The sequence below is a fragment of the Hyaena hyaena genome, unplaced genomic scaffold, assembly GCF_003009895.1.
Source record: "Hyaena hyaena isolate Hyena2069 unplaced genomic scaffold, ASM300989v1 scaffold_105, whole genome shotgun sequence".
Classification (NCBI taxonomy): domain Eukaryota; kingdom Metazoa; phylum Chordata; class Mammalia; order Carnivora; family Hyaenidae; genus Hyaena; species Hyaena hyaena.
The window spans coordinates 1,414,712-1,558,890 of record NW_024080737.1 but is presented as its reverse complement, the minus strand read 5'-3'; the positions used below and the strand labels follow the sequence as shown (position 1 = coordinate 1,558,890).

The following is a 144,179-nucleotide window of genomic DNA, read 5'->3' as shown; positions in this document are numbered from 1 at the left end:
ATACAACCGTCACCAAGGCAAAGCTTATATTGGGCCATAAAATCAATTTCAACAAATTTTTAAAAGTTGAAGTTATACAATGTATGTTCTCTGAGCATAATGGAATAAAGCTAGAAATCAAAAACAAAGATAACAAGAAAATCTACAAACACTTGGAAACTAAGCAGCAAACTTCTAAACAATGCATATGTCAAAGAAGTCTCAAAAGAAATTTTTAAAATTATACATACACACACAAGCACACACAGAGAACTGAAATGAAGATGAAAGTACAGCATATCAGAATATGTGAAACACAACTAAAGCAGTGAAGAGAGTTAAATTTATGAGTAAGATTTTCTAATGGAAACATTAAGCACTTCAATTAGAAAAGAGGTATGTGCTTCCCCTAGAAAAGAGGGAAGTTCTCAAATAAATAATCTAAGACTCACTATACTATACACCTGAAACTAACAATATACGTACGGTATGTTATCTAACTGGAATTTAAATAAAAACTTTTTTAAAAATCTAAATTCCTACCTCAAGAAATTAGAAAAATAATAGTAAAATAAACCCAAAGCAAGCAAAAGAAATAAAAATACCAAAGATAAAACAAGAAATCAATTAAACTGAAAACAGGAAAATGATAGAGAAAATCAATGAAACAAAAAGCTGACTCATTAAAAACATCACCAAAGTTTATAAATCCACAGGAAGAATTAAAAGGATAAAAAGACAGAGATCAACATGAGGAATGAAAGAGGGAATATCACTACAGATCCTGTAGCCATCAAACGGATAGTAAGGTATGACTATAAACAACATTCTAAAAAATTTGACAACTTGGGATAGAATTGCTTGAAAACCATGAACTACCAAGACTCAACCAAGATGAAATAAATAAGCTGAGTAGTCTTATAACCATTAAAGACATAGAATCTGTTATTTAAAAGCTATCAACAAGGGCTGATCGGGTGGCTTACTCAGCTAAGCATCTGACTACAGCTCAGAACATGATCTCATGGTTCATGAGTTCAACTCCCATGTCAGGCTCTGTGCTGACAGCTCAATCTGGAGCATGCTTCCAATTCTGTGTCTCCTTCTCTCTCTGCCCCTCCCCTCTCTCAAAAAATGAATAAACATTTTAAAAAATGCAATCAACAACAAAAAAAGTCTTCAGGTTCAAATGGTTTTACTGGAGAATTCTACCAGACATTCAAATATGAATTAATCAAGGGGCACCTGGGTGGCTCAGTTGGTTAAGCATCGGACTTCAGCTCAGGTCATGATCTCGCAATTTGTGGGTTCGAGCCCCACACTGGGCTCTGTGATGACAGCTCAGAGCCTGGAGTCTGCTTCAGATTCTGTGTCTTCCCTTCTGTCTGCCCGTCCCCTGCTCATGCTATGTTTCTCAACAATAAATATATGTTAAAAAAATTTTTTAATGAATTAATCAATCTCTTCCAGAAGATTCCATCAACATACTACTAACATCAGACAAAAACTTTAAAAAATGAAACTACACATCATTATCTCTCAATAATTTAGACACAAAATCCCTCAACAAAATATTAGCAAATCAGACCCAGTATATGTATACAACACACCATGACCAAGTGGGATTTATTCTAGGTATACAAGTCTGGTTTAATATTTTTAATTTAATCAATATATTTCACCATATCCACAGGATTAAGAAAAACAATTATACAATTATATCAAAGGACAAAGAAAAACTATTTAACAAAATCCATCATTTATTCATGCTGAAAACTCTCAGCCAAGAATAGAAGTGGACTTCTTCAACTTGATAGAACATCTATAAAAAAAGCCCTAAAGGTGACATCATATTTACTGCAGTGAAAGAGTGAATGCTTTCCCCCTAAGACTGGGAACAAGGCAAGGATGTACACTCTCACTGCATTTAACCAACATATTATTGGAAGTTCTAGTCACTGTAGCAAAGCAAAAATAAAGAAAGAAAGAAAAAGAAAACTGTCCATATTTGCAGACACCATTGTCTTCATTCCTATGTACTAACAATGCATTTGTATATATTAAAAACAGTATTGGAAACCAAAATTAAAAACACAATACCATTTATAAACACTCCAAGGAAAATAAAATACTTCAGTATAAATTAGCAAAACATGTACAAGTTCTATATGCTGATAGTTACAAAATGCTGATGAAAGAAATCAGATAAGATCTAAATAAATGGAGAGATATGTTGTGTTCATGGACTGGCAGACTCAACATAGAAAAGATGTCAATTCTCCCCAAATTGATCCACAGGTTAATGTAATTCCTATCAAAATCCAAGCAAGATGTTTTGTAGACACAAGCCGATTCTTAATTTTATGTGGCAAGATAAAGAAACTAGAACTAAAACAATCTTTAAAAAGAATAAAACAGGAGGAATCATTCTATCTTTAACATAAAGTTCTATCAATTTGCTATAGTAGTCAAAACTGTGTGGGACTGGTGGAAAAACAGACACACAGATAAATGGAACAGAATAGAGAACCCCAAAATAAACCAATATGAATGTGCCCAGGTGATTTTTGACAAATGTGCAAAATCAATTCAGTGAAGGGGAGGGAGTCTTTTAAATAAATGGTGCCAGAGTGGTTGAACATTTACAGGCAAGTAATGAGCTTCAACCTAAGCTCATTAGGTTAAGCTACATGTTCTTAAGTATAAAAACTTTAGAAAAATGACAGTGGAAAATCTTTAGGCTCTATAGCTAGGCAAAGAGTTCTTAGACTTCACAAAAATATGATCTATAAAAGACAAACCAATAAATTAAATCTCATCAAATGTAAAAATTTTTGCTCTGCAAGAGACCTTGTGAAGAGGACTGGGAGATAATATTTACAAACCACATATCCAAAAAGGACTAATATCGAGGGCATATTAAAAAATTCTCAAAACTCAACAGTAAAAAAGTCAACATTTCAATTAGAAAATGGGTAAAAGATATGAACAGACATTTCACAGAAGAGAATATACAGAAAACAAATGAGTGTGCTGTTAAGGACTGAATACATCCCTCCAAACTCCGTATGTTGAAGCCCTAACTCCCAATGTGACCATATTTGGAGACAGCGCCTTTTGGGAAGTAATTAAGGTTAAATGACATCGAGGGTGGGGCCCTAATCCCATAGCACTGGTATCCATATAAGAAAATGAGGAGATTCAGAGATCTCTCTCTCTCTTTCTCTTCAAAGATACAAAAAAGAGGCCATGTAGTGACACAGCATGCAGGCAGCTATCTAGAATCCACAAAAAGAGGCCTTGTCAGAAATCAAGCACCTTGATCTTGGACTTCTAGCCTCCAAAACTGTGAGAAAATAAATATCTGTTGTCTAAGCCATGCAGTTTGTAGCATTTTGTTATGGCAGCCCTGGTGAACTAATACACACGTGAAAAGAGGTGTAACATCATGAGTCATTAAGGAAATGCAAATTAAAATAACGATGAGGTACCACTACACACCTATCAGAACAGCTAAAATTTTTTTTTTTAATATATTTATTTATTTCTAGGAGAGAGAGAGAGATGCAGCGTGAGCAGGGGAGGGTCAGAGAGAGAGGGAGATACAGACTCTGAAATAGGCTCCAGGCTCTGAGCTGGCAGTCAGTGCAGAGCCCGACGGGGGGCTCGAACCCACAAACAGCGAGATCATGACCTAAGTGAAAGTCAGACGATTAACCGACTAAGCCACCCAGGCGCCCCATCAGAACAGCTAAATTAAAAAATAGTTGATGACATCAAATGCTGGTGAGGATGTGGAAAAACTGGATGATTCATATATTCCCACTGAAAATGCAAAATGGTATAACCCACATTGCAACACTATTGGAAATTTCTTATAAAATCAAATATGCAGCTACCCTAAAATCCAGCAATTACACTCCAAACATTTATATCAGTGAAACAAAACTGATGTCTGCACAAAAACCTCTATATAAATATTCATAGCAGCTTTCTTTGCAGTAGGGAAAAGCTGAAAACAACCAATATGCCCTTCTGCAAATGATTAATGTAAATGATTAAACAAAATATGGTATACCAATACAATGAATACAATGTAATACTATCCAGTAATAACAAGGAATGAACTATTAATAAACACAGCTTGGATGCATCTCTAAAGAATTATGCTGAATAAAAAGCCTATCCCAAAAGACTCATATTCCATGATTCCATCTATGTGACATTCTTGAAAGGACAAAATTATAGAAATGGTGGTTGCCAGGGGTCATGTTTGGAGGAGGGAGAGGGTAATTGTGGCTATAAAGAGCAACATGAAGAATCCTGTGGTAATGAAACTGTTCTGCATCTTGACTATGTCAATGTCAATATCCTCACTATGATATTATGCTATAGTTTTACAAGCTATTACCAACAGGGGAAACTGGGTAAATAGTACCCAGGATCTCCATTATTTCTTACACTGCATGTGACTCTGTATCTCAAAATTAAAGCTTAATGTAAAAAATCCATTCAATTCTAAACACAAATATTTCTGACCAATAATCTGCCATCATGGTTCTTGAATTCTCTGAAATAAACACCCAGCTGTGATCGGTGTGCTACTCTGTGATGACTTTTATAAAAGGTAAAATTTGCTACATGTCATTCTGACCAGCTGGTGAGCATCATAAGCTTAAACTAACAGTTTCAATAAGCTTATATCAATAGAACACTTTAGTAGCTATAATAATGATGTATTTAGCTATACAGTATCAATCTGCCTACAAACATAGAATTTCCTTGTGGTTAATCAAATGAAGTCCTTTCCAGAGGAACTCTGAAGAAGACTTCCCAAAGGAGCCCCAAAAAATATTTCTGCCACAATGTCAAGTTGGCAGCTCAATACTAGACTATGACCAACACTAGAGGAATTGATAAAGAAGTAGTAACATTAACCTATTATAACAGGAAAGTCAAGGTTAGAAAGTGTTATTTGAAGGATGCTTGGGTGGCTTAGTTGGTTAAGCATCCAACCTGGGCTCAGGTCATAATTTCATGGTTTGTGAGTTCGAGCCACTCTGTGTTGACAGCTCAGAGCCTAGAACCTACTTCAGATTCTGTGTTTCCCTCTCTCTCTGCCCCTATCCCATTTGTGCTCTGTCTGTGTCTCTCTCTCTCAAAACATAAATGTTAAAAAAATTTAATAAAAAATTTATAAAGAAAGAAAATGTTATTTGAAATCCAGTCTTTAATTAAGTTTTAGGCACTCATATTTTTCTACTTATTTCCTTTGTTCACCACATTCTATTCTTTCTCTGGGGCTATCTATACTTTGATTCAGGTTTCATAAGATTTAATAAGTACAGTTACAAACACAGCACATGAAAAAAATAAATATTTTAAAGTATTAAGTCATTTTTTAAAATGTCAGCATAAGGGGCGCCTGGGTGGCTTAGTCGGTTAAGCATTGACTTTCGCTTAGGTCATGATCTCGCGGTTTGTGGGTTCGAGCCCCTCGTCGGGCTCTGTGCTGACTGCCAGCTCGGAACCTGGAGCCTGTTTCAGTCTGTGACTCCCTCTCTCTCTGACCCTCCCCTGTTCACGCTGTCTCTCTCTCTCCTAGAAATAAATAAAACATTTAATAAATAAATAAAATGTCAGCATAAGACATCTGGTTTCCAATCAGAAATGTAAGGAGCTTAGAAGTCACTATGCTATCCCAACAATAGATAAAAAAGATGAACAAAGTGAAATATGAATAACTCTTGCTAAATCCGTTAGAGAAGTAAGGTCATAGGTTAAACCATTCCCCCAAAATTAGAGAGACAAGGTGGATACAGAGAATCACAACTTCTCAGAGGAGAAATCCACAAAAGAAACCTGCATGAGAACCAATGTGTGAAAAGAAAAACCTGAATTATAACTGGCAAATGACTGGAAGCTCACTGTGGGCAAGTCTGAGAGGGAAAACTATAGGGGGAGAGGGATCCCATGCTTTTGTGAGTTTTGCATCCAGGAGCCCTACAAGGTTCTCACAATGAAGATGAGAAAAAAATCCACTTGTGCTTCTGACAGGGGAGGGGAAAAAGTAAATATGATGAAATATACCAGAGTTTTCTATTCTGTTTAACAGAGCCTGCTCTCAGGAAAAAACTACCTAATCAGAGTTTAACCTACTGAGGTTTCATCAGGGCCCAAATGACCTGGCAAAGGGAAATACCCAACTCCAGCCCACACTAGTCATCCTGTCCCACCTAAGGATGGGAGTGGGGAGGAGTAAGGGGCTGGCAACTGAGAAACATCTGTGAAGTTCACAGTCTAGAGATATAGGCTCACTACAAGACTGAGATGCAATCCCAGGACTATTGACCACCTCTCAACTCCCACCCACCACATTACCACTGCATTAGTAAGACCCATTAACTGCAATTCCTCTTTGAATGCCAATGGTCAAAATCCATCCATTAAAAGACAGAGATTGTTTGCATGTATCAAAAAATGAAACCCAAGTATATGTTGTCTTCAAGAAACCCATTTTAAATAAAAAGACACATATAGATTAAAAATAAAGCAGTGGAAAAAGATATATCACGCTAACACTAATCAAAAGAAAGTGAGAACGTCTGTATTCATTTCAGACAGAGAAGACTTAAGAGCAAAGATAGTTATCAGAGTTAAAAAGGGGTATCATGTAATGATAAAGGAGTCAATACTCCAAGAAGACATAATAAATCCTTAACAACAGAGCCTACCAACAGAGCATCAATATATGTGAGCTAAAAGCTTACAGAATTACAAAGAGAAATAAATAATCCACTATCATGGTTGAATACTTTGACATCCTTTATAAAAAATGGACAGATACAGGTAGAAAATCAGTAAGGACATAATTGAACTCAAAAGTATTATTAATCAATTGATATAATTAACATCTATGGACTACTTCACCCAAGAAGAGCAGAACATACATTTTTCTCAAGCTCACATGGAACATTCACCAAGTTAGGCCACATTCTAGGCCACAAAACACACCTTAACAAATTTAAGAAGTTAAAACCATACAACATCTGATTCCATGAGGAAATTAAACTACGAATAAAAAGAAGACCTGAGAAAACCCAAAATACTTGTAAATGAAAAAAGTCACTTCTGAAAAACATATGGGTCAAAGAAGAAGTCACAAGAAAAGTTTAAAAATACTTTGAGCTAATGAAAATGAAAATGCAACTTATTGAAATGTGTAGTATGCAAATCTATATGATCACCTATGTAGAAAATACATAACATACAAAATACTAGCATACAAAAGTCAATAAATTTCCTATGTAATATAACCACATGGAATTAAAAACAGATTACCATTTACAACAGCAATCCCTCCAAAATTAAATACTTAGGTATAACCCTGAAAAACTCTTAACAAAATACGTACAAGATCTATATAAGAAAATGAAATATAGATGTAAGAAAACAAAGAACTATTAAATAAATTGAGAGTTATTCTGTGTGTGGATAGGAAGGCTCAATATTGTTAAGATATCAATTTTTCCCAATCAGAATTCTACAAGTTATTTTGTGGATATGAACACACAGACTTTGAACTTTATATGGACAGACAAAAGACCCAGACTAGCCACTCAATTTTGAAGGAGAAAAACAAATTTGGAGGACTGAAATTACCTGGCTTCAAGACTTACTATAAAACTACAATAATCAAGCTAATGTAGTACTAGTAAAAGAACAGAGATATTAATGGAACAGAATAGAGAGTCCAGAAATAGATCCACATGGGGGCCAACTCTTGGTTTGGCTCAGGTCATGATCTTCTGGCTTCAGGAGTTTGAGCCCTGCATCAGGCTCTGTGCTAACAGTGTGGAGCCTGCCTGGAATTCTCTCTCTGTTTCTCCCCACTCATGCCACCTCTCTCTCAAAATACATAAATAAACTTTAAGAAAAAAAGAAATAGATCCACATAAATAAATAGTCAACTGCTCTTCAACAAAGGAACAAAGGCAATACAATTGAGGAAAGATGATCTCTTTAACATGATCCTAGGAGCAACTATAAGACATCCAAGTGCAAAAAAAGAAGAAGAAGAAGAAAAGAATAGAAGTACAGACCTTACAATCTTCACAAAAATTAACTCAAATGTATCAAGACATAAATATAAAATGCAAAACCATAAAATTCCTAGAAAATAACAGGAGAAAAATTATGTGCAAAAGACAATAAAGGACTGTTATCCAAAATATACAAATAATTCTTAAATCTCAACAATAAGAAAACAATGAATCTGACTTAAAAATGGGCAAAAGATTTGAACAAACACTTCACCAAAGATATACAGATAACAAGTATATGAAAAGATGTTCAACATTATATGTCATCAGGGAAATGAAAATTAAAACAAGATACCAATACACACTTATTAGAATGGTCAAAATCCAAAACAACACCACCACCAAATTCTGGTGAGGATGTGGTAACAGGAACTCTCATTATTTGCTGCCAGGAATGCAAAGTGATAGAACCATTTTGGAAGGCAATTTAGAGGTTTCTTACAAAATGATCCATATTCTTACCATATGATCCAACAATCTCACTTGGATATTTATCTAAAGGAGCTGAAAACGTATATGCATACAAAAACCTGTACGTGAATATTCATGGTAGCTTTATTCATAACTGCTAAAACTTGGAAACAACCAAGGTGTTCTTCAGTAGGTGAATGGATAAATAAACTGGAGAACATCCAGGCAATGAAATATTATTCAATGTTAAAAAAGAAATAAGCTATAAAGCCATGAAAAGACATGCAAGAAACTCAAATGCATATTACTAAGTAAAAGAACTTGAAAAGGTTACATATTATATGATTCCAACTATATGACATTCTGGAAAAAAACAAAACTGTGAAGACAGCAAATGGATCAGTGGTTGCCAGTCTTTAAAGGGAGCAGCGAGATGAATAGATATAGCACAGAAGATTTTTATCCTCAAGAATGAGATTAGTGTGCTTATAAAAGAGACCTTGAAGATCTCCCTTGCCTCTTCCACCACGTGAGGACACAGCAAAAACACCAATGTCTATGAACCAGGAAAGGGTGGGAGGGGGGGAACACTTCCAAATATGCCAGCACCTTGATCTTGGACTTCCCAGCCTCCAAAACTGTGAAAAATAAATAAATAATGTTTATAACCACCAGTCTATGGTACATTGTTATATAGTAGCCCAAATGGACTAAGATACCCACTGATAGGTGATAGACCAATGGCATAAAACAGAGTCCAAAAATAGACTAGAATAGAAATTAATAGGTAGCATTTCAAATCAAGAGAGAAAGAATGAAAATTAAATGAATGATATTGAGACAACAAGCCATACATTTCAAAGAGAATAAACATGAAATTATAAATCCACCAGACAAAATTAATTCCAAACAGATTAAAAAGTTAATTAAACAGCAGTACTATAAAAGCTTTAAATATATGTTGTGTTTTCAACCTGACTGATTCTAGCGTTGTGTTAGCCAGAGTGAGTTTCTGTTGTTTGCAATCAAAAGAACTTGACACAGAACCTGGACCAGAATTTGGCATGAAACATTAAAAAAATAAAAAGTCGACACAGAAAAATACAATAAACAAAAAGATAAGCAAACATGAGGAAATATTAGCAACATATATAACATATATAAACCAAGTATAATGACCATATAATATTAAAAACTCCTATAAATAAACAAATAACCCAATAGAAATTTGGACAACAGATAAGAACAAGTACTTAGTAGAGGAAAAAACAGAAATGTCTAATAAACATGAAAAAATGTTCAACCTCATTAGCAATAAAGAAACACAAATTAAACAATGAAAACCCAAGAAAAAAGTAAATATTTGAAAAAATTTTTGAAAAACTCTAATATGAACATGAAGGAAAATGGCCTTATAAACTATTGGTCAAATATAAATTAACACTATCTTCTCAAAGGAAAATTTGGTATACATTTATCAGAATTTTATTTTTTTAATGTTTTTAAAATTTATTTTGAAGGGAAGAAGGGGCAGAGAGAGGTGGAGAATCCCAAGCAGACTCCACGCTGTCAGCACAGAACCCAGCACGAGGCTTGATCCCATGAACCTGGAGATCATGATTCGAGTGGAAATCAAGAGTTGGATGCTTAGCTGACTGACTGAGCCACCCAGGCACCCCTATTTCTCAGAATTTTAAGCTGGCATTTCCTTTCTTTCAGCAATGTCACTTCTAGGAGTTTATCCCATGAAAAACACATATACACAAGAATGTAAGTATAAATACTATCTGTAAAAAAATATATAGAATTTTATTCTAATTTCAGTGACTAGAATCATGTACTAGTTTTAATGTTTTGGCATCCTTTCAAAACATAAAAACTTTATTCTATAAATCTAAAAAATATCTATATAAATACTATCTGTAATAATATGTATTGGAAATAATCTAAATGTTGAAAAGAAAAATAATTAAGTAAATTACATCATTTTCTTAATAGGGAAAATGTAACAGTTAAAAAGACGGTGGATCTATATACATTAACAGAGAATAATTTCCAATTTATATAATTAAGTGGCTCACATACAATACATTAGCTATATTAAAGAGATATAACTATAATAATAGTAAAGGCACAACAAAGGATCTAGAAAGATATATACCAAACCATTAAAAGCGGTTTTATCTCTAGTAAGAAGAAAGTAATCATAATAAAAAGGGAATTCCTGGCCTTTTCTTCTGTTTACTTCTTTAATTTTATGTGTTTCTATGTGACTTACATAATACAATATTTTATTAAAGAAAGTATACACCAAACAGAAGAGTTTCTCCTCTGACAGGAGAAAAAAAACCTCCAAATCTGAAGTTTTAAACTGAATACTTCAAGCTTCTTATTTTTCTACTCAAACATTATCAAATATTTTATTATTCAGATTTGAAATTCAAGACACTGTAACAAAATTTCCTTAGTAAAGGTCTAAGAAATTTTGGGTTCAACTGAGATTTAATGTAATTATAAAAGTTTATAATAAAATGAAATAGAAGCACTTAATCCTAGGAGATTTACCAAAGTTCCTACTTTTATAAGGACATGATATTCACTAAATTAATTCATTCAAAGTTTACTAACATCAACTGTTGATATTTTAAATGGAGAAATATTCACTTATAGGAAAAAGGAAAAGCCATAAAATACCAGCAAACACCCTTCTATAGAAGAGTCTGTATTCACATACTGAAGTGTGTTTAGGCAGACTAAATTGCTAATTAGATTCAGCGGCAATTAGTAACTCAGTCTTTAATTTTATTCTTATTTCATGACTAGAATTATGTACTAGTTTTAATGTTTTGGCATCCTCTCAAAACATGAAAACTTTATTCTATAAATCTAAATATTCAAGGCCATTTAAAAACAAATGTTAAATAGTAAAAATGACCAAAATTCACCTGATTTTTGATAGACAAATCTTTCTAATGATAAATTAAGATATATATCTGGGGAAAAATAAAACTTGATCCATCAAGTAGCTATGACTACTGAATTAACTGGTTTCTAATTATTCAAATAGTAAATATTCTCCCTCAAAAAAATGATCAAACTATAAAAATTAGGTTTAACAATTATTAATAATTAATGAACAAACTTAGGTATATTAAGGTGTAACTTATACCTGATATAGAGAAATTCCAGAAAAACATTCAAAGTCTATTTATTTCCTGTACTTTCCTTTCAAACTAAATAAATGACAGAAAAGAATAATATACCTTTGTGTTTTGGATTCATTGTCAATTTTGTACTGTTCAAAATCTTGACTAAGAGACTGTAGCTTTCCTTGAAGTCTCTTTTCACGGTCTACACTTCCTTGATAAAATTTCATCTCTTTTTCCATCGCTTTCATTTTTTCTTCCATAGCCTTAAACTCGTGAAGAATTAGGTAGCTGACTCCACAGTACTTACAAACTTTTTCTTCAGGGGACATCTAGAAAACAGACAAACATACATATATAAATTGAAATGATATTTTTCAAATTCTGAAAACCAAAGTTTTACTGAAGATGTTATTGCAACCACACTGGTTAAATAAAGTAAATGTACACTGGACTATGCGATGGAGTAAAAATTCTGATGTTGCTGACATCTGGATAAAATTTTAAAAATTGGCATGATATTGACTGACACAGAATCTTGGAATTAGAAAAGGGTCTTTCAGAGTGATTATTTCTCCATAGTATCTCTAAGAAAGATTTACTCTTGAAATATTTTCCATAAAATAAAACTAAAAATGATGAAAACATCTTTGTAATTCTTGTTTTAAGATGAGTTTTCCATGAAGTGGAGAGAAATCACTGGCCTTTCACTGCCAGCTGCACTGTGATTCTGGAGATGCCTCTTGGCTTTTTCGGGTCTTATTTTTCCTCATTTACAAAATTATGGCATTGGACCAAATGAACTCTCAAGTTCCTGTTCAGTTTTAACATTTTATGATTTTTACAGAATTTGACAGAATTTACAACAGAATTCTCTTATATAGCCATAAATACCAAAAACATTTTAAACCTCTCTTTTAACTAAATCTCTTCTAAATCCCTTCTAACTCTGTTCTTTTCCCTTCAGGTGGGCATGGTTATACCCATTTTATAGATAAGGAAATGGAAACCACTGAAGTTAAATAACCAGTTGGTATACGTAGACATTGAGATTAAACCCAAGTCTACCTAAAACCAGCACCTACCGTCTATTACCATTTGTGTCATATTTTTCTGCCATGTGTGTGTCACCTTAATCCTCTTCTTAAATAAGAAGTTCATATATCTCTGGCCAGCATAAGGGCAATGAAAAATGGAATTCTAGCAAAGTGAAGAGAGCGGTAATTCTTTCTTAAGTCTCAAGTATATAAATATTCCTCAAGTAGACTCTAACTGTCCTGCTATTCACAAAGAATAAGAGCTGGCTTCATTAAATATTGGCCCCAGGGCACTAAAATGAAAGTAACACTTATATTCAAGGGATACTTACTCTTAATGAAAACTATCTTAGGACTATAGAAACTGCTCCCATAACTAACAGTGACACACTTCGTCCACCTATCGATGCCATTACACAAGAGTCAGTTGAAACAAATAACAAATCCTTTACATAGCATCATTTTGTTCCTCTAAAGTTCAATGACAAAAATTTCAAATTAAAAAATGCAATACTGTGGGATACAGATGAATGACTACATCAACTATCTAACTGCCAGTGATACCAAATTTACAGTAAAACAACAAGTTTGAAACAAATCATAAAGGTAACTTGGTACAAGCTCTGGATGAGTTCATACAGTCTAGTTAAGAATTCTAATCTAGATAAGAAGTTATCCAGATTCTATTTCAACCTCCCAAATGATGGGAAACTACTTCATAAAGCAGCCTGTTCTATCTTCTGACAGCTTCTTATGCTGACCCCAAATCTGCCTCCCTTGAAAGTCCACTGGCCCTAGACCTCCTAGTAACCATGCACAACAACCCTAGACCTCATTCTAATATTTAAAGACAGCTATCAGGAGCACTCCATATCTTCTTCTCCAGGTCAAGAGTTCCAATTCTTTCAGCTGTTCCCATATGACATGGCTTTGAATTTCTTCCTTATTCTGAATAATTTTCTCTGAACTTATTCCAGTGTTCTATATATGTTTTAAAGTATGGTGCCCAGAATTTAATACCCCAGTGTGATTGGTCTCACTAAAACAGAATAAGAGAGGGCTCAAACTTCTCTCATTCTAATATCTCATGAATAATATCATTGGTAGTATCTTCTAATGCAACCTGGGATCACAATGGTGTTTTGTATTTTTTATATGTTGATAATATATACTATAACTTGCTTTTATGTTCAATAAAGCCCCTATTAAAAAATACTTCAGTGCAAAACCATCTTTCATTATATTAAATATACCAATCTATTCCTTCCCATGTATGTTTGCTTTTTTAGAGAATCCACCTTCTACAGTCCTAGCTACTGTTTGGTAATGTGACTAAGTCTCCCTCCACCCATCAACCCTAGCCATGGCTGACTGGGGGATGAGGACTGGACATCAGACCCAAATGAACCAAGCACAAAGCTGGGATGAGACAACCAGACTTGTAAGTGTTGAATACCCAGGTATTTGGAACACCTTTAGCAGCTTTAATGGAGATAGATCATGCACAAGGTACAGAGTAAGCCACATTACTGGAATGAGAGAGAATGAGCAGACACACAGAAACAAGATGAAACAAAGATAATCTGGATCCAAAGTCAGAGAGAAAAAAAAGTAATGAATGACCTTCAAATTCCTCACTTCAGTTACTCTTGTGACCCAGCTACCCTACTTTCCCTTTGGGATCCATGCCCAATCTTCCTGCACTATTCTCTTTCCTCCTTATGCTACCTATTTCTTGCAACCAATAACCCTCATTCTACTGTGTAACTGGTTTTTCAGACTGAAGTGCAGAAAATTGAATTACAATTATAAAGTAAATAACATATATATTTACACATACATGTCTTAGACACACATAATATCTTTTTTTCTTTTTTTTTTAAGTTTTATTTTTATTTTGAGAGGGGTGGGGCAATTTGAGAGGGAGATACAGAATTCTAAGCTCTGAGCTGTCACCAGAGCCCAAGGCAGGGTTCCAACTTACCAACCATGAGATCGAGATAATGATCTGAGCCAAAGTCAGACACTTAACCAAATGAGCCACCCAGGTGCTTCTGACACACATGTATCTTAAAGATATGTATGTCTTAGACTCAGACTTTACTTATTGACTTTGGTGTCCAGGAAATTTAAGCTTTCTGTCTGTATGAAAATTGATTCTTGTAAGCTGTTTTTCCATCTAAATCACTGATTTAAAATGTTGAATATGACAAAATTAAGGAAAGAATTCCACAGCATGTCCTGTCTAATTGGTTGATACTGATCCATTACTCAGCACATTTGAAGAGCTGAAGGTACAACTTTTCAACTGGTTATTAATTTGTCCAATTATCTTTATAACCAGCCTATATTTATCCATATTGTCTTCAGGAATACTATGGAAAATTTAGTCATATGTCTTCATGAAATCTACATATTCTATGGTTACTGTAGTTCTTGGATCTAGTAACTGTACACAACAGCTACATGCTGATTCTCTTAATGAACATAAAATTGGCTCAAGGGTTATTATTTTCTCTAGTATATCCTCACAAATCATCTTTTAATAAATATATTCTAATATATGGTCTGGGATTGAAATTGAGTCCACTGGTTGTAGTTATGGCCATTTTATACATGGAATGGCATTTGTATGTTATCCTTTAACTCTCTCTGTGTTCTCAATGATCACCAAGAGCAGCTCCACAATCCCATTCAAAGGTACTATCAGTCCCTGGGAATATAACTTATCTAGGTCAAGAGACCTGAACTAATTCAGAACAGATGGGTATTTTCTTATAATCCCTTTGCTTTTTGTGAATTTTGGTTTTTTCTCATCAATTTGAAAATCATATTGCTTACTTGAAGGCACGTTCATTCTTAACTTTATAAATGCCTATTAATCACAGTTCTTGCCCATATTCTGGCAAAATGCTTTATCCTCATTCTAAACAAAACTCTTACTAGGTAGAGCTTATTTGCAGCCTGATGTAGAAAACAGAAATAGTATAAACTTCACAGTTACAAAAGTTATTAGAATGCTATTCTAATATTCTAAACAGCAATCAAGGCAGGGGCAGGTAGAGCTGAAATACATAAAGTAATACATTTTAGAGAATAAGTATTCTAGAAGTTCAGCAAAGAATCCTCAAACATGATATCATGGTCTAGGAAACAAGACAAATTATAAGAGTCTCTAGAGTTCATCTAATATGATGTGAATTACTGATGATCTATGTTAAGTAAGTATATTGATCAAAGGTTTTCAGTATTATTAACCTGTAAATAAGTTACCATAAGTAAAAATACAACAGTAAGAAATGTAATAACACTTTCAAATTCTTAGGGTTTGTATGGGCTAATTACTTAGGACAGCTCTGTGAAGCTTGAGAGATTATGAAATACTACAATTATATTCCCTCATGAAGTAAAAGTTATCTGTTTTTCTGTGAAATATAATTTGTGCTTCGTTCTTATAACTTGGTGTTATATCATGTCCTCATTTTCTAAGTAAAATAATGGCATGCTGTCATTCTTGACAAAACAAAAAAAGAGCTATATCATGAGCAGATGTTTTTGCTTTCTACAAGACACACTTTGGAGGAGGCGTTAACAAATGCAGGGTATTAAACAAAAGTAGAGACATTTAAAAATAAATTATAGAGGTACCTGAGTAGTTCAGTCAGTTAAGTATCCAGCTCTTGATTCTGGATTAGGCCATGATCTCATGGTTCGTGAGATTAAGCCCCACTTTTGCACTATCTGTGCAGAGCCTACTTGGGATTCTCTCTCTCCCCCTCAATCTGTCCCTCCCACTGTGCTCTCTATTTCTCTCTCAAATAAACATTTTTTAAATGAAATTTTGAAAATTATAAAATAAACTTCTCAAATGTGGTATCTGTACTTTTAAAATTATAGTTACAGTAAAACCTTGGATTGTGAGTAAATTGTTCTGCAAGATAGGCAAACATTTCTAATAAATTTTAACATGATAAACGAGTGATGTCTTGCAATATGAGTAGTATATGACACCAAACGTCACATGATCACAACTGAGCCAATGGTTCTCCTCTCTCTCTCTCTCTTTCTCTTTCTCTCTCTCACTGCGGGATTGCAGGTGATTGTCTCCCATGCTCAGATGCTCAGTCTCAGGCCACACTGTTTGGCAAAAAACAGTGTTTTTTTTTTCAAAATGTTGGAAGGTGCTCACAACTGGCACCAGCGTATTTTTTGTCACTTCAAAAAACCTATGAACAGTCCTTTTTCATTTCTATACAAGAGTAAGTTTAGGAAGGCTTTGCTTCATTCTAGGTCAGGCTGCCTGCATATACAGACCCTTTCCTCGGCTGCCTTATTGCCAGTTACATTAAATACAGTGTTTGACAAGAGTTTATGAATACTGTACTATAGTCAACATCTGTGCCCTCCAGGCAGAGAAAGGTTGAAAAGAAAGGTGATAAGAAGAAGGAGATGATTACAGTGGAAGTTAAGAAGGAAATCATCAAGAAGTATGAATGAGGTATGCGAGTGGCTGAAATTGCAAGATTTTATAAGAAGTATATGTCTGCATTTCATCTACAAAGGAGGAGGGGGAAAAAATGCAGAGGAATCAAATGAGATTAGGGAGATGTGTAAAATGTGGAAAACAGTGCAAAATTTTGTAGAAAAGTACCACTCAAAGAAGGCTGTAGGAGTGCAAGCAATGAAACTGTTCAACGACAATGCAATGTCACATTTCTGCGAAATCCTCAAAAAGAAACAAGAGCAAATGTCATTGGATAGGTTCCTTATTAAAGTTGCATGAAAAGAAAAAGATTCCATTGAGCCAATAATAGCAGTGATTCCATTGGTGATAGTGAAAGTCATCCTACACAATAACCCTCTCTCTCTAGTCTCCCTCACACCAGCCATGAAGGTTTTCAAAGGTAAGTACAGATTAATTTATTTTTCTTTATATTTTGTATTTTCTTTATTTTTTGCATTATATTACAGTGTTGTAATCATTTTTATATGAATATTTTTGGGTTGTGGAATGAATCATCTGAGTTTCCATTATTTTTTATGGGGAAATTTGCTTTGATATATAAGTGTTTGGATTACAAGCATGTTTCTGAAATGAATTATGCTTGCAAACCAAGGTTTTACTGTATTTAATATAGAAGTGATGCAAAATTTTTAAAAGGTTAAATTAGGCTTTGAATCCTTTTCAAAGTTCCTGTCTGTGCTTGTACTATAAAAGGCATTCCAGTAACCTCCTGCTGCCCAACTGAACCATTCTCTGCTCTAAAACCGTTCTTCCTTTCTTCCCCCACCCATCCTATGCTTTTTATACTTGGATAAGGAGGAAAGAAACAGACAAACTATTCCATAAATATAAGACTGATAGCAGTATAAAATGTTACCCCTTCTAAGAGGTTTTCCACTTAAAAAGATGCAAAGAGGGTCTAGCCAGTGAATTTCATTTGGATTGGGAGAAACATTTTAAGACAGGATAGTGGACTTTTTGAATCATTAGTTATACAGGTCACCTGACCACTTCATAAGGCCATCAGGACCTTCCTTATCAATAGCCAATTTGCTATACCATCAATTTAAAGATCAATTTTGTATAGAACATCTACAAAAATCCCTATAGCAACATTACACTCACTAGCAAAAAATTGAGTGTTTTTCCCCTAATATCAGGAACAATGCAAGGATATATATTTTCTCTACTCTTATTCATCATAATGCTGGAAGCTGTAGCCAGAGCAAGAAGGGAAGAAGTAAATGACATGAAGGGAAGGGAAGGGAAGGGAAGGGAAGGGAAGGGAAGGGAAGGGAAGGGAAGGGAAGGGAACGGAAGGGAAGGGAAGGGAAAGGAAGGGAGGGAGGAAGGAAGGAAGGAAGGAAGGAAGGAAGGAAGGAAGGAAGGAAGGAAGGAAGGAAGGAAGGGAAAGAAAGAAAGAAAGAAAGAAAGAGAGAGGAAGAAAGAGAGAGAGAGAGAGGAAGAAAGGAAGAAAGAAAAGGAGAGGGAGGGAGAGAGGAAGGAAGGGAAGAAGGAAACTGTCCCTATTTGAGGCAACATGGTTGTCTACATAGAAAATCCTGAAGCATCTACAATAGAACTCCTAGAACAAATAAATTCAGCAAGGTCAACGAATGAAGACAAACATAAAAAAATTGTATTTGTATACACTGCCAGTGAACACATGGACAGAGAAATTAAAAATACAACACCAATAATGATTGCTCAAAAAAATAAAATAGGCTTAAATCTAGCAAAATATGCACAGTAGTTGTATGCTAAAAAGTATAAAGTGCTAATGAAAAAATCAAAGAAGATCTAAATAAACAGAGAGACATACTAAAGATTCAAAATACTAAAGATAGCAATTATCCCCAAATTTATATTATATAGGCTTAATGTAATTCTTATCAAAATTCCAGCAAGATGTTTTCTTAAGATATAGACAGGATTGTTCTCAAATTTACATTAAAAGGCAAAGAAACAAGAAGAACTAAAACAGTCTTTAAAAAAATAAAATGGAATCATTTTACCTGATTTCAATATGTACCGTATCGCTATAGTAATCAATACTGTGTGGTATTAACAAAGGGAGAGACACATAGATCAATGGAATAAAATAGTGAACCCAGAAATAGAGCTGCATAAATATGCCAAACTGATTTTCTGCAATGATGCAAAAGCAATTTGGTGAAGGAAAGATTGTCTTTTCAACAAATGGTGCTGGAACAGTTAGATATCGATAGTTTAAAAGGAAGAAGGGATGGAGGGAGGGAAGGAAGGACCTTAAACTAAATCTCATACCCTATACAAAAATTAACTCAAAATGCTAACGGACTTAAATGTAAAACATAAAAATAGGATTTTAGAAGAAAAAAAAAACCTAGGAGAATATCTTCAGGATTTCCTAGGCAAAGAATTCTTATACTTGATACCAAAAGCATGATCCATAAATGGAAAAATTGATAAATTGGATTTCATTAAAATTTGAAACTGAAAAAGACCCTGTGAAGAGGATGAAAAGACAAGCTACAGACTGGGAAGAAAATATTTACAAACCCCACATCTGACAAAGGACTATTATCTAGACTACACAAAGAACTCTCAAAACTCAACAGTTTAAGAAAATCCAATTAGAAAACACATGGTCAAGGGGCGCCTCGGTGGCTCAGTCAGTTAAGCATCTGACTGGGCTCAGGTCATGATCTCATGGTTTATTAGTTCAAGCCCCCACTGGGCTCTGCCGTCAGCACATAAGCCCTCTTTGGATCCTCTGTCTCGGTCTCTCTCTGCCCCTCCCTTGCTGGCAAGCACACACTTGTGCACACGCCTGCGTTCTCTCTCTCCCTCTCTCTCACAAAAACTAAAATTAACATTTAAAAATTTAAGAAAAAAGAAAGAAAGAAAACACATGGTTGAAAGACATGATAAGACATTTCACCTAAGAGAATACAGATGCTAAATAAGCACATGAAAATATACTCAATGTTAGCCATTAGGAAAATGCAAGTTAAAACCAAAATGAGTTATCACCATATACCTATCAGAAAAGCTAACATAAACACTAATGACAACATCAAATTCTGGCCAAGATGCAAAAAAGCTGGCTCACTCATACATTGCTGGCGAGAATATAAAATGGGACAGCCCTCTGGAAATGTCTGACAGTGTCTTAAAAAACTAAATATGCAGTGCAACTACTGTATAACCTAGCAATTTCACTCTTGGACATTTATCCCAGGAAAATGAAAACATATGTTCACATAAAAACATATACACGAACACTTACAGCAGCCTCATACATAATAGCCAAAAACTGGGGGAAAAAAAACAAAACAGATGTCCTTCAATAGGTTAAACAAACTGTGTAGTACCTTTATAAGGTGGACTACCTCTCAGCAACAGAAAGGAATAAACTACTGATACATGCAACAACCTGAATAAAGCTCCAGAGAATTATACTGAGTGAATAACCTAATCCCAAAAGGTTAATATTGCATGATTCAATTTAGATAACACTCTTGAAATAACATAATTACTGGAGATCGATGGTTCCCAGGGGTCATGAATTGGGGATGGGAGGTGGGGTAGTAGAGGTATATAAAGAGGTAGGTTGAGGTAAATGTGACTGTAAAAGGGCAACACGAGGAAATCTTGTTGTATAGAACTGTTCCACATCTTGACTGTATCAATGTCAATATCCTGGTTGTGAGAGTGTAATATAGTTTTGCCAGATGTTACCCCTGGAGGCTCTGGAGGAAGATAGGGAAACTAGGGAAGAAAAAGCTGGCATCTCTTACTATCATTTCTTGCAACTTCATGTGAATCTACAATGATCTCAAAATAAGAAGTTTACTTATAAAATAATAAAAATGAAAATAAATCAATCTGTGACTAAAATACAGAGGTTAATCCATAAGAAAATTGTGTTGAACAATTTTTTAAAATGTTGGCCTCATACATAAATTATACATGACACACTCATATTTATATAAATATGCTTCTAAAGTGTTTTTCCTCCAATATTTATTTTTCCATTGGGAAACCTCACCTTAGTAGACTCTATGACCCTCTATGGCCAGCCAACAGAAGTATTTTGGACCAAAAATAAAAAAAGATTTTGGACTACAAATTGACAAATGCAGATTTTTCAAGATCTTAGGTCATAATAGTAACAGAGTAGTTTCTCCAAAAATTATATAGCTTCCTATTTCTTTTGTCATTAGGTTTTAAAACTGTAATTGCTTAAAAACACAACACACATACTCACACCCACATACAAATATCACTACTTTTCCAGGATGCTAGTGCTAATATTTCTATGACCATATTCTCTTTCTTTTTCCTTTACTTTAACTCAACACAAAATCTGACCCTAGCCACAGTGGCCCAAAATGACCTGGAAAATTACGTTTATTTTTTCTGGCAATGACAATCTGTGCTTGGAAATATAAAACTGTTATTCTGAATAAATTTCAAAGTTCCAAAGTACTAAAATTACTTTACTGCAATAGGACAAAATGAGCTGTTACTGCTAGGGAAAGGGATTGTTACCCCAGAAAGAACAATGTGCACTCCAGCCTGCATCACCACTTGTGTTTTGTAAAATAAACAACTTCAGTCTCTTTATTTTACTTTGTGTTCTGTAGTAATAAATATCTCCTGAAGCTAAAATCCTATTACAAGTGTTCATTTTGTCACCATTTAAAAAAAAACAAGAGATCAGTTTTACTTTTATAAAATAACTAGTTTTTCCACAGTTTGTTGGAGTTGTTTTGACTTCTGCATAGGTCCCCTGGCAAAAACAGCAAAAGGAAAATTATTTGTTGCTGGTTTTTTTCTTTCTAAAAAGAGAAGTCCACGTGTCTGTAACATCAGTTGACATTCAGGAGGGGAATAAATATACAATTAGTACTTTGCTGATCTATAAGTACTGTTTAAGTGTTAAATGTGGCAATAAAATCTTAAACTTAGAACAAGTTAATTCTGCTTCCAGAATGCTGGATGACAATTTCCAGCAAAGCTGTTGGATATTAGAGGTCAGAGACAGGTAGGAGTTAGCTCAGTCTAGAGAGAAAGAGTACATTCAGAGATATGGTCTAATACACACAGAAGTGAACTGTAGAGTCTAGCAGCAGACAAAGGGGGCAAGTGTAGTCCTGCTCTCCTACACAAGCCTGTTTTACATTTTCTGCCACTTAGGGATATGGAAGTCTGAGGAATGTCTTATGCTCAATCAGGAACTATGACAAAGAGGGGTCCCTGTGTAGCTCAGTCAGTTAAGTGTCCGACTTCTGCTCAGCTCATGATCTTGCATTTTGTGAGTTTGAGCCCTGCAGTCAGGCTCAGAGCCTGGAGCCTGCTTAGGATTCTGTGTCTCCCTCTATTTCTGCCCCTCCCCCGCTCATGCTCTGTCTCTCTCTCTCAAAAATAAATTAACATTAAAAAAAAAAAGAAACTATGACAAAGAGCAAAAAGATTTAAGAATGGGAGTCAAAGATTACTTTATTCTTTCTTCTCTAAGATTTCCTAAGATGAGACCAGGGGGAGGTAATTTAACGTTAGGCTTCAAAGGGCAGTGGATTCTTGCACCAAAAGTGATTGTCACCAGCATTCTTCTCCACACTTGTCCCCACCACCTTTACTTTTTCTTGCAACTCTTTCTATTACTACTAGTTTTGCTATTAATAATACAGTGTAGTACATGTTCACATTCCTTACCATGTATCTTTCATGTGATTTATTGACTATCTATTTCCAGGTCATATAGCAAAAGTATAAAAAGGAATAAAGAGGAAAGGCTCATCTTCTCTTCTACACTAACTTTCCTTGTCTATACACAGGGGGAAAAAAAAAAANTAAAAAAAAAAAAAAGAAACACAGCAGAGGCTTTTAAAAAAAAAAGAACCAAGAAAAAAAAAAAAAAAAAAAAATAAAAAAAAAACTAAAAAAAAAAAAAAAAGCCTTTGAAAGACCTGTCACCACCTACTGACCCACACACCTCAAGTACTTGTTCATCCAATAAGGAAATGAGCACAATTTCAAAGTCATTGTGGGAAAAATTTATTTTTCTTCATCTTAATAAAGCAATGGTTCTAATCTGAGGTATTCCTATTAGCATTGTAAGCCATATATCTATTAACATGATTCTGTATGGAAAGATGTATGCAAGATGACTAAATAGATATACTGCCTGATCAGTAAGCAATTTAACAAGTTACATTATGGACAACCTGATCAGTAAGCAATTTAACAAGTTACATTATGGACAACCTATGAATCAAACATAGGTAAGAAGTTGTGAAAAAGAAATAGCTGCCTTATTCTTAGACTGTGCTTTAATATGCTGTGGCTACATGTACACATTTTTGTTGGCTTTATAATTAAGTACCCAGAATAGTGTCTAGCACATAATAGGCACTTGATAAATATTTGTGGTATAAATGTATCTAACTTGAGTCTGAAAAAGTGCAGAACTGCACTTTACGTTCTAAACATTCAGCAGCACCAGGGCTACAATCAGCATAATTGTCCAGGGACTTAAGCAGTGAGTTTCTCCTGATGTCTCTCCTCTGTACTATATGGACAACTGCCTGCCATTCCTGCCTTGAGAACAGAACTGTACACTCATGAAAGGTTTGGTTTTATCATTTTTAAATGATTTACTTATATAGTACTTTAAACATGAGAAAAAAGCATTCTACAGTTCTCATGAAAATCTTATCAAAATAAATACATACCTAACTTGGCCAGCTTTTTTTCACCATTAAGCTTCTGTTACTTTGGCCTAGGATGCCCTATTATCCTTCTGTGTATAGAAATACTCAGCTTTCAAGGGCTAATTCCAGTTCTGTCACCCATTCCAATATCAGAGATTCCTCCCCCACCTGTCCATTATCAAGGAAGATACTACCTTATATGACATTTAAATCATAAACTGTTTTTTAGAGTTATTTTTTCATGCCATTATATATCCTTTTCCTTGGCATCTGCAGTATGTATTGTTTCTTTCAGACTGTTTTGTTTTGTTTTGTTTCTTTTCATCTCTACCATACCAGCCTACTATTTGCAAGAAACTCAGTTGAGGGAGAAAAGGATATTCCATGTCTTCAAACACATATAAGCACTGTTTCTCAGACAAGCATAGCATAACTAAGCTCTCTCTCTGCTTACTATCTCTCATGTCTAATTTAAAAGGAGAAGCAAATTAAATGCAAAGGTTTAAAAGGTCTTTTTCTAGGCTTTTCCCTTCTAGTTCCTGCTAGGTTGCTTTTTACATGAATCTGAAGGACATGCAGTAACATTAGCATTAAGTTAAATCAATGGCATGATTAATGCTAACAGGCAGCCCAGAGCAACATGCACAAAAGGATAGAAGCATATCTGAGGGATGACTACAATTTTTAATTAAAAAGTAACGGATTGGTGGTTAATTAAGAGTTGACTGTAGATTTACTGAAAAACCTCAATGACTAATGATAGTTAACGTTTGAGGTTTTAATTCACAATTTGTCAATCAGTTTCAAAGAGATGTTTTAAAAATTATACTGTTAACAATGTATGCATTGCCAAATTAAATACAGGATAAATGCTTCTGCCTGAGGACAGATATGAACTCACAGGGAGGAAAGCAGGATAGAAACCGTGAAAAAATGATTGTTAACCAGATTCAATGAGTTAATATATATATGAAAGGGTTTAAAACAGTGTCTGGTACATGAGAAGTGGCAAGAATTGAGGTCAAACTGAATCAGACCCTTAAATGGAGAGAGACATAAAAATCTAGCATCACAAAAAGTTACAAATTAATTGCAGTTACTATAACGTTTTACTGCTAATTATTTGTTCTGCAAATACAGGACAAGGATCACTTAAAATCTTAAATCGACCCATTTATTTCCATTTTTCAAGCAAGTTTTTTTTCTGAAAATCTGCCCCAAAAGATCTAACTATAGTATTTGGACATCTCTGAGGCCCTCTTTTCACAAGAGCCCCACAAACACCTGGTCACATACTGTGTTGAAATTATTGATATCTGGGGTGCCTGGGTGGCTCAGTCCTCTGGGCATCTGACTTTGGCTCAGGTCATGATCTCACGGTTCGTGGGTTCGAGCCCCGCGTCAGGCTCTGTGCTGACAGCTCAGAGCCTGGAGCCTGCTTCGGATTCTGTGTCTCCCTCTCTCTCTGCCCTTCCCCCTCTCATGCTTGCTCGCTCTCGCTCTCTCTCTCTCTCAAAAATAAATAAACATTAAAAAAAATTTTAAAAAAAGAAATTATAGATGTCTTCCTTCACAGGTCAAACATTCTTTGCACTGAATTGAATTCTACAGTCTGTCCATTATGATTATTCCCCTTACCACTCCATGAATTCATTGCAGATCTCGTGACCAAAATAAATGTAAAACCTCTGAAATCACTCCCCCACGTTTTTTAACTATCTACCTTAAAATGCTCTTAATGTTATGCTGTAATAACACAATATAATATCATACCTTTTGGATTTCTTCAGGTAATGCATGCATGGGGACGTGACGATCCATAATTCCTCAAATTATACTGAGGGAGCTCTGAAGTAAAATAATCTAAAAACATTGATGGCAATGGTCAGAACTGAAATTATGTGAATAAAATTCAAAGATATAAATTCTTGCAAGTAGTCAGAGATGAATGGTGATAACTTTTAACAGTTATTTCATCAACTCAATATTAAAAGGTACAACTGGGCTTTTTTCAATTACCTATTAGGCCAATAGAATAGGAAAGATCAGAGACGACTGAGTTAGAAATATTTTCTTCCTTTAGAACTTTATAGTCTGTGATTTCTGTGGTGGTTTACTACTAATTATTTGTTTTGCAAATACAGAACAAATGTTGCTTAATTTTTTAAATTTTTGTTAATGTTTATTTATTTTTGACAGAGACAGAGTATGAGTGCAAGAGGGGCAGAGAGGGAGACACACAATCCAAAGCAGGTTCCAACCTTTCAGCACAGAGCCTGACACAGGGCTCAAACTCACCAACTGTGAGATCATGACCTGAGCCGAAGTCAGACACTTAACTGACTAAGCCACCCAGGCGCCCCTAAATGTCACTTAAAATTTTAAACAGACTCATTTATTTCTGTTTTCTTTTAAGGGTTTTTTCCAAAAACCTAAGAGAAAAATATCTAAATATAGTATTTTAGTCCAGTAGATAAGAAAAACAATTGTGATATGAATGCTGGTTTAAAGGATGAAGTACAAAAAAATATTTAGAGTTATCATATTAAATATGATACGCAGGCACTGAAGAGTCATCAAACCATGAGAAGTGCTAATTTTACTTGAGATGAACACTTATATAATTTTATGCAGTTATTCTACCTAAATAAATTTTCATTTCCTAATAAAACAATTCAACATAAAATTCTATCACTACTTTCATAAAACCACACAAGACTAATGGAGGGAGCACTTTTGGTTCTTTTATCTATTAATTTATTTATTTTGAGAGAGAGATGGAGAAAGAGAGCATCCGAGGGGAAGAGGGAGAGGGAGAAAGAGAAAATCCCAAGCACACTCCACACTGTCAGTGTGGAGCCTGAAGCAGGGCTCGAACTCACGAACCTGGAGATCAGGACCTGAGCTGAAATCAAGAGTGGGATGCTTAACCGACTGAGCCACCCAGGCGCCCTTGGTTCTTTTTTTTTTAACTTTCCCAAATAGGGAGAAAGCATACACAGCCCAGTTTCATGAAAGATGCTTAATATATACATCTAAGGAGTGAGGGGTAGAAAGAGGGCAGCAGAGTAAGATACAGGCACCATTCCACAGCAATGAAGAAAGTCTGAGGGGAAGGAGTGGTAGACAAGGAACAACCGATGAGCTCAGGAAAGAAAAATGTTTTATCTTTCTGGTGAGAGTGGTGAATTAGGGAAGGTTTCCTGAAGCTGCTTTTGATCAGAGCAGGATTTGACACAAAGATAGAGTGGAGAGGCACAGTATTCTATCAATACAGACAGCAACCCAGGCACAACGAGGTGGCAGGGAAAGTGCAGTTAACAAAAATTCCTGCAGCAGCAGTATTTTTTTTAGGTGTGCAACCATTGGTGGAAAGAAAATTCCCATCCCCTTGTGTTAGCACAAAGCCTATTGTTTTAATGTGCTGCTGTTTAAAACAAATAACTAATGATCTGTCTTCCCATATAAACATAATGTGTGTTTGGTAAGGTTAACTAGAGTTAACTAAGGGCGTAAAGTTTAACTGCCATAGCTAACATAGGCCCACACAGCCAAGTACATAATAATCTGACATTTGGCAGACTGTGATGTGGCAAGAGCTCATTATTAACAGAAGGCTAATTATTCTCTCTTCTGCCATTTTACAATGGACTTAACCATCAGTAAATAAGATGGAATCATCTTAATCAAACTCTACTGGGAGTACAATTTTTCCTAAAATTGCCAACTAAATCTTCTTTTGAAATTCCATCGGTAAAATTATTTGAGAGCATGGATCTAGTGACAGCATAAACAAAGGACCAGTGGAACAGATTTGTTTAGTACCTTCTTTGTCTGTAAAGGTATTCCAATTTTGGGTCCTTCTTATACAGCAACTAGGAAAATCTGGCAGATTCTGATTGAAGAAAAATTAAAAATCAAATACTGCCAACCCAGAAAATCTCTCCACAATGCAGAAAGAAAACAATTTTATTATTGAATAAGCATTTAACTAGACTGTGAGGCACATCAGAGCCAATCTGCTAATGAGACTACAAAGACAGCACATTTTTTATGCAGCCACGTAGATACAATCCATTACATACATGTTCTCAAGAGAAAAGGTAACTCATCCTCAACACAGTGGGCTATATACACTTTCATAGTTCGTTCCCAAATCAGCTAGTAATTGAAGCAGCTATCTGCGCTGGTTAATTGCGACTGTTCTATGGAATACAAATCCCTGTGATAGAGCCCGTGGTTACTCAAGTAAGGAGCCTAGGGAGAAACTCCCAAAGGTGCTAAAGAAATGGGGAGCAGTTTTCCTTGATGTTTACATTTTAAAGAAGTGGCTCCCACGTCAAGAAAAACATTCTGGGTCTTTAGAAAGATTTGAATGCGTATGAAAGGAAGAGAAGCAGCATTCACAAATTTACAGAATTTCTCAAGAAAGGAAAGGAGGTAAGTCTTTCACCTACGACAATACGGCAATTTTTATTTTATTTTTTTTACTTTACTCTTACATAATTTTGCATGTTTTATCAAACTAGTTTATTTTGTTCTTTCACATTACATACATGTAGACTGCCCTTCAGCGAGAAGTGTGGGGAAACTGGCAGCAGCTACGTAAGTATCTGTGAATCTGTTCTCTTAACGGAATCACGAAGACGTCGAAAATACAGAAACGTCCTTGACTCTTCCCTTCCGATTCCCTTCCCTCACAGCAGTGTCACGTTGGGCCATTAACTCATGTTCAGCTTTCAGGCATTTTCCGTAAAGAGCTATTCCCCTGGCGTGAATCACCCGCAAATGAGCAGGTCAGGGTCAGGTGAAACGGGGTTCACGCTCTAAGACATTCCTGAAGAGGTGGGATTTTCCAAATAGAAACCAACTGCACGGCCGGCCAAAACTGCTGCAAGGGTTTTGAAACCCGTCCCTTCCTAACCCCGCTCCCTCGGGACCTGCTGTTGCAGGAAGAGGAGGAGGAGGGTGCGGGGGTGAGGCCGAGCGGCGCTCTCCCGGAGAGCAGAGGACGCCTGGGGCGGGCGGGCTGGCGGAAGCTGTGCAGGGGCCGCAGAGAGGGGCCGAGGGGACGCTCGGGGGCCCCAGCCCCTCGGCGCGGCGCCTCGCCTCGGCTTTCCCGCCCTCTCCTTCGGTGCCAGCACGCCTCCGCTCCGGAACTGCGTCCCGGGGGGCTGGGTAGGCTGGGGGCTCAAAGGAAGTCATTCATTGTCTCTCACCTAGACCTCGACTCCGAGTGCGAACGAACGGCTTTCCCGGTCTCCCGGGGGACCGTGCTACACGTCTGCCTGACGTCAGGGCGCGGTGACGTCACGGCCCACGCCAACTCGCCAACTCGGAGGATGCTCCCTTGGCCCTCCCGGCCACACGCGCCCGGCGGAAGCGTGAAAGCTGACGGTGGGGTTCTGAGGAAAGAGCTTGTATTATACAGAGCGCTGTGGGAGGGAAGGAGGGGTCGTAAAGGGCCAAGCAGAAGAGGGCGGGCTGGGTCGTGTTAGAGGCTGCTGGGAAGAAGGGACATGTCCCTAGCCCCAAGACTAGGTTAGAGAGAGACACTGCCTGCAGTGGAGGCCCAAGTCCGTGCGCCTCTGACCCCAGGCTCTAGAGCCCGTGGGGCGGACACAGCATCGAGCAATTATTGTTCTTGGGCGGAAAGAAAAGAAGCCCGTAGAGGACACTGGTGTAAAGGGAAGAGCTGGGCATTGCAGTGAAGGCAATCGGGGAGGCATTAAAATTTTCATCCTAGTTCCAAAGTAGTCAAAAGATATAAGGGCTTATTAGTTCAGGAGGTATCTTGAGACCCCCTACTCACAAGTTGTTTATTTATAGAAGACTGCTCACACTTACAAGTGACGTACTTTCCTTCATAAAGCAAATATTTATTAATGACATACTACTAAGAGATGAGCACTGCATACCAGAATGGGGTGATGCTCTGTGACTAACCCAGGTAGGGACAGCTATTGGTATGATTTTCAAGTGAATCATTAATCCCAATGTCTCCTGAATATATGAGGTCAAAAATGCAGCTCTGGGACGCCTGGGTGGCTCAGTCAGGGAAGCCCAACTCTTGATTTGGGCTCACGTCATGATTTCACCTTCATCATGGGATCAAGCCTCACTTGGGGCTCTGTGCTAAGGGTGGAGCCTGCTTGGGATTTTCTCTCTTTCTCTCTCTCTCTCTCTTTTTCTCTCTTTTTCCCTTTCTCTTTGCCCCTCCCTTGCTTGTGCATGCATGGTCTCTCTCTCCCAAAATAAATAAACATTGAAGAATAGAAAATGCAGCTCTTACAAGAAAAAACATCTATGGCTTACCAGCAGGGAAAGAAACTTGTTACCACTGAATGAAGTACAAAGAAAATTAATTAAAACTTGTCAATTCTGGGGTGCCTGGGTGTCTCAGTAGGTTAAGTGTGGGACTTCAGCCCAGGTCATGATCTCAAGAGTTCGTGTATTTGAGCCCCGCATTGGGCTCTGTGCCAACAGCTCAGAGCCTAGAGTCCGCTCCACATTCTGGGTCTCCCTCTCTCTCTCTCTCAAAAATAAACATTAAAAATTTGTTTAAAAATCTGTAGATTTAGAGGTGATCAAATGATGCAGAGCAGTGCTGAAACAGTAGTCAAACTGCTGATGACAGCTGTTTATTAATGAAAATGACAGCATGAAGTACTGAACACTCCTAAAAGCCTTGTCTTCAAGGCCCTGAGAGTCTCGGAGATAGATGTACCCTGTACCTGTAACCTGGCTGATCTTTTGCCTGCCAACAACTTTTGAGTTTCCACCCCTCAAAGAGCATTTTTCTTCATCTGAGAAAGATAAACAATAATTAAAGGCTTGAAGAGAGGATTAGGGGAGTGGTGGGGAGCCATTGAAATGGTCAGGTATAGCATGCTTATAAGAAGCACGAAGAACTTTCACAGCTATTCGTGTTCAGTATGTTTCTTTGAGGGACAATGAAGATAGGACTGTTCTCAACAATGGGGAGTTTAGACACAGGTCACACACACACACAAAAGCGGTTCATCTCGATCGACTGAGTACTTTATCTGGAACAGAAATTGCTCATCTAAAGCAAGATGATTCTTGGGCTAGTTGGGCTAGTATGATTATTAATACTAATATTGTTTAGTGTATATAAGGAAAGGAAACACTTCAAGGATAGGAGAAGATACAACTGAAAGGCTGTTAATTCATTCTGAGAGTTAATTTCATCTGTCTTTTGTCATCTTTACATTGGCCTTGAAACCAATTTTCCTTCCACCATAAATGTCCACACCATAAATGTCCGTTAGACCAGGACTATCCAACAAGATAGTCACATGTGTACAATTTAGTCGAAATGAAATAAAAAATTGCTTTATTGCACTAGCCACAGTTCAATTTCTCAATAGTCGCATGTTGCCACGGCATCAGACAGCCCATATATAGAACATTCTCCTCATCAGAGAAAATTCTACTGAACAGTGGTAGGCCAAGTAAGAATTTCATGGATAAAGAGCTTTGATAGATTGTGAGGAATAGCTTTTGTTAAAAAGTAGCAGTGAAAGGTGTTATTCCTGAGTACCACAGCACAGATGAAGATTTGTGACAGGGTGTTAGAGATTTTTTTAAAAAAGTAATCCTAAAAATCTCCCCTGGGGTTTTATGTATTTATTCTTGGCTTTCCATTGATTTCAGTCTCTCCTTCTCTCTCTCTCTCCCCCTCTCTCTGGGCTCTTTCCTTGTCTTAGGTTTTTCCACTACTTTAATGCACCCCATGATTGGCCATACTGGAACTGAAATAGAATTTAAAATGTTCCCATCATTGGCCATATTGAATAAGATTTTGTGTTATTCTGTTATTAAGTGAATTTTTTTTTTCTTGTAGAGAGAGAAAGAGAGAGCATGGGAGAGGGGCAGAAGAGAAGAGAGAGAATCCCAAGCAGGCTCCATGCCTGGTGAGGAACACAACACAGGGCTCGATCCCATCACCCTGGGATCATGACCTGAGCCAAAATCAAGAGTCTGATGATGCTCAACTGACTGAGCCCCCAGGTGCCCCTTGTTCTTAAATTTTAAATCAGCTAAGTTTCACTATTTACTGTGACTTTTCAAGTAATCTAGTGATAACCAAATTAAGTTCCTTTTCATCTCCTCTGTGACCTTTTTGTTATTCTTTTTCCCCTATGGGTCAATGACCCCTGGAAGAAAAAATATAGTCCCTAGTTTTTGGAGAAGAACCTCTGTAAAGTGACTAATGAGGGCTTTCCACAATGTCTACAGACCTTTGTGTTATAGTATTAACATTTATGAGAACACAGTGTCTGTGCTTTTGTTTCTATTATGAATGTACCTAAGATATTGATCCAGCAAGGCATTGTCATTCATCCCATTCATTTGGTAAGCAATATTATTTCCCTTCCCCTTCCCTCCCCCTCCCCCCCATAAAAGGCATGTGGAAGGACATGTACTTTGTCAGCAAGTCTGATAAAAATACAAGGAAATCTACCCAAAATTGCTAATTTCAGAGTTCAGAACTGTACCAAGGGAGCATGGCAAAATTATAGTTAGCCCAACTTTATTTTTATCCTGTGAACCAGAACACAGTACCACACTACTCCCTCAAAAGTCTGAATAAAATGGTTGCAGACAGGCCTCCCAGGTTGGAAGCAACCACGGCTCTCACTGCTATTTCTGAGTTCTATCCAATGCAACTACAGAATTTTTAAAAAGCTAACCGTTATTGGGCTCCTTCTGTTTGCCAAGCACTGCATACACAATGTCTCATTTATTGAAAACCCTTCCAAACATAACTCAGTCAGATCATACTTATTGTTTACTTTTACCCAAATGATGGAAGTGGCCAAGGGCATGGCCCAACAATACATGAGCACTGAAGGGTACTTGGACTAAGAGTATAAGCAGAAGCACCTGGGCCGCATGTAGTAGGTCAGTTGACTCTGCCAGCCAGTCAGTGACCAAACGGCATCAGCCTGCTGTGGATTAGTAACATCTGTAAATACTCAAAAGTTTTGAGTTCTGAAAACTTTGTCATAGACTTACTGTTCTCAAAAATTTTCTGATACAGCTTACAGTTTTCAAAAAATTTGTCAGCTACAAGTGACCACTTGCTTTGTTTTACTCACCCCAACGCATTTTATTCTCACCAAGATGTGGATTAAATTTTTTTCATAATACTGCTTTTTTAACTGCTAATCAACATCTAAAGTTGTAGACTCCTTTGTAAAGCTACTTTGTATATTTTGGATTGTTTGTTTTGTTTTTTTGTTTTACTTTTTTTTAATGTTTTTTAAATTTATTTTTGAGAGAGAGAGTGTGTATGTGAGCAGGGGAGGGTCAGAGAGAGAGAGGGAGATACAGAATCCAAAGACAGCCTCCAGGCTCTGAGCTAGCTGTCAGCACAGAGCCTGGTGTGGGGTTCAAACCCACAAACTGTGAGATCATGACCTGAGCCAAAGTAGGATGCTTAACCGACTGAGCCAACCAGGTGCCCCTGTTTTGTTTTTTAAAATGTTTTATTTTTATTTATTTTGAGAGAGAGGAAGGGAGCGAGCACAAGTGGGGGAGGGGCAGAGAGAGAGAAGGAGACAATCCCAAGCAGACCTATGACCTGAGCCGAAATCAGAAGGCAGTCGCTTAACTGACTGAACCACCCAAAAGCCCCTACTTTGTATATTTTGAATTCCAAATAACTGATCTAAAGGTGGCTTTGGCCACAAAATAACTATTTGTGGGTTTTTGCTCTGTATATTTTTGAATCCATCCCATGTGCAGTATAAACCTTAAGTGTGTAATAAAATGAATGTCACAATGTTTAAATAACATCTCTCCCTAGGAGTTCAAATGTGTTGTGATCTGTGCAATAAATTCTATACTGAATTCTTTTTAGCCCTAAGAATATAATTATTGAACGAAACTCCCAATGAGATATCAGGTCTTTAAATGATAAATGTCAACTCTCAAATATTAAAATTAAGTCAGGCACTACAGTGAAATCTTTAACGAATTTAAATGTACTCTCTTGTGGCCTGTTCACTACTGATGAGAGTTTTAGCCAAAAGTGTACTATGTGCCATATATGGTTTAATATTTGTTACATGAATGTATTTATTTTTGAGATATATCACATTATATTAGTTCCAGGTACACAAGATAATGAGTCAATATTTGTATATATTGTGAAATAATCACTATAATAAGTCTAGTTAACATTCATCACCACACATGATTACAAATTTTTTCTTGTGATGAGAGCTTTTAAGATCTATCTTTTCAGCAACTTTTCAAATATACAATACAGTATTATTAACTGTAGTCACTATGCTGTACATTACACCCCAGGATACATTTACTTTCATGAAGATATTTTAAAACTAATAGAATAAAGCTCTCCAGGCACTGACTTAAAACTCTTGTAATGAATTTGATGCTAAAATATATGACACTGATAGTTCTTTAAACTCTCAGCACCCAATATATACCCTATAATAAATTTTAATGAGTTCAAAGACTGAAAATTGATAAGTTCCTTATATATTTAAAAAACAGCGTTTGTAGAATTTGCTTGTTTAATGAAATTATAGCTTATTTCTAAGATTTTCATGGGATTCTAATGAAGCATCTAAGAATCTAATTCATATGTGTTTTGATAAGTGATTGGCAGAAGTGATTTCATTCTACCTTTGTAAAGATGAAGTTCATGTTTTGGTACCTATAATTTTAGGCAGCAATGGAATTTATATGAATCAAATTATAGCAACTTTCTTGTCATTTTGTTATATCTCTATTAATAGAATAATTTAATTCCATTAAATAAGGAGTTGTGAATCATCTTAAAGATATTTTCTTATGAATTATTGATAAAAAATATATCAAATAATATTACCAAACCTATTAAACAGATGAAAAAAAGTAAAATACTTATAGTAGCCCTGGTTTGCAAGGGTTTAGAGCAATAGCACTCTTAAAGATTGCTTTTAGGGTGAAAATTTTTAGGGTAATACATTTATGATGTTGTAAACACCTTGAAATATTCAAACTGTTATAGTGGACATTTGAGCCCCCTTCTTCCTTTTGTTCAAGAATCCAAACCTCTTCACCCTCCCCTCTCCCTACCCTCAAGCACAAATGAATCATCCCAACTCCAGGAATCAGCTCAGATCAAGTCAATTCTGCTAGCCCCTTCCCCTTAGCCAGTGATTTAAATCATAAATGGGCCTATGACCCAGTTCTGATCAAAAAGGCTCCAAGAGAAGGCTTCTAGAAGCTTCTGGGAAGGTTCTTTCTTATCAATATATATATTTAGTGTTCATCACAGTCTCATTTATAATGTTTAAAAGTTAGAAAAACCAAAATGTGAAAAAATGGATATATCAAATATCAAGATTGTGCACCTGTTAGAAATGATCATATAGCTCTTTGGTGATTAATGTACCAAGCAAGTTAAAAATAATATTATATATCCCCCCAAAAGTATTCCAAATCGCATTCTAAATATACATTTTATTATTTATTTCTATAAACGTATATTTTAGGATACCAGAGTACTTCACAGAATCAACCGAAGGGCTGAATAACCAAGCTTAAAAAAGCAGGAAACATGACTGCTTTGAGAACTTCAGATATGAATTCTTGAACTATAAAAAGTTGTGAAGTCTCAGCCCTTTGAATCTACCACTTACTGATGGTTGGTTCCATTCTCTTACAGTCTCTGCACATGGCCGACAGTCCAGTTTTGCCACCAAGAGGGGAAAGAAGAGGCTTCTGTTCCCAACCTCCAGTTAGGAAAATGCCAGGAAGTGACTCTTTGGCATGACTTAAGTCATACATCAATCCCTTGATCGAACTGCTGAACCTAGGAGGTATCAGGTACATGCTTCCTGACCAATTGTGAGGATCAAATAGGCAAAGCACACATGATGAACCTCCCTTTCTAATTATATGCCTAGAACAGTAGAGGGGCAGTTCTGCAGCAGAGGAGTGCTGGGCATAGGAAATGAACATCCCCACATACACTTAAGAACCAGTCAAGGGGGGGGGGGGGCGCCTGGGTGGTTCAGTCGGTTAAGTGTCCAACTTCAGCTCAGGTCATGATCTCACGGTTCGTGGGTTCGAGCCCCGCGTCAGGCTCTGTGCAGACAACTAGCTCAGAGCCTGGAGCCTGCCTGGAGCCTGTCTTCGGATTCTGTGACTCCCTCTCTCTCTGACCCTCCCCTGCTCACGCTGACTCTATCTCTCTCAAAAATAAATAAAACATTTTTTAAAAATATTAAAAAAAAAGAATAAGTCACTGGGAAAACCTTCTAAAACTGAACAGTGACTCTTGCTCTCTCCTTACACATGTGGTAAGTGGGGAGGTAAATATGTGTATTTTGAAAAAACTTCCTAGGATTTTATGGTAGGTATCCTAACCCAGGAGAATCCCCCTCTTCAATAATACTACATTACTTGTATAACAAAAATATATGTGGGTGTGTAACTAGGCACCTTAGGCCTAAGGGTAAGAGTAATAGGGAAATAAATGAGAGCTGAGATCCAGCAAATTAAAATTTCATTAATAGTAAATAAGATAATGTGGAATTTTAAACACTTTTAGTCCAGTGGAGTGGTTTTGTGTGTTAAAGAAGTTTTGGTGTTAATATTTTTGATTTGTCCTCCAAACTTGATCAAACTTGACCTGGAAATCACAAACATGCGAGTAACATAAATATATACCTGAGCGAAAAACGCTTTTGCTTACATGATCTTGCCAGGTGTCTTATTATGTCTGTGACCTTTTGTTTTCTTTTTCAAAATGCTCTTGGGACTCTTGAGTCACCATACAGAGGAGGTCTCTCCAGTCCGCCAGGGAAATCAGGTACTCCTGCTTTTAAAATACAACACTGGAAAGAACACTTCTAGGAGGAATGACAGCACTCACAGAATCCCAACTATGTTACTCATTTTTGGGCAAAGTGGACAAAACTGCCTCCTGAAGCCGCCATCCTTGCTTTGTTCCTTTCTGTGTAAGCACGTCACACGAACCGCACCTTTGCCCCCTGCCTCTTAAAGTTTTCTTTGTAAAGTTTCCCCAGCGTGACTGCTTATCGATGAAGCAGCTCTGGTTCCCGGTTCGTCTAATACATCCTCTGTGCGCGCGTTTTATTACCGAATGTTACCGACGTTCTGATAACAAGGAGACGCGTGTCCTCCCCGGTGAACTCACTCCCTTTCCCAGAAGTCTAGCGTGACTGCACTCCCGGCTGGGGCTGTAAAAGTGGAAACCCGGCGCCGCCCTCCGGCACCTGCGTCGCCCGCCCCGCGGCCGCGGCGGCCGGCCAGGCTGCGGAGGGCCGCCGCCGGCACGAAGTGCGTGCGGCCGCTGGCCGGCAGGTCACGCAACCCCGCCGCCGGCGGCCCCGCCCCCGCCGCCTGCTCTCGGCGCTTCCGTGCTAGCTCAGGGCTTCCTGGCGGGCACCGAGCCCTGCTTGCGTGCCGACCCGGCCGAGTAATCCGGCGAGGAATCCCTGATTCCTCCTGGCTCCCGACACACCGCGCCCTCAGCCGACTTTAGCCCGAGAGGGTGATGCCCTCCACTTAAAGCCAGAAAGTTTCCATCTCCGCTGCTGTAAAGCAAACACGTCGGGCGGCGGAGGGAAGAAGAGCGACGCCGGCGAGGAATCCGTCTCTCCCCGCGGACCCCTCTCGGTTTCCTTAGCAGGAGTGGCGCCTGCTCGGTGCCTTCCAAGCTTGGCCGCTCCATGGGGGGGGGGGGGGGGTGTCTTGGGCCACAGCAGCATGGGGTGAGGGGGCTCCCGCCTTGCCCGTACTGCACAGAAGGGAGTCGGGCGGCCAGCCCATGGCAGGGAGACCCGGGAAGGGGCCCCCACGGCGCCCCGACTGCCGGGAACCCAGCGCGCGCTGACGCCCGGGGCGCGCAGAAGGCGAGCTGTGTTGCCGGGCGACTGACCCCGGCGACCTGGCGCCTACCCCAGAACTCGGAGCGGGTGGCAGCTGTGCGTCAGGGGGCGGTGAGGGGCAGGGCCCAGTGAGGCCGAAAAGGGCGAAGGCCAACGCTTGGGAGGTTATTTGTTGACGTCCGGGCACTTTTGGGGTTTTTTGTGGGGGTTTTTTGTTGTTGGTGGTTTTTTGTTGTTTTTTTGTTTTTGTTTTTGTTTTTTTTTTTTTGGAAAGAGAATGGTGGAATTATTAGAAGTAGCAGGGACTTGCTGCATCGCGGGCCTCGAAGGGGCCAGCGGGGCGCGTCTTCCTGAAGACTCAGGGGTGAATGAGCCGGCTGCCCCCGGGGCCTCTCACGCTACGCCGCGTGCAAGCGAGGAAGCGCGTGTCGTGACGACGGGCGATGAGATCAGTTTGAATTACCACAGCGTCGGGCCGGGCTAGTGCAGCCTGTCACGCAGCCGCGGCCGGGCCCAGACGCCGGCTCTGCTCTGGTGGCGGTGGCTGCGGCCGCCCCTCGCTTCGGCTCCGGCAGAGGGAGCTGGGGGTGAATCAGCCCCCTCCGGGCGGTCGCCGGGGGACCGTCAGAACTATTCCCAGAGGCGGCAAGGGGGTGGGGAGACCGAGAAGAAAACCGTGCGAAATGCAACTTGCACAGTTAGGGGGCTGGACTCTGAGCAGCCCGGTTGGCACACTGAAAATTACCTCTCTGAATCAGTGTCTTATACAGTGCCCAGTAGGTAACTGTCTAAAAACCACTACACAAAACTCAAGCGTCATTAAAATGTGCCTTTAATTTGTTTATATTACTTCGTTTAACTGGCAGTGCACACGGCTTGCAAATGCATGCATGAAATTTAATTTATAGAGTCAAGCCTGGAAGCATGGTTTGGCAAGAGAAATAATTGTAAATTCGGTTAGAGAGGGCACAAACAGTAAGATTACTTAAAAGGACAAATGAACTGAAAAAAAAATTAAGACCATAACACGAGGAAGCCATTACATTCATCTTTTCATGGTTTTGAACATCTTGTACCAACTCAACTATAGTACACGGTGGAAACTTCTAATTAGACACAGAAAACGCAAGTATTTAGCTTTACCAGGCAAACTGTTTTTTTAAGCCCTTTTATACATACATGATTAACAACCATAACATGGAGAAGTAGATCTTTAAATTTTTTGTATTTCAGTCATTTCCTTAGTGAGTCAATGGTAGGCATGTCACTATGAAACAATTAGGACTAATCACAATGTGCAGAAATACCTCGGCTCTGAATTTTAAACATTGGTTTTGAGATTTTTTTTTTAAGATTGTAATATTTATGCAATGTGAGTTCAGTAAGGAAGTAGGGACTTGACCCTAAGTGCTAGCAAGCTGCATTAAATGAATATTTTCAATGAAGGAAGGAAGCAGTGAATGAATGTATAGGCAGTACTCTGATAGAGCTGTGGACTAAAGTGTCATGAGTAATGGTACCCTACCTCTGCCTCGTGACTCATGTATGATCCTCATATGATGGAAATAATGTTTACAGCATTTGTACTTCACCAGAGGTATGGGGACAAGTGTTTCTTACAAAAGGTGCTTTGAGATCTTTGGAGGAAGGTGATACATTCAGTTATTATAAATAATACACTGCTGTTATGACAACCCACATATAAAATTACAAAAGTATAAAATAATGTTTAAATATAACAATGCCACCAATTTTGTACTGAGTCCATCAAGTACTGAAATACATGTGGGAGGCTGGATCCTTACATGAAATATTTGGTTTATAGACATTTCATTGTCAGTTGACAAATAAATGCAATGAAAGTTTTAAATAAGTGTCGAGTAACATTTATGGTGATGGGTTTTTATATGAAAGATGAGATTTCTGGCCTATGAAGTGCCTAGGAGAAAACTAATTTTTGATGACTCTTTCTGATTTGATCTGCGGAATCTTAAAGATGAGAGATATTCTTGGTTTAATTCCTGTTGCTCAATGACTGAATATCTTGGATTAGAGATTTACTTAACATATCAAGGGACTTCCTGCATGTCAGACATGGTTCTAGGTGTTAGGGATAGAGCAGTAAACAGACAAAACTGAAGGATTACCTAATATTTCAATGTTTTTGATCTCTATTTAAATGCAGCTCACCTTAGCAAGAGTAATACATTACATATATCTTTGTGTAGATGTAAAACCTGTTCCTGGTCTCAGCTTTTACAAGAGCTCTCTAGAGACGGAAAGGAAAAGTCAAAACCAAACAGTACTGCTGTCTTCCATCATTCTGCATATCAAAGTTTCCCTCGTCTCTTAATACCCTCTGGCATCGTTTGAAGGCTTACACATGCCCTTTTTGTCAGGGCACCATATGCTTGTACAGTTTGTTGACTGAATGATGGTGCCTTGCAGAGGAGGTGGGTAGGCACTGAATTCCAGCCCCTACCTTTACCTGCTAAGACATGTGTATTGTATCCACCTGAAGGGGTATCTTTTTCTAGTTTTTGTTTTGTTTCATTTTTTTGAGAAGGAGAGAGGGGGAGAGGGGCAGAGAGAGAGAGAGAGAGAGAGAGAGAATCTTAAGCAGGCTCTATGCCCAGCAGGAGCCCAATGTGGGGCTCAATCTCCCAACCAGGAGATTGTGACCTGAGCCGAAATCAAGAGTCGGATGGTTCACCAACCGAGCCACTCAGGCACCCCTCTTTTTCTAATTTGAACATAGCACTGTAGGGCCACAGTGGCTCTCTTTGTTCTTCAGAGTTCTCAGGCAACCAGTTCCCATCTGCACCTTGACATGGATTTTCATGTCATATTGAATAGCACTCCTCTGAGCCTCAAGACCGGGAACACTGGGGGATGGGGAGAAGCCAAGGCTGAAGAAATGAAGCAACAACCCCTATCAGCTTCTAAGGTGTTTAAATAATATCTAGATAAATGAAGACTAGCCGAGGCATGATGCCATGTGAAATGTCTGCAGCAAAAAGGAAGCGATGGTAGAGAAACAAAACTGCCTTTTCAATTTTAGTAAACTAGAAGACTTGTCCACTCACAACAGGTTGCCTCAGTATTGCATTGCAACTGAAGAACCTGATATAGTCAGACCACATGGCTCAACCTTTTGGCCGAGCTCATTTGTAGGATTTGATATCAGGTGATTTGATATAGGATAGATGTCCTGCTGAACCCTAGGGATGGCTCGGGGTATTAAAGTGTTTTCCTTTTGCCGTTGCTAACTTCTCTGTGGTCTGTTGACATTACGTCATGTTGCAAACAATGAGTGGTAGAGACTGCAGTGTCAGGATGTAGTGACCTGATTAGTCCAAACTCCTGCAGGGAAGACGTGCAAATAGATGAGCCCCAACAGGACCTGAAGAACCATGTCGTTTTGAAATCCTGGGTGGATGGGCCACGCCCTGTGTACACCCTAAATCTGTTGGTGCTTTGAAGGCATAATCATTGCTCAACAACTCTCAGGACAGAGTTAATTAGTTCTTTATATGATTTGATTGTAATAAAATAAAAGTTTAAATGTAACATTAAAATGTGCAAATGTGGGCATAATAAAAATATGTTTTAAAACTTGGGATTAATATTATGTGAGAAGATGAAAATGATCCAACTGCATTAACACCTTTTAAAATATAATCTCTTTCTAGCAGTAGTCAAGCAGTTAGATTTGTGGCTTAACATACAGGCCTAAAACAAATGAAACATGCAGGAGTATGGTTACTTTGTACTACACAATTTATCATTTTACTTATCAAGTAAAGATTCCTATGATATTTCTTAATTAATGATTATTATTTCAAAAGCCTTTGGAGAGTATTGCTTTGAATTTTATTGAAATCAAGAGTATTACTTTTCAGTTTTCAAGGTGGGGAAACAAAGAGATTAAAATATACCTTGAATCCTATACCCACTAGAGATAAGAATTAAATTAATTATGGAACTTTACACACAGAACACACTTGGTAAATGTAGTTTATTGCTATAAACTGATTAATGTAAATCCCAATCTTAAAATTACAAATGTTGCATGTAGTAGAGTGTTTTCTGTTTGAGAACAGATACTGCCACTCATTGATATTTGCATTGCTAGTACTATGCAATCAATGATGACTGAATGAATCAATTAATGAACGAGTATAAGAGAAAACCCATAAGAACTAACCTCCAACCCCTCCATTCTAATCCCTAGACTCTCCTAGTTTCTCTCTTGCTCAGTGCCTTCCCAGATGATTGATGCCTTACTTGAGCAATCAGGAAAAAGGAAGCAATCCAGATGGGAGGCTAGCTGTGGTCAGATGCCTCTGAAATGAAAAAAGTATTTGCAGATGTTTCAACAAGTGCAGGGGTTGGGCTGAGTCTAGGCCACAGGAAACAGCTTCCACACCTTGGGGCTACTACAATAAAGGTATCATCACTCACCAACACAGGGTTCTGCTGGAAACTTGAAAAGGCACTCAGGATTGGAATGCCGCATGAATCCAGACTTGCCTCAGGAATGCCCCAAGTGATCAGAACTAAGTACAGAAATTAATATGATTTGTAAAAATAGCAATAAGGATCATAGTTACCTGGGAATCAAATCCTTTAATCACTTTAGATAGAGCTAATGAAACTAAAAGAAACCATCATTGATTTTGAGAGTCTCCTTCTAAATTAGTTGGCCTTTGGCTTTTAGAGAGCAAAGTTCAAATTCCAGTTCCTGTCTGACAGGAAAATAAGTCAGATACAAAGTAGATAGATAGTGTTTTAGCCTCCAAACTGGAATAGCAGTGCATGAAGATCTGAGTCTGGAAGAGACTTTGGTTTTAGAGTTGCTGACTTCATTCACCTACTCTGATATTTTCCACTGTGCCTCTTGAGGCTGTTCACTAGATTCATGATATGTGCCTGTGTTTGCCGATCTGTTCAAATGTAAATAAGAAATTTTAGACTTTGTAATGAAAAAGTGCTAAATTCTATTCTGTTCTGTGCATGCCCTCTTCCAGAGCACCTTAGTTTTCTAGCTGCACAGTGGAACACATGATCATAAGTACCAATTGCTTAATAAGATACTAATAAAATACAAAGGCACTTTAAAAAATGCTCGGAACTAAGCTCAGCCATTTACTACTTGTGTGCCCTGGTCATATTACTACCTGAGCCTATTTTCTCATCTCTCTCTCTCTCTCTTTTTTTTAAGTTTATTTATTTATTTTGAGAGAGCGAGAAAGAGAGCATGTGCAAGAGGCAGAGGGGCAGAGAGAGAGGGTGACAGAGAATCCCAAGCAGGCTGACTCTAGCAGCGCAGAGTACCAGCCCACCTTGGGCTCAGTCTCATGAACTCTGAGATGACTGAACCAACCAGGTGCTCCTCCTCTCTCTATAATGCAACAACTGGAGAATGGTTTTGTTTTTGGCTCAGGGAACAAGGGGGAGGTTTTCTAAAACAGCAATCTGAGTACTTGGCAACATTGGATTTGTTCCATAAAATTTTAAACTTTTAAATTGAGAAGAACTGATGGTAGCATAGCTAGCTATAGACATTTGACTGACAGAGATAAGCTTTTCATCAACCCAAAATGAAGTTTTTTAAAAAATTACAAGAAATGGAAGAAAACGCTGGCACTATTACTAAAATTGATCAGGATATTTTAGGGGGTTAGAGGAAAATTAATTAACCCTAACATTATTAGAGAATTTTACATATGTTGCTATTCTTAGCAAATTGCCTTTTGTGAATATTGGAATTCAAAATGCAAAAAACTAAATGAGAATGCTGGCAGCAAATCCTTTTGTTTTTGTTTTTTTTTAAAAAAATACTAAAAAACTCAGAGGTATATCAGATTTGCTGAGATTCTTTGTTATAGAATTAGATCATTAGAACAAGGAAGAAATTCAAAGGTCAAGATCAAATTCCTCATTTTATAGAAGAGAAAACGTACACTCATATTAAAAACATTATTATTGTCATTACCATCATCATCATCATCATCATCACCGGTGCCACTCAAGGCACCCTCATCTGTTCTGGGGATCCAGCAGTGAACAAGACAGATGTGGTCTCTTGCCCTGAATCACTAAGTTAACAGAGGGGCTAGAACCAGAAATGGGTCTGTGGGTTTCTAATAAGAAGAGCTTCCATTAATCAAGTACTGACACTAGACCAGGCCCTAACCATTTCACCTACACTAAGTCATGTAATCTTCACTAATTTACAGTAGGGTGGAGCTTGTCTTCCCACTCCTTATGTCTCCTTCCCTGTGAAGGGAGCTCCATGAATGCAATAATCCTGGCTTCTCTCCCTGCCTATTTACTCTACCCAAGGGGAGATTAAATGACATCTGAGTTTGGAAAGAGTAACGGTGCATGAGTAGCCCAGCCCCTTCTCTTCTCTTAGGACAGAGGTACCCAAAGGGAACATTTGTTCTTTGCTCTTCTGGGCCCAAAGAGGAACAAGGCAGAAGGAGGCCTCTTCAGGTCTTATGAGTGGGGAGATAAGTAGGGTTTTATATTAGGAAGCCCACTTTCCCATAGGTATCAGCTTTCTCATCAATACAGCCTCTGTGTGTATGCAAGAGAGAAGCATTTCATAAAAATAAAAGAGCAAATAAGCAAGTGTGTACTATCATATCTGAATCATCCAAAATCAGCCAAGTTCCAGCCAGTTTGCATGTCTATGCCTCACATTCTGACCCCACCTGCCACAGCACTGAGGAAATAGTATCTTAAAATAATCTCAACATAGCCTTCTGGGATCATATGCCCAAGCCCTGAGTAGCTGGCACAGCAGCCTGGACCTGTTGCAGATGGCACATAAAATTAATCATCATACCTTCTAAACAGATTTGGTCCAATTCTCTCAAATTCTAGAACCGTGTTTGCTGTTGGACTTCTTAGGAGAAAAAGTAGTAAAATGAAGAGCTTGGGATTTATAGAATTAGAAGACCCAGATTTGAGTCCATTCTGAGTAAGTCTCTTTCACTTTGAACCTCGGTTTTTCTCTCTAAATAACAACATAGATTGCCTTAATGAGCTTACATAGTTGTTTGAGGCCCACAGGGGAAAATGGATGTGCAAGAGCTTTGTAAATTGTAAAGAACCATAAAAATGTCAGTTGTTTTACAGGCTTAAAGATACAGACTCTAGATAATAGTTCTCATGTTAACTATAGATTTTAAGCTTGACTTTGTACAAAGATGTTTGTATGGTTAGGTGGCTGATAGTGGCCTTTGTGGTTATTATTTAAAGGCTATGAACCACTTCACCAACTAAGCTCTCCCCTCTCCCAACCAACATTACTTACTTAGTATAATTAAGTTAAAAATAAAAACCTCTCTTCCATTGCTGTCTACATTTTTGCCATGAATCTTTGGCATTAGATGATACCTCTCTCAATGACTTCCTGTAAATTCTGAGCAGGATTATAAAATACTTTTCCACCAAGATGAAGCTGCAGCAAATGTGAGAAGTGGGGTCAAGTTGGGGAGGATGATACAGAGGCTGAAGGCAGGTAAAAGGCATAGAAGAGTCTAGGCTTTTCAACCAAAAGTTCTGATTAAGAAACTGAGGAGGGAGCAAGGTAGCCAGGAGCAAGAGAACATTGTTTCAAAGTGGCACCTTTTCCGTATATTATTTTAAGGTTTGCTTCCTCTGATCAATCGGCCCTATCTCAACCTGAAAAAAATGGATTTCAGCCCTGTGTCTCTGACCATCCAGCTGTGTGATCTTCGGTGTGTAACTTTGCCTCCCTGGGTCTCATTGTCCTTATCTGTAAAATGAAAGCTTTGGGTAAGTATGCTCTAAAGTCATTTCCACAACAAATATTCTGTAATTCTAGCGAAGAGCCTGTGAACTTCCTCCTCTTTCAACATTAAAATCTTATCTTCCCCTGGGGAGGAAATTGTGAAGAAGTAGGTAGTGTCTGTGTGTTTATATGTCTATGTGTTTGTATGTCTATGTGTTTGCATTTGTGTGCAGACACCAATGGTAAAGTTAGAACACCATAGGCCAGAGAGAAGTATTTCATTGAAATTAAAACAGAAATTAGGCAATTGTACACTATCATCTTTGAACCATTTCTATTATAAGCAAAGAAACCCCCCAAGAAGTTGTTCTAATTATAGTTGTATTCAGACACATTCACAATTCAGTTAAAAAAAAAACTGTTGGGTCTTAGAAATCATACTCGAAAGATTAAAGAATACCTACTGGCATTTAAAGCAGGCCACGAGCCTAAAAGCATACAGGCTGCTTGATAATTGCTTTAAGTCACTAAGGGAACAAATGAATAGATGTTAAATTCTCAAAACGATACATTTTTCTCCTGTGTGTGAGAAAACAGATCCTCCATGTTTTTTCTGCATGGTGATAATTCTCTTTACTGCCTAAGTAGGATTAAGCAAAAGAATAACAGAAAGAGGTCAGTTATATGACCTCAGGCATTAAAAAAAAACAAGAATTTGGGGAGAGGGAGTCATTGATTCAGTATTAAACATTCAGACTCTGGTGGAATCAAAGGCATTTTCCCATGTCTTTCATGTACTTCAATAGACTATTAATAACTTTGGCATCTATTAAGTAAAATTCTACTCTCAGGAACAACAAAGAGATAGGAATACTATTGTCATGTTTCTTGTTTATATAGATGACCTATCTAATTACTCTTCCCTATCATACATGACTAACTGCTTCTAGAACTGAAGATTATAGCCATTACTACAAGGCTTGAGATGGGAGACCAAAGAAATTCAAGAGGTTTTGAGAGGGAAGATAGTACACAGAAAAGACCACAGTCTTTGAACTGAGACTTGGGCTGAAATCCCAGTTTTACTAAATCTAGGATTTGATTTTTCTCATCTGTAAAATAGGCCTTACAGTTGTGAAAAATCACAATACTGCAGGGGAAGCACTTAATAGGCACTCAGTACACAGTACACATTATCATTATTCCTTTGTTAATAAATTCTTACTCAGTGGGGCGAATAACTCTGTTTTTCCTGATTTAAACTTGAAATCATGCTCCTTCCAGGTCTTAACTGCTATGTAACTATGCTGTTTCAGAAAACTTATGTAGGGGTGCCTGGGTGGCTCAGTCAGTTGAGCGGCCAACTTCGGCTCAGGTCATGATCACACGGTTCGTGGGTTCGAGCCTCATGTCAGGCTCTGTGCTGACAGCTAGCTCAGGGCCTGGATCCTGCTTCAGATTCTGTATCTCCCTCTCTCTCTGACCCTACCCTGCTCATGCTGTCTCTCTCTCTCTCTCTCTCTCTCTCAGAAATAAATAAAATGCTTAAAACATTTTTTTAATTAAAAAAAAAGAAAAGTTATGTAAATTATTAAGACTACCTGGGAAAATAATGATGGTTTTCAGAATATAACCTATCTTCTGACATTTGAAAAAAATGAAGAAAGAAAATAAAAGAAAGAGAGGAAAAAACAGGAAATGGAAGGAAAGAAGAAGGATTAAAGAAAATTAATAAGGAGTCCAAAGTAGAAGCTTTCATGAAAATCCCAAAGCTTCTCTTGCTTGACTCACCCAATTGTAATAGTCCTTTGAGTTGAAATACCTTTTTTCAGACTTTTTCCAAACTATCAAATTTCTATTCATCTTCAAGGCTCTCACTGAATCTCACTCAAGAACCAACATTTGTAAAGCATTTACCAAATGCCCAGCATCTTGCTAGGTGTCTCATTTGAGTTGCATCATTTACAATGAGCAGTAGTCCTGAAAGGTGGATATTATCAATCCTTTACACAAGGTGGCAATGAGGAATTAAGTCAATTAGCCAGAAAAAGAGTCAAGCCAGGAGTGGATCCTAGGACTAGAAGACCCAAAAGCCTTCATTTTTGTTCCTTTGCATCACAATACATATAACCCTGTCGCTATCTATCAGAATTAAAGGCCCCTTCTTCCACTCTTTTTCAGCACTTAGCTTATCCCTTTCTCATAATAATTATTTCACTGCATTTTGGTTTTTTGTTTTGTTTTGTTTTGTTTTGTTTGTTTTTTTTAATGTGTTTTTTTTTTTTTTATTTCTAGGAGAGAGACAGAGAGAGACAGCGTGAGCATGGGAGGGTCAGAGAGAGAGGGAGTCACAGACTGAAACAGTCTCCAGGCTCTGAGCTGGCAGTCAGCACAGAGCCCGACGCTGGGCTTGAACCCACGAACTGTGAGATCATGACCTAAGCGAAAGTCGGACGCTTAACCGACTAAGCCACCCAGGCGCCCCTGTTTTGTTTTGTTTTAAGATTTTATTTCCTTAAGTAACCTCTACACCCAATGTGGGGCTCTAGGTTACAACCCAGAAATCATGAGTCACATGTTCTACTGACTGAGCCAGCCAGGAGACCCTCACTCCATTTTATTTTAATTTGTTACTTACATTCTCTCTTCACCAATTCTATTACATTTATTAAACATTTGTTGAGCATCATCTATGGGTAAAATACTGAATTATATTCAGGCTGTAAGTAGACTGTAATTTTTTTGTTTTGTTTTGTTCTTATTTATGATTTCCTTATTTTTTCAATAATTTTCAACATAAAATTTGCCATCTTAACTATCTTTAAGTGTACAGTTCAGCAGTGTTAAGTATATTCACATTTTGTGCAATTGTAAATTATTTCATTAATGCCTATAATGCCCATACTACATAGCACATGTTTGCTGAATAGTCAGGACTTTACCACCCATTCCCCAAACTACCAGTCTCCAAATCCCAGGGCTTCTGAGTCCACTGTACCCAAAGGGATCCTACATGGCCCTGTGGCCAAAGATAGCATTAATATTTCTAAGCTCTTTCCTAAGAGCTTGTCATATATCCCCAGATCTTTAATTTTATTTACTAATTTTCAAAATAAGTCATAAAGTCACATGGTTCAAAATTCAACAAGTATAAAAGAGTGTACAATAAAAATGCTCTAATTCACTCCCCAGCCATCCAATTTCTCTCCCTGGAAGCAATCTTTAGTATCCTTATTATTTTATATATATAAAAGCACACACACACGCACACACACACACATTTTCTCTGCCCCACCTTTTTTTTTTTTTTAAATGTTTTATTTATTTCTTAGGAGAGAGAGAGAGAGACAGCGCGAGCAGGGGAGGGTCAGAGAGAGAGGGAGTCAGACTGAAACAGGCTCCAGGCTCTGAGCTGGCAGTCAGCACAGGGCCCGACGCGGGGCTCGAACCCACGAACCGCGAGATCATGACCTAAGCGAAAGTCGGACGCTTAACCGACTATGCCACCCAGGCGCCCCATCTCTGCCCCACCTTTTATACAAATTGTAGCATACTGTTTATACATGCTTATATATGGATATATAACTTATTAATAAGTTCCCTGTTGATCAACATTTAGTAGTTTTAGGGGGCCACTCTCTTGCTAGTAAACATTACTACAATGAATAGCCTCTACATATATCATTTTGCAAGCATTCAAGCATACCAGTCTGATAAATTCCTAGACTTGGAATTACTTGGTCAAGGGTGTGTACACTTGTGGTTTTAGCAGACATCGCTGAAGATTTTTACATTACCGCTTCCCCTCCCCACTCCCTAGTAGTTGAGAATTGTAGTGTAATGAACAGATGTTACTTACTGACAATGGCAGTGTGTGTTCAACATGTTAACAGTGTGATGGCAGAAGAAATAGAATCATCACCCCCTGACTTCTTTTGGCAAGTATTTCCTATTCATGAGAGAATCTGCTTGACCAGGGTTGTCATGTCCGGCCAGGCCTCATCTAGGTCTCCTGGAAACACTAGCCTAGGGTTATTTATCAGCCTTGGGTCACATGCTCAGCTGGAATTTAGGCTAGTGGCATGGGATCAGCCTGAAGAGCCAGGGGCAGCCTCTCTAGTGGGGACTATGGACAGAACAGGATCCCTTCAGAGAGGCCTCGGCAGGCAAGCTCAAAGATTAGGATATGTGGAGGGTGACGAGAATTTCAGTTTTCCCAGGATGGCCCCAGGTTATGTCTGTTGCTTAATTACCAACAGTGCTCCCTTTCATGCTCTCTTGCTCCCAGTTTGGAGTACAACATGCTAACATTGGCTCAGGTAGGGCACTGCTGTTCATGCCGTACTGTAAGGAGCTCTTGGATTTGTAAAGGTGACAGAGGAAAAGGGAGAGGCCAAGCAGGTGGGATTTACCCCCATTACCACTGTCTAATGTGACTAAGAGGAGATTAAACTTATAATAATAAACACATTTCTAGCTAATGGGAGTTAGATGTTTCTCAAAACTTTGAAGGCAGATGCACCTGTCTCCTCTCTGATGACATATAAGTATTGTTAGGCATTTTCTCCACCAAAATAGATCACTGAAAATTTCTTGAGGTGGTAATCCCTTAACCTCAGCAGATATAGCATCTGGATTTACCACTCATTTGACAGTGCAGATGGGGTTAGGCCTTGAACTAATGGACCACTTGTGGCTTTTAATGAGAGCTTTCTTGAATGCATTTCTACTCCATGAGAGTCAGATCACGGAATCTGGTCTAGGTGAGAGAGAATGGGCAAGAATGACATTTTGAGTTCAATTCAAAGATGCTGCGCTTTGGGGCACCTGGGTGGCTCAGTTGGTTGTGTCCGATTTCGGCTCAGGTCATGATCTCACGGTTCGTGGGTTCGAGCCCCATGTCAGGCTCTGTGCTGACAGCTCAGAGCCTGGAGCCTGCTTCTGATTCTGTGTCTCCCTCTCTGTCTGACCCTCCTCTTCTCATGCTGTCTCTCTCTCAGAAATAAAACATTTAAAAAAAAAAAAAAGATGCTGCGTTTTGATTTACATCCAAAGCAGCATGTAAGCAATGCAAAGAATAGACATGAGGTAAGGCAGATGTGGCTGCCTGTTGCCTCCTTTATTCTTCACAGAAACACATAAATTTGGTGATCTTGGCAGCTTGAAGAGAATGAGTGTTTGGGAGGTCAGAGGAGCCCAGAAGTAGGAGCTCACTATCTTTCATACCTCCAGCCACATCAGCAACAAGAAACAATTTATACTACCATATAAGGCAAAAATGTAGTTATTCAGCAAGCTGAATAATGTCCAGATTTCAGACCTTGAAATGGTTGCTGTGCCCAGCCTGGGACAGTCTCTCCTTATCTACACCTGGGCAGCAGGGTATAGGAGTTTCCTACTTATTTTGCAGGCTGGCTTGGCCTTGGTGTGCAACAAACATATTTGAGCCTTTAAGTTCTCAAACAAACCCTTGGCCTTCTCCTGAATTAACACGGGCTAAAGGACATCTGTGTTGATTGTAATCCTCTAACTCCATGGGCCATGCTTTCCATTTTGTTAATCACTTTGCCTCATCTCTTGGTGATTACTCTTGATTGCAAAAGCCCAGCTCTTCAATTGCTACCTGATTCTCTTTGTCCTTCAGAACTATTCCTTCTGTGAAACAATTCATCCCTTACACACATGCAACTCTCATCCTTTTCTTCTCATTTAAAATGTTTATTCTCTCCACTTTTGTTTCCATCATAGCCATATGTGTCTTCTTATTAGTTCTTCCAACAGCCTCACAGCCTTTGTACTTTCTGGACACCAAGGAGGCAAGAGTGTTGGTAAAGTACCCTCAAATCTGTGCACGACCACGGCAAACATGGCCAGTGACTGAAAACGGCTACCAACAACTGGTAATATCATTCGTTAATCAAGGCCAAACAAGACTGGAACATAGTTTTGTTCAGATCTATGGAAGCATATGGTTTTAAAGTTCTTAAATAAAGTAACTTATTTTCCTCTTTCTCCTTGTTTCACTTCTTTTTTTTCCTTTTCTCAACCTCTCGATCAAAGATGGCTTCAGATCATTTGCAGAGTCCAAAGAAGCTGATTATGGCTTGAATAACAGGAAGAAAATGGGTAGAGTGGCCACTGAAAACAAGAAGGCTGCAAAAGTGAAAAGAGAAGAATGGAGCAGATCACTACCAAATTGGAGCCCCCAGATGCCCCTTGAGGTAGAGTTAAATTTGCATCAGTTTGCAAAAACAAATTCAAGTCCAGCTCCTCTCTAGCAGCCCCTCCCAACAAGGGAGGATAATTTTGTAGGAGAAATTGTACTAAGAGATTACACTTCCCACACACCAATATTAGGTCTGGCCTTCTGATTTGCTTTGATTAATGAAACATGAGTAGAAAGAACATGTGACACTTCTAGAAGAAGCTTTAAAAACCATTGCATGTTTCTGCCATTGCTTTTCTCTCTGTTATAAAAGGACCAATGTGTCACAGGTGGGGATTGCTCCTTCAGTCCAAGTCCCAAAATAAAGATGACATGGAATAGAAGTTGGTCTGTTATTAACATGAGTGAGAAAATAAATTAGAAAACAACTTTTGTTGTAAACTGCCAAAATTTCAGGTTCACTTGTTATTGCAGCATAATGTAGCTCGACCTGACTGATAAGGCCAGTTAATTCCAGAAAGCAGAGAGAGTGAGCAAGTAGCAGTAGAGATGTTTGGGAGAAGGGAGAGTGGAGGCTATTGTGGCACAATAGATTTAGGAGTCATTCGAATGACAAGAAAACCTCCAAAGGAAACAATACAAGCTCTGACAGGAAGAGCCAGTATCAGGGGAAACCTGCACAAAGATTCTCTCAGGAAATGGGAGGGGAGAAAAGGGACACAATTCAGAGTGAATTCAAGAACAAAAGTACCTTATTTTTAGTTGTCTATAGAATAGAAATGAAATAGTATTGGGGGGGGACTAAGAAAAAAGCCAATATTTTTCTTTCTTCTGGGCCAGCTCGGACTGACTGCAGTATGAAAGCTTCAGACGGATTTCCTAAGGTATCCCACACACATCTCCATGACAAAGGTTCTGTTTTATTTTTAATTTTTATTTTTTAACGTTTATTTATTTTTGAGAGACAGAGATAGAGCATAAGTGGGGGAGGAGCAGAGAGAGAGAGGGAGACACAGAAGCTGAAGCAGGCTCCCAGCTCTGAGCTGTCAGCACAGCGCCCGACACAGGGCTTGAACTCACAGACTGCGAGATCATGACCTGAGCCAAAGTCGGATGCTTAACCGACTGAGCCACCCAGGGGCCCCAAAGGTACTGTTTTAGAGAGCATGTGGAAGTTGTGGTAATTCAAGTCCTGCCTCCTGCCTGGCTGATTCCTATGGTTAGTATCTATGTAGGGATGATGCTGGGGTCCCATCGAGGGAAACATGGCCATGGGCTAGCACAGAGCTCAAGGGGAGGTGCTTTTAGGGCCATTTCCTACTCCTCTATATTCTTTGTTTTATCTGTGCTTTGGATTCAATTGATGTGGAGAGCCAGGATCCTAATCTCTCTGGAGCTGACAGAAGTTGTAATTAGAGGTGGGTTTTCCCCACAGGTTGAGGACTTCGAGTTCATTGTTCACATTGTTGCAGGTACAGATAACTCCTGTCTGTGCCAGGGGCAGAGGATGAGGCCTGCATCACATGCATTGCCTGGGTCTCTGGGAGGCAGGAGGCCAGTGGTTACCTCAAAGCGTGGTCCTTGGATCATCAGCATCACCTGCAAACATGTTTTAGAATGCAAACTTTTGGGCCTTATCCAACACCTCCTGAATTCAAAATTCTGGGAGTGGGGCCCAGCAATCTGTGTTTCAACAAGCCCTCCAGGGGATTCTAAGGCATACTTAAATTTGAGAATCACCACAGTAGGTACATCTGCGAAAAACAAACATGTGTCCCTTTCTCAAGGCATGTCTTAGCCCCAGGCTAAAACAGAGTTGAGTCCACACCCTCCTCTGAGTTTATTAAATGATCATCCACTCCAGTTGCCAACAGGGCCTTCCTATCTTCATAGCACGTCTCAAAGTGAAGAGGCAATGCGAAGGCTTCAGGCCTTCCTGTGGTACTAGATTGGGTAACTGCACCAGTGCCCCTTGGGCGAATCCAGCTCAGATCTAGGCCAGCTTTGGGAGCCACAGACAAATAAACCTTCCCTGCTCTCATCTCGCTTCACATAAAATCCAGTAGCCATGTGAGGCCACTGATGAAATCAGCCCTGTAAGGTTGGTATTGTCTCCACTTTACACACACAAAACCTGATGAGAGATTTAAATAACTTGTTATAATCATAAACTTAGTAAATGATGGCGTGGGGGTTTAAATCCAGTCAGTCTAACCTCAGAATCCACTGGGAAACTGTTTGCAACATTCCCAAATACACAGTTTGAGAATCCCACACTGAAGCATTTGATTTGATTTGATGGCATGTGTCAAAAAGGTCCCCTCATGTCAACCTGCTGCTACTAGCCATTTGCTTTCCAAACTGAGGCAGTTGACCTGAACATTAGTAAATGAAAGTATAATTCTAATTTCAAGATACATGTACTGTCATTTCTCTTAAATGATTTGTTTTATAAACTTTTCTCCAAACCTAGTGCCAAGAGATGCAGACCTCCCCCGAACTCTAAGCCCTACACACCCCTCCTGGGGTATCTCATAGGCATCTCTTATGGAGCACACACCAGTAGCATTCTTCATTTCTCATCCAGAGCCAGTTCCTCCCTGGCCTTCCCTATCTCGGTGAACACACCGCAGTGCTCAAGCCAAAGTCTTAAGAGCGATTTCTTACTCCTTCCTTTCCCCTTTCTCCCATATCTATCTCCTCAATTTCATCAGCAAGTCCTGGTAGTACTCCTTCCAAATTGGATTCCAAGTCGGTTCACTTTTTCCCACTTCTATTGTCACCATCTAGGCCAAGCTGCCATTACCTCGCACGGACTACTGTGTTTGCCTCCCAACCAGACTTACTGTATTAACCAACTCACCTCCTAAGATCTGTTCTCCATACATATTCTTAGTGAGCTTTTAAAAATACACCAGCGATGCCACTCTCCTGTTTAAGTCCTCCAGTGGTTCCCCGTTACTTTTAGAATAAGATGCAAATTCCTTCCTAAGGCCCACAGAGGCCCCAGAGGAGCCAGATCCTGACTCATTGCTGTGCTCAGCTCTTCCACCTATCCTGGATCACTTCTCTGCACTCCCTCTAGCCTTTTTTCTGTTCATTAGCAGGACAGGCTGGCTCACTGCTGCCGAAGAGTAGCAATGCTATTCCTTCTACTTACAAACTACTTTCTTGGGATCTTGAATTGACTGTCCAAGATATCATCTGTCAGTTCTCAGAGCAAATGCATTTCCTAGGAAATATCTGCCCTAACCATTCTATTTAAACTAGTATATATCCCCACCCCATCATAGTACCTATTTATTGCCTTCATAGTGAGGGCATCAGAAAATGCACCCCTGACTGTGCTGTTTTGGCATACTGATTATTATGAGCTGAAGGCAATTGAAAAACAGCAGATATGGGAAGAGTCTTCTGCCCTTTCCCCTTTCTACCTAAAAACGGGGTATAAATTTCCCATGAGAAAGATGGCCTCCTGTACCAAAAGAATCGAAAATTCTTATCATTGGAGATGGGAGTTGATGCCAAGTTGAGCCTGCATAAACAAATCTTATTAAAATAATCCTTATCTTCCATTTGTTTCCCTCATACATTTCCTAGTCACTTTCCCAAAATTTACCACCCCTGGAGGCCCAAACTGCCCCCTCTTTGCCTAGATACTTTTTCACAATATCACCTTTTGCTAAAATGGCATAAAAGCTCCCACATCTAAGTACTTCTTTGGGGGTTTTGCCTCTTTCCTGTGGAGTCCTCTGTGCCATGTAAAAATACTAACATCAAATAAAATGCATACACTTTCCCCTCTTTAAATTTTTTTAAAGTTTATTCTTAAGAGAGAGAGAGAGAGAGAGAGAGATCATGTGATGCGGAGGGGCAGAGAAAAGGGAGAGACAAAATCCAAAGCAGGCTCCAGGCTCTGAGCTGTCAGATCAGGGTCCCACTCAGGGTTCAAACCCATAAACTTCAAAATCATGACCTGAGACAAAGTCCAACACTTAACCAACCACCCAAGCGCTCTATTTTCTCCTCTTTAATCTTTCATCTGTCAGCTTAATTTTCAAGTCCTAGTTATAGAAATAAGAGAGTTAAAGTTTTCTTTTTTGTAGTTTCCTCTACACCATATTTTTATTACATATCCTTTTATTTCCCATTTTTTATTTTAGTTTTTTTTTTAAAGATTTTAAAACATTCATGTATTACTGAGAGACAGATAGAGACAGAGCATGAGCAGGGGAGGGGTAGAAAGGGAGGGAGACATAGAATCTGAAACAGGTTCCAGGCTCCGAGCTGTCAGTACAGAGCTTGACATGGGGCTTGAACCCACAAACTGTGAGACCACAACCTGAGCCAAAGTCAAATGCTTAACCCACTGAGACAACCAGATGCTCCAAGCAGAGGACATTTTAAAAAACAGTAAATAGGGGTGCCTGAGTGGCTCAGTGGGTTAAGCATCTGACTTTATCTCAGGTCATGTTCTCATGGTTCATGTGTTTGAGCCCCCTATCAGGCTCTGAGCTGTCAGCACAGAGCCTGCAGCCTGCTTCAGTTTCTGTCTCATTCTCTCTCTCTCTCTCTTAAAAATAAACATTAAAAATTAAATTAATTAAAATTTAAAATAAAAATAAATAAATAAATAAATAAATAAATGAAATGTCCCCTCTTCTAAAATGTAAGCTCAGTAAAGGTAAGATGAATATTTGTCCTATTCACCATCATATCTAGAGGCCTGGCACATAGGTGGTCCCCAATAAATAATTGTTGAACAACTGAGTCTGCACAGAGGCAATGTAGTTAAAGTCCAAAGGAGAACAAGGTATCTGAGAGAATGTCAACAGAAAAGCCTCACTAACTGACCACCGCTGATAGCACTATTTGTTTCAGGTCCCACACACAGTACCACCTTCACTGGGCATTTATTAGATGCAATTGAAGGTAACAGATCTTCTAGTTTAAAGACAAAGGAAGAAAAGTATGAAGATTTGAAGAAAGGGAAAGTAAACTACCATAAAAGGGCATTGTGAATAGCACACAGCAAGATGTCTAAATGTAGAGCAGATATCAAATCCTAAATGCCTGGGTTTAAAAAGCAGTTTTAGCACAGAATCCTAGGGAGAGAAAATGGAAAGAAGTGTGGGGGTCATGGAGAGAAAGCAAGAAACACAGACACAGAGAGACAGGGACCAAGAGATATTAGATCGTAAGCTATATTCTGTCTAGCAGTGGATTCAAACGAACTCTTCTCACCAAATGACATATATACACCTATTCACGGGAAGAGGAGTCAAAAGAGTATTTTATTATATACAAGGAGAAAGAAAACAGGTATTTGCCAAGGTGACGGTGCTAAGAGCCCTCCAACAACAGTGGGCTTGCCAGTTACATCAGTCTCTGATGGCCACGATGACTTCTTCAGTTCTCACGTGCTATATGACCTTTCCTCATGAAAAGTTTGCTGTGGTGGGTCCGATGTGTGCTACCAGAGTAAGAAATGTATAGTGTGTGCAGTGCTGCACTATGCCCTCCCCCTGCAATCAATAGTTTATTAGCCAAGAAGTACAAATAAAGTGTTATTGTAGGGAAATGCCAAAGCAGAAAACCAAATGATTTTTTAAAACATGAACTTCTTAAAATGTAAGATGTGTTACATGCACTCACACACTCACACACACATTCTTTAATAGACCAAGATAGTTTCACGAAGGGATTTGTAAATTTAGATTATTTTAAATAATCATAATACAATTTGGAGCCATTTCTGCTTTAAGCTAATATTATGGGAAATGCTTTTTTGTGATTCTTTTTTAAAAATTGGTGTTTAAAAAAAGAATAGCATGAGAGAAATTATAAATGTAAAGTAATGCAAAAATAAGTTTGATGAGAAGTACTTGCCTTGTCACAGTAGGCCTGTGATAGACAGGAAATGAATTTGAAGAGCTTTTTAATTGCATCATCTTTTTCTCTCTAATCCATTTGCACACCATTTGGTGTCACTAATGTCAATTTATTATCCGTGTAGTGACCAAGGCACACTAGAGTCAAACAGCCCCCAGATTCAAATCCCAGCTCTAGCATGCCCTGGCTGGGTGAGTCACTTAATCTCCACCCCAAGCTTTTCTCATCTACAAAATGGGGGCCCCAGGATTATTGTAAAGGTAAAATGAGACAATGTACATAAAACACCTGGTATAAAATAATATGCAGTATACAGGCCTAGTAATTATTATGAATTAAATTAATTCCATAAATATTTATCACATGCCTTTGGCATATTAGGTATTCTTCCAGGTGCTGAGGGTGGACATCAGGGCTGCCTGGAGGATGGTGCAGGTTGTGCACAAAGCAGATCCACAGGCCACCATTTGTATCATCATCCAAAGGAACAATGCAACCTGAAGCCAGTAGAATACGATCTGTGAGTCATGCTTTGTTGCCCTTACAGTGGAAAGTAAAATGGGTAAAGCTTACATTCTAATGAAAGGAATAACATTTATTATTATGACTTGACACCTAATAAAAACCCTATTGTTCCACATAAGACTAGCTAAGCAGTAAACCAACAAGGACCATTTAAGCCTTTGCCAAATGTTTAATGCTATGCTAGATGGAGAAGGCAATATAGAAGTAAAGGATTTGCCTTGCCGTATTTCTGTAATTAAGCGGTTTAAAATCCAGTTGGAGTCAAAATATACAAAATGGGGGCAAAACGTATGTCAGGGCTAATCTGCATGATTAATTAAGTACAGGCAGACCTCACTTTACATGGCAATGTAGGACCATGAAAATGACCTATGCAAGCTAAACCCACACAAAGTAATCTTAATAATCAATAGGGATTTATTTAGGATTATTTCAAGATCTTTAAGCACTTTTGTGACAACATTGAAAATTCTCTAAGGTCAGTTATAAATATATTGAGAAATGAAACAAAGTAAAAACTAACATTCAGTAAGCTAGAATTTAATACATTAAAACTATTGAGAATTAAAGTATTTTACATCCTTGTGAAACAACATCAAGAAGAGTTCCAACAGGACTTGCTTTCTTCTCATCATATAACTTACTGCATCTTTTCTATGCCTTCTATGACAAAACTGTCCTATTCCTTTCTAAATCTGGATTCACTTCCAACACTTTAGCCTCTGCACATTCAGTGTCATAAAATATGTCCAGGTTTCTTTAATTTGAAGTATTTTTCCGGAGTCACTTCCTCGGGGACACCGTCATCCTTTTCATCACAGCCACTGCCCCACTGATGTCAGTAAGTCGGCTTTTGCCAAGCGCCTGGCTGCACAAACAGAGGGGCCCACACTCCACTGGTTTCAACTCTGCCACGACCAACAATTTCTCCTCCAACTCCATTTACACTGCATTCAGATATGGCTTCCGGTGTTTCACTTTTCATTTCTCTGCTGCACTTTCATCTTTGCTGGTCAATCACTCCTTTGATGAACCATTTCTGTAAAATGGCAGCAAGGTTTCTCGGTGGGAGACAAGGAGGCAACTGTATACTTGGCTGTCTGCGGGTGAACTGAAGAACAGATGTGAGGTGACTTTCAAGGAAGTGATTGGTCATGGATCATGATTCACATCTGTTATTTACGTAGTGGTTTGTGGACTGAAGTGCTAGGAGCAAAGTTTATACTTTATGCAAATAACAGTAAAGAGACCATATAGCATGGTAACTAAAATTTGAACTGTGTTATTGGGGCACTTATTCATGCACCTTAGAGCCATGCAGAGGACTGCCTATCCAACATTATCCTTGTTAGTTTTTAGCAGTATAGTAATAGAAAATATGTCCTCATGATAGAAAGCTTTCTTATCTAAGTAAATTGCATTAAACATGGAAGGTTAATAAACGTAACACCTCAAATGAAGCGTTTTAAACATGTATCTTAACATAACATAAACAAAGCTAATAAACACCTACTACATCACAAAGATTAGTATGCCTAGTATACAACAGCATGACCCTAGAGGCCAAAGTCCAATGGCTTCAGGTGTTTTCTGACACTTTAATCCATCTTTTTTTCCTTCTATTTTTGCCTTTTTCCATTTCTATTGAAACTCAGATACAGCTAAATATAATATATTTTATTAAAAATAGCAATACAGAACTTGACTTTTATGACAGTATTTCTCTATTTCCCTGCTCCTTTTTTACCCTTCTATCTATGTGTGTATATGGAAAGAAAGCATCTGGATAATGTTTTCCTACTCTTAATAGTGATAACATCATTATGAAGTGCTAGAAAATGAGATGGTTTTTCTTCATGTTCATATTTACACCGTGTGCGTGGTTTGAATTTTTCATGATGAACACTGATGTACATGTTTAATGTTTATAAAAGCAGTGGCAATTTTCCTCAAAATGACAACAGAATTTGGAAACATTTTTAAAATAATTGAAAGAAGTCCCTTTGAATTTTTCTAAATGGCCTAATTTTCTCAGAATTTCCTCAAGGAAGGTACAGTTTGGCATTTTGAATGGCAGACTTGGTCCCTGATCCTTTTCTCTATACTCAGCTTGATTCTTCTTTTTAAAAGGAACTGACAATTGCTGAGGGCTTCCCACAAGACAAACAACTGCCTATTCTTTCACCCCTATTCTGTGCTCTGCTAAGATAGTTTTTCCTCTACTCTTGGACATCTTGCCAAACTCTATTATTTGTTGATGAAATTGAAAGCTCCCTGGGAGCAGGGACCATATCTTCATTCTTGTATATAGGCACTCCATAAATATGTGAGCATACAAAAAAATGTTTTATTTTTTGTTGAAAGATAAAATTAATGCTTTGCTACATAAAGAGTAAAGGGTTGGTTTAAAACTCTGCCTGAAATTTTGTTTTGTTTTGTTTTGAGACTCAGAGCTTTCAAGTTCAAGACCATTAGCCTTTCTAGACTTTATAGAGAGGTGGCAGGTTCTAGGAAAACACTCAAGTTTACATTCAAATATTAATCATCACAGTAGGTAAAAATTAGAAGCCTTCCAAGTAAGTCTAAGTTTTATGTTTCTTTAAATTTTGCTTCAAATAAAAACGTTCTTATAGTAAAACATAGTATTTGTTACATTTATGTAGAAAAACTGCCTGCTTTTTAAAAATTATTTTTAGTTTAGAGAGAGAGTGCCAGCTGGAGAGAGAGAGAGAGAGAGAGAGAGAGAGAGAGAGAGAATCATAAGCAGGCTCCATGCTCAGTGTGGAGCCTAACGTGGGGCTCAATCCCACCACCCTGGGTTCATGACCTGAGCCAAAAATCAAGAGTCAGGCACTTAACCAACTGAGCCACCCGGCGCACCCCAACTGCCTGCTTCTAAATTGTTTTTTCTTTTTAACTCGAGTTGATGAAGGGGCTATGTTCTTCTTCTTTCCCTTGTTTGAACAGATCAATTTGAAAAGTAAAACAGGGGCGCCTGGCTGGCCCAGTTGGTTATGCATCAGACTCTTGGTTTAGGCTCAGGTCATGATCTCACAGCTTCATGAATTCAAGCCCCATGTCAGGCTCTGTGCTGACAGTGTAGAGCCTGCTTGGGACTCCTTCTCTCTCTCCCTCTTTCTCTGCACCCCCTGGCTCCTGCTGCCTCTGTCTCTCTCAAAATAAATAAACAAACTAAAAAAGAAAGAAGGCAAACAGAGCAAACACCTAGTTATCCTGTACCTTTCGGCCTTGCTGTGGATATAATCAGGATTTAGTTTTTTGACCTGTTTCTCTTATTACTATCTATGAATTCTGCTTCTCTGTTTTCCTCAATTTCCATTGATACGAAGAGTAGTTTTAAGTCTCTCTACTGCCCTGAGTTGTCACCCTCAAGGCCTCTCTAATTTTGTATTTCTAATTGTTTATAATATATATCATATAATCCACTGAGAGTTAATGTCTTGATAAATTGTCTCCTATCTTATCCTTGATAAAGGCTGTTTCCAAAGTGGCCTCCAACTCTGAAACTTGAGAGTTCTTCACAACAGTTTTCTTCTCTGGTTGTTCTGCCTTACACGGATCCATTCTGTTTAGTGTTCATGATACTCATTGTCCATTTCCATTATTCCTGACTGAATCCTAACCCTCCCTTATACCTGGACTTGAACCACAGCTTTATGCAGAACTCCTGATTTCAACCCATTCTGCATTCAGCAGACAGAATAGACTCTCATTCACCATTTTTATCTCTGTTCTTCTGTGCACTGGAATCTATAGCATTTCCCCAAGATTGACTGTATTTTGTGAGCTCAGCTTCCATTCAAGAACTTCCATTATCTACCTCCTTTTATTATGAAATTATGTTACTTTCTTATCAGAAATGGTCTATTTATAATCAAATTATGTAGCTTCCCTGTGGGAAACCTCATTTCATTCCAGATTCCTTTCCAAAGGCTAATAAGTATCTGCCAATCTTTCTGACCTTTTCTTCCTATCATCCTTGATACAGCTAACATTTCTTTCTGTTCCTTCCCACTCAAGGCCCATTGTACTAGCTTTCTTCCCTGCCTTGAAAGTTCTTAGTCCAGGTAATTGCACAATGGCTTCTTCTCACCAGTTGAGACCCAATGCAAATGTTATCTCTTCAGAAAGGTCTTCCCTAACTAACCTGTCTAATGTGCCTTCACATATACTACTGTCACATCTCTTAGCTTTATTCATAATACTTTACACTGTTTTTCACTTGTTTTTTTATCTGTGCCACCAGAAAAAAAAGTTCACTAGAACCCAGACCTGGCTTTCTTGTTCACTCTTATATCTGTGGGGCTGACAATAGTGCCCGGCACACAGATATAGCCCAAGAAATATTTGCTGAATGAATTATAGTGACATAATTTTTACTCTCTGATTAAGCCAAGTCATTCTCTACATAGTCTTACATGTCCATTTGCAAATTCTTGATTATGTGTTTTCTTCATTCTCTTCTCCCCTGCCTAATTCCCTTTACTGTTATTTTTTTAATCAATTTGTATTAGTCACTTCCTTCAAAATCTAGCTCAAATGCCACTTGTAAAACCTTCTTGAATTCTTCCTACTATGAGCATTCTTTTATTCCTCCTCCCCATGAGATTTGCCCCATTGTTTTCATGATACTGTCTTGTACTTTTTAAAAAATTTTTTAACAAATTGCTATATAACTCCATTTTTTTTTTCTTATTGAGTCATCTGATTATTTTCTTGTTGAGAGAAGGTGTAGTTAAGTGACAAAAAGCTTTGGGCTGGGAGTCTGGGAGAACAATTCCAGGCTATGGAGAGGCTGCTCCCCACATCTGCAAAATGGGAACACTTAGTCTAGACTGTAGATTGCAAAATGGCAGCCTTCAAGTTGAATAAGGCCCACAGATGTGTTTCATTTGGCCTCAGTGAAACTCAAATTAGTGGGCAATGTTTAGAAATCGGGAAATTTCTGGAAAACTTGGAAATCTACCCTCTCTGAGAAAAAAGTAGATTAGGCAACAAGAGACCTACATTTCTGCATGGCGGCAGATCCACTGAGAAGGAAAGCAATTGTCTTTTAACGTGAAATAGGGACCCTCTGATGTGACATGATGGCCAAGTAACTTGTTTATATTAATTCTCAGTTGGAGTTTGAATATATAAGTCCAAGACTTCATCATTTCTGGGTCCTTTCTCACTCCATATATCTATGATTCTGGATAAATATATCTTATTTGTCTACCCAGACTTAAATTCTAGAAGTACAGTGCCTCGTGCTTTTCTTTTGCTTTTACAGGTTATAGCATTAGGCATAAAGCAGATGTTATTTGCTGAATATTAAATTAGTTACACAAAAATATGTGGTCAAAAACCATGTTCCACCTAATTAAAAATGTATCAAGAAGGACTCCTATCAAAATAGAATTAAAATAGAGACACAGAATTTATGTGATATGGAAAGTTTAACTCTGGATGGATATCAACCAGATAAAGTTTCATTTAGGCAGGAGAAAAGAAATGTAGTTCCTCAGTCTCTTTTCTCTGTGTGTAACTCCCACTAATAGTTCATTGTAGTTATGTAGGCATATGAATAGCAGAACGTACTCTGGAGATGAAAAATTGCCATTTGCCCTACTAAGTAATGATCATATGTTCAACAGCTGGAATTTGCAGAGATCCTCATTTATTACAATACCAATAACTGCCTTTGGTATATTCCCACAAAACCACAAACTGTTTGGCAGGTTCAGGTCCACCATATTTAATAAATCCCATTATTCATTTTGCAACAATTAATTAACTTTTAAGGAGAACACATAACACTAAAATATTTTCCATGGATTACAAGCAATAGCTAATAGATTCCATACCCAGGTTGGGCCATGCCTTGTATACCAAAATGAGTGGAAGTCACAGATCTATAACCCAGGACAGATTTAGTGCCAGATTTTGATAACTGGTGTCAAACACTATAGTTTGAACACTACACTTTCTTCTCCATTTTTCCATTTTCTACTATAAAGACTACTCATAAATGACATAAATATTTCAAGTGAGAAAAGATTGCATTCCTCAAAAACTTTCTACACAAACAGAGAACATAGCTGATATTATGCCATTCATATTAATACTAGAATAAATCTTTTTTATGACGTTTGGATAACTGGAATACTTGAAAAACATTCTAGAAATTTATATTTATTTGGAACATTATATTCTAAAGAATTAAAGGGCAAAAAAGTTAATCTGATTAAAATATTTTAACATTTAATTTAGACAGTTTCAATCTCTAATTTTTTTATAATGTGTGCAGGGACTAAGCTGAAATGTACTTTTGTATTATCTATGAAAAAAGTGGCTTAGTAAGTAAATGAATTGTATGAATAATATTTGAAAGGAATCATTTGCTTACCAAAGAAAATAATTTGTTTTCCAACACTTGAGATTTCTTTTATTTATAAAACACTCTATACAAAGTGTAGGCAAGACCAGAACTTCTTAAATATGCTAATCATTTTTATCTATTTACTGAATCTGGGCCTGAACTGCCAGCACTTATTAGTCATTTTTCTGGTTACTGTATGTACTTGAAAGTAATAAAGCTGCATGTCCTTTGAAATGGCCCAATTTTCCAGATTAATAAATGTTTTAATATGTATTTATATTTTGGGTTTGAATAATCATCTTCACTGATGTCTAAACCACTGCAAATTATACAATTTACATATTAAGGAAATAGTTGTGCCCAACAGTGAAAAGTAAAGTAGAAGACATCTTTCTGCAAACTGTGGGATCTTAACCTTGCTGAGCCTCAGTTTTCTCATTTATAAAATGGAAATGTAGGTGGGTGCCTGGGTGCCTCAGTCAGTTAAGCGTCCGACTTTGGCTCAGGTCATGATCTCAAGGTTTGTGGGTTCGAGCCCCGCGTTGGGCTCTGTGCTGGCAGCTCAGACCCTGGAGCCTGCTTCTGATACTGTATCTCCCTCTCTCTACCCCTCCCCTGTTCATGCTCTCTCTGTCTCTCAAAAATAAATATACATTAAAAAAAAATTTTTTTTAATGGGGATGAAGGGGAGATTAATAGAAAAAAGCAAGCACTCTCTTAGTACACAAAATCTACAACATCATCTATCCTAATACATGTCAAAGATCCTACATAATGAATTATACAACTTCTAATTTATACTATGTTATCTCTACTTTGCAGAGAAAGCCACTGAGGCTCAGAGAATTAAGAAACTTGCTCCAGATCACACATGTTAAGAAACCGTCTTCCTGTTTCTGCTCGTAAACTGGCTCTGAGCAGGGCACTATTTTTCTACAAAAGCAATCTTTGAAATTAGAGTCAATGCTCATCCATGACTAGTGACTGCAGCTCTGAGACTGGTTTTGATACGCACTTTGTAGGATGAGCCTCACTATTTGGAGGTTGCACCCTGTGCAGGAACATGAGTCATCACCTACCCATCCACTCCTCCACACTCTACTGCTTTCCTTTATGAATTAAGTCCTGAGAATTTCTGTCTCATTAGTCCCCAAGAGTGTTTAGCTGTGGCCATCTCTGTCTTATATTTTCACCTACCTAGTTAATTGCTTTCTTAGACTCTTCTGTTAGGCTAGGCGATGTCTACTTCAGCAAATAACTTCACATCATCATAGAGGGGTGAGAAATTGTTTGGATTGTGGAATGGTTTATAAATTTGACACTTTCCAGTTTATACCACCCCCTCCCCCCATGACCTAGTAACTTTGGGAGGACATGGCCCTGAGTGCAGAGGAAATTTCTCATAAAACATTGTTTCTCTGGGTCCTTTGCCTGACTACCTGGTTAATGGAAGGAGGAGCATATTGATGGTGGTGGTGACAGTGGTATTGGTGGTTATAATGGTAGGGGTGATAACAGTGATGGTGGAAAGATTTTGCTCAACCAATTTGACACCTCACCCAGCAAATATTGGTATGAATATAGGATTTTGTTCTACTCTGACAATCTGAATTTATTTTGTCAACGTTTCATAGTCTATCTCCATTTCCCTCAAGTGGGATAGGTCTTCACGTGTATTGTTGTATTTTTTTCCTTTAAAATTTAAAACATCTGGGGCACATGAGTGGTTCAGTTGGGTAAGCATCCAAATGTTGATCTTGGCTCAGGTCATGGTCTTGAGGTTCTGGAGATTGAGCTCAGTTGGGCTTTGCACTGATAGCATGGAGCCTGCTTGGGATTCTCTTTCTCTCTGCCCCTCCCACACTCAATCTCTCGCTCTCAAAATAAATAAGCTTTTTAAAAAAAATAAAATAAAATTGAAAACATCTTCTACCATATGCCTAAAGCAAATGCTTTTAACTCAAGACCTAGGGACAAAAGGAAACCATGTTTGTATGGATTCAGATAACTCCTCAATTCTTGGAAACCTAGATGTGACACCCATGCTAACCAAATTGTAAGCTCCCAAATGGATTAGCAGTTTCTTACAGACAATGACAGTAATATGCCTGTTATGTTGAAGAACTAAAAAATTTAAAAGAAGAGATGTAATTTTGCAAGATACTTTACATCCACAAAGTATTTGTAGTTGTGTTTGTAAATCACAATGCTGCCTTGCCTAGGAGCAGAGGGTGTTTTAAGTGCACTCAATCTGGGGATTTAGGGGAGCCAGGCCACAGAGGAGGGTAGGACTCTATCACGTGTAAAAGCCTTGGTGTGGCCTCAAGAAGCACGGAAAGGACTGAGGGAAGCCTGGGCAGGGCACAGAGCAGCTTTTTGGCCTCTTTTATGGCTCTGTCTGTTCTTGGCAGCCGATGACCTCAGGCACTCTGCAGCCTCCTTCCTGTATCTGTAAAATGGAGGAATGCAACTCCAGGACCTCTGTTCTGCTTTTCTCCCCCAGGGGGGCCGGAGACTGCCTAAACTGCGCACTTTAAAACTCAGATCCTTTGCCCTAGGTGTGGTTAAAAGAACAAAATTACTATTATAATTACTGGGTGTAACTTTAGTCACTCGGCATCACATCTTCCCCTAAATGGGTGTCCTAGGTCCGCGTGTCTGTTACCAAGAAAAAGAACGTGACTGTGGGTATGCGGAGATGTTCCGCTGAAATGCTGGCTTTTACACTGTTTTCCAGAGCCTGTCTTAATGATCACCTGCAGACTACAATTTTGGCAATATGAGCCGGCGGCCTAACCCAACGTCACTGTGTCTTGGATTATGAAGTGTCTCCCCACATGCCCGAGCCTGCCACGCTCTTTTCCTGCTTTCCCCCATGTTTTACCAGCATAGCCCTCTTTCAGCCACCTGCGTCTTCATGCGCACCTCCCCCCCTCCCCCACCCCCACCCCCGCATACAGCAGCCAGGAGCCAGTGTGGTCCCTGAACAGGCACTATAATGCCAGTCTGAAGTAAGTATAAAATGCACACTAGATTGCCAAGATCTAGCGTGAGAAAAAGAGTGTAAAAAATCCCCTTAACAACTTTTAATACTGCTTGAAGGTTGAAATGAGAATATTTTGGACATACTGAATTAAATAAAATATAAAATTAAAATTAATTTTACCTGCTTTTTAAAAAATTCTTTTTGAACGTGACTGCTGGAAAGTTTAAAATTACAAATGTGGCCTGCATTTGTAGCTCACATTATGTTTTGGTTCTATAGTGGTCTAAATAGTTTCCAGGCCTTTGCCTTAATGTGCTCTATTCAAGAAAAAACATGTCCTTAGACAATTCCATCTAAAAATGTTTAATATTTTTATATAAATATCAACTAGTTTCAAATGAATGATCAACTAAATTTTGTATCTTTAACTGTTTTAAAGAATGCATTTATGTATCCAAAGCAAAGCCTGTTGTAATGGAAACTCAAATCTATTAACTCATAGGACAGACACTGGGACAATCTGTAATAATACAGAGGCATGTGACAAGAGCAGTGGTACTGATCCTTTTTTATGTCATGGGCCCATATTGTTTACTGAACCAGTATTTATGATTTATCTACTACATCAAGACTGTGCCAGGCTCTGGAAATACACCTGATAAATCTGATGAAAGTTTTAGATCCCCTCCGTAGAAAAAAAGCATATATGTACACACTTATGTGCTTACATTCCATTTTAGGCTCTTTTGAATCTTCTGAAGCCTATCCTGCATCCTAAATTGATATTTTCTAAATTTGGAAAAAAGAGCATGGACCTTAGGGCCAGACAGATATGGGATCAAATGCTGGCTCCACCAGTTTCTGGGGTGATCTTTGGCTGTATTTATCTTCTCTAAGTCCCATTTTTTAAATCTATAAATTAGGGAAACGTGGACAAATCGTGGAGTATTATGAAGATGAGCTATGAGAGATATAAAAGTATTTCTAGTTGTGTTATTGCACATTCCTTCCTAAGCACCTTAGTAGGTGTAACAGATCATAACTATTATTTCTCATCTTGTGTTATGTGAGGAAGTTGTTCAAAAGGGTAAGTTAGAGAATGGATTCTTTAGTTTGAATCTTCTTTTCTATGTCAAGCTCTTAAATCATATAGTAGCCCTAGAGGTTTGTTGCTGAAAAAAATAAGAGTTTGATTCTCCAACCAAGCCATGACCTTTTAAACAAGATGTCCAAAAATGGTGTATGAGTCTTCTGGGGTATTATGATCTACAGAACTGAGAACACATCTGCCCACACCTTGAGAGATGCTCTGTGGTATGTGCATATGGTTTTCTGTGGTTTGAAACAAATTTGTGTCTGCAAATCTTACACATGGGTTTCTGTTTGGGGGGGTTATTTTTTGTTTGTTTGTTCATTTCTTTAGAAAACCATCTTGGTATATGTGTGCTTCTTATGGGCAATCTGAAAGCAACCTCCAGCAGGCACAAGCAAACGGTGGAATGAAAGTAGCCTTAAATGAGTAAGAACTTGGGTTGAGAAGCTAAATGCCACGCTACTTCTGCATTGCTTGCCTTTCCAATGCCACACTCTGGAATGGTCCATCCTCCAAATCACTAAGTTAAAGTCAGAGTGATTCACCAACTACCAGCAGGTGAAGGTAAGCCAGCCTTGTCATAATTTTACAGACTCCTCTTTCCACTCATGAAAACAAATTATGTATGGTATTTATGTACATCTGGGTTGCTGGGCATTTTCCAAATGCCTCTTGGAGAACATTAAACAGGAAATTGATGCCACAGGGCAAATATTCATTCTTCCCATCCTCTCTCACAAAAACAAGTACAGATTTGCTGTGGCTAGACTGACTTCCTGCAGTGTGCTGTAGCTTATTCGATTTTACACTATAAGGGAAAAAAATGCATTCTCTGTTTCAATTTAGGGCATGTTGAAAATGGCTAAAATACATAAACAAAAAGCTTCCCTAATAAGAGCACTGAAGTATAGAAATCAGTGTTTTATGAAATCACAAATTCAAAGGTTGATTGTTCTTCATACCTATTGGTGAAAGTAAATTCATATCACACTAAACACATCATATTTTGTTGAAACATCACGTTCTCTAGATCTCAAATGGAAAAACCTTTAAGCTTGTGGCCGCTGCAGCTTTTTGTATAAGCATGGCCTCTTTTTCTAACCTGTTACAGTGGTCTTTGGTTAGTGTCCTCCTCAGCATCTGTTTTTCTCTTTTCACTTTCTTATCAGCCCAGAAACTATTTGGGAATCCATGAGACTCTGGAAGAACTTAATCTACTTACAGTCCTAGGAATAGAGGATGTGACTTAAGTTAAACTATTCAATGCATTGTCTCTCCTAGGCAATGAGATTTGTTCAGAGGCATGTGACCTAAGCTTATCCAATCAAACTGAATCCTGGGGCTTTTGCTGGGAAAACATTATTCAACTTTTCCTGATGGACAAGACCACTGAATCAGTTGGCAGCCACCTTAGGGTCATAATGGGGACTAACAGAATTTTCTTTAAAAAGCAAATACCATGGAGGGCAGAATAGAGCAGCTAAAACAAAACAAAACAAACAAACAAACAAAAAAAACTAGGTCATCATTTACTGCTGGATCAGGCTTTGCCTAAAGACCTATCTATGACCCAGCCATAGCACTGCTAGGAATTTACCCAAGGGAGATAGGAGTGCTGATGCATAGGGGCACATGGACCCCAATGTTCATAGCAGTACTTTTAACAATAGCCAAATCATGAAAAGAGCCTAAATGTTCATCAACTAACAAATGGATCAAGAAGATGTGGTTCATCTCTACAACGGAATATTACATGGCAATGAGAAAGAATGAAATCTGGCCATGTGTAGCAACATGGATGGAACTTGAAGGTGTTATGCTGAGTAAAATAAGTCAGGCAGAGAAGGGCAGATACCGTACATTTGCACATATAGGTGGATTAAGAGGAACTTAATGGAGGACCATGGGGAAGAAGAAGGGGAGAAATAGTGGGGGAGAGGGAGGGAGGCAAACCAGGAGAGACTCTTGAATGCTGAGAACTGAGGGCTGATGGGGGTGGGGGAGAGGGGAAGGGGTGATGGGCATGGAGAAGGGCACTTGTTGGGATGAGCACTGGGTGTTATTTGGAAACCAACTTGACAATAAACTATTTAAGAAATAAATAAAAAAGACCTATCTCTGGACCATTTAGTAATATAAACCACTAAATCCCCTATATTATTTAAACTAGCTTGATTCAAGTGTTTTGTAATTTGGACCAAAGCTTCCTAACTGTCATACCTATCAGTTAGAAAACATTTATAGAAGAAAGGTAAGCAGACAAGGGGCTACCTTTAAGGCCAATTTCACAACTAATTGTAGAAAAGCAAGACTAGTAAGGAATAAAGAAGTGATTGCTATTGAGAAAAGCATGAGAAAAAAAAAAAGTCTCCAAATGATAGACAACTACCACAGCAGTGTGGGGTGGGAGAAAGACCAATCCATGTACTTCCCCCCGGCCCAGGAAGAGTGGGGCATGGGGTAGGGACTTAGCAGCAGGAAGGGTCTACCCTCAGCCAAAAGCCATTCTTATTTACTCCCTTTCCTTCAGCTTTCATATTGAACTGCTTAGCAATATGTGCAGTCTGCAATTATCAGAGTCATTTGACCTCCATTCTCTCTGTTGGTCCTTGCTACCTCCCTCTGAAGGATATATTTTATTATTATGTCCCATTTATAGATGGAGAAACTGTGGCCCAGAAACCCCAAGTTATACGTATGAGAAACAAGCAATAGAGAACAGACCCAGAACTCAGGTCTTTCTATTCCAAAGCCTATATATAATATTTGTCTTACAACCATCTATCCTTGAAGATGGTCTTTTTGTGTTATATCAAGTAGTTGGGGTCATCTAGAATGAAGCAAGGAGATCTCAGACATCTGGCTTCATCCCTACTGTTTCCTTCACCAAAAATAGCCAGAGCTTATTTTGTTGACAGTCACCATAATTTCTCTCAGCAGTGGCCCAGGCTCTCAAAGTATTGCCTTTCTACCTCCCTTGACTATCAAAATTCCCATTTCCTCATTCCCTGGAGACAAACTACAAGGAGGGGTTTTCTGAATGAATACTCAGTAAGATGTGAAATACTGGTAACTTTAGGTGTTAATCCTATCTCTGAACATAAGCACTTTATAAGTGAGGACTTGGAGAGAGAGTGACTTACACTGAAGAGGTTAATCTCCCACTATGAATTTCAGGCACTGTGGCAAACTGGAGTCAAAAATACTTTGGGTTGGGGCCCTTCCTAGTTATCTTGCTACATAAACCCCTTCTTCCTTCAGCTACTCAGATAGCTTTGGATACACCTTAATCCTGGAACAGAACTCCTCCTTCACCAGCCTAACATGGACTCAATCACTCCCAAAGTAATTCCATACAACTTAACACTTCATTCAGCAAACATTCTGAGTGCTTACTATATGCTGGCCCTATGCAGGCATTTCAACAAAGAAGCTGCGTTATTTAGGCTCTTTCACATGGCAAGGCATAAGAGATGGAAATTATTAGAAAGATAATGGGAACATGGAGCTACTAGAAGCAGATTTTAGCTGGCCAGGTCTTACAGAGAATGGGAACACTGCATAAGATGCAACAAGAGCTTCTGATGCCCTCAGGATACAAGAGCTCTGGTCAGCAGGTCATTTGGTCATTGCCTCAGGCTTGTTTATTATTCTTGCTTTAGTGAGTCCACTGTTAAGGTGACTCAACTTCTATCTACTTTCATTCATTTTCCTCCCTTTCTGACTAAATTTTTCTCCACTTCATAGCTTCTAGTACCTCATTGTTTCTGCTTCTAAGGCTCTGAGAGGATCTATTTGGGTCTGTTGGGAAGTGTCTAGTCCTAAGCATCTATTTTGGGTTCAACTCTCAAGCCAGGCACCTCATGAGTTCCCTGTGGACCAGGCACCAAGCAACCCTTGGCAGGTCCTTGGGATTCTGAAGAACCCACCTGGGAAATTTCCTCCTCTGCTCATTTTAGCAATGATCCTCCCCCCCCTCCACAAAAAAAAAAACAACCAAAAAGTGAGACTAGACTAGTTGGAGCAGAATGACAGGTCACTGTATATTTAGTGGTAATTTGCAAGAAAAGAACAGAATATTAGAGGGCTAGGGTACGAAGCACTGAAAGCAAGATGAGAAAAACAAGGTAGCAAAGTTGAGTAGGCTACTAAAAAACATGATCTTATTTGATCAAGACCTAAAAGGAGTGTAATATGTTGAAAGTGGACCTTAGGGACAAGATAATGGGGAATCCCTAGGAGCCTTCACAGAAACATGGAATACAAGAGCTGAAGAGTGCGTGGCATGCCATTTCTCCAACCCTCTCATTTCATAACTGGGGAAAGCCCATGAAAGGTAATTGGCCAATTAATTAATTCACAAAATTAGTGGTGGAGCCCTGACTCCTGAATCATGACCAGTAAACCACCAGCCTATATTTCTGAGCTAGTAATGTATTTTTCTTCCTAAAGACTGAGTAGATCACATTTAATGCCCAAAGGATTCTACTGATTGTCCTGGGGAATGTGGATATGGGCAAATAACAAAGTTGGGACATAGTAATTTAAGGTACTCACACAAGATAGTCTCTTTTCTACAGGGGTACCAGATATAATGAGATTTAACAGGAAAAAAAGTAAGAGTTTGGAATCTGAGATTCAAGTGTCATTCCTGCCACCAGCCAGCTGTGTGTGCATGAGTGCTATCAACTCTCTGAGCCTCAGGCTCTTTATTTGTCTAAGGAAAAATCAGGCCAGAAGACCACTCAGATCCCAGATACCCCTGACTCCTCTAGTTCTGATAATTCTGGGAAAGAAAGCATCTACTTTGGGGGGTTAAGCTCAGACAGAGGACCAGGAGCCCCAAACCAGATAACCGCCAATCAACTAAATTGAGAATTTAATAGGTTGTTCTCAAAATTATCTAAAGGCAAGTGGACTAAGGAAAGGATATGGCCTTTCACAAAATTTTGGCTTAGATTTGTTGCCATCTGTGAAGGTACTCAGAAAGGCATTTAAAATTATAACATTTCACATAGGGAAAAAAAAAGTATCTCCATAGTGCACCCTATATGGAGACATATTTAAACATGTAAACATTTTTTTTCTTTCTAGTTAGCTGAAAATGGAAGAGATATGGCAAGTATCCAGTACACAGAGTGGCATCTTAATACATTCTCTTAGTAATAAATTTTGGTGGATGGAAACTAAAAATGGACCATGTAGAGAGAAGGGTCTCCCAGTTGGAAGTCTTACTCTCAGAAAGCTAATAAATCTTTAGGCCATTCACAGGGTCACAGGGTCACTGCAGATGCTTAGACCCTAAACAACTCTTAAGAGGTGCCAATCACATCAAGTCTATATGGGCCATGCCCTGAGAGTGATACGCTGGAGCACAGGCTCCAAAATGGTCCACAGTGGCCCCAACCATGGGAGTATTAGCAATATCCTTCAGAATCCCATTGTGTTAAATGATACTTCAGCAGCTGTCTGTGGTACTAGCTCTTCTCATGATATTTCAGAACAAGTAACTATTCAAAAGAGTAAGCATATGGCAAGCATGTGGAAATTCTTTCAGTTGGACAAAGAAAACATTTTAATTTACTAACCAACTTTCAATCACCATAACATTCAGTTATAGTGAACATTCAGTAGCAAGAAATTGCGTGGATTTGAATCCCAGCGTTGGCATCTACTACTAGCTATGTAAGCTTTGGAAATGCTACTTAATCTCTCTGTGTATCAGTTTCCTCAAATATAAAATGGGGATAATAATAGTACATATATCATAAGGTTTTTATAAGAATTGAACTAAACTAAATGGTTTCATATTTAACTGGGTGTCAGTTGAGCATCCAACTTCAGCTCAAGTCATGATCTCATGGTTCATGAGTTTGAGCCCTGTGTTGGGCTCTGTGCTGACAGCTCAGATCTGGAACACACTTTGGATTCTGTGTCTCCTTTTCTCTGTGCTCCTCCCCCACTTCTGTGCACATTCTCACTCTCTCTCAAAAATAAATAAATTTTTAAAAACATAAAAAAAAAAGAATTTAGAACAGTGCCTGGCACATGGTAAGCACTATATATGGATTTGTTAAATAATAAGTAAAAAATACAAGTACATATTTATTATCATTTATGACTATTGCAGCATATTCTAATTGTTGGACAGAATGTTGTAGTAGCCATAGTACATTTTCAATTATACACCCAACTAAAACATTGCTAAGACAATAATTAAAACTGAAAGAAAAATAACCGATTGACAATTGTTTAAACTCCTCCTTCTCCAAAACAGATTAGACATGAAATATATAAGTTAAAGAACTGCATTCTTAACATAAGGTAGTATTTTGGATTTTGCAACAAATGTGTAAGTTCAGTATTTGGGGCATAAATTAGACTGCTAGACAAGGTGAAAGAGAACATCCAGATGAACATTTTCTTAAAGGTTTCATTTCTTCTTCCAAAATCATGAATATGAAGTGGTTTCATATGCTGACTGCAGCCCATCTCATTATAAGAATATATGAACTCAAAGAAATTAATTTTCTCTACAAATTTGGATTACACATATAGCATAACAACAATAATGGAAGGAAGGAAACACCATTAACACTTATACCTTAACACATCAATTGTTTACATTTTTCTTTGCTTCTTTCTATACCAAGTCCATTTGCCTGCCTTTCTTAAAAATTTTATTTTGCATAGTGGTTGGGAAAAAAAAGTAAAATGCTCTATAACCCTCAGTCATCTGCCCTCTTGCCTTATCACACCACACGCTCCCTCTGGGAGAAGCTTTTACCTATTCAGTAAATATTTATTGAATACCTCCCACATGCCAAGCACTGCTCCAGGTGCTGCTCCAGGTGCTGAGAATATAATGATGAACAAGAGAGACAAGGCCCCAGTTTCAAAAGAACTTAATTCTAATAGGAAATAAATATGTAAGCCAATACATGAACAAGATCATTCTAGACGTTTTTGGATCATGGAAGTCTCCTCTGGGGATATTTGAGCTGCTAGAAGAACGATGAGGTGGTAAGAGCCATGCGGTGAACCGAAAGCATCAGGTGCAGCACGTGCAAAAGCCCTGACATGGGGAAGAGCTTTGCACATTTGAAGAAGCTAATGGGGGCATATGGGAATGAGATGAGCCAGCAGAGGCCTAAGAGGTAGGCAGGAGTCGGCCTTGTGGGGCCTTGCAGGCCATGGTAAGGAGTTTGGATTTTATTTTACGTGCAACAGGAAGACTTTGGAGGACTTTAAGCAGAGGCAGGACATGTTCTGACATAACCCTTAGGTTACTCTTGTGGCTTAGTGAAGTGTGAATTATGGTGAGACAAAAACAGAAGGCTAGAGACCATTAGTAGGCTATTGCAGTAGTGAAAACAAGAGAGGATGGTGACATAGGCTGGGATGATGGAGTACAGTAGATGGATTCAAAATATATTCTGGAAGCAGCACCTATGAAGTTGCTGATGGATTAGATACAGAGGATGAGAGAAAGAGGACCCTAGAATGACTGGGATCCTTATTTTGGGGGTTAAGCAGTTGGGTGTACGATGGAGGTATTTACTTAGACTGGGATAGGATCATAGTTAGGAGTTCGTTTTAACGTACATTTAGTGTACAATACCTACTTGAAGTTTAACTGGAAATATCAGTTATGCAATTGGATCCATGAGTCTGAAGCTCAGGTCAGTTATATATCAGCACATAGTAACATGTAAAGCCATAGGGCCAGAAGAGAAGTAAGAGAGAGAATTGAAAACCAGGCCCAGTGATACTCCAGCTTTCAGAGGTCAAGAAAGGCAAAAAGCCAACTATAAAAACTGACAATCAGGATAGTGTAATGTTTCTGAAGCCCAGAGCATAAATTGACTCAAAAAAGAGAGAGATCTTGTCTATGTTGAATTCCATTCACAGGTCAAGTAAAATGATAGTGAAGAAAAATCCATGGGAATTGGTAATATGGACAGTTTCAGTGATTTTGGCAAGATCATTGCAGTGGAGTCCTAGAGATTGAAGCCAGAATGGAGTGGGTCAAGACTGAATGGATTCAATGCAATTCCAGTAAAAATCCAAATAGATTATTTCTTAAAAATTGACAAACGGATTCTAAAAAGCATATAGAAAAGCAAAGGGCCAAGAATGGCCAAATTACTCTTCAAGACCAAAGGAGTTTTTTCGTATCAGGACATGTGAAAATTCAAAAGTAGTTATGGAACATTGATATATGGCCTTGCATAGCCATGCATGGATGATTATTCAATAAATGGAATAATTGATCATCCATATGGGAAGAGTAAAATTCAATCCCTATGCCGTACCATTCTGAAATATGAATTTATAGATGGATTGAGAATGTAATATAAATGGCACAATTTAAAAACTTTTAGGAGAAAATTTTATAACCTCAAAGTAGAGAAGAATTTCTTAAATCAGAGACATAAAGTTTTAACCATTAAAGAAAAGTCTGATAAATTTGACCAAATTAAAATTAAGAACATCTGTTTCTTAATAGACACTATTACGAAAATTAAAACTCATACCACAAACTAAGATAGAAAGGGATGTTTGCCAGAACTATAACTAATAGGATTCGAATCCAGAATATCTACAGATCTCCTACCAATCAATATCAAAAGACAAGTGACTTGATAGAAAAGGCAAAAGATATACAAAGGAATTTCACAGAAGAGAAATCCCTATTGGCAAATAGACACATGAAAAAATGTTTGACTTTCTTCATACTTAAGAAAATGGAAATTAAGATGATAATGGGATAACATTTTGCATTCACTAAACTGATAAATTAAGAAATCAGAAAATACTGGGTGGTGGAAAGAATGTAGTCAACAGAAACTCCTAAAACTACTTCTGAGAATTCGAACTGGTGTAACTAACTTAGAAAACTTTGCATTATCTTAGAAAATGAAACAATCATATAGCCTATAGCCCAGCAGTTCCACGCAGATATAAACCCTAATGAGAAGGATGCCATGTTCATGACCTCAATGATCCTAAGAGTAAGAACAAGAAAAGACACAAGTATCCATTGACCAGAAAATGGATTAACAAATTACAGAATATTCTCACAATTTATTACATGTAAATGTAAGTGAATGCCCTGCAGCTACATGAAATAATATGGAAAATTCAAGTTCCACACATAGAGTCTACCATTTTGTAAAGCTCATAAACAAGAAAACCATTCATTATATTGTTTGGGGATTCACTATCCAAGACCCATCAGAAGGTGTCATCGTGGCCCCAAGCTAATACCAGGCTTCTCCATGGAGCAGTTTGAACAGGCTGGAGTTGGGAAATTGAGGAATAGACTTTTTGTTCTGGGACTTAAGAGTTAAATGTCTCAGGAAGTTCACACACACACACACACACACACACACACCCTGCCCAGCCCGGCCCAGATCTGACCCAGACGTGGGGGGTGAGGAATGAACACAGCAAGAACGCTGGAATCTGCCATTACGGTTTGGTTCCTCCTCTGCTGGAAAAGGCTTTTCTTTTGTCCTGTGGAACAGAAACTTGCCTTATATCCTATCCTGTGTATTCCTACTCTATGCCTCCTTAGAATAAATTCTGCTTTCTTGGCTCTTGATAAAGCTTTTAGAGTTTTGAGTCTGTCTTTTTTGGTTTCAAAAAGCCATACTCTTGCAAATCAAAAGGGCTTGTCCTCAGGCTATTTTATTTCCTTAGGGACTTAAAAAAACTATTCTGAAATTCAGAAATGTAGGCAATGACCCATTTGTTCTGTGCTATATCAAGTACTCTCCCCTTCCCTAAAACAAAAAGCCTCAGATTCAAGGTTATTCTTTTTTTTTTTTTTTTTAATATTTTTATTTTATTTCTAGGATAGAGAGAGACAGCGTGAGCAGGGGAGGGTCAGAGAGAGAGGGAGACACAGACTCTGAAACAGGCTCCAGGCTCTGAGCTGGCAGTCAGCACAGAGCCCGACACAGGGCTCGAACCCACGAACCGCGAGATCATGACCTAAGCGAAAGTCGGATGCTCAACCGACTAAGCCACCCAGGCGCCCCTATTCAAGGTTATTCTTAATGACTATGAGGGTTAAAACAACAATAACAACAACAGCAAACCTGAATGACTGAAAGGGAAAAAATATAGCAAGAGATATTTTAAAAATATTTTCCTGCTTTGCTCTTTCGCATGGGATTTCCTGCCCTTTAGGCCACATAGCCCCTTTCAATCACTCCAGTTGCACTGCTCACTACATTCCCAATGCATTTTACATTCCAACGGCAATGGCTGTCTGTACTTGTAATTCCCAAGAACACCAAGCCATTTGATGGCATCATGCCTTGGCACATGTGGTTTCTTTCTGCCTGCAATGCCCTCCATATAAACTGGCTTCCTCACTTTATAAGATCTCAACCCTTAAACCTGAGATTAAGCTATTTTCTGTCAGCTCCAAATCTACCTTTCTCTTCTCTGTTGGGGTTGAAATTACACAAACCCCCTTTTTCTTTTGTCAGCTGAATTCCTTTTAGTTTCAACAATAGGGGGTGCTAACGGGAACCAGAAGGCATGAGGAAGTTGAATAGACCTGTACTTTCCTACTTGCTTGCTTTTCTTATGCGGTCACCCAGCAATGAGCCTTTGTCCTGACAATGGCAGTTAGTTTCAGGCTCCAGTTTCTTCTGACATTACCAGAACCAGCTTCATCCTACCTTCCTTAGTCCCACTTTCCTTAGAAACACCGGTTGCCCTGTGTCCCTTCTTCTGAGGGCCAGGTCCCCTCTCTGTGTCATCCATCGCTAAGCTTCTGAACCTGATAACCCCAGTGTCGTCTTTGTTTGTTCAGACCTAGGAGGTGGTTGTTGCTTCCTGAAGTTACTATGTCTATGAAACCTATGTGTTCCCCTTTTGTATTTTCAGTTCTCTCTAAGACCTGGTTACCTAATTCCCTATATTAAATTTTCTCTCTTGACCTACATGTGTTGTTTGTGTTGTTTTGTTTTCCAGACTGATTGTCCTCAGTTAAGTGATGGGTAGCAGAATATGCCACCCCAAAATATTTGACGTAAAGATTATTTTGAGCTGAAGGCAACCGAGAAAAAACAGGGGAAAAGATCCCCACCCTCCCCCTATTTGCCTAAAAGCAAGATACAGATTTGTTAGAGTGTCCCCGCTGCCCCTCTCTACTAGGAAGGACAGAAGTTAATCACCCAGAAGAATCTACATAACAAACTTTTCTACCTATCCTTTCTCATCTGTTAGTTCCCCATGTATTTACCTTCCCACAGTTTACCAGCCAGAAACTCAGTCCTTTTCCTTTGTCTTGTCACTTTCTTAAAAGGCTATTGTGCTTTGGATAAACAAAATATGGTGTAGTTATTACAGTGGAATATTATTTCACCACAAAAAGCACTGAAGTACTGATACATGCTATAACATGGATGGATTTTGAAAACATCACGCTAAGTTAAAGAAACCAGACAAAAAGACCACATGTTGTACGATCCCATTTCTATGAAATGTCCAGAATAGGCAAATTCCTAGAGTCAGGAAGCAGATTAATGATTGCCAGGGGTGAGGGGACAGTGGGATGGCAGTGAATGCTGGAGTGTATGTTGTTTCTTTTTGAGGTGACAGCAATGGTTGCACAGCTCTGCAGATATACTAAAAACCATTGAATGATACACTTTAAAAGGTTTGACTTTATCATGTGAATTATATCTCAATAAAGGTGATATCATTTTTTTAAAATTATGTGCTTTTGTTAAAAATTCTATGAAGGCCAAGTTCTAACCACCCCCTTTGAGTTATTCATCACTGAGTACTCCTGTGCACATGGGCAATACATGCACTAATAAAATCTTTTCTCTTAATCTAATTTACAGAACATCAGCCAATAAACCTAAATGGGTAGAGGGAAGACAGGTTTTCCTCCCTACATAGGACTCTGGGGACCATTTCATCCACTCCCTCCTCATAAAAGCATTTATTTTTGTGCTTCCATAGCACCTTGTAGATGGCTCCTTTGAAGTGCTGCTAATCACAGTATTACAATGATTTTCCTATATGAGACTGTCCCACCTCTAAGGTTGTTAGCCTCTCAGAGGTAGAGATCATTTTTTATTCATCTTTATAGTACCTGAGTTTATCACAATGAATACACTCAATAAGTGATCCTCAAATTAACAAATAATCAAGTGAATGAATGAATACATGAATACATGACTATAGTAGCATGTATTTTATCCTGTTAAAACTTACAATAACACCTCTTTATCTACAGAATAAATCCAAGGCCTCCTCAATCTGGCCCATGTCTTCCTCTCTGGCTCCCCCCTCCACCTCATCCCCACCCCCATCTTCCCAGCCATACTGAATGGCTTATAGCTCCCAAAACGTGCATCTAGCCCTCCATCTTCGCAGTCCTTTCTTTTTGAAATGCTTATCTGTGTCTGATTCCTCTACTACTAAGCTATTTGAGGTACTCCTTTATTTCCACTGTCCAGGAGAGTTTTAGAATACAGTAGACAGTCAATGCATAATAATTAAATATGTCCATATTTCTGTAGCTTCCCTAATTGTCAACTTGGACTTTTGCACAATACTTTATGTAGGTTATATGCCATGATTTACTTAATCACTACTTTATTATTGGATATTAAGATCGTTTCCAAGGTTCATTATTACAAGTAATGCAGAGAGCACTTTTTTGAGGAAAGAGATTGTTTTCTTGTAAAGATAGCTATTTTTTTCTTAGACAAAGGTAGAATATGAGTTAGTAAAAAAAAAAAAGGAGTTTTCATTTTTCTCAGCTGGCTTCAGTGATCATGGGCCTGAGTTCTAGGAGATGGTTTTGGGGTCATCATGTCTTTAGAAATAATTTGACTCACAATAATTTTAAATATTTCCTAATGACTTGCAAATCAAAATGTCAGTATCCAAGTACTCCATACCCAGTAGACCAGCATACCTGAAACTTCATTGTCTCCAGCTTCTCTTTGGCAATACAGAGGCAGGAAGCAAATAGGTGGCATTTGATGGGCTGGTTGGTGTTTGAGGAACAGAATAATAGATAATTAGCTCATTGATGAAATTAAAATCAACTGAAACCACCACCATTGAATCATACCAAAGTTCTTTTCATTCTCTTTATCTGTTAAATGTCTTAGAAATAAAGAATTCCCTTGATACACAAAACAGAAACACTCATGAAAATCTAAGTACGAGTCCCTTCTACTGAACTTTGTTTTCCTAATTGGTTTTACATTTTGTAATTGTGGCTGTGTCTCCAACTATAACCTGAATTCAAATCAGATCCTTTCCTAAGCTATGTCAGACCACTGTAGTCTCAAGTATGTTGAGAATTTCCAACTTAAAGACGAGAGAGGTAGACAGAAAAGAGATTAAAGGGAAAGTGATGTGAACCTAAAAGTGACTTGCCTTCTGCCTTTAGTATGGTCAGTTTCCATGCCAAAAGCTGGACTTGTATCCTCATTTATAAATTGGGTAGAAGATACTCAAAGCCTTCTCTAACTCTGAATTTCTATGACCTTTTGTGGTTTCATTCTGATATGTGCAGAAACCTCAACTAAACCCAAATTCGTTTTTGGTTTCCCTGAATCTCAAGAACAAACAGCGGAGCCTAACTCCCTTGCAGGTGTAACTCATCTTGCATCCCCCTATCCAGATTTAAAATTAAAAAAATAGCCCAAAGAATGTAACTGCTGTGACTCCTCAGGAAATCTTTCTCTACTTCATTCATTATGATTTGTATGTTCTCTTTCCTCCAAATCTATGTGGAATCTGACTTGAACTCACTTTGCACTCTTTGGTGACGTAGAAATCTGAAATAAATCTCTTACACCCCGCAAAAGACAACTGTACCCAATTTAGCTGATCCACAGACCTAATCAGGAGAAATCTAACGGAAATGAATGGCTCCTCCTTACAACTTATCCAGACTGTTTTTAAGTTTATATTGTTGCTTTTTAACTTACAGTTAAAGAAGATCCACTTCAATTTGCAGAAGTTGCTCTGGGCCATCCCACATTCCTCAGGCTTAGTTTGCAGATAATAAAAGACCACTTGTCTCCTCTGCTCCTTCAGGTTTACCCATAATTTATCAGAAGAAAAGACATCATACAGCTCCGCGTTTCATTTTCTTCAGCCAGGCAGTTCCTCCAATTTCCTCTCCAAAAGAACATGCAGCTGTTTATAAAATGCCTCTATTTAGAAGTCCTCCTTAGGAGGCAAAAGGAAACCTCAGGCTTCTATGGTGTTCCGGCATTTTGCATCTTTGCTTTTAGATAACAAGTGATAACAAGTGAGTAAAAAGAATAAATAATATATTACTGTTTGCGAGGGGGAATAAAAGAGCAAAATCAATGTTTCCACCCCTACCAAGAAGGATGACTTCTCACCACGGGCCTCTGCTTAGGAAAGGTGTTGTTCAAAAAGCAACCAGCCCTCTTTACTGCCAGCTCATTAGCTAGAAGCCAGGACTGCCACAGTCCTGTTTAGCTATCTGGGGAGCACTGTTTTCAAGGTGAGGTGGAAGTCACTAATTAGGGAAGCCTGTATTTGGCCATCTCAGCTTTTAGAAGTGATGCTAGACGTTCAAAGTGATGAGATTCAAACGGGAAAGTTCAGCAAGCACAGCTGTTTACTATTAGGGGGAAGGCAGATTTGCCCCATATTTTTCTCCTTTGGATGAATTTAAGTGGTCAATGTTTTGCAATGTTCAACTGGTGTGACAGTAAGTGGTGACATAATGCAACGTATATTTTAAATACAAGCTAGAATTCTTCATTTAATTAGAATGCTGTAAAATGAGTACGACGTTCGTGTATCATAATTATAGCCTCAGATTAGTAACGGGCAGCATTTCACTCCTTTGTATTCACATTCAATCAATAGTACCTTTAATAGTCCATACACTTTTATTGAACCCCTTTTCTCTGCTAATCTGATTCTGATTTAGAATCTTTTTTTTTTAATTTTTTTTTTTTAAATGTTTTATTTATTTCTAGGAGAGAGAGAGACAGACAGCGTGAACAGGGGAGGGTCAGAGAGAGAGGGAGTCACAGACTGAAATAGGCTCCAGGCTCTGAGCTGGCAGTCAGCACAGAGCCCGACGCGGGGCTCGAACCCACGAACCGCGAGATCATGACCTAAGCGAAAGTCTGACGCTTAACCGACCAAGCCACCCAGGCGCCCCTAGAATCTTAATTCAGGCCCCGTTTACTACATTATTTTTAATGCAGACATTAGAACTAAAATATTACTAATTTAGTCATGTCCTGAGTCAGTGATCTAACATTCTGTAGGCTGGCAGAAAAGAAAATTGCCCTGGCAACTTACACGATTTCAGTAAAAGAAAGAGTCTTAGTTCTAGAGATACAGCCCTGAGCAAGAGACAATCCCGCTCACATGGAGGGGTCTTTCTACAGGGGAAGCAAACAATAAACAGGTAATTTAAAAAGTAGTTAAAACAATTTTTTAAATGTTTTTTAAGTTTATTTCTGAGAGAGAGAGAGAGAGAGAGAGAGAGAGAGAGAGAGCATGAACAGGGGATGGTCAGAGATAGAAGGAGACACAGAATCCGAAGCAGGGTCCGAGCTGGCTGTCAGCAAAGAGCCTGACACGGGGCTCGAACCCAGGAACCGTGAGATCATGACCTGAGCCAAAGTCGGACGCTTAACCGACTGAGCCACCCAGGTGTCCCTGAAACAATTTTTTGTTTTAACGTTTATTTATTTTTGAAGGAGAGAGCGACAGAGCATGAGCAGGGGAGGGGCAGAGAGAGATGGAGACACAGAATCTGAAGCAGACTCCAGGCTCTGATCTGTCAGCACAGAGCCCAACGCGGGACTTGAACCCACGAGCTGTGGGATCATGACCTGAGCTGAACTCAGACGCTTAACCAACTGAGCCACCCAGGTGCCCCTGAAAAAGTAATGTTAGATAATTATAAGTGTTATTTAAAAAACTGAAATAGGATGCGTGTTAGGGAATGACCAGTAAAATAAAGGCTAACTACTTTAGAGTAGTCATGGCAGAACCACGGAGGAGGTAACGTGTAAACTGAGACCTGAGTGAGGAAGTCCCATCCCTGGAAAGTCTGGGGGAGAATCTGAGGAGTATCCAGAGAAGCCCAAGGGAAAGGCTTGGCATGTTCAAGGAATAGGAAGAAGGGTAATGTGACTGCAGGGCTGTGGCTTAACAGAGATAGAGGAAATGAAGTCGTATAGGTAGGTAGGGGCTGCATAATGCAAGTCCTTTAGACCATGGTGAAGTAAAACTGGAAACCATTTAAAGATTTCAGACAATATATTAATATTATTTGTGTTTTAAAGTTATTGCTCTGGCTGCTTTACAGGAAAAAGATGAAAGCAAGGAGGCCAGCTTAGAGTAGTTGAGGCAAGAGACTGGTGGCTTCATACCAGCAGTGACATGAAATAAAGTGGATGGATTTGAGATGCTCTGGAGGCAGAGCCTCCAACATGCTGAAGACTTAGATATGGGGCAAGGGAAGGGTGGGAAACCAGTTAAGTGCTAAGGTTTGAATAACAGAGTGAATGGTAGCATCGTGAGATGGGGAACTGGATTCAGGTGGAGGGTAGGAATAGGTTCGAGGTGAAGGTAGGGAGCGAGAACTCTTTGTAGCCCTTTTATATGGAAGATTTCTGTTGGACATTGGACTGGAGGCATGAGAGCCAGGGAGATAAAAGTGTTTTATTTCATGTGAAATAATATACATGATCAGCATGTGAAAAATATGTAACGCCATGGGAGGAGAGAAAAGTAGGAAGCCCAGGACCAGGCCAGGATGCACTCTAACATTCGAGGGTCAGGGCAGCGTGTCATGAAAACAGAGATAGTACCTAACATGATGTAAAGGGAGTCAAAACACTGGACGTGAAGTACATTAGAGAAAGAATCTAAGGTGGCATAAACATGCTGAAAACTGCAGCACTCTGATATGTCAGCTTTCCTCTGTGGTGAAAATAAAGATGAAAAGCATTTCATCTGAGTTAGCAAATATTATGGAAAAGTAAATGAAGATCTTTATTCCATGAGGGTATTTATAACAAGTGACTGTCTCTGCATCACTGACACCTTTGTAAGCAGTTCTTCGGGAACTGTGACTTGTCTCACCGGTGGGGGGGGGGGGGTTGCTCTGTATCCTGGGACAAATTTGGGGGAATATACAGCACACCTGTGTTTATTCATGATGTAGAGAGTCCTGTTTGGTAATACCGAGTCATTTCCCCTTAGCTTCTAGAATTTAAAGATGGGGTGGGGATCTTACATCTGTGTGTAAAATCTCTGGGTTAGTTCTATGGAGGTGATGGCCCAATCTAGTCAGTTCTTAGTAACCAAGCCCTTAGGAGTCTTCTAGGGACTGCTCTCATGTTAACATGATAGGCGAGCCATGCCAACACCAACCAGGACAGAGTCCAGTGGCTCCGGAGATGACCATGGGCTTTGGATCCAGGCCCATCTACATTCAAATCCCAGCTCTGCCATGTTCTGCCTGTGTGCCCTGAGACGGGTTACCCAAGTCTCCACATCCCAGTTTCTTCATCTATAAGATGATGACAACACTTCACAAGCTTGTTGTGACATTAAATGAGGTACCATGTGCTGAGTGACTAATCCAGTGCCTCAGTGTGTAGTTAGGAGGTGTTCAATAAACCTATGTCTCCCCTCTTTTTATCCTGGAGCCTGTGGTAACAGACTCTAACCCACGGACACCCCCAGGTCCTCCTGACTCTGGCCTCACTTGCTATATTACTTTTTGAATGTAAAAATTAAACCTAAAATGTTAAACATTTAGATCATTTCCTGAGTCAGTGATCCTTTTTGTGAGCTGGCAGAGAGAAAATTACCTTGGCAACTTCTACTGCTATTTCAGTATGAGAAAGATTCTCAGTCAATGAGCAGCACTCTTTCTCAGTCTGGCTAATTTCCTTAACATTGCATTGGTGCTAATAACTTCCTATTTAAATTCTAGAATTTGAGACTAGTATCTCAACTCAGTAAGAACAGAAAAACTTCTGATCAACTGCTTACCAGATTTCCCTATTGTATATGGTATAATAATTTGTCACAGAATTGTTGTCTTGTTTGTTTGTTTAATTTATTAACTCAACCAATACATACCGAGACCCTGCTAAGTGCTTGACATAGACTAGATGCTGGAGTGACCATGACAAGTACGATGGACATAGTTCCTGCACTCACTCTTACACAGGCCAAGGTTAACCAGCCCGTTCCACTGGCAGAGAAGTGGCTTTCCTTCCCTACTACATTCCCAAGAGGTTTTTTACTTAGACAAAAATGCAACTTGTTTAAGATTCCTAGAATTGTTTAGAAATATGAACTAAAGGTTATTGCCATCTTTTCCCAGACGGCTTTCTCTTTAATTGAGGAACAGGAGCTGCTTTCTTTGTGTTTGTGTTTTTGATTATAAAAGTAACACATGTTTGCTTTAAAACATGTTAATCTGGTCTAAAATGGAATGCTTCTCCTCCTTGCTGGAGGAGAAGCTATTAAACTCTGGAATTTGATGTCTCTACTTCCAGACTCTTTTCTAAGCAGATACAAATACATGTCTATGCACACCCACCCCCGTGCCCCATGCACACACAATGTTTTGCTTGTTTTGTTTTTACAAAGATAATATCATATTCACATACTGTTCTGCTACTTGATGTTTTTTCATGGAGCAATGTCATGGATGTGCTATCATTTTACTATAGTAATCTACCTATGTTTTTAGTGGGTTATACAATGGCCATGGAATACATGAAATACAGTTGCTGAGTATTTTTTTAACCATTCTTCTACTGATAAGACTGTAGTGTATCCAATTTATTTCTATTAAAGGCAATTATTTAGCAAACGTTCTTGTCCATGTATAGTTTCACATTTGTGTGTGCTTATCTGTAGAATAGAATCCTGGAAGTAGAATTGCTAGGTCAAAGGGGTTGTGCATCTTAAACTTTGATAATGTGAAATTGCCTTTAAGAAAAATGACACCCGAGGCACCTGAGTGGCTCAGTCAGTTGATTGACCAACTTCAGCTCAGAACATCATTTCACGTTTGTGGTTTTGAACCCAGCATCAGGCTCTGTGCTGACAGCTCAGAGCCTGGAGCCTGCTTTGGATTCTGTGTCTCCCTCTCTCTCTCTCTGTCCCTCCCCTGCTCATGTTCTGGCTCTCAAAAAATAAAATAAAACATTAAAAAAATTTTTTTAAGAAAACAAAGATGACACCCTATTTAGATTCCCATCCTGTCAAAGATGACACCATATGAGAATGCTCACTTCCTTCCTCTCTCTCTACTACTGAATATAATCATTCTTAAGTTTGCCAATCTGGTAGGCCAAAAATGAGATTTCATTTCAGTTTGCAGACTCTTGGTTTTCACTCTGACATGTAAAAAACCTAGAAGCCACCCATCCCATCCTCACAACAAGGTAAAGCTGGACAAACTGAAAATCAGTGACTTTTCTTAGATCCATCAGAGAATTGAAGTTTCAACTCAAACCACACTCTGAAATCAGGAGAGACAAGTGTATCCAGAGAGATTCAACAGAAGCCACTGGAGTGATAAGGGTGAGACCACTTGACTTCACTATTAATTGTGATGAATTACCGGAGGCTGAATGTGGACTAGTGTGACAGTGAGAAATGCCTGGGGCCTTAATCATATGGGAGCCTCGCAACTTTGAGGTCTTTCTTCCCCAGGATCCTCATGGTGAGCATCTGAGAGACGTTCCCCATTGGCCTCGGCAGGGGGATGGGAAAAGTAGCGATGGTACAACCTTCCTGGGTCCTTCTCTATAACAGAGATCTACCTTCCTGAGACACTAAAGAGAGCTTGTCCCACCTGCAGTCCGGGATTTCCACCCTTCTCCGGCACCTAGCCTTTCAGTCTCACCTACAACAAACCCAAAAAACATAGTTAACCAGACAGTAGGAATGGAATATACGGGAGGAGGATCCTATGAGAGAGACAGAAACACCTATGAAGGCCAAACTTCCAAGACACAGGCCCACCAAAAGACTGAGATTTAATCAGAAGATTATAGAACACTTCCCCTCCCCCATACCTCACCACCTTACCAGTAAGCCTCCAGTGGATTACAACTGAGAGAATTGCAAGACCCAGATTCTCGAGTACAAAGGGAACCCCCAGAACCAAAAGAAGACATACAAATAAGGATACTAGAGGACTTTGGAACTTATAACTACGACAAACATTAAACATAGCCTACTCTAAACCAGATTAACATAAATCTTCATTTTAAGGCCTATTCACCTCAGTACCTATTACAAATACAACATATCTGGCTTATAAGACATATTAAAAGACAAGAATAAACACAATCTAAAGAGACAAAATAAGCATCGTAATCAATTTAGATATGACACAGATGATAGAATTATCAGGTAAGGAATTTAAAATAACCATGATCAATATGTTAAAAGTTCTAATATAAAAATAGAAGGTGCCTGAGTGGCTTAGTTCGTTAAGCCTCAGACTCATGGTTTCTGCTCAGATCATGATCTCACTGCTAGTGAGTTTGAGCCCCGCGTTGGGCTCTATGCTGACAGTGTATGGCCTGCTTGGGATTCTCTCTCTTTCTGTCCCTCCCCTGCTCAAACGCACCCCCCCTCTCTCTCAGATGAATGCATAAACTTGAAAAGAAAAGAAAAATAGACAGCATGTAAGATCAAATGGGTAATGTCAACAAAGAGGTGAAAACTATAAGAATCAAAAGGAAATACTAAAAATGAAAAACTGCCATTTTGTGAAATGAAAAAGTGAAAAAATTAAGAATATCTTTGGTGAGCTTGTGTACTGGACACAGTGAGGAAACAATTGGTGAATTTTAAGGTAACTCAGTAGGAACTTCCCAAACTGAAACTCAAAGAGAAAACAGAATTTTCAAAAACTGAACATAACTGTGGGACAATATCAAAAGAGCTAACATGTAAAAAAATAAAATAAAAAGATCTACCATGTGTGTGATTAGAATACTGCAAGGAAAGGAGAATAGGGCAGAAGGAATATTTGAAAAATAATGCCTAAGAATTTTTCAAAATGAATTACAGACAGCAACCCCCTCCCACACTCCCCAACCATCAACAGATCCAGGAGCTTCAGAGAACAGTAAGCAAGATTAGTACAACAACAACAACAACAACAACAATAAACTACAAAAAAAACAAAAAGAAAAAAAACCCCAACAAAGACCCCCAAACCTAGGCATTTGACTTTGCATCTCTTTCATTACTAGTGAAGCTTGGAATCTTGGAAATTTGTATTTTTTTCTCTAAATTATCTGCTCATATTCTTTGACTGTTTTTATCAATTTACAAGATTATTTCATATATGTAGTAATCCTTTGTCTGTTATATACATGGCAGGTGTTTTCTCCCATAACTATGTCTATGGAAACTTTAACCACACTGATACATTAAAAATGTTTGTAATCATTTGTCAATCTTTGTCCTTCTTGACTTTTAGGTTTTTTTTTTAAGTTTATTTTTATTAATTTTGAGAGAAGACAGAGAGCAAGCAGGGGAGGGGCAGAGAGGGAGGGAGACAGAATCCCAAGCAGGCTCCACACTGTCCAGCTATCAGTGCAGAGCCTGATGTAGGGCTCAATCTCACAAACCATGAGATAAATGATTTAAGCCAAAATCAAGAGTCAGACATTAACTGACTGAGTCATCCAGGTGCCCCAACTCTATACATTCTTAAAGAGTAATGATAATTACAGATATCTTTGTGGGGGGGTTTAAATTTGAATTTAATGGGATTGCTTCTAGTTTTTTACCATTACAGATAATATTTACTGTAGTATCTGATATCAAGTAAGAAAGTTTTCCTTCTAGTCTTAACTTGCTAACACTTTTCAAAAGATACAGGCATTCATTTTTAATATGCTTTTATAGTGTCTATTAAGATGATCATATGGACTTTCTCTCTTATTTTATAAATGCTTAACAGATTTCCTAACATTTATTAAGCCATTCTAGCATTCTTAGGTAAATACAAATTAGTTATAATATTTTATTCTTCCAATAGATTTTGACTTTCTAAATCTCTCCTGTATCTATAATTAATTCTCCCTTTTTCATTCTTAATATTGGTTATTTATGCTATGTTTTTAATTCAAATTACTCGGAAGTTTACCTTACATTTTACCTTCCAAGGAATCAGCTTTGTATTCTATGGAATCCTCAGGTTAACTTCATTTTTGCTAGTTTTTCCTTTTCATTAATTTTTGTTTTGTATCATTTCTCATTTTCTTTTGCTTTTTCAAAATGTTTATTTTATTATTTTTCTTTTTCTTAGATTCTTTAAATAAATATTTTCAATTTTTCTTTTTAAAAACTTGGGTCTGGGGCACCTGGGTAGCTCAGTGGGTTAAGCGTCCAACTCTTGATTTCAGCTCAGGTCATGATCCCGTGGTTTGTGAGTTCAGGCCCTGCATCAGACTCCATGCTGATGGCACAGAGTCTACTTGATATTCTCTCTCTCCCTGTCTCTGCCCCTCCCCTGCTCAAGCTCTCTCACTCTCAAAATAAATAAATAAAACTTAAAAAAATTTTAATACTAAAATTAAAAAACCTGGGTGTGCCCCCAAATGTTTTTAATTTTTTAAAAATAATTATTTTTCATAATAGCTTTTTTTGTTATTGCTTAATGAACTTCAGTATTTTTGGATCTCTTAGAGAATCTTAACTAAACTTATGTTAAAATTATTATTATCTGTGTCTCAAAAAATTCTATTTCGTTGATAGTTCCCCAACTGACTGTAGAATTCCTATTCCTCTACCTGTTGAAAAGCAGATTCTGATTATAGGGATAATGGCTGGGAAGGAGGTAGGTGTGGGATCAGGTGAACTTTCATTTAAGGTCTACAAGTAAATTACCATCTGGATGCAGGACTTCGTTTCTCTGATCTTGATTAACTCTAGATTATCTAAAGCCTTCTCTGGTCTGAGGGTCCACTCTGAGAGTTTTCTATGTGAAAGCTCCCACTTCCATCTAGAAAGCTATACTGCTGGCTTGATCCTAGTGACCAACACCAGGTAACTCTATTGAGATTGAGATTCAGATGCAGCTCATTTGTAATATTTAAATAATTACCTGTCCCTGCTCATGGTCCATTCTTTTCCTCCCTCCCTCCCTCCCTCCCTCCCTCCCTCCCTCCCTTCCTTCCTTCCTTCCTTCCTTCCTTCCTTCCTTCCTTCCTTCTTTCCTCATATGCTTTTCCTGGAGTTCTGCTTTTAAAAACTCACCTTGAGGGGCGCCTGGGTGGCTTAGTCGGTTAAGCGTCCGACTTTCGCTTGGGTCATGATCTCGCGGTTCGTGGGTTCGAGCCCCGCATCGGGCTGCGTGCTGACTGCCAGCTCAGAGCCTGGAGCCTATTTCAGAGTCTGTATCTCCCTCTCTCTCTGACCCTCCCCTGCTCACGCTGTCTCTCTCTCTCTCCTAGAAATAAATAAAAATATTTTTTAAAAAACTCACCTTGAAAAATGTCTTCTTTGGGTGCCTGGGTGGTTCGGTGGTCATTAAACATCTGACTTCAGCTCAGGTCCCACATCCACATTGAGTGAGCTCGTGCTCACTTCAGGTGAGCCCTGCTCCTCTCTCTCTCCTCCCCTTCCTCTCCTTCTGCCTCTCTTGAGAATATCTCTCTCTGCCCATCGTCCACTTGTGCCCCCTCTCTCTCTCTTAAAAAGAAACCAAAAATTTTAAAATGTCTTCTTTTCATCTCCTGAGCTTTCAGGCGTTTTTCTGTTTTGGAAGGTTTTCTGCCAGTTTTATCTCCTATGCTTTTCTCTTTTTTAAAAAAATTTTTATATTTATTTTTCAGAGAGAGACAGAGCATGAGTGGAGGAGGGGCAGAGAGAGGGAGACCCAGAATCTGAAGCAGGCTCCAGGTTTTCTGAGCTGTCAGCACAGAGCCCGAGGTGGGGCTGGAACTCACTAACAGGTGAGGTCATGACTTGAGCCGAAGTCGGAAGCTTAACCGACTGAGCAACCCAGGAGTATATATTTCTCAAAAACTTTTCAAGAATTTCTCCCTGTTTTGAGCCTGCTAGTGGTACCCTTGTTTTCTTAGCTCTGTTGTCAATTATTCTTACTTTTTATATTTTTTGTGTCATTTCAATGAGATTTGGGGTGGAATACTTAGCCATGTTTAAAGGCTTCCATCTTTTTCTATGCTCTCAAACAGATCACATAATGTAAGAATCATCTATATCTTAAGGCTTGCTAGAACTTGCCAATAAGCTACCTAAGCCTGGGCCACCTCTTCATTTATAATTTTGACTATTTGCTTCCTGAACTCATAAAAGTCCTTTTGTCTGCTGGCCTTTGGTTTCACTTTTGGATATTGCCTCTCATAAGAACCTACCTTGGTTTCACACATGCTACCCTTGTTCCCCATTTTAGCAAATCCAGTTATGGTTTCCTGTATTTCTGGAAAGAAGAAATCAGTTAACTCTTTTTCCCACTTAAGTGTCCCCTCTTCGTTCTACAGTGCATTTTTAACCAATTAAAACAAAATAGGAAGGGGGAGACTGAGTCAGTCAGTTAAGCATCCGACTCTTGATTTGGGCTCAGGTCATGATCTCAAGATTATGAGATCGTGCCCCATGTCACGTTCCCATGGAGCCCTCTTAGTATTCTGTCTCTCCCTTTCCCTCTATCTCACCCTCTCAGCAGCACCCCCCCCATACCGTCTCAAATGCACACTCTCTCCCTCTCTAAAAAATAAATAAATGAAAAGATTTAAAACAAAATAGGAAGGTCTTAGGTCTTCAGTGACCATATTTCTAAACCAAAAATTCATACTTGAAAACTGACAGCCAAGTATAATTCTAAGGAAAAATACATCAAATACTTGAAATTAATACTGTAAGTTAGATTACCAGACATATAAGCTGCACATTTAGTCAATGATGGCTTTTAAAAGGAGGTTGACTACCTCCAATAGGTGGACTACCACCTATAACTTTTATGTGCTGTTATGTATGTTTAAATATCAGATATTGAGTCTCTTATTCCCTGGGTTGGCACAGCCTGGAGGGTTCTCTGTAAGCAAAGAGTTAGTGGATTAATTCAACTCAAAAATGAGTGATCTTTTAAGGGCAAGAGGGTTTGACAGTAAGAGATACAAGAACAAAGCAGTAATATAGGAATAAAATCACCTCCAGAAATCAGGCATACTGTACAGATTTTTTTCTCCAAAAGATTTATTTCATGCTGCAAATTCCTACATGTCCTCATTAAATGAATGTATATTTATCACAGGGAAAACAATATGACTGTTAAGAGAATGATGACAGCTTAGTCTTAAAAGGGATGAGTCATCAAAAAGTGAGCAAAAAATTCAGAAGGGTCTCATTCACCAAGAGCTGAACGTTTCACAAAGTTTAACGTTCACACTTGAGCAGTTTGTACGGTTGCTACAATTGCCACCAGGCCTTCATGCAAATCTTCTGATCTTCTTAGATGAGAATTTCCAGCAATTGCTTATCTACCACGTGCTACTACATGACTCACCTAGCCTGGTTTATATAAAACATCTAGCCAGCACTGAACTTTTTTTTTTTTTAACTTTTTAAATGTGTGGGGTTTTTTTTTTTTTTTTGAGAGAGAGAGAAACAGAGACAGAGCATGAGTGGAGGTGGAGCAGAGAGAGGGAGACACAGAATCCAAAGCAGTCTCCAGGCTCTGAGCTGTCAGCATAGAGCCTGATGTGGAGCTTGAACTCATGAACGGTGAGATCATGGCCTGAGCCAAAGTCAGACACTTAACTGACTGAGCCACCCAACTGCCCCTAGCCAGCTCTGAATTTCCAAAAGGACCATGAACCCTTTAACATCTCTTTCCATGTCCATAGTTTCCAGAATCATTGAAGCTGATGGTGCAATGGAGCAAAGCTTTCTGCTCAAAGAGCAGCATCTTCCAAACCAAAGTGATTAAGCCCCATTCCAAGCACCCCCTATCCTTGTTGCTAAAGTGAGATCCAGTCCTTTCCAAACCATATTTAGGAAGATGCTGCTCAGTGTGATCTTCCCAAATAACACCCAATAGAGTTATATCCCCTATAGTAATTTTAATGACTGAGCATTAAGAGCTAGAGTCTGAACTGTGCCCAGGAGCTCACGAAATCTGCTCTCTGTGCCTGCTTAGGGAGCACGGCAGGGGATTTTCAGTCTTAAGCAGCTAGGCACGCCATGCATCTGGAATGAGAAGCAGGCCCTAAAATGTTCACAGCGTGTTGCAGCTGAATGTTTTTCTCTTCTTCAGAAGATAAACTAGAGTAGTTTTGATTTTGGGGTTTTTTTTCTGAATTTAAAAAATCCATACAGCAGAACATGATGGATGGGGGAGAGAAGTCAAACAAGCAATTCCGCAAACGTTTCTTATGCAAGAGCCACTTTCCCACAGGCCACTAAGCTTTTGCAGAGCTTTTCTCCGCCACATCACAAGGCATGGAGATGAAGCTGTGAAAATCCTTAGAGCAGAGTGATGAGGATGGGGCAAGGAGGAGAAATAAACCTTCTATCAGTTCTTCATTTAGGCCCAGAAACTGTGCCTGCACCAGTCCAGAAAAAACAGAGAATTCTCGCTCTCTCTCTCGCTCTCTTTTAATCTCCAAAGTTCTGTTTTTTCACCAAACCATGAAGAGCCACAACGTATACAAAATGAATCACAGGAAATCCACAGTTCTCAGCATTTATTTTTAAATAACACATGTAGTCATATTATGAGGAGTCATAAATACCATATATAAATCTAAAAATCCAGGCATTTAAAAAAATACATGTAGTCTTCTATGCTTAATTCCAAGGAAATGTTGAGAACGATTTATTTTTGAAAATCAGCATTATTTGGGTGGCAACCTTTGAAGGTTTTCCTTTACTGGTGAAAGACAGTGATTCATCTTACTCTGACTAAGGCAAACCCAAGTCAGGCTTGCTGATTCTCTGAGAGGTAGAGTCAGGGACACTTGTTAGCAAACACATTTCCTTGTCAGAAACTAATTAGTTTTGGTGCATGGTTTTTATCAAGTGCCTTCTGAAGAAACTGCAATGTCTTTCCTGAAATTTCCCTTTGCAAGAATCTATTTTTTTTTAATTTTTTTAATGTTTTAGTTATTTCTGAGAGAGAGACAGCATGAGCAGGGGAGAGTCAGAGAGAGAGGGAGACACAGAACCTGAAACAGGCTCCAGGCTCTGAGCTGGCTGTCAGCACAGAGCCCGACGCGGGGCTCGAACCCACAAACCGTGAGATCATGACCTGAGCCAAAGTCAGACACTCAACCGACTGAGCCACCCAGGTGCCCATGCAAGGATCTATTTTTAAGAATACATCTGATCCTAAAGAATAGTTTCTCATTTATGTGAAGGCTGCTGCCCTTTTGTATCTGCTTTTATATTGATTTCTACAGCCATTCTTGCCCTTCTGTTAGGAGAACAGGAGCTGAGGCTCTAATGCGACCCCTGGTAGCGAGAGCAGGTCCGTGCAGATGTGGTGCAGAGTTCCGCAGCTCCAAAACACATGTGAGCACACAGAACCCTCTTTACTTTTCAGTCTCAGGATCAGTGGATTTATTGGGATGGTGCTGACATAAAAAATGAAATGAAACATCTGAGTCTAACAGCTGCACAAAATTTGGACTCATGTAAACTGGTCTGACATCACACATTCTGCATGTGAGTTCCATGAGTATTCTCCATATGCTGCTAATACCATAACAAGCCTACAAAGTCCCTGTGGTTTATGGCGTGATGAGCTCCAGAGCTGGGGAAATGAGGCCAGGAAGCCCGCGCCATTTGCTGAATGGAGTTGGCTTTGGGTAATGTCTCATTCTCACTGAGCTACTCAAGTTCACTAGAGAAAAGAAGCCATGCTGGGCATGGAACCAGCAATAAGCTTTATGTTGGGGATTTTGGTTCCTTATTCTCCAGAAGGGTAGGAGAGAGGACTCACAATGATTTTGCCTGCTCCATAAAATAATAGGTGCAGGAGTGTAGTTAAGCCAGCTTACTCCATTCTTATAGTCAGGAGAAGGCAGGTAGAAAGAAAAAGTACATAAGGGCTCAACACAAAATCCTGGCAAGATACAGCAATCCTTTGCTGAAAGTCTGGAGTTCTCTCTAAGACACACAGTGGCATTGATCAGCTCAGTGACATGCCACATTGACCCGCAGCAATAAACAAAAGCTTCATGTGTTCTCTTTCTCTGCTAAAGACAGGGGTTACAGGCATTTAGCAAGTAGCTCCATGTTGCTCTGATGGGCTATGCATGCAATCTAGGAAAAATTCTGTTCTTATTTTATTTAAAAAAAGAAAAAGACTCAAAGTCACTTGTTTATCTGTTGGCTGATTAGCCACATAGAAAGAGACTTTTGGAAAATATTTAACAACAGCTTGGCTTTCCCTGTTTGCTCAGCATAATGCTCAACTGCTTCGCTCGCCATCAGTTGCTAGGATCAGAGAATACACACTACAAGTGTTGCATTATAAATATTTTTTTAATGTTTTATTTACTTCTGAGAGAGAAAGAGAGAGAGAGAGAGACAGCATGAGCAAGGGCGGGTCATAGAGAGAGGGAGACACAGAATCTGACACAAGCTCCAGGCTCTGAGCTAGCCGTCAGCACAGAGGCCGGCACGGGGCTCAAACCCATGAACCGTGAGATCATGACCTGAGCCAAAGTTGGGTGTTTAACCGACTTAGCCACCCAGACGCCTCCTTTAAAAAAAAAAAAAAAAATATATATATATATATATACACACACACACACATATACATATATATACATATATATAAAAATATACATATACATATATATACACATATATATACATACATATATATAAATGTTTTCAAGTGTCATATTATAAACAAATTCATCTGATTCTCAGGCCAATGAACTTATTGAATGTAGCACCTATCTGCACTGGAGAATCAGTAAATGGATATACCAGGTTAGGGCCCCTCATATTTTAGAGCACCTATTGGCTATATGTGGTAGTGCTTTCTAGCTCTATTAGACACTATACATACAGAGGCAGAAAGAGATCTATCAAAGGATTTCCTTGGTCTAAGGAATGGAAGGGAGAACAAAAAAGCAGGTGTGGGAATATAGGGATAAGAGAGTAATGGACATTTTAAAAATGCTTTATAGCATATTAAAATACAAAAATACCAGTCCTACTTAGCTACTTTCTCCCTCCAGTGAAACATAACTTCAATTTTATTAAAAGAAATCATTAGCAGAATAGAATTACATTAACAGATAACCACTTGATAAGCAATTATACTAAAATTTATTCACTCTGTAAAATCGGAAACACGTGTGATTTTAATTGATACTTAAGCAAAATATAAGTTAAAAGGTAAGCCTCATGATGGAAACATTGTAAAGCTAGTTTTTTTTTTTAATATTTTTTTTTATTTATTTCTAGGAGAGAGAGAGAGAGAGAGACAGCGTGAGCAGGGGAGGGTAGAGAGAGAGGGAGTCACAGACTGAAACAGGCTCCAGGCTCTGAGCTGGCAGCCAGCACAGAGCCCGACGCAGGGCCCGAACCCACGAACCGTGAGATCATGACCTAAGCGAAAGTCGGACGCTTAACCGACTAAGCCACCCAGGCGCCCCTGTAAAGCTAGTTTTAAAATTCTCCTTTAGGAGCTCCTGGCTGACTCAGTGAGTGGAACATGCAACTCTTGATCTCAGGGTTGTGAGTTCAAGCCCCATGTCGGGTGTAGACATTACTTAAAAATAAAATCCTTCAAAAAAGGTTCTCCTTTATTTTCACCATCTGTATCATTACTCTCCTCCATCCCAATGGGCAACCTTGAGATGATTGTCAAAGAAAAGCAAATAGATTTATGAGGAATTCTAGTCTAATCTCCGAACCCAAGGTGGTGGCTTAGATCTATCCCACTGTTGCTGAGATCAGAGTCTATTTTGAGTTCTATCCAGGTTCTAGAGCCTTCTCTGATTGCCCCACTAGAAATAAACTATACAGTGTTAATGAACTGGGTGGCCACATCTGCCTCTGTCAGGCACGCTAGAGCCCCGCTGTGTGCAGTTAGGTTACCACACACTAATTATCTTTCAGGTTTTCTTCACATTCTTTTCCAAACAAGGCTAGTCCTGCCAACTTGTCAACAGGGCATTACTTTCTAAAAATGAAGTTACTTTCCTTTTGCCTGAGAATGCCCACAATGACTTTCTCAGAGTCCTAGGAAGAGAGGCAAGACTATACCATTCACTGCCTCTTTAATTTAAAGGAGAAAAAGAAAATCTCTGTAAACAAATATGTAGCTTCACTGGAGATTATAGTATTCCAAACTTCTCTGATTTGAACCAGAAAATAAGACACGTCACCATTCTCTGCTGGTAGGGAAGAAAAAACCATGCAGGTGGCTGGTGTGAAATTTAAGCCGACTTGAGAAAGAACTAATCCACGTTTGGAATTCTCCACTGGGGATTTGTTTTGACAGTTCTCTAGTAATTTCCTGTTTGGGTTTGCCCACTTTATGTTAATGCATGAGGCAGCATGCTATTGCTGAAAAAGCATGAGTTTTGAGATCAAGGGTCCTCGCTCTGTCACTTTTAGCTGGGCTAATCACTTCTCAGAGCTCAGATTCTGTATCTGTTAATTGGGGTAATGATACCTGACTCAATGAGTTACTTAAGTAAAATGATAATGAACATAGAAGTATTTTATATTGTTGCCTACTGCTTGCCAGCAGCATGATTTTGTGCAAATTACTTAAGCTCTATGCCTTGGATCTCTATCTATAAAACGGGGATAAGAGTACTACCCGCCCCCCCACCACCTTTGAGTTGTAGTGAGGATTACATAAGTTAATGTATGTAAAGTGCTTAGAATAGCGCCTAGTACACCATATGCTGTTACATATTCACCTCTAAATGTTTTCTGTTATTTCTATATATCATATGGTATGTATATTTTATTTATTTTTTCAGGTGTACTCCATTTTATACTCATGTGAATACAGCAAAACTTACATTTAAAATCCTACTATTACTGGGATACGTGGGTACCTCATTTGGTTGGGTGTCTGACTTCGGCTCAGGTCATGATCTCATGGCTTGTGGCTCGAGCCCCATGTTGGGCTCCATGCTGACAGCTCAGAGCCTGGAGCCTGCTTCAGATTCTGTGTTTCTCTCTCTGCTCCTTCCCTACTTGTACTCTGTCTCTCTCTCTTTCTCTCTCTCTCTCGAAGTAAATAAACATAAGAAAAAATTAAAATTCAACTATTACTGAGTATTTTGTGCGGAGCATTAAGATGCTATTTATAAATATAAATTAAGGAGATAGTTCTCTGTTTTGCAAAAGGGAATAAATAGCAAGACTATGCTTCAATTCAAGAATTCACTTTGACAATATCCACTATTATTTTCAACACAATATAAAATATAGAAGATATGTAATACATCCATCAAAAAGTGATTTAAATATTTTTATTCCAATATTAATGCATAGTCATTGCAGAAACTTTTAGAAAACACTGATAATTGGTAACAATAATATTAACAACAATAACGTAAAACAAATTACTTATATTGCCACCAACAAGAGATAGCTATGTCTCAAATTTTGGTTTTGTGTGTGTGTGTGTGTGTGTGTGTGTGTGTGTGTTTGGGGGTGCACTAAATTGGAATCATACTGCTTTTTAAAACTTAATACATTATAAATATCTTTACATGTTACTAAATATTTTTATGGCCCTTAATTTTTTCAAATTTTTATTCCAAAATAATTTTGGAGTCAAAGAAGAGTTGAAAAACAAGTACAAAGGTACTTGGACAGTATGCAAATATCTTGGCTGTACTTAAACATTTGCCCTCTCTTTTTAGCATACACTGGTGGATCTTGCCTGCAATTATTACTGTGGTATCTGTCATATTAGTGAGTTTTTATTTCCCTCATGCCTTCTATGTTTATTAATTGGTATTCGTCTCTGAAAAAGAGCTGTCCCTTCTCTCCCATGTATCTATTTAATTGTTTATTTTTATTTATGTGGACTCACGGACATTTATTTTATTCTTTTTGTCATAATCTCATATTGTACTATTTTTTTTTATTTTGATGCTCACATTTTTCCAGCTTTGGTTACTGGTAGCTCTTTCAGATTCCTGTGCATTTTTATTTTTATTTTTTTTTTATTTTTATTGATTTCTAGTAGAGAGAGACAGCGTGAGCAGGGAGGGTCAGGGAGAGAGGGAGTCACAGACTGAAACAGGCTCCAGGCCCTGAGCTGGCAGTCAGCACAGAGCCCGACGTGGGGCCCGAACCCACGAACCGCCAAGATCATGACCTAAGCGAAAGTCGGACGCTTAACCGACTAAGCCACCCAGGCGCCCCTTCCTGTGCATTTTTAATATGCCTTTTCTTTTTTAAGTGTTTCCTTACATTCAAACAAACATCACAAAATGCTTATGTTTAGGCTTATGTTTATTTCCACTGCCCTGCCCTGGAATAAAACAGTTCTGCAAGGATCTGTGATTCTTTTTATTGGAGTATGATAATACTCAGAAACCAATACCATTGGGGGTTAGGTGTTCTCCTTGTGATTGTTTCTAATTCCTCTCAGTGGATAGAGCTAGGATGTTGTGTGTGTGTGTGCGTGTGTGTGTGTGTAGATAACTAACTCATGCATACATACTTATCTATAATTCTGTACTAACTTATCTGTATATACTTATTTTTTAATTTAACGTCTAAAACATGTGCCTGTTTGGATATCTCTGAATCCAACTGAGCACCACAGGAGTCCTTCGAGCCTTACTATTTTCTTCTATGTCACTTCTTCCTGCTATAGTGACAAATCTGGCTGTCAGTTTCTACAATATATTTAGTTTTTTGTTTAATCCAAATATACAAAACACGTATCAGAAATTCTAATCGATCCCCCTCGTGAGAAACAACAGACGTGCAGTATCTATCTGCTGGCTACTTGAGCTTTATATCAAATCAAAGTGCTGTTTTCCAAAGTTACTGAGGTCAGCTCCTTTCTTCCCCATCGCTTTGTGTGCTCATGTGATTAATCTGTAATAAGTTAAATATATCTGTCACAATCTGCATTCCATCTTTTCTCCCCTCCTGGTAGGGTTTTTTCCCCCCACATGTACAGTTCTATCAATTCTGACAAATGCATAGAGTGGTACTATAAACCACAGCCCTATACACAACAAGTCATTACCCCAAAGTTCCCTGCTACTCCTTCATAGACAACCCACCCCCCACCCCCTGATCTGTCAACTGACTCCCCTGCTTTCCTCTCTATGATTATGCCCTTTTCATAGTGTCATGTGAATAGAATCAAACAATTATGGGTCATGCTTCTTTCACTTTGCAACAGGCAGGTAAGATTCATGCATTTTGTTTGGTGAACAATCATTCATTCTATTTTATTGCCGGTAGCATTCTATTAAATGGTTGCACTACCGTTTGTGATACATCTAAGTTGTTTCCAATTAAAAAATTTTTTAAAAAATATTTATTCATTTCAGAGAGACATAGAGACATCGGGGGTGTGGTAGAGAAAGAGGGAGACACAGAATCCAAAGCAGGCTCCAGGCTCTGAGCTGTCAGCACAGAGCCCGACCCACCAAACCATGAGATCATGACCTGAGCCGAAGTCAGATGCTTAACTGTCTGAGCCACCCAGGTGCCCCCGGTTGTTTCCAATTTTTACAGTGGCTCTGAATATTTACTAGTAGGTTTCTGTGTGAACATGCTTTCTTTTCTTTCCTTCTTTTTTTTTTTTTCCTACATGCCTCTGAATAGGATTGCTGGATCCTATGGGAGGTATATGTTTAACTTTATAAGAAATGGCCAAACTGTTTCCCAACGTGGCTGGACCATTTTGCTTTTTCACCCTTTGGCATCTACGCCAGAAATATACAAGAGTTCCAGCTATTCCACAGCTTCGCCAGCAGTTGGTATTCCCAGGTTTTTACGTTCAAATTGGCATATTGTGTTATCTTACTATGGTTTTAATTTATATTTCCCTAATGAATAATGATATGGAGCATTTTTTCTTATGCTTATTTTGTGTCTGGATATGTCCTTTGGTAGATATCTGTTCAGATCTTTTCCCTTTTTTTAAACATTGGGTTATTTTCTGACTGTTGACTTTTATGAGTTCTTTGTATATTCTGGACACAAGTTCCTTGTCAGATGTGATTTAAAAATATCTCCTCCCAGTTTGCTTTTCTTCTCATACTTTTAATCAAAAAGGCAGAAGTTTTTACAGAGGAAAAATACCCCACTTTTTAAAATAAGCTCTTTGACCAATGTGGGGCTTCAACTCATAACCCGGAGATCATGAGTTGCATGTTCTACCAACTGAGACAGAGGGGTACCCCTCATTTTAAAAATTTTTAATAGTCAAAAAATAAAATAAAATAAAATAAAATTTTAATACAGTCCAATATATCAATTTTTTTCTTTTGTCTATTGTGGTTTTGTTGTCATATCTAAAAACTTTGCCTAACTCAGGATTTCTCAATGTCAGCACTATTGACATTTTGGACTGAATAATTCTTCATTGGGGATGGGGACTGTCCTGTGCACTGCAGAATGTTTAGCAACATCCCTGGCCTCTACCTCCCACCCCTAAGCCCACCTCCACCCCCATTTATGACAACCAAAAATGTTTCAGACATTGCCAAATATTCCCTGGGGTATAAAAATGACTTTGTTCAGAATCTGGCCTAACTCAAGATCATGCATGTCATTTTTCTCCTATGTTTTCTTTGAGAAGTTTTATTCTTTTCTGTTTAAGAGTTTAGATCTATGATGCACTCTGAGTTAATTTTTACATGACATATGAAATACAGGCTTAGGTTCACTATCTATACATAAGCCTGCCGAAATTTTGATTGTAATTTCATTGAATCTATACAATAAATTGGGGAAACTTAACATCTTAATAATACTGGTCTTCTAATCCATTAACATAGTCTATTTCTCCATTTATTTGGGTCTTCCTAGATTTTTTTCTTTAGTGTTTTGTTCTTTGCAGCTTCCAACATCTTTATCTTTTCTTCTTTGTCTTTTTTTTTTTTTTTTTTGGAGTAATACCTAAGTCAGGCATTTTTTGGTGCTATTGTAAATACTATTGTTATTTGAATTTTGAATTTCAATTGTTCAGTGCTGGTATATAGAAATATCATTGATTTGTATGCACTAACTTTATATCATATCCTGAGACTTTATTAGACTTATTAGTACTCGGAGCTTTTGTATGGATTCTTTGGGAATATTTACATGTCATCTATGAAGAGAGCCTTTTATTTCCATGTCTTATCTTATTGTAATGGCTAGGACTTCCAGTACTGTGTTAACTAAGAATAGTGAAAGAAAATATATATCCTTGACTTCTCCCTTGTCTTAGGGGAAAAGTGCTCAGTCTTTTACTATTATGATATCCGCTGTTGGTTTCATGATAATTATGATACTATTAAGTATGATATCCGCTGTTGGTTTCTTGTAGATGTCTCTTTTTAGGTTAAGGAAGTTTCTGCTACTGCTTTGCTGAGAGTTTTAATCATGAGCGAGGGTAGAATTTTGTTAAATGCTTGTTCTGCATCTATTTTTTTTAGTTTTTAAGTTGGTAACTTACATTGATTGATTTTCAAATGTTGAACCAGTCTTACATTCCTGAGATCAATGCCATTGGTCATGATTATCCTTTTTATATGCTGCTTTAAATTGGCCTACATTTTGGTAAGGAGTTTAAGGGTGTTTTCATCTATGTTAATGGGGAATATTATTCTATAGGTTTCTTTTTCTCTCATGATAGCCATGTTTGGCTTTGGTATTAGGATAATCCACTGTCATATAATGAGTTGAGAAGATTTCCTCCTCTTCTAGTTTCTGAAGACAGTTGTGCTGAATTGGTATTATTTCAAAGTTTGGTGGAATTCAACAGTAAAAACTTTTGGGCCTGGAGATTTCTTTGTGGAAAGTGTTTAAAGTCTAAATGAAATTTCTTTAATAGATATTAGACTATCAGTTTATCTATTTCTTCTTGAGTGAGCTTTAGTAATTTGTTTCTTTCAAGGAATCCATTTTATATGAATTGTCAAATTTCTGGGTATAAAGCTGTTAATGATATACTCTTATAGACTTGTTAATATTTTAGGGGGTCTATAATGATATCCCTTCTTTTGTCCCTGACATTGGTAATTTATATTTTTTCTCTTTTTTCCTTGGTCAGTTTGACTAGAGGTTTATCAATTTTACCAGTCCTCTCAAAGAATCAGCTTTTGGTTTTATTAAAATTTCCTTATTGTTTTCTGTTTTAATTTTATTGTTTTCTGTTTTAATTTTTATTACTTTTTTTCCTTAGCTTATGTGTAACTTGTGTGTACTTTGCTCTTCTTTTTCTAGTTTCTAAAGATGAAGGCTTAAATAATTGATTTTGAAACCTTTTTCTCTTCTAAGCATTTAATGCCAAAATATCTCTTGCACCACTACTTTAGCTGAATTGCACAGATTTTGATATGTTGAATTTTTATTTTCTTTCAGTTAAAAATAGTTTTTAATTTCCCTTGAGATTTCTCTTTGGTTCATAGATTATCAGGAGAGAATTGTTTAATTTCTGATATTTGGGAATTTTCCAAATATCTTTCTGTTAATGATTTCTAGTTAATTCCATTGCAGTTTGAGAACATACTTTGAATGGTTTCTATTCTTCTAACTTTGTTTTATTTCACAAACTGTGGCATATGTTGATGAATGCCTCATGTGCACTTGAAATAAAAGTGTATTCTGCTGCTGTTTGGTGGAGTGTTCTATATATGTCAGCTTGGCCTAGGTAAGGAGACCATTGTCAGGGCTTCTATTTCCACAACTATTATCATTCTGCTTCTTCTATTAATTACCAAGAAATAATTGTGGGTTTTTTATAGGTTTAAAGTTTTAGGGGCACCTGGCTGGCTCAGTCAGTTAAGTGTCCGACTTCAGCTCAGGTCATGATCTCACGGTTCGTGGGTTCAAGCCCCATGTCGGGCTCTGTGCTGACAGCTAGCTCAGAGCCTGCTGCCTGTTTCAGATTCTGTGTCTCCCTCTCTCTCTGACCCTCCCCTGCTCACGCTCTCTCGCTCTCAGAAATGAATAAAAAACATTAAAGTTTTGAACTTTATTTATCTATTTTTGAGGGGGCGTGGAAAAGGGCAGAGGAGGGATAGAGAGAACCCCAAGCAGGCTTCATGCTGTCAGTGCAAAGACTAACGTAGGACTCAAACCCACGAACTGTGAGATCATGACCTGAGCCAAAACCAGGAGTTGGGTGTTGAACTGACTGAGCCACCCAGGCTCCCCTTACTGAGAGATACTTGAGTATTTCTCCTTTTTGTTCTATCCCTTTTTGCCTCATGTCTATCGAAACTCTGCTGTTAGTTGCGTCCAAAATTGGTTGGTTATATTCTCTTAGAAAACTAAACCCTTTATCATTATGTATTATACCGCTTTATCCTTAAAAAGAGATCTCATTTTAATGTGTACTTTGATAACATAGCTATACCAGCTTTTTTTCTTTAGGGTTTGCATGGCATATTCTTTATCCTTTACTTTTAACCAATCTGTCTTTATAATTAAGGTGAGTTCACATGTTCCATCTGTCTTTTGTTTCCTTTTTTCCTTTTCCTGTGTTTTCTTGTGCTCATTGAGAATTTCTTATTATTCCACTTTATCTTCCCTATTGACTTATTACTCATTACTCTTTTAAACATATTTTTGGTAGTTTCTCTGGAGCTTACAATACACATCTTTAATTAATCCGAGTCTGCCTTCAAATATCATACTTTTCCTGTGTTGTATGAGGACCTAGCAACAGTATATTCCCAATTCCTCCCTTCCGTCTTTGTGCTCTTGTTTTCATATCTTTCATTTTTACATACGCCATAAACAGAGTACACTGCCACTATCACTGTCTTCAACAGTGAAAAACATCTTTTAGAGCAATCATAAATAAGAAAAGAAATGAATTTTCTTTTACCTTTATTTTTTTATTATATTTCCAAGGTCTCACATCTCTGGGTAGATCCAAGTTTCAGTCTGGTAGCATATTCTTTCTGCATGAAGAACTTCCTTTAACATTTCTTATAGAGTGGGTCTTCTGGTAAGAAATTCTCTCAGTTTTTTGTTAGTCTGAAAAAGTCTTTTACTTCTCTTTCTTTTTGAAAGATATTTTTCCTAGGTGTAGGATTCTGGGTTTGTTTGTTTGTTTTTTTTTTTCCTTTTTCAGGACTTTGAAGATGTCACTTCACTCTCTTCTGGCTTACATTTTTTTCTGAGAAGTCTGTTCCAACTCTTCTCTTTGTTCCACAATATGCAATTTCTTTATTCTCTGGCTGCCCTTAATGTTTTCTCTGTGTTAATGTTTTACAGCTGATTTTGAATATGATGATATACCAAGGAGTGTGTGTGTGTGTGTGTGTGTGTGTGTGTGTGTGTGGTATCATCCTACTTTGTGTTCTCTGAGCTCCTTGGATCTAACATTAAATTTAGGTAAGTCTTGGTCATTATTCTTCAGATATTGTATTCCTCTCTTTCCTTCTACTTCTAAGATTTTAATTATGCATATGTTAGAATGTTTAATAATACCCTGAAACTTTTATTATGTTCTGTTTTTCCTCCCACTCTTTTTTTCCTTTGTATTTCAGTTTTGGTCATTTATACTGACCTACCTTCAAGTTCACTGATGCTCATCTTTCTGAGTCCATTAATGAAACTCTCGAAAGCATTCTTTATCTCCATTATTACGGCTTTCATTTCCAGCACTTTTTTAAATAGATTTTTGTCTCTCTGTTGAAATTACCCATCTGATCTTCCATGTTGCCCACTTTTTTTTTTTTTTTTTTACTGGGGCCATTAACATATTAATCATACTTATTTAAAACTTCCCATCAGGGGTACCTGGGTGGCTCAGTCTGTTAAGCATCCTATTCTTGGTTTTGGCTCAGGTCATGATCTTACAGTTTGTGGGTTCAAGCCCTGCATTGGGCTCTGTGCTGTTGGCTCAGAGCCTGCTTGGGCTTCCCTCTCTCTTCCCCTCTCTTTTTGCCCCTCTGTCCCTGTCTCTCTTTCCCAGAATAAATAAATAAAGTTTAAAAACCTTTCTGTCAGTGAATTTCAACTTGTCTATCATATCTGTATCTGGTTCTGATGATTACTTCGTCTCTTTGGAAGCCAAGAGCCATATCTTGCTTTTTATATGCCTTGTAATTTTCTGTTGAAAGCCAGCCATCTTGTATAGGCTAATAGCTTTTTAGCCTTAATAATTTTTTAGCCTTTCCTCTGCTACACCTTTAATGTAGTGGCATGAATTAATCTGGGTTTGGATTGCTATGTTTATCCTCAACGCCTGAAATTCCTACAGAGGTATCTGATATCCTACAAGAGGTATCTTGCATTTTGGATGGATGGAAGTGAATTTACCAGACCACTAGCTGTTCGATTCTGAATTTTAGGTCTACTCTTTACATTGTATCTTACAGAGTTTCTTTATGTGCTCTTGTTTGTCTCTCATCCCTCTCTTGGTAGGATTCTGCTATTTGTTATTTGAAGCTTGTTAGCTTGACAGTTGGGGAGAGGTAATGTGGGAGTTTATTCTTTGTGTTTTGAATAAGCCTCAGTTTGAGGCAGGTACTGTATCTCTGGATTAGGGCAGGGGTATGTCTCTCAGTTCTCTTGTCTCTGCCTGAGGTGTATTGTGGGCCCAGTGTATAATCCTGTCCCTCCTTGATTTTTTTTCCCCTTGGTTCCTTTCACCAAGGTACCAGGAGTTTTCACCAATGCCCTAGGGTAGAAGTTCTTGGTGGGTTCTCACTCTACAGATTAAGGCTGATTTTGCCTCTTGGAGATGAGAACAATGGATCCAGCTGGAGTTTCTTGTTCCTCCCACAGAGCTACTCTACCAGTCTCCTAGATCTGCAGCATGATGAGCCCACCTGAGAGATATATCCAGCCTTTTCTCTGAGCAATTGTTGGGGTTGTGGGAAAAACCTGAAAGAAGTGCAGACTCCCCCAACTCTGTGGCCCCCAAGGATGTCCTACTTGCCTCTCATCCCATATTCAGTCTTCAACAGTTTATCAGCTATTTTAATCTAATTCTTCTTATTGGTGTCCTGTGGCATCCACCCTGAGTGAGTACTTAGTATTATCCTTCTCTCTGCAAACATTATCTCTTCTTAGGTTTGGGATCTGTTGCTTGCTCTGCCACTTCAGCTCTCTGACAGTCTATGACAAATTTGAAATTAATCCAGTTACTTGCCTTGTAAGGATGAGAGTGATGCTCCTTCTAGCTCTCTACATCACAGAACCAAGCCCTTCCTTTCATTTTAATGGCCAAAAAGCATTATGTTATATACTTTATTTAACTGATCTCAATCTTTTTCAATTTTCCTTTTAGGCAATTTTCCACTTTTTACTGTTATAAACAAGGTTGAATGATTCTTTTAGGTAAATCTACTTTTTATTATTTACTTTCTAAAAGTTTACAACCTAATTAAAGAGAATAGGCAGGCATATCAGGAACAGTTAAGTGATAATGTGAGATAGGAGATAGTGAGTGCCCCAAATAGTATTGTAAGATGCAATCATAATAAAAAGGCATAGTGGAATAATAATGGTACCTCACGTCTGTGTAGAAATTCATGATATCTTCACACTTATTAAACTTTTTGATCTTATCCATAATTCCCCATTTTCCATATTAGGAAAATGAGAAGTAGAGTACTTCCACTGGTTAACCAAGGGCCACACAGCTATTAAGTGATAGAATTAGGACTTGACTCATTGTCCCAGGGAAAAGATGGCCTGAGCTGAACCTTGAAGGATGGGTAGCTTTATGTCAGGCAAAGACAGGAGAAGATGTTTCCTGATGGGGAGGTGATATAACTTGAGATACACCCATATAGAATCTATGTACATGTATGCCATCTATAGAAGCACATATTGAGACTGAAGAAGTCTTGGACTAATGACTTCTGTCACAGATGTGCTTCTTGTTCTTACTTTAGAATAAATAATATCCATATCAGATTATCTAGGTGATTAGCACAACGGGTCTGATTTGGAAAGGAGGAAGCCTTCAGCTCTGCTGCTCCCTGAAGCTGACTGATTTAGCCCTCGGATTCCGCCCAGCCCAGGAAGGGAGCCAGCCTCTCCTTCACCCAAGCGAGCAGTGTTTAGTGTTTGGGTGGAAAGGAAGATGCATCCCAGCTGTCCTGAAAAACAAAGACCAGCAGAAGATGGGTATTTTTCCTTTTCTTCAGTGAAATAAACCTGACCTTCTGGTAGGAGAGTCTGTCTTGAATCAGAAATGGTTTAACGGAATCACAACAGGAAACAGCTCTGGTTACGGCCCAGCTTGCTCTGGGTCCTAATGGGTGACCAGAGCATCCCATCGCTACCTCCTACAACTCTGGGTCTCGAAGATAGTTGCCCCAAGAAACTTTGGCAAAAAGGGTGCTGGACTTTGCCTTTGGGATTTCTGTTCTCAGAACAGCCTAAAGAAGAATGAATATTTGCCAAAGGAAGCAGCACTAATCCAATAATCAGGCACCCTGTCTCTAAATGTAGTTAATTTTTATTTAATTGGCCAGTAACTACATTCAAAATAAGCACCAGTTGGTAATCAAAAACAGGGGGATAAAGGATGAGCAATTGTGTAAACAGGATAGAATTACGAGGCCAAAACAAAGTTGGGAGAAAGTGAGAGACATGCTGCTTCAGGAGAGGAGGGATTGCCGGCAAGCAGCTGGTCCTTGCAGAGCTCGTAAAGATTTATATCAGCGCTTCTTTGTGTTTGCTAGCCATCAATAAAACGATTTTTAATCACCCACTGGTCTTTAATTATAAAGTATTTATGCCTTTGTTAAATAAAAATTAAAAGCGCATGTAAACAGTGATTTTAAAACTGTCAAACAGAGTTAAGAGTTTGGCACATCCTGGTACATCCTGAGCGACAGAGGTACGGACTGGACAGGCTTCCAGAAAAACGCTTGGGCTTCCAAGGCACTTGGTGACCTCCGGGGCTGCTGGCTGTATGGGCTTGCAGGCACCCAGGGCTGCTACCCTGGGGGAAGAATGTGGAATCCGCAGGGCTGGGGCCAGGCAAGTCTTCTGCCAACCCATCCCCTGTCTTTGTAATCCCTGCCTTTCTGCACCACCCAAGATGTACTAATGCGTCTTGTAAAGACTCATCCCTTGGCCTGTTCTATATTCCGCAATGATTGTGTGTGTGTGTGTGTGTGTGTGTGTGTGTGTGAGAGAGAGAGAGAGAGAGAGAGAGAGAGAGAGAGAGACGAAATGAGGAAGGGAAAGGAGAGAGAAGAAATGAAAATGGCTTGAAACAAGAGGCCCAGGCTGTGAGCAAGCTTCCAAACGGGTGTTTCTTTTAGGCAGACATTTTCTAATTAAACTTGGAAACCCAAGCCCTTGTCCCATCTCTCTCCCAAACGCAGGCTATGTGTCTCCCTCCTTGTTACCAGGAAATTATCTCTTTTTCCTTCATTAGAAACTAGAATTGATCTACTTTAAAGATAAAATCACCTCCCTGCCTAATTTTCAGTATGATTCATTTGGAACCAGTGCATATTCATCAGAGGGACGGAAAAGCCCTGTGAGAACCCGTTAAGAAGAAGGAACATGCATAAGCGTCAAGATAAGTAGCACTTCTCATCAGACCTGCTGCCCTGGGATGTTAAAGTGCTTTTTAAAATGAGGCCTAATAAGGCCACTCTGCATTTACTGCTTTCTGAGAGCCTTGGCTAAATTAATTAGGGCACACAATAACCCTGTAAGGTAAAATAATAATAATAGCGATTCCTAGTATTTTGAAAGCAACTGCTGATCCACGAAGAAGGAGGTAACGTCCCACAGAACCAAGATAAAACTGTACTCACTTCCTGTCATCAAAGGCCAGCTTGTTTGTGTCCAAGCAGGGCCGTTGGGAGAGCCAGGCCCTCAGTGGAAGTGGTCACAGCCACAGGAATGGGGGGCCACAGCACAACTGTGACAACTGTGGCTGTGGGAATGCAGGCACAGTGCAGGGTGTGGTGGGGGGACTGCTGAGGTTTTGTTTACTAATTATATATTGTCACCGTTAAGTGGTCAGGCATCAGCAGGGCCTCCTGCTCAGGGACTCAGACCCAGCCAGGCCTACCCAGAAGGGGCTGGCTTTGCCCAGGGCCACCCACACACTGGCACGGCCGTGCTCCCGGAGGCCAGTCCCCTCTGCATTAGCTGTGGCAGGGATTCCTAGTCACATCTGCACAATCAGAAGGAAAGCCTGTAATTTCCATAGAATCCAGTTCTTTGAGTCAGAGCTGCAGATAACTGTTTGTTTTATATTTCTTTTCAAGGTGATTACACATCATTTGGTTGTGGGGAAAGCCAGGGCTATCAGGAAAGGAAGAGGCTGGGTGAGTTATTTGAAAAAAGTGCAAGGAAGGCCTATGAATCACTGCTGAGAAGAGGCTGCACGCCCCTCATCTTGATGGGGGCGGGGGGGTGGGGTGCCTCTCTGAGAAAAAGCAACCGAGACCCCAGGCTTCCCGCAAGGCAGTTTAATTCTGAAAATAAAGCAGCACTTTCCCTCCTGTGTGTTGGGTGGGGAATTGTAAAATGGGACAGGGTCAAAACAGTCCTGAAAGCCAAACCGAAGTCAGCCCAAAGCTAGGCCGGTGTCCCTAGAAGCCTGCTGGGCGGTGGCATTTGCATACATCAGCCTCCTTTCTCCATTGTCTCCCCCCCCCACCCCCCACCCAAGGGCTGGTTCCATTCCATTGAAGACGGGCTGAATATTTTATGGACTAAAAACGGAGTTTGAGCTGGTTGGTAAACAAGTTTGGAGTGCTGTTCTTTAGCTGTGTTTATGTTTTATACATGGAATCGTTTTAAATACTTTTTTAATTCAAAACACTCGAGAAATTCTGCAGCTTGAGAGAACAACAACTACAAAAGTTTCATGGCAACATTTGGACACTTGAAAGACTTTATTTCAGGGGCTTTAATGGTGATAAATGAGTGAAGGGGCGACTTTTATTAACGATAACATTTTAGCAACTGAATACGGAGATCAAAACCAGGACTAGACATTCCAAATTCATATTGTCAAGCGCTTACAAAAACATTCTTCTGTCCACTTTGAAATGTGGAGACTTCATCGTTTCATCTTATCAAGGAAAAATATGCTCAAATTCCTGAATAGGTACTCGGTTCGTAAACCGAGGGGGGGAGTGGGGTGTGTTCTCACTCCGCAAATGCTCTGCAGACCTATCTGGTCAAAGATCCCTGTGGTCTAGGCCAGTGAGTGGAAGGGGTGCCCTCAGCCTGGCTGCAGCTTCTCAGGGATCAGCTTTCACAGATCCAAGCAGGAAAACAAAGGGCAGGCTTCATCTGCCCGCACCCCACAGGCCCCTGTGCAGGGGGGGCTCCATTCCAATGCCCATCACATGGCCTCCGTGGCATAAAAGCCTTTTAATAATTCGGATTTTGAATATCAAATTGAAATGAAAAGTGCACTTAGGAAGGATGGGCTCTCTCCGCGCTGAAGCGCGTGCTCTATGCAAACAGGTTGGGCAGGCACTGGCTCTTGCATGGCTGTGCTTCTCAGCTTGGCTGCACATTGCATCACCTGCTCCAAAATGTACTGATGCCTGCCTTCACCCCCCTCCCCCACCCAGGAGAATATGATTAATTGACCTGGGCGTCAGGATTTTTTAAAGTGCTGCTAGTGATTCTAATGTGCAAACTTGAGAACAGCCGCAGAATGATGTAATACAGCCTTCAAGGCCTCTCATAATCGAGCCCCAGCCAAGTCTTTCCACCTTTCCTTCATTCACCCCCATCTCAGCCTGTACACAAGGCACAGAGACCTTTTCACTGTGCCCTGAATGTACGTGGCTCCTTCATACTTCCATGCGTTCGTGCACACATATTGTGCCACTCTGAGCACCAAAGAGAACCCAGCTCAAATTTCCTCCTCTGTGCAACTTTCCCTGTCACCCTACCTTCATCACCTTGCCCTTCAATCACAGTGATACGAGGAACAAAGACAAGAAGGAAATTAAATTTCCATATAACCTGCCGCCCATTGACACATACGTGAGGCAAATACAGAGGGCACCATTTCTTCTGGAACCCCCTACCGTCCTAATGTTAATGCTTGACTAGAGGGAAAACAACCTTAGCTTAACAATAGCTAGGCCTCTGGTATTTTAGGAGTCCTCTTTAGCATATGAAAGTCCCTCTGGAGGCCTCTCTTTTGCCTTTACCTCCCCCAACTCCCTAGGATATCACCAGTCACTCCTCACAACCCAGTGCAGCTCTTCCTGCCCACAGGTCCCGTCCCTGTGTTTTAGTAAAACCACCTTCTTGCGCCAAAGAGGTCTAAAGAATTTTTTCTTGTCCGTAAGCTCCAGATCGCCACCACCACTCCAAAATCCCATCAACAGGACACTTCCTGCCCAGCTTTATTAGAGCACTTCTCATATTACATTAAAGACATCTGCTTATAGGTGCTCTCCCTCCCCAACAAAATACATACTATAGTTTCAGCAATAAGCACAGGGTTCCGTGGCGTATAGCTTTCTGTAAATGCTTATTAAATGAGTAAATGAATGAGTGAGTGAATGAATGCATGCTGATCTTGCACATAGGTGATATACCACCACATTGAACCCAATTCTCAAACCAGGATCACCTGAGAGACTCTGAGTCAGTAATTTGAGGGTGGCAGATCTACATTGTTGTTTATCAAAGAGGGTTCATCAACCAGTAGCAGCTACATTATCTGAGAACTTGTTACAAACGTAGAATTTGCATTTTAACAAGATCCCAGGGCAATTCGTATGCATAGTACAGTTTGAACTGTATTTTTAAACAAGCTCCCAGGTGATACCCATGTAACCAGTCTGCTGAGGAGCATCTGAGACCTGAAGCTCTAGACTTCCATTTACCGAATGTGCTAGACCCTGTGTGATTGCCTGATGGTTCCTCCTGTCATCTCTTTTCCCCACCTAACAAAGTCCTGATTTTGTTCAGGTATTAGCCCTTCACTGAAAAAGCCTGTCCTTCAAGGAAGTTTGATCCCACTCCCCACCCCACCCCAGAACTGGGCCTGACTGGCCAGAGGGGCATCCCATCTCCACTCCCCCTTCCCCACCGCCCAATCCCACCAGGACTTGGTTCAGGAATAGACATGTGACCAAACTGGGGTCAATGAAATATGAAGGTAGGTCTGTTGGGGAACAATCTAGATAGAGGTTTCTCTTTGGTGAGAGAAAGCCACAAGGGACAAAACAAACAAACAAACAAACAAAAATCTCTCCTGTTCATGACATTGTTCTGTTTCCATACCCTGCCTTGGACCCATGGCTGCCATCTCCTACCTGCCCAAAGAAGAAAGCTAACACTGAGGGATCAGAACAGAGAGGGGAAGGACCTGGGTCTTATGACATTCTTGAGCTCTTCTGTCTCAGGATTTCCTGTTATGTGTGAGAAATAATCCCACTGCCCCAATCAAAGGAGCAACATGGAAACTTGGAGCACAGCAAAGTGAGGCTTTAATCAACGTTCTTGCAGGAGCGGGTGTCTGATGGACAGGCACACTCCTGGCAGTTACAGCAGGAAATTTATCTCCTAGCATGATATCCTTCCCCTGACTCCTCGTTGACTGAATACTAAGAGGTTACAGCCTTACCTGTGCCAGTCACCTATGCCCATGAAAGGCCAAAAAGTAGTCTAATTGGAACAAATGTACATTCCTTGAGGTGATGCAGAGACTTCAGTTCTTTGCCACATGCTCATTGCAAAGCCCGTGAAAAATAAGCCCGAGAAATGGAGAGGGTAAGAAGAACCAGAAAGTGAAGTGTCTAAGGGTTTAGGACTCCATTATGAAGGGGGGTGGGGTGGGGGGGGCTCATACATATTTCCAATAGGTTGTAAACCTATTGTTAACTAGACAGCACAGCACAGCTTTTATTTGATATTTCTGAAAATGAATCATCTCACTTCTCACATTACGGAAGGTAAGTTTGCTTGTTTCCTGTTTAAGCCATTTCTGTTCTTCTGAATATTGGAATACAGCAGATTTTTAAATGTATATTTTCCATTTCATCACCTAGAACATTAAAAGCACTCATTGATATACTGAATGTCTTATTATATTCATTCAATCAATATTTGAGTGCCTACTGTGAGGTACTATGCCAAGTACGTTACAAGTATTATCCTAACCCTCAAGCAATCTGTAAGTCCAGTATTGTTATTCCCACTTTACAGATGAGGAAACTGAAACTTGGAGCAATCCAATGATATGTCAAATAACTAATAAGTGGTAAAATCAGAATTTTAACCTGGGTCTGACTCCAAAGCACATGTTCTATCCACTCTATCATGCTAGTTTGAATGGCTTTTTTACATAAAATTTCAGTACATCAACAGTTCTCAAATTGTTGGACTCAGGAGCCCCTTACATTCTTAAAAATGATTGAGATCATAAAATGTTTTTTATTTATTTAGGTTATATCTATTGATATTTAGCACATTAAAAATTAACACTGAAATTTAAGGTGTCTAATTGATTTCAAAATAGCATTGATTAGCCCATTTCATGCTAACATAAATAATATATTTCCATGAAAAATAACTTTATTTTGCAAACAAAATAGTGAGAAGTGTGACATTGCTTTCCATTTTTGCAAAGTCCTTTAACATCTGGACTAATAGAAGACAACTGGATTCTATCTACTTCCACATTCAATCTGTTGTGATGTGTTGTTTTGGTTGAAGTACACAAAGAAGATCTGACTTGACACAGATAGATCATTGGAAACAAGAGGGGTATTTTACGAGCCTTTTTCGGAAAATTGTGCATATTCTTCGACACCATACCGAAACTGCACAAATGGTAGTTTATTAAAAGTTGGTTCATAGTGAAACCTGAAACCAAATTAATAAAATTTTCATCTCAGTTGCGTTAAAATCCATTGATCTGTCTTATACTTTGAAGTCATCTTTACCCATGAAGAATTTTGTAACATCAGGCATTGTTCATTTGGAGCGTGTTGATTCACTGAGTTATGCAGACCTTCCTAACATTGAGATGTTAATCATACAGTATTAAAAATTGCCTTTGTGGATATAACCATCGATATCATCATTAACGTCTTTAAGTATTGATAAAGCTGTGAAGCTTATGGTAGCTGAAAAGTTCTCATTTTTACTTGAAGTCATCTTTCTACCATTGGCAACAAATACTGGAAATCAGTTATTTTCTTCGAAGTGGCAGGCTCACTTGCCAACTTTCGGGAAAATGTCTACCAAATATCAAAGTCTGAATAACTGCCATTTGTCTCTCAGCCATTCTTTGAGGTAGAAGTGGTATTCCATGAAAAGCAGCTAGTTGAGTCTGTAGCTCAAACAGTTGTATGAATGCTTTTCCTTAAGACAAACATGATACTTTGGAATACAGCGGAACTTTTAAACGTATATCTCCCATTGTGTCACATAAAATGTTAAAAAGACAGGTACCTAAAGGGTGAGATTTAATAAAATGAGTATTTTTTATGGTTTGTTAAGGGTATTCTTTAATTTTGTTTTTAACATTTTTTATTTTTAAGAGACTGGGCATGAGCAGTAGAGGGCCAGGGAGAGAGGGAGACACAGAATAAGAAGTAGGCTCCAGCCTCTGAGCTGTCAGCACAAAGCCCAACTTGGGGCTCAAACTCAGTAACGATTGTGAGATCATGACCTGAGCAGAAGTCAGACGTTTAACCAAGTGAGTCACCCAGGCACCCCTGTCAAGGACATTCGTTGTTTTTTTTTTTTTTTAAGTTTTATTTATTTCTGGGAGAGAGAGAGAGAGAGAGACAGTGTGAGCAGAGGAGGGTCAGAGAGAGAGGGAGTCACAGACCGAAACAGGCTCCAGGCTCTGAGCTGGCAGTCAGCACAGAGCCCGACGCGGGGCTCNGAGGGTCAGAGAGAGAGGGAGTCACAGACCGAAACAGGCTCCAGGCTCTGAGCTGGCAGTCAGCACAGAGCCCGACGCGGGGCTCGAACCCACGAACCGCGAGATCATGACCTAAGCGAAAGTCGGACTCTTAACCGACTAAGCCACCCAGGCTCCCCATGTCAAGGACATTCTTAAATGAAACTAGCAGGGCTGTTTCAGGATTGCAAGTGTGTGGCAGTGAAGAATGCAGCACCTACTGGAATAGTTGGGTGCCATTGCCTTGATTCGTGCTAAGGCACTGGTGGTTTTCTCTGTCTTTGCTCTTACACGATCAATGAAAATGTCAGTACAGTGAAAAATGGTAAACAACATCTTAGTATTATTATGAAAATAGCTTTGACTAGTGGGCCACCGGAAACAGCGTTGGGCTTCCCAAGGGTCCGCAGACCACACTTGGAGAATTGCTACTGTAAGTGATCATGGGGCTAACAAAAGCTCTTAGAAGAAACTGGATATGAAAGGATTGTTGCAAGGCCCTGGAGGAGACTGAGTTCTGCATCACACCGTGGTCTGGCTCCTCCCACTGGGTCAATGTCACTTTTGCCTCAGTGACCACCATGACAGGGGGTCTTTTCAAAGGAGCCGTAGGAGAGTCCAGGTGCTGAGCCGTGAAGCCGGAGGGCATGGGAAGTTGGCTCGCCCAGTCCATGTGCTGCCGGTTACAGACAACACTGCGAATCCACAACTCACTTGTTTCCTCATTTAGCCTGTTAGGCAATTTAACTTGTACTTGGCTTAAACATGCACTATTTAACGTGATCTGAGTTCTGCTTATACTTCTTAAAATACTCCTATAAATGATGTTATCTAAGCCTTTTCCTTGGGACACAATTTTTCTGATGCTGAATAATTGTTAAATAATGAAGGTTTTGTGTCCTGAGGGGCATCAAGACCCGTCTGTCACACAGCCTCCTCCCTCTATAGCTTGCCAGAACAGGCGTCTTGGCCACACAGAGCACGACTCTGGGGGCATCTCACTGAGCCAGTCCATGTTTGCAGGAAAGAAAAACCATGTCCTTGAGCCAGAACCAAAGCTCCTCGGGCTGGGATTTTTTTCTCTCTCCTGCTGGAGAGGGAAGAATGACAATGGTTTGCTAGAATCCCTGCAGTGGGAAAAGCCATCCAGAAATTCCAGCCTGCCAGACATTTCCCTGCCAGAGATACTGTCCCTTGACTCATGAATACACTGAGGAATTTGCCCTGGCACCATCTGAAGGGTTAAGAAAGGATCCTGTTCCTGATTAGCAGTGATGCTTGGGGCTAACTCAAATCAGGGGAAAGGCCAGTCACGCTGCTGGCCTGCTATAGTTACTGAACAAATTTCTTAAAAACACAGAAGCAAGGCGGACAACCCAAAAGATTGACCTGAATTTGTTCTGCGAATGGGAGTTTCTGCCTTGCTGCTGCACTGCCGTGGAAAAAAGTCACGATCTGAAAATGGCAAGGACGGAAGTTCCCGGATCATCAGAGGAGTGGCTGAGTTTTAGCAAGTTTTTCCTACTATTTGACCTAAAATGTTCTTTCTGTCATGGCCACACAGGCTTTTTTTTTTTTTTTTTTTTCTTAAACACAAGAAAACAACTACATCATACATTCCTACCCTCACTTCTGTGCTGGGAGTACAAGAGTTATAATAATCTTCTTGGCCCTGGGGCTCTAAGGCTTCCCATTGAATTGACCTAACCTCATGCATCAGGACAAGCCCAAGCCTTGCAAGGGAGGGAAGAGGAAGCAGGGGCTATAAACATACTCAGGGCAATAATTTCTCAGATCTGGGTCAAATTAGTCTGATCTGTGTGACATTCCCGGTCTCTGTTTGCTTTCAGGCTTGTATACAAACAGTATTCCAGGTGATCTGCCTTGAACCTCCCCCTCCCCCACTGCCCCTTTTACTATCACCTTGAGCTTTTGCTTGATAATTTAGTTCTTATTATTATGTTGGCAGAATGTCTCCCCCACCCCACCCTCAAGCACAGTTGGGGCACATTATTTCCGTGCTGCACTAGTAGGCAAAAATGGATTAATAATTTGGGGGAATGTATATTCTAGTCCTATTACTGAATAGTCATAGATGTTGGAAAAGTTACACACCTGTTCTGGGCCTCACCTGTAAACAGGGGATGGAGAAAGGGCTGAATCTGCAGTGGTTCATAAACCTGGAGACCAGAAATATATTTTTTGCAAGTCCCCTCCTCTACTTCTACCACTTCCTTCTATTAGTCATTCGAGACAGCCACGTCTCCCTGCACTGAGACAAGCTTTGGGGACTGCTGGGCTTGGTAGATTCTAGATTCCTTTCAATTCTAAAATTTGTCTTCTCTCTGTCTCCTCAAATGCCATGCTAGTGCACCACTAGCTTGCGCTCAAGTTGCCAAAGCCTCTGTGCCTTCTAGGTGGCCCACGTGGTTTCTAACCACTCCCTGTGTCTCCAGGCTGTATAGTCCGGACCTTCCACAGCCTAAAACAGATGGGCAATTTGGTGATTTTTAAGATATCTCCTGTATTTAAAAGAGTGAAGTGGAGGCTCAGAGAAGTTAGGTGGTGGCAAGTACTCGCAAGTTGGGTCGAAGGGCAGCAAATAGGCGAGACACCCACATTCCTCACATGCCGCGTCCCAGTAGCCACACATAGAGGCTTCTGGAAAGAAAAGATTCCTACCAGTTTCTGAGGGAGCATATGGCCTCGGAGTGCTGCCCAGAGCTGCCCCCCACACAGGCTCCAGGACTGACTTAGCTTCCTACTCCAGTAGGAAGCATGACAAGTTCCCACCTACACTGCTGGCCCGAATGTTGGAGAACCTGGAGCAGTCGGGAGCGCAAACATTTACTCTCTGGAGGTGTTGTTTGGTGCTGTTGTGACCAAGGCAAAAATACAGTCTCCTGAGTTCCCTGTTCCTACGATAGGGCACAGACTATAGATTAAAGAAAAAGAAAAGAAGTAAGAAAAATAAACATGAGAGAGTCAGCTGATTTTGCATCTGTAGAAAAAGAGGGAGAATCTAGGTGGCTTCAGGGAAAACAGAGACAATCAAACAGGAAAAGAATTCAAGAACATACAGACGAAGTGTCAGTCATATGCGTGAAAACATAACATAAAAGAAAATCCATTCATATAGAAGATAAACATGGAGAAGGGGACTCTGTTTGGTAAATAACTTAAAATGTTTCCTCCAGGAGGCCAGTAGGGTCTCTCATTTAAAACAGAAGCATTCGAAACATGATTTGCCAGTAAGATAAATGTTGAAACAAAACATTAAAAATTGAGACAAAATTTCTGATCACAATTTTGCTTACATATTTCCTTAAGTCACCATAATAAAATCAAGATACTTCCAGTTAATGTACTTTTTAATCTAAACCTTCCCAAGAGAACTTAAAATCAAATGATAACATTGATCAAAGGGTTGGCATCAAGAGCCAAAGGAAAATATCTCTGAGAGTCAGAAAGTCAACAATGGCATAACTGCTTAAATATTTGAGAGAGCATGATGACTTACAATCTTAGGTTAGTCAGTGATTATCTAAACTCGCAGAAATTGTCCTAAATTTCCATGCCTCTGTGTGCTCGTACATAAAATGTGACAATACTGTTTTCCTGGCCCTGTTATGAGAAAATGAGCAATCTAAAATGCCACCATAATTCTAATTAAAATGTACCTTGAGTGCAGGGAGTGAAATTTGCTTATCTTTAAGAACCAATACAATTTGCAACAATGTGGATAGAACTAGACAGTATTATGCTAAGTGAAATGTCAGTCAGAGAAAGACAAATATCATATGACTTCACGCGTATGTGGAATTTAATATATAAAACAGATGAACGTAAGGAAAGGGAAGCAAAAATCATATAAAAACAGGGAGGGGGACAAAACATAAGAGACCCTTAAATGCAGAGAACAAACTGAGGGTTGCTGGAGGGCTTGTGGGTGGGGGATGGGCTAACTGGGCAAGGGGCATTGAGGAAGACACTTGTTGGGATGAGCACTGGGTGTTATAGGTAGGGGTTGAATCACTGGATTCTACTCCTGAAATCATTATTGCACTATATGCTAACTAATTTGGATGTAAATTAAAATAAATAACTTTTTACAAAAAAGAACCAATACAATATTTTTTAGAAGAAAAAAAAGTTCGCCAAACAATAAGGAAAAACCAGTTCAGTTGAGAGAAAACAAAATGGCTGACCAGGCTTTCATCTCCATCTCTTCTTTCTAACAGAGACAAAGTAACCATGTTTTATATCCTCTACTATGAATTCATTTGGAATGTTTTCCCTATACATGAGAAATAACTTTCAGAATCCAGTGAGTTTAAAGAAACCACATTTCCTTGATGGGTCTGTGGCTTATAGAGATCGTCCCTATTACCTATTGCCGCAGGAACGTTTGGCCTATTTAAAGGTCGCAGGTGTGTGAGAACAGATGGTATTGAGAACAGAGACATATTCAGGCTGCAAAAAAGACTGCCAACAGTCAGCTTGAGGGCAATGCTTTAAGAGCAATAGTGTTTCTTCCTTTCTCTTACTCACGTGTGCATGGGAGCAGGTACTCTATCGGAGCTGTGTCCTAGAAATTCAATTTTTTTTCCTTTTGTGTTCCTTAGGAAAGAAGTGCCAGCTACTTCAAAATACAGGCTAGCTCTGACAACCACCTTGGAATCAATGCAGTGAGCCTCCCTGAGAACGGTAGGTAGGAAGTGAGTTGTTCCTACTATTTTGAGTTTAAAAAAGAAAGGAAGGATGGAGAGAGAAAGAGATGAGGGGGGAGGGGAAAGGCAGAGGAGCTGCTTCCTCCTGGCTGGGGAGGGAAGAGGGTTCACTCTCTGGAACAGGATGGTGGTTTAGGTCAAGGGGAGGCAGAATGATGTTGGCACCAGTCCTGAGCCATCATCCCCAGCCTCTGGGCCTCTGCAGGTGTCTGTGTGCAAGAACTGAGTGTGCAGGTCGGGAAGAACGTCCATGGCTTGCTGTTCGGCCTGATGATGTGTGCAGGCCTGTGGCAGGCTGACTGTGGTACTGGAGGATCATCCACACCCAACAAACACTGTGAACTCACCAGCTCTGTCCAGCCTCCACGGCAGCACCCCCAGCACAACGTCCTGCTACAGCTCTGCCTCTCAGACCCGCCCTTTAAGCTTTACTTCTCCAGGGAAACTCAACCACCACTGGTTCCTAAGCCACCCTGTGCCTGAAGTGGTGTTCTGATCCCAAAAGATTAGGTCACTTAGGCTGGAGCATCCCCCACCACCCACCTGTGAGTCAACAGAGACCAGCAAAGAGCTGAGCCCTCCGGCCCGGGTCAGTGTGCCGGGAGCCCTCGGCCTGGCCTTGTAGACGCAGAGCAGCCTTTCTGTCCAGCATGAGGACACCAGAGCACGGGTGACGTTGCCCGAAAGCCCAGGGAGCTACTGCCCACAGTGCTGGGCTCTCTGTCCAGCTTCTGAGAGTCGGCCACAACCCACCAGGGCCAGCTCTGTCTCCCGTCCATCTGTTCACCCGGGACCACCAAGCAGTTCCATGTGGATCCACACTTCCTGCTCGAGAAAACCTAAAGCAAATAAAACAGGGAAGGGAGAGGGTGGAATAAGAGTTTCCCTGTTACCCTGGAACTGGCATTTAGAGTCCCAGCTGAAAAGGAGATGTGCTAAATGCCTCACATTTAAGAGAGTTATTAGAAACCAGAAGCCATAGAGGCTCCCTCCCCTGCCCTGCGGGGCCCTGGGTTTTCTATGAGGCAGCATATTAGCTTCTACAGCCGACCACAGCCATCCCATCACCTCACCACTCCCTTTGTATGGGGGGGGGGTGAGGGGGACAAGAGGAGTCATCGAGGTGGACAACCTTGGGCAGGGTTCTCAGTGAGAAGTGACTCCTTCCCTGTGCCCCACTGTCTACTTCTGCCCCCAGGCAAAGAAGTGGGGGGAAGGACCGAAGAGGGGGGGCTGCGTCTCAGTCTCCAGGTAGACATCTGCTTGCCTCTGGACTTGCAGATTCTCCCTCTTGCCTCCCTGGGCGGGAGGTGGCGGCGGTGGGTCTGTACGGGGAGAAATAGCTGGTCTTGAGCCGTCTTGCCAGGGTTCACCCACAGGGCTGCCCACGGGCAAAGGCACCCAGCGGCAAGAGGCTGGTGGTGTGTCAGCGGGGCAGAACTGAGACGCAGCAAAAGAGGCCTCATCAAGCTAGCTCGCCCTCATCAGGGACCAGTGTGTCCTTTCTTCCCTTCCCCTCCCCACCCCAAGAGCCCCGAGGATCTTAAAACTGAGTAAGAGAAGGAGGCTGACCCAGAATTCTGAATTCAGGATGAGAATGAGGTTTTAAATTGGACTGACAGTGACAAGAGAGGAATGGTGTCTGCCCAAGACGTGCTAAGGGAGAAGCTTTTCATTTTTCATTTGTTAGTTTGTTTTGTTTGGCGAGGAACACATCAGGTTTGAAGGTAGTGATTAGAAAAATTAAAACCATTTCATGTTTCACCCCACAGAGTGGGGACTGTTCAGTGAACGAACGGTTATGTGATGGTAAGCAGCGAGGGGCCTATGGAAGCGTGGATTAGGTAAACTTCCAGATCCTCTCCCACCCTGAGATGCCAGATTTCACTGCAGCAGGGTATCCATTTGAAGGCGGGCCACACCCATCGCTGGGATTCAGTTGTGTGTGGGCATGTCTGGAAGATGGTGGGATTAGTCAATCCTGGGCTCCTGTCTGAGTCCTCAGGGGAAGGCGGGAAGACGAACTGAACGTAAACCTTGAAAGAGCCACTTCCATTAAAATTGAGTAAGACATTGGAGTTAAAGCATTGCTGTAAAGTCACATTTACCTTAGTGCAAACTCTGTGCTCAAGATTAAAAGTTTATTGCTTGGTAACCGTTGCATCTAAAGCTGTGCTGTCCAATGTAGAAGCCACTAGTCACATGTGGCCATTTAAATAAAATTAAAAATTCACTTCTTGTATCACACTAGCCACATTTCAAGTGCAAAGTAAACACATGTAGCCAGTGGCTACTGTGTTGAATAGCGAAGATATAGAACATTTTCATCACAGCAGAAACTTCTATTAGGCTGCTCTGCTTCAAAGACAAAGCTTTGTCCATCCAATGGTGGAAGAGAAAATGTTCCATCTAATGATGGAAGAGAAAATGGCCACGTTGGATTTCTGAGCTATCATCATCTGGTATGTTCAAAATGACAAATTCCAAACTTTAAGGGCAAGTCAAAAGTTAAAGTGACATAACAGAGAGAGGACAAGAAGCAGCCCCATTACTGTAGAGGACATGATGAGCCCTGAGCTCATAAATGTCCCTGAGGCCTGAGTTCTGCTTGAGGAACCTGAGGGGGCACTTAGGGCCACGGGACAGCCCAGTCACATGGCACAGGCACTGGTGCCCAGGGAAGTGACAGTGGTGCCCAGCAGAAGTGATGGCGGTACTCAGGGAAGGTGAGAACACATGGTGGCAGGGATTTCACTATGACAGTTACTTTCCTTATGAGAACTCTCAAAAACTGAGTGATATTTGAAGGACAAGAGCCTGGGACGTATACATTCCAGTATTTTGTTTTTCTCGCCGGGAAATGAGAAGTAGCAACAGAGGTCTGGTTGTTATCTAATGCTGTGTAACTAAGTACTCCAAAACTTACTGGCTTAAGACAAAATCATTATTTATTATCTCTCACAATTTCCCACAGTGGGTCAGGAATTTGGGATCGAAGTGGTAGTGTGATTCTGGTTTACAGTCCCTCATGACATTGCAGTCAAAATACCAGCTTGGCTGTAGTCATCTGAAAGCTTGACTGGGGCTGGAGGTCCACTTCCAAGGGAGCTCACTCACAAACTTGGCTAATTGGTGCTGGCTATTTATAGGAGGCCTTAGTGATCTCAATGTGGACTTCTTTACATGAGCTTCCTGAGTGGTCTTACAACATGGTGGTTGACTTCCCCCAGAATCAGAGATGGAAGTCTTTGAAGTCACAGACTATTACTTCAGCTGTATTCTGTAGTCAAACAGACCACCCCTAATTTGGTGTGGGAGGAAGTTCTAGTCAACTCCTGTGAACTCAATTCCACACACAGTTCCTGTGAATACCAGAAAATACTAGGAGACAAAGTTCATTGGAGGCCATCTTGGAGGCTGGCTACCATGTGGTCACACAGAGCCATACACTAAAGCCATACATCAGATTGTATGATCAGAAATCTATCAGTTGCAAGTGACTAAAATCTACCTGAAATTGTCTCAAGAAAAATAAAATAAAAGAGAACATGTCTTCTACCACATATAACTGAAAAGTCTTGATATAGCCCAATAGAAGTGCTTAAATGATGTTCCTAGGGTTTTGTCTCATTCTCAGATCAGCTTTCCTCATATGGAAGAAAGATGGCTTGCCTCCCTAGTTTAAAAGAGATTACCTCTTTCGTGTTAACAACGACAAAAACCCAGTGGGCTTCCATTGGCTAGAATATATATTTTTTAACGTTTATTTAGTTTTGAGAGACAGAACATGACCAGGGGAGGAGCAGAGAGAGAGGGAGACACAGAATATAAAGCAGGCTCCAGGCTCCGAGCTGTTAGCACAGAGTCCGACATGGGGCTCAAACTCACAGACTATGAGATCATGACCTGAGCCAAAGTCAGGCACTTAACCAACTGAGCCACTCACGCTCTCCAAGAATATTTATGCCTGAATCAATCACTGGTCTTTTTTTGAATTTGGTACTGATTGGTCAGGCTTAAGTCATGTGATTATTCCTTGAGTAAATGTCTATTATATATAAGAAAAAAGGGTTAATGGTGCTGGGCTGGCAAAATTAACCACAGTTCAGTACAAAAGCAAATCCATATGTGTCTGGTTTCCTAACAGAAAATTCTATCATGGGGTGCCTTGGTGGCTCAGTTAGTTAAGCCTCTGACTCTTGGTTTTAGCTCAGGTCATGATCTCAGGGAGAGTGGGATGGAGCCCTACCTCAGGCTCTGTACTGTCAGTTCAGAGCCTGCTGAGGATCTCTCTCCACCTCCCCCCCTGCTCACATGTACTCTCTCTCAAAATAAATAAACATTAAAAAAGAAAATTATATCACATCACACTCACCCCCTTAGAAGACTGACAATGTCAGACTTCCAATCCAGAAACATATCACTGTTTTCCATTATCCTTCTCACGGACCCAGACGTGGACATCCCTCTGTGAGATTTATTTTGCACAGCCAAGGCTAGAGATTTCTCCTGGTTTAGTAAACCTGTGATGTGTCTAAATCTGGATGGTGCTTCAAGGAGCCACGGCTTTGGTTTATACTGATCACAATACATCGTTTCAGTGTCCTCTAGTGTTCTCTTCACCAGCAGGGGAAAGAGAGGAGCTTCCCAGCAAGACCTTAAAGACGTGTGATTAAAACTACTTTATTAAAAGAAACATGACCTTGTGTAAGTAGATTATGACAAATACAGTAAAGCTCACTCGTCTAGACTCTGGATAGCTGATTTATGATATATTCAACACTTAAAAATACTGTGTTCCTGGGTGGAGGTTTCTACAGATCAGATAAAACACAACACAATTGTACACTTCACCACTCATTTGAAGGTATATTGATTCTAACTGAGCATCTGAACATCTGGTTCTAGACACGGTTGATTTTTCTAGTTCCCCAAAGTCCATGGTAGATAAGAAACAACAACCTGGAGTGTGGTGGGGAGTCACTAGGTAGCCAGCAAAGAAGTTATCTGATGGTTTGAGTTGCTGAGACTGCAGTGGGGTCCAGGTTCTTGCTGCTATTTATTTAATATTGATGGTGGGTGAGGCACTTTGCCAAGTACTTTAGCACTTTACATGTTCCGTCTCATTCAATCCCGACAGCCCTATAACGTTGGGGCTATTGTTTTCCCCATTTCATAGCTGGGAAAACTGAAGTTTAAGGGTGATGTCAAGTTATTAAGAGAAGGCTGTTTGTTTGGTAACACCTATTTAATAAAACAGATTAGTAGATAGTGTCATTTAGAAGTGTTTTTTTCAAAAACTGCTTACCAGAGACTTCTTAGGGCATAAGAAGATAAGTGGAAATATTACTTTCAAGCTCTGCCTTATCCCATGACCGGTCAAAATGAAGTGGCTCTGGGGTGTCTTCTAGGCCTGAGATCCTGTATTTTTGGAGGTCTGGGCATCTAAGGTCAAAGAACTTTCTAAATGGTTCCATGAGGGTTGTCTGTTAGAACTGCCAGTGTTCCTATGGGATGCCTTCAGAGTTCCATCAGGGCCCAGAAGGGGGAAATCCGGGACAGTGGTTGACAATGCAGTCTCTTTTCAGAGAGATCGCCAATGATGGACCCCGGCATCTCCATGGTGCATCTGATTCCTACAGCCGCATTTCCCTGGTCCACTTGGCATCCTGACTGGAAGGACACAAGGTCCACTCATATTCTGGGAACCCACAGACCTCAGCTACTCTCACCCCCAGTCTCAAGATTACACAGGACACATTCAAAGAATTCTTTCTTTGAAGAAGGTCAACGTCTTTGGACTTGAGAATTACTGAGTCTCCTGCTTTCATTTGCTCCCCTGCCCTTGGTTCAGCTGGTTGAGAGAAGAAGCCATTGGCTTCAGTGTTTTCTTAACCTCGACAAAGCAAACAAGTGGAGAAAAATCCACTGTATGTTTTCTTCTCTCACAGGGCAAATTAAGAGGCCCTTCTGGATCCTTCTTAGTGGGGGTGGATTTGGTATTGGGAAGGGTAAACGTTTTTCAAGACTGTCAGGAGTCACTGAAATTATGTGGTTTTCATGGATAAGGGTGTGTGTGAGTGTGTGTGCGTTCCTTCGTGCAGATTTTCACAACCCAATGAAGTCCCCTGAGGCCTAAAATGAAGCTGAAATCATCCATGTCTCTTTGAATGCCAGTATCTCCAAAGAGCTCAGGAATTTCACAGTTTCCTGGAACTCAGACCTATGATGTGAAACACTTCAGTTTCTGACCCTTGTCAATTCTAATATGCCCATTGTTCTTTCTGGCCTGGAACTGACCCTTGCATACATTCAGAAACACTTACTGCACAGGACAAGGAAGAGGCATCGAGGAAGAAAATTGAAATATCATCATAATTGTCCTTTGAAAAATAGAATTAATTACTGGATTCAAACCCTCTGCAGTAATGGGGCACAATATTCTCTTTCAAAGATATTTCTGTTAGTTTTAGATTTTACAGTGCATCAAGATCAAATTTATACCCACAAAGGTGTTGGTATTGGCTGGCGCTAGATGAAATTATGAAGGAAAGCACATTGAATTTCCCTACCTTCCTTCTTTGTGACCTTTTACTGCCTCTTAATGACTCTCCTGCCCCAGATGTCCCTGCTCTTAGGACATTCTCTCCCAACAGAGAAAAAACAAGGTGATGTAACAAATTAATTCAAAGGGGAAAGAATTAGGAATGTGTTGTAGTGTCTCATGCTGCCATGAAACAATACACTTTAAAAGACAGCCTCTAAAGAGAGGGGTACTTTGTAGGAACAAGTTTCTTTTTAGGGGCGGGGAGAATGTTGTAAATTCTCTTCCTCATGAAAATCACTGGGGTGGGAGTGTGTGCATAAAACACACCCTTCCCCAGGCTTAACCCTGACCTGGGGGCTCTAGGAGAGGAATCTGAAAAGCCTGTCTTCTGGGTCATTTTTGTGACTAGCTAAGGTTGGAAGTCACTGCACTCTACACCCACACAAAGCTGAAGGGCCTGTAAAACACTGTGCTCCTCAGGGAGAGACCAACCTGTGTTCCATTTTTGACTCTCTTGCTCGACATGTGGCTTGAGCTAATCACGTAGCCTCCTTGAGTCTCGCCTGCAAGTTGGGTTAATTCTTCTGCTTTTGCTGTGTTGTTGTACGCGTGCAAATCATTCACATACAGGCCTGGCACAAAATTCTCAGACCCAGGGCTAAGCGCTCAGTTCCTGACCATTCTCATTAGTGTTGAGGAAGAATTTGCACGTCAGTGTCTAAATATCTTTGTATCGCTTCAGCTGGGTGTTCCCAATCTTTTTAAAAAATTTTTAAATGCTTTCTAATATACATAAAAGTATAGAAAATAGTATAATAACTTTTCCTGTGCCTGTTACTTCGTCTTTACAAAAATCAGCATATTGCTCTGCCTTCTTGTAATTCTGTTACATTTTTTAAGTGGTAGGAAACGTAATGATCCTTATGGTAACCTATGCTTGGTATTTTTTAAACCTTCTGAGCACGGATGCTACAATTTGGGGGAGGTGGATAACATACACTAGGAATGCCCCGCCCCGTCGCTCAGCACCCTGGTGACAGATAAATTTTAGTGACTCTCCTCAGACACCAGTCCAACCACATGAAATTCATGATCACAATTCAGACCCCTAGGTCCACAATGTACGCACACAAATAAGCCCGTGTCCTGGACCACATTTAATGCTGCCAATCGTATTGTAGAGTTAACGCCAATGAAGACATACATGTTTCCAAAAAGCGACAAGCATAATAACTGGGAAAACCATAAAGTGGATTCATGTCCAGCCCATGCCTCCAGCCAGACTGCACGTTTTATGCAGAAAACTGTGTCAGAGCAGCTGTTCATCAGGGTGAAGAACAAAAGCACGGAGGAGGCTGGAATTCTGGGCCTGGTGTGCTGGGTGATAGATCTGCTGTTCGAGAGTGTGAAGGACCTTCGGGGCGCCTGGGTGGCTTAGTCGGTTAAGCATCTGACTTTCGCTTAGGTCATGATCTCGCGGTTCGTGGGTTCGAGCCCCACGTCGGGCTCTGTGCTGACTGCCAGCTCAGAGCCTGGAGCCTGTTTCAGTCTGTGACTCCCTCTCTCTCTGACCCTCCCCTGCTCACGCTGTCTCTGTCTCTCTCTCTCTCTCTCCTATAAATAAATAAAACATTAAAAATAAAAAGAGTGTGAAGGACCTTCATGACTTGTTTCTTCCTGGCAACTTGTGACAGCCCTCACATTTTCAAGGGAATGTGTGCTCCTTGTCATCCGTTTCTAAGGCTCATGGTTCTTGAAATCCTCAGTCTGATGTACTAACACTGCCAGTGAGAACTCACAGCTCTTAGTATTTATTTACTCATAAGTTAACCATTGGATGGGAAGCCGACAGCCTAATAAACACGACTCTAAGCCCAAAGAAACAACATATAAATAGGAAGGGGAAAAAAAATAGTGTGGCTCAGAGCTCAGTTCTGCTAACTGTTTGGAGTAGAAATGAGAATCCAACACGGTCTTGCTCTTATGCTATGAATCCAGGGCAGAAGATGGCTCCGGGGTAGGGGGGATCAAGCTGTAGGGAAAGAGGTGTTGCAGCAGCTTTGAGGTGCCCACTTAAGCCGTGGGAAGCATGGGACTCATGAAAAGAAGACGTGCTCTTAAAGTGTAGAAGCCATGTTTGGCCTAGTTACCTTGTTCTCACACTGTTCACCTTAGGAATTCGCCAGGAAGCTTCCAAGGAAATTTCACACATACAGTCAGACAGCTGGTCCGATGAAGGCTGCAAATCCCCTGATCCCACCTCGCTCCTTACCCATGCCTCGCTAGCCTTCTAGAATTTCCATAGTGGGAGGGTGGCTTGTTGTGAACCTAACCCAGAACACTGTCTGTCACATAGTCACATTCCTGCCAGGTCACTTGCTTGCCTGCCCAGCTCCCTCCCTGGACATTGATAATCTCCTGACCCCCAACAATGCCCTGTGACTACAAAGTGATGAGACTTATCTCCCGAGCCAGATCTGGAACTCTGTCTTGTTACTTTTCAGTCACACCGGGCATATGACGCACTTGGAACACCTCAGAGGACAGAGAGGTCAAAAAGGTGTCATGGTTTACTTAAAGGACTAAAATCTGTTAATCATGGCTAAGAACAGGCAGGATGGAAAAGGGAAAGAAAGGAAAGGAGGATGGAAGGAAGGAAGGGTGGGCAGCTGGCCGCCAGTTACAAATTATTGAGAAGTCCAGCTCCTATTTTGTATGATTTTAAACCAAAATAATATTCTCATCAGCTAGGACACTTTACTTTCCTTGGGATAAGCTTTTCTCTCATTCTGAGGTGAGGAGGGTAACAAGTTGGCTAAAAAAGAGTTTTCCTTTAAATTGTGGGAAAGTCTCAGAGAGAGAATCCCTTAGCAAAGTGACATCTAGTTCTGACAATCTCTGATGCTCTTTAACGTCTTAACTTCATACTGAATTCACCTTTGCACTTTTTGTTACTGTAATGACAACATGACTTTCCTTCATGTGCTCCATTTTAAAGTTTTTTTTTTTAACATTTATTTGAGAGAGAGAGAGACAGAAAGGGAATGAGTGGGGAAGGGGCAGAGAGAGGGAGACACAGAATCCGAAGCAGGCTCCAGGCTCCAAGCCTGACACAGGGCTCAAACCCACAAACTGGAGATCATGACCTGAGCTAAAGTCGGACACTTAAGCAACTGAGCCACCCAGATGCCCCTAAAGTTGTTTCATTCATTATAAATCATCTCATCATTCATTATAAATATTCTTATCCCCAAGTGAAGAAAAACATCGGACAAAATGGGGGACACAAATTTAACCCGTAACTTCCACCCCTCCCCCAACTCTGTCAGCAGCCACAGGACCAAACCTTAGCGCATCTTCCACTCAGCACAACGGTCATCACCATATCAAAGAATTCGTTGGGGGCTAATTCGGGTAATGGCAGCTCCCACCTGCAGTATTTGGACAAGTGCCCACTACCACCGGCTGCCCAGGGCTTCTTGGAAAATAAATGGCTCTCAGAGTAACTTTTTTCTCTTCTGTGTCAATAAAACTCACCAGTCCTGGAAACTGCTTGCCCACATTTGGTGGGTCATTCCTCCCTTGAAGGGATTTGAATAAGGAACCAGAGAAAAGGGCTCCTTATCTCCCAAAGCCGACCCGATTGTCTCTCTCCAGGGCCACCTGGTTCCCCTCAGCCTTGTGCCTTCGTGCAGCTGGTGTTGACGTCAGGTGAATCACAGAGTCTTGTGTTTACACGTGGATCTCCAAAAGGCAGGTTGCTAGTGAGCTGCGCCAAGGCAAGTTGCAAAGCTCATTTTATTTACTTGTCTTTATATCTGAAAAGTAGGCTTTCTAAACACTGACTATTCAGGGGGATTCACACACATCCCTAGAACACAGGCAAATAACATCATCTCCTCTTTGTCAATGAAGAAATGGACAAAGGTGGAAGCTCCTGGCCCAAGGCCACACAGGAAGCACGTGAGCCACAGAGCCAAATAGGATGGGTGGGGTTAGGCACATGTCCCTCTGCTCCCACCCTAGGCGGCTCCACCTCCTCTGAACAGCATATATTCTTGGATATCTCAAAATGTGAACAAAGGGTGGCTCAGTCCTTTAAGTGTCTGACTTTGGCTCACATCATGAACTCACAGTTCGTGGGTTTGAGCTCCCCTCCCCCCACCGTTGGGCTCTGTGCTGACAGCCAAGAGCCTGGAGCCTGCTTCAGATTCTGTGTCTCCCTCTCTCTCTCTCTCTCCGCCCCTTTCTCACCCACTCTCTGTCTCTCAAAAATAAATATTGGGGCACCTGGGTGGTTCAGTCAGTTAAGTGATGGACATCGGCTCAGGTCATGATCTCACAGTTCGTGAGTTTGAGCCTTGTGACGGCCTCTCTGCTGACAGCTCAGAGCCTGGAGCCTGTTTCGGATTCTGTGTCTCCCTCTCTCTCTGCCCCTCCCCTGCTCATGCTCTGTCTGTCAAAATTAAATAAACATTAAAAAAGTAAATAAATAAATATTAAAACAATTTTTTTAATGTTACACTGGTTGAGTACTCATACCTTAGCTTCCTAAAGCCTCTAGCTCTGTAACAGAATTATTGAGGGCCAGCCTTTTGGTGCAATATGTAAATGGAAGATTCGTGAGGGCCAGCAATGTTGATGTTTTCTTAGCTGCAGTATCCCCAGTGTCCAGACCTATGCCTGGCTCATGGTGGGGGGCTCAATAAATACTAGCTGAATGATGGATAAATTTCAGCTGCATTCTGTTAGCCTTTAGCACTAACATCTGGGTCTTGCCTGTCTGATTCCTTTGTGAGCCCTACACTCCTTAGCCACCTCAGTGATAAAGACCACTTAAATAGGCTTTCAGTTGAGGTTCTCTGAAGAAGTCACAGAAGGTCACATCTAGAATGGTCTTTATGCTATGGATTGTTTTAGTCTATACAAGCATATAGAAGTAAAATGGTTTGTTCAAGTTCCTTCTATTTTAAAAAACTTTTTAAATGTTTACTTATTTTGAGGACAGAGAGAGAGAGAGAGAGACAGAGTGTGAGTGGGGGAGGGGCAAGAGAGAGGGAGACACAGAATCTGAAGCAGGCTCCAGGCTCCAAGCTGTCAGCACAGAGCCTGATGCAGGGCTCAAACTCATGAACCATGAGACTGTGACCTGAGCAGAAGTCGGACCCTTAACCACTTAACTGACTGAGCCACCAGGTGCACCCAAGCTCCCTTTGCTTTAATACTTGCTATAAACTGAAACATGTCCTGCCCAAATTTATTTCTTGAAGCTCCGAACCCCCAGCGTGGTGATATTTGGAGTGGGGCCTTTGGGTAGGGCTCTTATGTTCTTCCTCTGCTCTCTCAAATCTCTCTCTCTGATATGGTGACAAGATGGCCATCTGCAAACCAGGAAGAGGGTCCTCACCAGAATCTGGGCATTTTGGCACCCCAATCTCAGACTAGCAGCCTGCAGAACAGTGAGAAATACATTTCTGTTGTTTAAGCCATCCCCTCTATAGTAGTTTGTTATGACAGTCCAAGCTAAGACAATACCATACCACGCTGGCTTTTCTTCCTTCTTCTTTCCTTCCTTCCTTCCTTTCCTAAGTTTATTCATTTTGAAGAAGAAAGAGTGCACAGGTGAGGGAGGGGCAGAGAGAGAGGGAGAAAGAATCCTAAGCAGGCTCAATGCTCTCAGCGCAGGGGCTGACACGGGGTTCCATCCCACGAACTGCATGACCATGACCTGAGCCGAGATCAACAGTCAGATACTTAACCCACTGAGCCACCCAGGTACCCCTCCACTGGCTTTTCTAATGCAGCCTTGTCTCAGGGTTAGGCTATCATCAACATCATGCTGGTGGTCACCCAGGACAGAACAGTTACAGGAGATTTACAGAGAAAGCCACGCTCTTACTTTTGTCCTCAGCTCTGTAAAACTGAGTTGATACACAGGTTATTGTTAGGTATTTGTTTGGGGCAGACATTGTAAAACTCTAAGCCAGGCTTGGAAAAATGAGCCCTTCTAAGGGGCAAGCTCTCTTGATAAGAAGGCATTTTGTTTCAGGAACAATCTCAGTGGATCCTAGGAATGGGAATCATGACATCACTCCTCATTCTACCTGTGAGGAAGTGTGTGTTTCTCTCTACCTTTCCCCGCTAGGCAGCTGAAGTTATTTATTGGGAAACTCTTATTTCCTGGGCAGAAAAATCTAAAGTAGGAAGATAGATTTGATAACCTATCAGGAAATACATTTGAGAGTCTTAAGCAGGATGGAATTCTAGTGTTTCCTTTTTAAAAAATCTTGTACATTTTTTAAACACAAACATGGTTTATTTTTCTTTGAAGGGTACAGAGGTCTGGAAAATATAAAAACATCTTGAGCCCTTAGGATCAATTTTGGTCCTTACATCTTAGAAATTTTATGGATCAAACTTTGAATGCCTCTAGCTACCCTCAATTGGGCCTTATACTTTCTTCCCAGCTTTGGAGAGGGAACTTGTTGAAATGCCCAGTCTAGGGGAGGTCAGGACTTTGCATAGCCCGTGTGACTATCAGGCCTGTCTGATAGGCCTTTCAGTACTTGGAAGTTTGCACTTGTAAAGCCTGGGCCTGAAAAGAAACCACTTGGCAGACTTAGAAAAACTCTCCTGACCCCGGGTGCTGCTGGGTCTGCCCCACATGGGCTGACCCAGTCCTGCCACATTCTTCCACAGAGTCGGAAGTTCAGTAGGTCCCTGTGCCTGCTGAGATCAGAGCAGGGGACTCTATGAAAGGCTACCGAGAATGAATTCCCTGGAGATGGTGTGTCTGATGAGGAGGAAGCAGAAAGGGGACACATGAGGCTGTCTTCGGACAGACAGCCCTGTGATGCCTACTCTCTGGAGTGTCTATAGATCTGAAGGACCGTGCCCAGGGGAGACTGGAGAATTGTTCGATGGGGGTGGTAACAGACAGCCATCTTGCTGGACGTGGGGGCCAGGGAGATGACTTGTCTTTGAAATTGCACTTTCATAGCACTTTAAGCTTGAAAAAACAATAATTGCTCATTTAAGGAATTGGAGACAGTGACTGGTATGGGGAGTAAGGGGCTCTAAACCCCCAAAGCCACCTGACTGGCACGGCGCTGATACATGAAAGACTAGATTCGATTTTATATAAGAAACTGAGTAGCAGACTTCTCTAAGAATTCTGAGAAATGCACATTCTTTGGCAATCAACATGAACCTACCTCATGTATTTAATTAATCAAGACTGAGAAATATTTTCCAGTGGGAAAACTCACATGCATCCCACTATCTCCCAGAATATATAACGTCTGGAAAGCTCAAATGATATTTTCATGCCTTCCTGGCGCCACTCCAGTGAATGGGCTGCAAGAAAGGTTTATACCAACAGTCATTACTAAAGTTTTCCTCACGGCTGAATCTAATTAATTAGGCCTAGCCAAACCTGCCAGCCACACCCAGGACCCAGCCGAATAACCTTAGAGGATTTAGAAACACCCCTTTGACAAACATTCATTTATTACTCCCTGTGTTCAGTGAATCACCCTACAGTAGATACCACCTGAGAGAACTTCCTCCAAACAGAGGGCTTTATGAAGGAACAGTCAAAGACCTCTGCTTTGTCTTTCATTAGGGAATGTCTTTCTAGTCTCTGATAGTCATAGCAACAGTCCTTGACACTGTTCAGCTACTTTCCAAATATTAATTTTTACTCCACTTCGACCCATAGTTTGCCCAGAACCAAAGACAATGTGATTAATTGCCTTCAGGCCCATATCAAAGGACTAGATTCAACCAGACCCATTTGTTTTCTGTGAAATTGGTATGAGCCTTCTTTTTTTTCCTCCAAAACCTGTAACATATTCCAGAATGGGTAGAAACTCCTCTGAGCACCCTCCACCCCCTGCCATCAGCAATAAGGGTACCTTTGGACCTGGTTTCTTTCAACACACATGTATGGAGTGCTGATTCCGTGCCAAGTAATGTTCAAAGTACCCGGTGAACAACAGAGACTGTTATGTCTCCTGCTCTCCCAAAGCTCTTCCAGTGGAGAGTGGCAGAAGGGGGGGGGGGAGGGGGGAGGGTGGGGAGGGTGGAATAAACACGTAAACAAAGAAGTAATTTCTGACAGCAACAAGCGCTAGGAAGACAACAAGGATAATGGAGAGTGATCGGCAATGTGTGTGCTGTGTGGCCCGGGAAGATGTGCTGAGGAAATAACAGTATGGTTGAGACCTGAATGACAATATTATGCTAATGGTGTCATGTTTTGTCAGATCTACTTCTCTATTTTTAAAGCAATTCCACAAAGACATATACTCAAATAGAGCAAAGAGAGTAATTAGGAGAGCCCTGTCCTCTCATACTTTTTGTTTTCTGAGTGGGAGAAAATATGTGGGGAATGCTGATGAATTGATCGTCTGTAAGGACATCAACATTGCGGTATTTAACAAAATGCACTGTCCTTTGGCCCAATAACCACACTAGGAAATTTCATCTATAGAAATAATGGCACATATGCAAGGAAACAATATATGGATATTTGCCACAGAACAGCTTGTATTAGCAGAAGACTGCAAACAATCCAGGAGTTCATCACTAAAGGATTGGGAAAGTAAATTCTCGTACAGCCACAGGAAAGGAGGCTTTGCAGTCATTAAAAAGATTGAAGTTGAGCTCCGAGATGAACCAAGTGAAGAAAAGCAAGGTGCATGAACGATACGTTCAATATGTTATCATCTTTTAAATATATCTTTTTAAAATATATACTCACATCTGTGTATTATCTTTGGAAGGGGATATGAGAAACAGCAGTTTTTGCCTCAGCAGGTATTAGAGGAGAATTAGGGAGACCATCTATATTCTTTTGTAACACTGGCTTCTTTTACGTATAGCATGTATTAGCAAATTAAGAAACCTGTTTTGACAATCAAAAGTTCATAGTATAAACAAGCATGTAATTAATATTCATACAAAATTCTTTTTGTGTGTACTTCTACATCACAGTTTCAGCCAGAATGAGTTTTGTTTATTTTTAAAATGTTTACTTATTTACTTTGAGAGAGACAGAGAGACAGTGCGGGGAAGATACAGAGAGAGGAAGAGAGAGAGAAAGAGAGAGAGAGAATCCCAAGCAGGCTCCATACTGTCAGCACAGAGTCCCATATGGGGCTCAATCTCCTGAACCATAAGATCATGACCTGAGCTGACATCAAGAGTTAGACACTTAACCAACTGAGACACCCAGGTGGCTCAGAATGAATTTTAAACGTCAAAAGTACAAAAGCTCCTAAGTTCAGTTATATCCTCGCCTTGGTGGCTGGCTCAGTGTCAGGTCATTTCACAGCCAGGGCTTGGGTAAAAGCCCTGTGAGAATGAGTTAAAGAAATGTTTCAGGAAAGGTATTTTCCTTTACAATGAACATCCTTTTGGGGAGACACGCACTCCTTTAGAATCCATTCAAATATCTGAACAACTAAACTGACTGCTGTTCAGAGAGAGAACCAAAAGAAAAAAGATGACTTGTCATAAAAAACATTTCCCAACGTATATGCGAGATTTTAATTTTCCTCCTTCTTAAGTTAGAAAAGGCCTTGTTTTCTAAGAATGAACTTGTTCCAGCAAGAATGTTTTTCTTAGCTCTCACAGCTATTTCATGTTCTGGTCCATTTATGATTATGGACTGATAAGAGTGTTCAGCTACTAGTAAAATTTTAAGAAATGCAGTGGAAATCAAATGTGCCTCAGATGTCTGTGCTCCAAGCACAGTCTCTGGTTTCCGACAGTGCTGTGCCAGGGGAATAGGGCAACTAAGACGTATAACCCCTTCTCTCCTGGGGATAAAGTCTGCCCCATGTTAAATAAATCATTGATGCATATAAAAGTTTTATTTAAAAGAAAATGTGCCATCAATAATCTGAAATAGCCATGGAAATGGCATTCAGGATCTATTTTTAAAAATGCATTAAATATGTATCTAGTAGAATCATGAGGAATTATCTTGCTCGCAGGCAACGTTTCCATCAGCCGCAAGGTGGACATGAGAATCCACGCAGAGGCAGAGCCCAGGGAATTGGTAGAGTGGCCTGCGGTTTGAATCTCAGTGGGGCTGCAGAAAGCAGAAATGGCTCATCAGAAAAAGCCCTGGTGACACCCCAGAGAACAGGCTGCATGTGAAGCTGAGTCAGAGAGCACAACCTGACCGAGAAGGGGCAAAGGACAGAAACCGCTCACCATCAACACGTGGACAGCAGCTCTGAAAGCTCCATTCAAGCAGTGAATGTCATCAGTACTTGGCAGAGGCTACCTACACTCTGCAAAGGGGTACAGATGAAACGTGTTGCTGAGCGCGCGCGCACTGGCCACTGGTTGCGCACGGTAGTGGGGGCCCCAGGAGAGAAAGCCAGAGTCAATATTGCGGGAGGCTTTTCCAGGCTCCAGGCGGCAGCCCTGTTATCTGTGCTGGCAGAACCTGAATGCAGGGGAGGAAGTTATTAAGAAGTGGGTCACTGCAGAGGGCTGGCCAACTCCGGATTTAGGGTCCCTTGTCCTCGGGATCAGGTTTCAGGGAAGGCTCTTGAGGACACATTCTCTGGTATTCTTGGAGGAGGGAGGGAAAGGGTGGTGGTGTGGGCACTCACAAGTGGAGATGGAGAGAAATGCCAGAGAGAGAGAGAGAAATTCAGACAGGATTCTAGAAATAAACACTGAAAGAGGTTCTGTCCCCGGGAGGGGCTGCTCTGTTACAGGCAGGCCATATGTCTGTGGTGATCAGAGGGACGGGTGCGAATAATCTTGGGTTTCAACTTGGACCTTTCACCTTCCAGTTTTGAGATGCTTCTATGGAGTCACTCAGCTTGGAATCGGATGACTCCTCATGAAACATATTATGTCCCTAAAGTCAAGGTTTTAGTATTGATGATTGGAGCTATGCATTTATTATTTCTTAATCTGTCTTCGAATCATAGAGTTGGAAGGGACAAAAGAGATCTAACCAACTCATTTTACAGATGAGGAAACTGAGGCCTAGAAGGGTTAAGTAACTTGAGTAAGGCTATCAGAAAAGGCAGGGGGTAGAATTTGTTTTCTTTCTCTAAGCAGAGTCCTTTGCTACTTAAAAAGTAATGTTCTACTCACACATTCTACTCACTCCTCTATTCACTCTCTTTCACATTGTGTGGTCCAATTTCCCTGTCCCAAAGAGAAGTGCGTATGTTGATTCAGCAGAAAATTTCAGAAAGCTGTGCTTCGAGAGGAAGAGGGAGAAAGAAGGGAAACGGAGAGAGAGCGAGAGAGAGCACACAAGCCTATATAAGGGCCTATGAAGCCTAATGGTGATCAAAGAAATCTCAATTGACCAATAATGTCCAGATTTAATAACACTTTAGACATAAACTGACAGCAGCTCGCATGTATGAAATACAGAAGATAAACTTAGCCTCTGTCTTCAGGGGAAGCCATGCTAGCATAAGACCATCAGCTGGCTGATATCTTGACCTGGTCTGGGATTCTGCACTTAATCATTGCGGGTAACACTCATGCAGCACCAAGTGAAAAGGAATTTGGCATTTTCCAGTTCAGTGAGTCTAGACAAACCACATAATTTGTCATGAAGTAGTTTGTGTTTTACCAGAATCTTCCAGTCCTGCAGTCTATATTGATCAAATCAACTAGATTCTTGCCACTCTGTCTGTGAAAAGACCTTTTCAAAACCTGCTGTGTCACCTTACAGTTCCTCATGGGACACGACTCCCGGGGATGGTGAAATATCCCATTCCGCTGAGTCACAGCAACGTCCTTCCTGTACTTGGGCCGGGTCTGTGATGCACAGTGACACTTTGGGAACATACAGTGCCTTATACTTTTAGATGTCTGTCTTAGCCAATCTTAAGTTAATCTTATTCCTTAAGAATGGGACCCGAATCTTGTGGCTGGCTCTTCTCCACGTCTGCATCTGCTCACTCACCAAACATTATTATTGCGTGTCCGTGACACCCAGTTTCTAAAAAAGGTACTGAAAATACAAAGATACACTCAAAGCGCTCAGAGCCTCGTCTACCTTTAAATAAATCCTAACAGTGTAGTGTGGTAAAGGCAGGACAGACTATGTCTGGGTGACGTTTAGAAAGTCTCCGCAAAGGCCACAGGCCCTCTTCTTCCTTTAGTCCAGTCTCTGTGCTTCTTAACCATCCTGGAAGGCAGCCTTCACACTGATGCCTCCGCCATCTGAAAGCTGGTTTGCGTTAGAGGCAGGAAACGTCCCACGCGCCTTCTCTTTCACCTCCCCTCCCCTTCTTATCCCAGTGACCTGCTTTCCCAGGTAGACGTGCAGAAGCTCGATGTCATCTCAGAAGTGGGATGAAAACAATGATCAATTCAAATGAAGGACAAAAATATTGGAACATCTATTTATATTCATTTTGTCTAAAAATTTTAAGGAAAACCTTAAGTTTCTCTAGCTTTTCCCTGTTGTGACACTGGCAGCCCACGTAGGCCAGTCTGTTGGCTGGGATGTGTCATGTACAGTGGGCATGGTCATTCAGGAGAGAGTGAGGGGTTCCCTGAGCAGAGGGAGACCCCTTCTCCCTCTTCCCTTTCAGAGCGCTGCAACAGATCGCAGGTTATCTGGGCTTGGCTGAGTGGGTTTAAAGATGATATCATCCTAAATCTAGGGTTGGCAAACAATGGCCACAGCGAAATTCAGTCTGATGCCTCTTTTTGTAAATACAATTTTATTTATGCAGTCATGCTCATTGGTTTGCACATTGTGTCTGGCTGCTTTCAGATAACAAGGGAAGAGATGAGTAGTTGCAACAGACACTGCATGGCTTGGAAAACCTAAATTATCTGCTAGCAAGCGCTTTACAGAAAATATTAGCCAAAACCTGTCTGAAATAGTTCAATTTTTGTTAAAATGTATAAGATGGGAGCGGGAGGGAGGGCTGTGGTCAGAAAAATCTTTATATCGTGCCTAGATTCACTGACTATCTCATGACCACATTCTTACAAGAAAGGTGAAATTAAAGATCAGTTATGCATTTTTAATTTGTAAAAACACCAAAGTTTCAAAGTTGCTAACCTTGTTTTCTGGTGACAAGTAGCTGATTCTAGTGACCTAGAAGATATTTTTGAAAAACAAACACAAAAACCAAAATCCCCCACATTTCAATCCTCCACATTGTCTTTGCAAGTGAAATTGCCTTTCACTTTTTAAATATTTTTAAAAAGATTTTCTTAATGCTTTATTTATTTCTGAGAGAGAGAGAGAGTCAGTGTGAGCAGGGGAGGGTCAGAGAGAGGAGACACAGAATCTGAAATAGGATCCAGGCTCTGAGCTGGCTGTCAGCACGGACCCCGACGTGGGACTCGAACCCACGAACTGTGAGATCATGACCTGAGCTGAAGTCGGACACTTAACTGACTGAGCCACCCAGGTGCCCCATTGCCTTTCACTTTTAAAGGAAACACAAATGCTCATGTATTTTACAAGAAATCTTCAGGAGAGAGCATTTGGAAAAAATATTTAGGTGTGTTTCCATTTTATGTGCTTCTGCTTCTTTAAAATATATCATAAAAGGGGCGCCCAGTGATATGGAGAGATATGGTTGCCCAGTGTCTCTCTCCTGGCTCAGTTGTCTATCACTTGCAGGCTTCTGCCCTATTCCTTTTCTATAGGACTCAAAGAGCAGACATAAGTTTTTTTCTGAGTATTCCTTAAGACTCAAGGCTGTTGTAAGACTTTGCTTAAGACTTGTGGAGAACACACGGTAAATATAGTTCAGAACAGGAAACAACTTAAAACGTAGGTATCACACGACACCCTTCCTAAGTTCATGGACTGCTGCCTACTGCTGGGAATGTCTTACTGATTCTGTCCAGGCTTAGGCCTGGCCTATCTCTCTGCTGTTGGCCCTATTCTTTCCTTTTTAAGAGCTTTCTGCCTTCTTAGCTCTTCCTTGAATTTGGGGTCCAGCCCCAGTTTCTCAGGCCACCTGTGATGCCAAGGCCTTATGCATATCTACACTCTGGGCATTAAACTCCTCCAGGAGTGCTAGTCACACCGATGTGAATGCTCCCTGGAGTCGTACAGGAAGGCAGCCCTGATCTTTTCCATCCAGAGTGGAAGTAGATACAAACAAACAAACAAACCCTTCATTTTCCAAATCAAGAAGTATTAACATATCTTTCTAAATAACAAATCACCATAGGTCTCTATCTCTCGTTAAACAATTAATAGAAGCTTGTGAGTTTGCTGCTTTTCTTTCTTAACTCCAAAGTTATCAGACCGAGTTAGAAGGCAGGGATCAAAGTCAAAATTCGTGTATTTCCCTTCTCCTATCAATCTTTATAGTGGAGCTGGGTAATAGAAAATGTATTACCCCCACTTTCTTTTCAGATCAGGTGTTAGAAGAGCAACAATGTTATCATCACCATCACCACCATCCTGATCTACATGACCCACCTTGACCATGAACATCACTATCCCCATTAGTACCATCACCATCACCATGTTCCTTCTCCATCACCACTGTATCACCATCGCTACCATCACCAACATTACAGTCGCCGCCAACATAATGGACCATCATCATCACCCAGGTGATCATGATCGCCACCAACATAGCCATCACTCTTTCCTTATTGGCTTTTCTGAGGCCCTATGGTAATTCTTTGAAAAGTTGCCAAAGCTTTCTAGAGTTCTTTTTTGGGGGTGGGGACATCCAAGGCATGTCTGTTAGCTGTCTCTTCTCACTTATTTTTACTTAGCAAATATCCTTTTTCCCCATTTCTGGGAAGGATAGAACAAAACTCATGTCCCAGTCCTGATCTTTTCCTTCCGTACAGCCCAACTGCAGGCTCTGACATTGGCCTCTTCAGACTTGGGGCTGCTCCTGGGTCTTATAGTTCTGGTTATTTCTACCCTTTCCATCCTGTTGTCTTCCTGTGTCTCCGGAAAAACTCTGCTCTATTTCCTGGCCCTAGGGTGAGGGTGCTACCACAGTCCTGACAACTCTAACTTGAAAAAGAGGGGTGGGAATTATAAGTGACCCTTTGCCTTTGGGGGTGTCTTTAGGCCCTTGGTCATCCTATGACAGAAAGCCCCTAAGTCAGAAAAGTTTTCCATTCACTTGGCACCCAAGTCAGAGCCTGACTATCTGCTACTCTTGGAGGCAGTTGGTTTCTTGTCTACTCTGCCCTCTGATGGGAAGTTTCTGTTAAACCAGAATAGCAAGGACCGGATGG

The 144,179-nt window shown here is 39.9% G+C and overlaps 1 protein-coding gene and 1 long non-coding RNA gene across 2 annotated transcripts in view; both read right to left on the bottom strand.

Annotated features, from left to right (window-relative positions):
• Nucleotides 1-28,495, bottom strand: part of LEKR1 (leucine, glutamate and lysine rich 1) — a 178,865-nt gene extending 150,370 nt beyond the window's left edge. The window contains exons 1-3 of the mRNA XM_039236030.1: nt 28,437-28,495; nt 25,654-25,743; nt 11,756-11,970 (exon numbers count right to left, since the gene is read on the bottom strand). Of these exons, the coding sequence (XP_039091961.1) occupies nt 11,756-11,970; nt 25,654-25,701 (263 nt within the window). The 5' untranslated portion in view covers nt 25,702-25,743; nt 28,437-28,495. The remainder of the gene's footprint in view (nt 1-11,755; nt 11,971-25,653; nt 25,744-28,436) is intronic.
• Nucleotides 28,496-58,668: 30,173 nt separating this feature from the next.
• LOC120234275 lies at nt 58,669-132,804 on the bottom strand. The gene is made up of 4 exons (XR_005529041.1): nt 132,585-132,804; nt 82,573-82,874; nt 81,546-81,617; nt 58,669-59,240 (listed from the first exon to the last, which is right to left on the bottom strand). It is a non-coding gene; the product is annotated as an uncharacterized LOC120234275 (long non-coding RNA).
• Between the last annotated feature and the right edge of the window lie 11,375 nt (nt 132,805-144,179).